Source organism: Phascolarctos cinereus, unplaced genomic scaffold, assembly GCF_003287225.1.
Source record: "Phascolarctos cinereus isolate Bilbo 61053 unplaced genomic scaffold, phaCin_HiC Scaffold_2;HRSCAF=192, whole genome shotgun sequence".
In the NCBI taxonomy this organism is placed as follows: Eukaryota; Metazoa; Chordata; class Mammalia; order Diprotodontia; family Phascolarctidae; genus Phascolarctos; species Phascolarctos cinereus.
This window is the reverse complement of record NW_027555625.1, coordinates 374,552,013-374,696,191: the sequence shown is the minus strand read 5'-3', so window position 1 is coordinate 374,696,191 and position 144,179 is coordinate 374,552,013. Positions and strand designations below refer to the sequence as shown.

Sequence of the window (144,179 nt, the reverse complement as noted above, 5' to 3'; positions counted from 1 at the left end):
AGTTGAGAAATTATCTCACTTCCAGAGGAAGAACTAATTTACTCTTCCATATTCATTGGTATATTCTAATCTACAGAACTTCTCTAATTTCTGTTTGCTGTTTTGCTAGGATAAATGGGTTTATTCATTATTCACTATCTGTGATATTCTTTTGTATAACTAGTGTTGGTGGGAAGAAGTTAAGCTAGCAAGTACAAATTTCAAGGCTATGCTTCAACTTGAGTGATCAAGGCTTTTCTTTGTGATGGGGAGTAGTAGTAGAAGGGACATGCTGACATAGCCAGTGGCCTAACTTAGGGGAGGGATAGGCAGTGTCTAAGAACACTAAGGATCAGCAGTCTCTTCTCCAGCCTCCAAAAAAGGTATCAGGCTAGAATTATATCTATCTGCTCTACTTCAAATATATATAGTCTAGGGATAACAATCTAGAGTCAGAGAGAAAGCTGCTTCCTTGCACATTCTCAAGGGGGAGGGTAATCTTTAGCTTATACTTCCAGGCTTAACTGTTTCCTACTAAATGCTGGTTATACAAGAAGCCATCACTATCACATTGCTTGCCTTCTCAATGGGTAGGGACACAGTGGAAAGGAAGGAGAGAAAGAATTCAGAACTCAAAAAAATTTTTAAAAGGCTGTTAAAAATAAGTAAATAATAAATTTGTATTTAAAAAGAAACACAAGAAACTATCACAAATACCAAATAGCAAGTAAATTCTTTATCCAAGAAAAACAGCAAACATAAATTGAAGTTTACAGATTAGAATACATCAAGAATACATGAGAGTAAATTATGTTTTCCCCTGGAAGTAAGATAAAATCTCAGCTTAAACCAGGAAATTGAAATCAATCTCACCCAAGAGGGGTCCACTCTCAGTGATCTCCAGAGTTGCAAGTCTTGGAGGTCAAAGGACACGATGGGGCTGTGGCTCCAAGGATTCAGTCCACCATTCAAAAGTTTGCACCCAGTTTTTTTCTCTCAATCACCTCCTTCAAGATTGTCCCCTGAAGTTTCTCTGTAAGTCCATTACAGAAGCACGTAGTGTTGAACTCAGCAATGTCTCAGTCAATCTAGAGTCACATCTCCCTTAGCATAGGCAATATGCAATCTAGGGCCTTTACTTCCCCTGGCAGGGGTGGGCATTACAGCACATTATTGTATTTGGTCCTCATAACAACCTTGTGAGGCAGATACTATTATTATGCTCAGGTTTATAGAGATAAGTGACTTCCCAAGTCATGCTGAAACTAGTGTCTGAGTTGGGCTTCAGACCTAGTTCTATTCTGTTCTTCAGACCCAGTTCTATTCTAGGTCCTGTGCTCAAATCAATATACCAGGTAGCTTCTCATTGAAAATTCACAAATGAGCTTCAATATTAGAATAGAAATTTAAAATAATTTTTCTTCTCTCCATTGTCTCCTTTTTTCCTCCTCATGTCATGTGGGACACAGTTTCACAAAGAGGCCAATTGATGAAGCACGATCAGCCTAAGGATATTAAAATGGGCATGCATGCAATTATTATTTCACTTTTACTGAATGAGGGCCAAATGTGTGCCCAAGGGCACATATACCCTGTTATAAGTTATCCTCTGTCACCTCTGTGTGTGTGTGTGTAATAATTCTCTGACCTACAATTAGCATACTTGCACCAAGCATAGAATTATGCCTTTTTAGAATTGGCAAGGACCTAAGATATCACTGACTCTAACTCCCTCATTTCTTTTTACATTCTCAGGGACTTATTTAGCTTGCCATTCAATCTTTACTTCTGAGGAGACTATAGCTAGTCAGGACTAATTTTAAGGGAAGAAAAGTCCTCAGATTGTTTGGGATCCCAAATGAAAGTAAGTAAACCCCACACAAGGATATTTCTTGTTCTTTATTTATTCTATTTTTATTCCAATTCAATTCGACTGAATTCAATATGCATTTCTGAAGTGCCTACTATGTGCCAGGCATTTGTTCAGTCATTTTCAGTCATGTCTGACTCTTCATGATGCGATTTGGGGTTTTCTTGGCAAATATACCACAGTAGTTTGCCATTCTTTCTCCAGCTCATTTTACAGATAAGGAAACTGAGGCAAAAAGGGTTATGTGACTTGCCCAGGGTCACACAGCTACTAAATGTCTGAGACCAGATTTGAACCCAGGAAGAACAATCTTCCTGACTCCAGGATCAGTGCTGTAGCCACTGTGCCATCTAGCTGCCTGTGCTAGGGACTATGCCCAAAACAAAACACAAAACAAAGAAAAAACCAGTCCCTACCCTCATGGAATTTATATTCTACTGGAAACACTGTTTTTTAGTAAAGTTCCTTCCCCTAAGAAAGCAATTGGGAGGGGCAGGCTGAGCCAAAATGGTGGAGTAAAGGCAGAGACTTGCCTGAGCTATCCCCCAAGCCCTTCCACATGCCTTTAAAAATGACTCTAAACAAATTCCAGAGCAGCAGCACCCATAAAAAAGATGGAGTAAAATAAACTTCCAGCCCAAGACAACTTGGAAGGTCAGCAGTCTAACGGCAGCCATGCCAGCACAGCCCTGGCCACAGCAAACCAGGAGCAGGCCTTGGGAGTGACTGAATCATCAGCAGCACTCATTTAAGGGCTGCTTTCGGAGCTGTCAGCCCACAGTTGGTAACAGGGTTGAACAACTGGTCAGAAGGAGATTACAGGCCCTTTTTGCTAGCACTGAGGCAGGACTCTTTTGCTTTGCCCATACTTGGCTCTGGGTCACAGTTCTGGGTCGCAGTGTCAGGGTGAGGATAAGCACTAGCATAGCAGAGCTTCTAGCTACAGTGGAGGGGGGGACCCTCCTCACAGTTCCAGGGCAGAAAAGAGAGCTTGTGGTCTTTCAAAGACCAGGGCACAGGCCAGGAGATCAGTAAACACCTCTCCCTAGATCATACCACCTTGGAAGAACTGAAAACTTACAGGTAGCTAGAAGTATCTCTGAAAATACCTGCACAAAACCCCTGAAACTTGAAACAGTGCATCCTCCAACCTGGAAGCAGAGCCCTACTTTAACAAAGAATTGAAAGTCAAGTAACAGGCTGGGAAAATGAGGAAACAACAGAAAAAACCTCTAACTATAGAAAGTTACTATGGTGACAAAGAAGATCAAAACACACACTCAGAAGAAGGCAACAAAGTCAAAGCTCCTACATCCAAAGCCCCCAAGAAAAGATAGGAATTGGTCCCAGGCCATGGAAGAGCTCAAAACAGGATTTTGAAAATGAAGTAAGAAAGGTAGAAAAAAAAAAACTGGGAAGCAAAATGAGAGTGATGCAAGAAAATCATGAAAAATAAGTCAACACCTTGGTAAAGGAGACACCAAAAATACTGAAGAAAATAACACCTTAAAAAACAGACTATACCAAATGGTAAAAGAGGTCCAAAAAGCCAACGAGGAGAAGACTGCCTTAAAAAGCAAAATTGGCCAAATGCAAAAGGAGGTCCAAAAGATCATTGAAGAAAATAATTCCTTAAACTGAACCCTTCTCAGCATTATGAGGATCTAAGACATCTCCAGAGGCCTCGGGATGGAAAATGCTGTCCACATCCAAAGAAAGAACTATGGAAGTCGAATCGCTATCACTTATTTTTACCTTCTGTTGAGTTTTGTTTCATCTTTCTGATGGTTCCTCCTATTGGTTTTAATTTTTACTTGCAACTTCACTAATGTGAAAATATGTTTAATGGGTATGTAAATGTAAAGCCTATGTCAGATTGTGTACCCTCTTGGGGAGGGTGGGGGGGAGGAAAAGGGAGAAAAATTTTCAACTCAAAAGCATATAGAAAAATTTTTTTAAAAATACAAGTTTAAATAAAATTTTAAAAAAAGAATAAAAGCTACACATTAAGAAAAGAAAAAGAAAAAGAAAATAATTCCTTAAAAATTAGGAAGGAACAAATGGAAGCTAATGACTTTAACAAGAAATCAAGAAACAATAAAACAAAACCAAAAGAATGAAAAAATAGAAGACAATGTGAAATATCTCACTGACCTGGAAAACAGATCCAGGGGGAGATAATTTAAAAATTATTGGACTACCTGAAAGCCATGATCAAAAAAAGAGCCTAGATATCATCTTTAAGAAATTACCAAGGAAAACTGCCCTGATATTCTAGAATCAGAGAGTAAAATAGAAACTGAAAGAATCCACCAATCACCTACTGAAAGAGATCCCAAGATGAAAACTGACAGGAATATTATAGACAAATCCAGAGTCTCCAAGTCAAGAAGAAAATATTGCAAGCAGCCAGAAAGAGATAATTCAAGTATCGTGGAGCCACAGTCAGGGTAACACAAGATTTATCAGCTTCTACATTAAGGGACCACAGGGCTTGGAATATGATATTCCAGAGGGCAAACAGTATTACAACCAAGAATCACCTACCCAGTAAAACTGAGCATAATTCTTCAGGGGAAAAAATGGATATTCAGTGAGATAGAGGACTTTCAAGCATTCCTGATGGGAAACCCAGAGCTGAATAGAAAATTTGACTTTCAAATACAAGACTCCAAAGATGTACAAAAAGGTAAACAAGAGAGGGAAATCATAAGGGATTTAATAAGGTTAAACTGTTTACATTCCTACATGGGAAGAAGATACATGTAACTCATAAGACCTTTCTCATTATTTGGGTAGTTGGAAGAAGTATATACAGACAGAGGGCACAGAGATGAGCTGAATATGAAGGGATGATATGTAAAAAATAAAATTAAGAGATGAGAGGAATGTACTGGGAGAAAGAGAAAAGAAAAGGTAGAATGGGATAAATTATATCATATAAAAGAGGCAAGAAAAAGCTTTTACAGTGGAAGGGAAGAGGGGGGAGGTGAGGGGTAATGAGTGAACTTTACTCTCATCAGAATTGGTTCAAAAAGGGAATAATATACACACTCAATTGGGTATGGAAATCTATCTTACCCTACAGGGAAATAGGAGGGGAAGAGGATAAGAGAAGGAGAGGATGAGAGAAGGGAGGGCAGATTAGGGGAGAGGGTAATCAGAAGCAAAACATTTTTGAGGAGGGACAGGGTGAAAGGAGAGAGAGTAGAATAAATGGAGGGGAAAGGATGGAGGGAAATACAGTTAGCAATAGCAACTGTGAAAAACATTTTGAAGCTTCTTTGATAAAGGTCTCATTACTCAAACATATAGAGAACTGAGTCAAATTTATAAAAAATAAGAGCCATTCTATAATTTATAAACGATCAAAAGATATGATCAGTTTTTAGATGAAGTAATCAAAGCTATCTACAGCCATATGAAAAAATACTCAACTCACTATTGATTGGAGAAATGCAAATTAAAACAATTCTGAGGTACTACCTCATACCTACTAGATAGGCTAATAGGATGTTACAGGTAAATGACAAATGTTGGAAGGGATGTGGGGAAAATGAGACATTAATGCACTGTTGGTGGCGTTCTAAACTGATTCAACCATTCTGTAGAACAATTTGTAACTATGCCCAAAGGGCTATAAAATCATACATACCCTTTAACCTAGCAATACCACTACTAGGTTGGTATCCCAAAAGAGATAAAAAACAAAAAGGAAAAAGGACCTATATGTACAAAAATATTTATAGCGGCTCTTTTCTGAGGACAAAGACTTAGAAATTGAGGGGATGCCCACCAACTAAGGAATGGCTGAACAAGTTGTGGTATGTGATTATGATAGAATACTATTGTATTATAAGAAATGATGAGCAGGAAGCTCTCAGAAAAACCTGGAAAGACTTGCATGGGCTGATGCAAAGTGAAATGTACTGTGTACAAAGTAACAGCAATATTGTAAGATGAACAGCTATGAATGACTTAGCTATTCTCAGCAATACAACAATCCAAGACAAATATGAAGGACTTATGATGAAAAATACTACTCATCTCCAGAGAAAAAATTGATGGTATCTGAATACAGATTGAAGCACACTTTTTTTTCACTTTTTTTTTTCTTGAGGGTTTTTTTTTTTGGTCTGTTTTCTTTCACAACATGACTAATGTGGAAATGTTTTACATGACTACACATGTATAATCTATATCGAATTGTTTGCCTTCTCAATGAGGGGAGGTGTGAAGGGAGGAAGGGAGAAAATTTTGAACTCAAAGTTTTAAAAATGAATATTAAAAATTGTTTTTACACCTAACTGGGGAAAAACAAAATGCTAAATAGAAAGGCTACTGCATTTCAGTCCTGTACCCTTTTCTCCAACCCTGAGCTGCTGGGCAATTAGACTGGCTCTCTGGATGGGTGGGGGTGTTATGAGATGACTGGGTCAAATCTCTATCTGCTTTGGCTCAACAGGAAGCTGACTCTTTCGCTACCTCCTCAGAACCAAGCTTGGGCAGCGATAAAAAGGAACTCTAAAAATGGAATTGAGCCTCTTTGGTATTCAAAATGTATGCTATTAATTTTATTTCCTGATCTCCCACTCTCAGCAAGAATAGAAAATCACCCTGACCTCTGGTCCTCTTCTCTTTCAATGCTCCATAGGAAAAGAGCTTTGAAGAACAGTGATATCTTACACAGGCATCATGACTCACGTATCTCCAGAGTCCATAGCCCAAGACTAGGAAGCTCTCAGAACCTTCTAGTAGTCCCAGTACCACTATCCAGTTATCTATGTTGAGGTGGCAGGGGAGCATCACTGAGGGTGGAAATCCTAAGCTTTCTTTTCTGTCAGTGGGACAATGTGCCGAGCTCCTTAAGGAATGCCTAGATTTTTTTTCCCCATTCTTTTCATCTTGCATTCATAGAAGCTTAGTTTTTTCATTAAGAAACCTACTCCTGGGGCACCTTCTTGTGAGCCTCACTCCTTCTCTCTTACCCCCTGACATGCAGGATCAGGCAGAGGAGTAAGCATATTCCTTTTTTTTTTTTACCACTGCCACTTCCAGATTCTCCTGCTAACATCATTCAACAGACTTTCCTTCTCTGAGGTTCATTCTCTTCAACAAAGGGTCATAGTGAAAAGTAGTAGACTTGGAGTGGGGAAATTCCAAGTTTGAATCCTGCCTGAGACACTTCCTGGTTATGTAACCCTGGCCAGGTCACCTACCCTCTCTCAGTCCCAATTTTCTTATCTGTAAAATGGGAATGATAATAATAGCACCTACTTCACAGGTTATTGTGAGAATCAAATGAGAGTATTCTACTTTACAAGTATGTAAAGAGCTTTGCAAACCTTCGAGTACCATATAAATGATATCATCATCATCATCATCATTTCTGTGTCATCAATCCAGATCCCTGTTACCATAATCCCAAGCCTCCAGACAACCCTCCTTTCTTAAAAGGTTTAGTATTTGGTCTGCGGACTTTTCTCTCCATCCCAATCTCTGCCTTCACACTTGGGGGCTTTGGTATGTCCAAAGAGGTCCCCTTGAAGACCCTGACTTTCTAATTCATCAACCTCAATTCCCATGATACACATCCATACTCTACCGTACAACTGCGGGGATGGTAATAGCTTAGATCTCACCATCATAATTATGCTACTTTCATGATTCTGGACTCTGAAATTCCCCTCTGTAATCATTATCTCCTATCTTATCTCTCATTCTGTTTCATTCTTTGTAAGACATGTGTTCTTTATACTCACCCCAACCTTCAGTCTATTCTTCTCTCCCTCTTCTTCCAAATCATCATTCTTGCTATGGTCTTTTCATACTGGAGTTGAAGATGTCTCTGTCTGTTTCTTCCTCCTTGGATTGGCAAGTTCTTCCTAGGAACCTGCATTCCAGGAAGTGTCCACCCCAGCCATGGTCAGTCTTTACCTGGTTTAGCTCCTGACACTCCAGACTACTTCTCCACTTCCCCTCTCCCCCAACCCCTGCTTTGTTCTCTTTTATATATTATCTTCTCTCATTACTTAGACTCCTTGAGTCTTCTGTTTGCTAGGATTTGTATTCCCAGTGATTAGCCCAGTACCTAACAGCAAGTGACTAATAAACACTAATCTCCAAACCAGGAGTGGGATTTGTTCTGTGAAGTTTGGATTCAGTCAACCCACTGCACTTGAGGACCTCGAGGTGGCCTCAAGGCAGCAGGTTTCCCACCCCTGTTCTAATCTTATCTCTCTCTGACCTCCCTTTCCTCCCTAAATTGCCTTGACCCCATGGCTAATCAATTCAATTGTGTGCTGGTCTTTACTCTCAACTTCCTAGCCCCCTTGTAACTCTGGCCATTCAGGACCTGCCAATCATGAATCACCTGTTATCACCTAATTTCTTCACTCCTACCCCACTACTACTGAAAGAAGTCAAATTAGGTCTACAACAACTGTATATTATCTAATCTCAGCTGGAATTTCACTGCTGCACAATAATTATATTCTTCCTTGATTATCAGCTCCTCTCAGTACTGTTCAAACTGCGTTCCTGAAGCTTCCAATGCCACACCTAGACCCTGCTCTGTCAGCAGATGTCTATACCTTTTACTTTAGAGGTAAAATCAAGGCTTTCCATTGTGGGTTCATCTATCCTACTCCACACATCAAAACCCCTTTCTTTAGATTTTTCGAAGTCTCTTTACTACAGTCTCTGAGGAAGAGGTAGACATTTTCCTAAGTCCAACCTTTCCACTGGTGCCTGTCTGATCCTATCCTCTTCTGGCCCTATTGATCATTTCCTCTTTCTAACCTATTCCCTTCAGCTTCTCTCACTGCCTAGACACATGTTCAAGTCTACTCTAGCCTTTAAAAAAAAATCATTTGACCTTGCCATGCCCTCAAGCTATTTTCTTATTACTTTCCTCTCTTTCAATACCAAAGTGCTAAAAAGAATCACCTACTCTCTCTGCCTTCACTTCCTCATTACTCACTAACTCCTCAGTTCTTCTATCTTTCCACCTCACTACTGGGTTACCAAGGATCTTTTTTTTAAAATTTATTTTGATTTGTCAACAATCATTTCTATATGCTTTTGAGTTTAAAATTTTTCTCTCCTTTCCTCCCTACCACCCTCCCCAAGATGGTGCAAATCTGATATAGGATATATAGATATATATATATACACACACTCTTATTAAACAAATTTTCAGATTAGTGATGTTGTAAGTAAAATTAGAACCAATAGAAGGAATCACCAGAAAGAGGAAACAAAACTAAACAGAAGAGAAAAAAAATAGCAAATAGTATGCTTCGCTCTGCATTCAAATTCCATGTTCTTTCTTTGGATGTGGATAGCATTTTCCATCACGAGGCCTTTGGAGATGTCAAAGGATTTTTTAAATCAAATAAATCTGCTAGCCTTTTCTCACGTTTCATTGTCTTCATCCTCACTGCAAACGACTTTTGAAATTATTGACCACCCTGTCCTGGATTCAGTTTAATTCAATTCAATAAACCCATATTTAATGCCTACTATATTCAAGGCACTGCATTGGGCACTGGAGATAGAAAATAAAAATTAAATAATAGTTGCTTCCCTCAATAGTGTTACGGAAGCCAAGGAAAGAGAGAATCTTGGCTTCCATGAAATTGCTATCACCTGGTTTTCCTTTGACCTATCATCAGTCCAGAGGCTACCCTACACTATTCCTTCTCCATCATCTCCCACATCCAAGTTTTATGGGTTCTAGCTACCTTTACAACATTTCTCCCATTGGTCTCCTTCACTTTGGCTCTCATTGAATGGCCAATAATAACCCCCAACCCAAGCCTCTGTGACTCACTGTTTAGGTTTTGATAGTTTAGAACAAGTGTAAAGAGCAATTGTTTTCTGTACTGACCAGAAACTCTTAGGGTCTTTCTTTCCCAAGCTGATATTTTTGTGATGGTAAATTTGGCCATCTTTTGTCTGAATTCTTATCTAGTTCTAGTTGCCTCAGACAACTGAATTCTGGGAAACACTTAACTTAGAAAAACCAACGTCACCCACAGCATCCTGGCCCATCACCAGTTGCCTTGCCAGTGGACTTTTACAACTCTGGAGGAGAGAGAGAGAGGTGACGACTTTGTGCAGCTCTGTCTCATTTCAATCCAATTCACTTGCAAGTCAAGACATCACCCTTGTGATGTCACTGGTCCTCTTCAAGAATGAAGAACGAACAACAACTTATAGAGCACCATCCTAATTCAGTCCCTCATCACCTTGCCCTTAGAATACTGAAGAAGCTCAGTTGGTCTTCCTTCCAGTCTCTCCCCTCTTTAATCTATCTGCCAGACACATACAATAATAATTTTTCTAAGGCTAATTCAGTCTAAGTTTGGAGAAGCTCATTACAGTTTAGCCAAGGGGGAATGAATTGTTTAGCCACAGTATCCCTGAAAGACTTTTTACTAAGTGAAAGAGAAGTTGCAATTTGTACCTTTGGAAGTAGTAACCACACAGGGAATTGTAGCATTCTAATAAATGCAAAGTCCTATATTTGGGTTCCAAAAATCAACTGGAAGATGGAGAAAATATGGAGATATGGATAAGAAGTAATGTGTGTGATAACATGGGAATTTTAGTAGACTATGAGTTCAATGAGGTAGTAATATGATGTGATGTCAAAAATTTAATGCTAGAAGTCTAGTGAACAGAGGGATGAAGAACAGACTGGCTCTGTTCTGCTCAGATCATATTTGGAACATTATTTCTACTTCCATGTGCTATATTCTATTTTTAAAATAAGTTTTAGTGATTTCTTTAGTTTTGTCTTTACATGACAGTCATTTTTGGATATAACTTTCTTTCTCCTCATTGAGACTTCCCTTGCAACAAAGAAAAAAAGGTAAAACCTTTCGAAACAATAACGCTGTCTAACGGTATACAATAGCAGCATCTCAATGTGGCTCACAGAAGGCAAAAAGAAACATCTCTAACATCTCCTCTCCCACTTCTCTCCAAGGGAGAATCTAATCCCTGCCAGGAGAAAAAGCAGGAGCCTGGGGCTAGAGACTGGCTGCTCTACTTTCTTCAGAGAGATATGGGGTACTGCGTTAAATTATATCTGCTCCTTTAAATATTATTAGTCTAGGGGATGTAATTTTTAGGTTTAAGTTAAACCTTTGATCACTATTCATTAATGGAGGAAGGCTCCAAACTTTATATCTAAGGCTTGGCCTCCTCCCTATCAAATACCAGTTCATTTGTAAGTCATGATATCACCTTCCTGATGCCATGGTCCTCTTCAAGAACGAAGGACAAACAACAACAGTTCCATGAGGAACACACACAGGAAATACAGAGAACCCATTTATCTAAGTCAATAGCAAAACAGAAATCAGAGAAAAATATACATATGATAATATATATCAGACAATACAGAGTAGAGGAGCCTTCCCCATGGAGAGTGAGGTAACATAGTTCAACCGAGAGAGTCAGATCTCATCCAAAAGGGAAATTCCCCAAAATCATGAGTTTAGCCAGCTGGGGATGGGAATGTGATAGAGACTGCCAGCTCCTTTCAGAGCCTTTCTCTTACTCCAGCAACTTGAAGAGAGTTTAGGATGGGTCATTTTCTCTCTCAAAGTCAGAAGAGCTTAAAGAGAATGGATCTTTCTACTTTCCTGCTCTCACCAACTCTGCCTATCACTCAAGCAGGTATAGAGCACTGAGTAGTTAATCTCCACTAATTAGGAGTCCCACACAAATGACCCTTTGAACCAGGGCTATCAATGTATGCAATATTCCATACCTGTAGTATCCTTCTCCCTCTCTATCAAGAGGAAGGAGTATTTAATCATTTGTTTTCTGCAATAGGGATTGCTTATTACAATTACTCAGAGTTTGGCTTCTCATTCATGTTCTTTACATTTATATCACTGTAACCAAAGAGAATATCGTTCTATTGGTTCTGTTTATTTTACCGTGCATCAGTCGATAATAAATCTTCCCTCATTTTTCTGAATTCCTCATGTTCACTGCTTCGTATGGCACAATAACATTCCAGTATATTCACATACCACAATTTAGCCATTCCCCAATCAATAGACACCTACTTTGTTTCCAATTTTTTTTTTGCTACAATACAAAAGTACTTTGGCAAATATATTGGCTTATATGGGGTATCACTTTCTGTCTTTGACCTTGTTGGGATTATATGTCGATATCACATTTTAATAGAGAAATTATAAGCTGAAAGGAGCCTAGAGAAGTGCAAGTAGAATGACAAGGACGCTTGAACCCATACCACACAAAAGATCAGGAATATTTAGCTTATAGAAAAGAATGACTTGGGGAAAGGAGAAGAGGAAAATGATCACGATCTGTAAACATATGAAGGGGCATTTGGAAAACATGCTTGGCTCCAGAGAGAAGAACTAAGGTCAGTGGGTGCCACTGGAGGTAAATTTCAGCTCAATATGAAGAAAAACTCCTTCAACAATTACCCCTGTCCAAAAATAGAACTGGCAGCCTCATTGAATAGTAGGTTCCCTGTCACCAAAGAGCTTTATGCAGAGGCTAGATGAATACTTAGTAGGGATGCTTTAGAGGATTTCATGCTTTGTGCAAGGGTTGGACAACATGACTTCTGAAGTCCCTTTCCAATCTGTAATGTCATAATATTAAGAGGGCAACTTTTATTTTTTTCTCTTGCTGTTAATTTATTTTTCTAAATTTAATATTTTATTTTTCTCTAATTACATGTACAATTTTCAACATTCATTTTTAAAACTGAGTTCCAAATTCTCTTCCTCCCCCCCCCACATTGAGAAGGCAAGCAATTTAATATGGGTTATACATGTGTAATCATGCAAAACATATTTCCATATTAGTCATGTTGTAAAAGAAAACATAGACCAAAATAAAAACCCAAGAAAAATAAAGAAAGTAAAAAAGTATGATTCAATCTGTATTCAGATTCCATCAGTTCTTCCTCTGGGGATGGATAGCATTTTTCATGGTAAGTCCTTCAGAGTTGTCTTGGATCATGGCATTGCTTAAAATAGCTAAGTCATTCACAGCTAATCATCTCACAATGTTGCTGTTACTGTGTACAATGTTCTCCAGGTTCTACTCATTTCACTTTGCATCACTTCATGTAAGTCTCTCCAGGTTTTTCTGAGATTTTTCTTATATCACAAGAGTTTTCCATCACAATCATATACCACAAATTGTTTAGCCATTCCCCAGTTGATGGGCATCCCCTCAATTTCCAATTCTTTGCCACCAGAAAAGACATGCTATAAATATTTGGGCATAGTTCCACATTGCTCTATATAACAGTTGAATCAGTTCATAACTCCAATAGTGCATTAGTGTCTCAATTTTCCCACATCCCCTCCAACTTTTTTTGTCATTTTCCTTTTCTGTTGTATTAGCCAATCTGATAGGTATAAGGTAGTACCTCAGTATTGCTTTAATTTGCATTTCTCCAATCAATAGTGATTTAGACAAATTTTTTTTCCATATGGCCAAAGATAGCTTTGATTATATCACCTGAAAACTATTCATATGTTTTGATCATTTGGGAAATGGCTCTTATTTTTACAAATTTAATTCATTTCTCTATATATTTGAGAAATGTGGCCTTTATCAGAGAAACTTGCCTCAAAAATCTTTTCACAGTTGTGATTGCTAACTTTATTTCTTTCCATCCTATTTCCTTCATTTATTTTATTCTCTCTCCTTTCACCCTGTCCCTCCTCACAAGTGTTTTGCTTTTGACTATTGCCTCCCCCAATCCATCTTTCCTTCTATGAGCCCCTCCCCCTTTCTCTTATCCTTTGTCTTTCTTGCTTTCCTGTAAGGTAAGATAGTTATATTTTTAAAATTTTATGTTTTGTTTTTACATTATCTAAATTTCCCCTGCATGCCTCTCCTTCATAGAGAACCATCTCTTAAATATAGTTTTCTTTTTATTAATAAGTCCCTCCCTTGCCCCTCCTCCACTGAACAATTAAAAAAAAAATTAAATGAAAAATAAAGTCATCTATTCATAGCTACATAACCTGGCAAAATAAATTCCCACATTGGCCATGTCCAAAAACGTATTTTTCTTGTTGCCTTTTATATCCATCACCTCTCTGATAGGAGATGAGTGTCATGTTTTATTTTCATTCTTTCAGACTCTTGGACTCATGGTTTATCATTTCACTGATCTGAGCCCTAAAGTCTTTCAATGTTATTTTTCTCTATAATGTTATCATTGTATATAAATTGTTCCCCTAGTTCCACCCACTTCATTCTGTATCAGTTCACTGAGGTTTTTCTAGTTTCCTATGAAATGTCCTTTTGGTAATTTCTTATGGTATGGTAATTGCACACCATGATTTTTTTAGTCACTAATTTTCAATTTTTGGCTATGATGGAAAGAGCTGCTATAAATTTGTTGTTCAGCTGTGTCTGTCATGTCTGACTCTACATGACCCCATTTGTGGTTTTCTTGGCAGAGATACCGGAATAATTAGCCATTTCCTTTGCCTGCTCATTTTACAAATGAGGAAACGAAAACAGACAAAGTTAAATGACTTGCCCAGGTTCACACAAGTAGGCTGAGGCATGATTTGAACTCAGGTCTTCCTGACTCCAAGCCCCTGCAAAACCTAGCTGTCCTGCTGCTACTAATATTTTTGTACAAATAGGTTCTTTTTCTCTTTCTTTGATTTCTTTTGGATATAGGCCTGGCTTTGGTATAGCTTAGTGAAAGAGTATGCACAGTTTAAGCAACTTTTCTCTTCAAAGCTCTTTACCAATACAAATCTATTCTCTACCTTGGTTGGTTATGTCAGAATTAGTAGTTTCACTTTATAAACAGTAAAATCAAATCTCAACTTGAATGAGTTTTAAAAATAATATTCACTAACGAGCTATTGTGAAAGCACTTTCAGATCCTTGACTGATTTCTGGACAAAAAATTTACAAATACTAGGCCCTATTAGCCCTTTCTCAAACCTCCTAGCCTGACCCCATGAAAATCTGCACTATTTTCTCAATTCAGCTGCAGTACTATTAGTTCAGATTCATTCAAGATTTAAAAGGTTTTTCCCTGTGAACTACTCTGCCCCACAAGAACATCAAATTTTTTAATGACCTAATTTTGCCTTATTAATTATTAATAGTCCTATTGACAAACCTTTCTGGCTTAGAACTGCTGTTTTGCTGAATGCTTCCTATTTTGTTCTTCAGTACGGTTAGGCTGCTGAAGTCCCCAAGTAAGGGACTTTGCAATCCCCTGTTAATTAGAACATTCCATCATACAAATGTCACATGCAGGAAAAAAAAAAAGGCTAGATACAAATTAGGTAGATCTAAATGCTCACTACCTATCCCCAGACAGGGTGGCCAAATTTAATAATAAAATACATTGGGGCATTGGGATCTAGCATTTGTCATTAATCTTTTCCCTCAGAATCACAGTTTAGACAACTAGAAAAAAGATTGAGTCTATTTGTATTGTTAAGATCACGACCAAAATTTACATATAGCCACCTTGTGCCTCAGTGATTGGGAGATAATGTTACAATGGAAACTGTGGGATTTGGAGTCAGAGGACCTGGGTTTCTTTCTTGGTTCAGCCACTTACTATCCTTGGAACCCTGAGTTAGTAAGCTAATCTTTTGGAGCCTCAGTTTACTCATCTGTAAAACGAGAGGTTTAGACTAGATAACCCTAAGGTTTCTCCAGACACTAAATCTATGATATTGAAATACTTATCCTTCTGCACATTAATTTTCACATACTCACCCATTTGTTTAATAACAACCACCAACCCTGGCAAATTTCTAGACAGCAACACTGGCCAATGAGGGAATCAGGAAGGCCCAGACTTCACTTTCTAACGCATCCAAACATGTGTTTCCAGTAATGTTGTTTGTGGTCCCTTTCCTCTCTTATCACTCCCCATGACCTTTGCTTGTTATAGATTTCCTGGATGGAGCCAGTTGGATTTGTTTGAGTTTTGTTGATGGTTATTAGGAAAAGGAAGTGCCAGAAGGGATTACCTCAAGTTTAAACCGATTTCCATTAGAGTCATCAGGCCTTTAATTACATATCTTGGGTCTGTTTGGTAGAGAAGTGGTCAAAGACGTTACTTTTATCTCCCCTGGAATCTCCTTCTATGCCTTGTGGTATTCCATTTATGCCTGAAGTTCCTGTAAACTCAAGTCAAAAGCTAATATAGTTTTTGTGTGGGAACTGTGGACAAGAGGTTAAGATTCAAGACTGAGGGGAAAAAAAATCTGCAAATCACAAGTTGGGGTGGGGTGGGGGTGGGGCAGGGTCTTCTAGATCAGGTCTGGGAGACTGGAGGGTAGATGATGTACCTGGCAAAAGGGAACTGGGAGTTACATTTGTCGCCATCCAAAAGTTTTGTTTCCCATCCTTAAAGGGCCAATAACTGTTGTAAAGGAAATAGCAGTGAATTTGGAATCAGAGGACGTGTATTTGAATCCTGGCTTTGCTCCTTACTATCTTCAAGGTCTCTGAGCCTCAGTTGCCTTGTCTGTAAAACAGTGAGTTGGAAGCAATCATCTTTAAAGCGCCTTGTAACTCCAAATTCTGATCTAATAATTAGTACCATGGCAGCACCTCGTACAACGCCCTACATCCAACAACTGCTCAAACACGCCTGAGCAATGGGAGTAACCTCAACGTCCTGCCAAACTTTCTCCAGGCATGAAATCTCTAAGGCACACTAAAAATAGACCTGCTCATCACACGTTTCAGCCATGTTGAGGAAAGAGAAATGACCAGGAGTTATCCACTCCTGAGTCAGCTCTGGACAGTTAATCTACAGACAGAAGTGAACTTCAAGTCAGAATACGTGAGTTCAAATCCTGACTCTAATAATTATTATAATATTATGGGCAAGTCAGTTTCCTTACCTGTGAAATGGGAATGATGATATGTACAATTTGTAGTGTTTTCATAAGAGAAAGTGATTTGGAAACCAGCTTTATGACGTTGGGGAGAGTCCACATAAAATATGCCTTACACAAATCTTACACATGTTAACCCATTTCTGTGCATCATTAATCATGGAGACAGTGCCCTTCAGTTTGCTCACCTTGGATAATCTAAGAATGGAGAGCATCGAGACCTTGTATGACTGCCATAGTCTCATAATCCCTTAATTTCCTCTCTAAAAACTGTGGTTGGGGAGATAATAGAGCTTGACAGCCCACTTTCAGTGGGACTTTCTAGATAAACTTAACCCAACCTTCTCTGAAATCATACAGCAAGTAAAAGACTTAATTTCACAGGTGCCAGAAAATGAGCTTCTCCTTTGTGTAGGGGCAAGATAGTTAAGTTGATTCCTAGTTCTTTGGCTAGGTAGCTATTACTTTGCAGTTGTGGCTTCCGAACTATGACAACTTTGATAGTGCTTCTAAGTAGAAAGGCGGAACACCTGAAAAAAATGTTCCTACCTTTACTGAAAACACAAAATCAGGAAGCTCAGTTAAATAGGTTTTGGTATGATTTGGTTTGGCAGTGAGTTTGGGAAACAGTGAATAATTGTTTCTCAAATTTTGCCCTAAAACAGCATGTCAGGTGCTGCCTCAAGAAGACCTGAGTTTGTTCAAATGTTTTACTGTTGTTGTTTTTCAGTAGTGTCTGACTCTCCATGACTCCATTTGGGTTTGTTTGTTTGTTTTTTGGCAAAGATACTGGAGTGGTTCTCCATTTCCTTCTCCAGCTCATTTTACAGACAAAGAAACTGAGGCAAACAGGGTTAAGTGACTTGTCCAGGGTCACACAGCTAGTAAGTATGTGAGGCCAGATTTGAACACCCAAAGATGAGTCTTCCTGACTCCAGGTCCAGTACTCTATCCACTGTACCACCTAGCTGCCCTCCTTGTTCAAATATATCCTCATACTAAATTTCTCAGCATGACTCCCCCAAGAGGTGCAGGAGATTGAGCACTGGACCTAGAGTCAAGAAGATCTGAGTTCAAATTCAGCCTTACACACTTAGTGGCTGTGTGACCCTGGGCAAGTTACTTAACCTCGTTTTCTTCATTTATAAAATGGGGATTAAAAATAGGACCCAGGATTGTTGTGAGAATCAAATGTAATATTTGTAAAGCTCTTCGCAAACCTTAATGCATTATATAAATACTAGTTATTATTGTTATTAGGTATATAGTTGCAGATGACGGGGTTCCAAAATTTCTCTTTGAACTTCAGTCCTGAAGAAAAATGTATTCTAACAATGACTGAAGCACATAGAAGAAGCCTCCTTGGTCTCCCATAGCAGGTTCTTCCCCTGAGGTGTTCGATTTACCCTAAACCTCAATCCCACTGCAGATAACCCACCCTGTCATTCCCAGGAAGCACCCAACTATTGAGGGCAGCTTGGCTCCTTTCTAAGAAGCTTCAGCAAAGCGGGCCAATCACTTTATTCCTCATTGTAATATTCTATTTGAAAAAAGAACATAGATGCAAGGACAAAGGGCCTAGATGACAAAGAAAAGTTATGGGGAAGTCAGGTTGGGGGAAAGAGGAGGGTGGTTGCAGAGGGTTGTGAGGAAACTCAACTAAAAAGTTTAACCAGGACCGACATATCCCTGGCACCACATTTCCTGAGGCCCAGACATCCCACCACATGGTGAATTTGAGACCGGCTGTCTGCTGAAATTGTGGTGGCCTAAAGACTACATTAATCCAAATATACATGCCCTTTAAAACTTACATCATTCTGGGCCTACTGATGATCAAATAAGATAATGGATGTAAAAGCAATCTGAAGAGTTTACAACCGGCATACAGATTCAAGGTATCTCCTTATCGATCAACAAACCTTATCCATCTCTCAGCAAGGTTTCCCTTCTTTATAAATGCTTATTTGTCACCAAGGACAATTACTTAAAAAGAGAAAGGCAAATGTTACAGAACTCTTAAACATGTTTTGCACCAGGAAATCAGCTCTGACAAAACTGAGTTCACTCTGGAAGATAAAATGCAAATGAACAGGGAAACAAGGGTGACAGTCTTCCCTCACCAGATCTCCTCCAGTGAGGGCCCATGGTTAGCCTGTCCCACAAGGGTAGATCCAAGCCAAGTGTTGATTCTCTTTACATGTACATTCATAAAGAGTTTATCACAATTTTATAATTCTACCCATTTGGGTGGAATGCAATAAACTGAAGGATACCACACCCCAGTAGTTCAATAAATGTCCGGTTCCCATAGCAGTTTCTAAAGCATGGTTTCCTACTCAGAAAAATTAGAGTAGCCCAACCAGGTGATGCATGTGAAATTTCTAAGTTCACCCTGATGTAGCTGGGTAAACTCAAGTGATTGGTAAATGTACATGGAAAAACCTGGGCCCCGATAAGCTACTGATACAGTGTGCCTATGTTTCCGCCAGCTCTATTTAAACACTGATATACTCTTGGGCAAACAAAAACGTTTTTGTCCTCAATGCATCCACAAACTGCCATCCTCAGTTCTTTCTGAATATGGCTGAGGCTTGGCAGGGGAAGGTAGGAATGGGATCAATGGGGTAGCAAACTCTCTTTTAGATTAGATCATCTATGTTTTCTGTATTTGGGATGGAGGTAATTTCAAGCTCAGACATACTCTTGCCCTGGTACAGGTAGGACATTTGGGCTGAAGACAAAGTAGATCGCCCAACAAAGGAATTACCCCTATGACCACCCTAATAAGAGGCAAATGACTCTAAGCTCAGCAGTCAGGAGAGAGAGCAGGGAATCCAAATGGTCTGTATACATCTCATAATGCAACCCAAAGTCAGGTTTGAACCTATGGAAATGACAAAATTTCCAATTTGCCATGGTGCTGGCTTCATAACCTCATTAGTTCTGACCCAAATGAATGGATGGCTTTTTTTACATTCACTATTTGAATTAAAGCAAAAAAAATTTTTTTAAAGCTCCAAATTCCTCTCTCAATAAAATTGTGATTATATGGTTAGTGCTACAAAGATACAGAAAATATATTTTTAAAAAAATACCTTCTGTTGTTTTTGAAATATCTAGAAACCATGTTTTTTCTATCTTCAAAGTTAGAGACAAAGATTCTCAGTTCAAGAAACCATCAGAGAGAGGAGGAAAGACTTAGTAATGTCAGCTTGAGTGTGGCATGTTTCCTCATCCATAAAATTAGGGAACTGGGCCAGTATTTAGAGTTCGGAGGCGCCTTAAAGACAATCTAGTCAAATCCTTTCATTTAACAGATACAGAAACTGAGGCCCAGAGAGATTAGGTGATTTGCCCAAGTTCATAGATATCAAACAGCAGAGCCAGTATTAAAATCCAAGTTATCTGACTCCAAAATTCACAGCTCTTTCCATTACCACAGCCTGCATCTTTAAGGTTCCTACCAGCTCTAGAAGCCTGTAATTCTAAATAAATGATATTGTGAGTGTTCAATTTTAATCAAGCAAAAAGAACAACATGTCCTGATGTTAGCTCAGGTTTCAGCAAGTGAGGAGAGTTAGGTGAAATCATATTCTTTAAGAATGATTCTGTAAATATTCTATCACTTAGGCATTATGGTGTTGGACTAGAAATCAGAAGAACAACTCTACCATTAGCTGGCTATGTATGTGATCTTCTGCAAATCACTTATCTGGGTCTTAGTTTCCTTAGCTGTAAAATGGAAACAATAAGAGTTTCAACTGTACAAGTGGTATATCTTAGGAAGGAGATGAACCACCAAGGATGGTGGGGGGCTGAGCCTGGGGGACTTGCTGCAATGTCACCAGAGAAACCCAAGCAGGCACTGTCCCATTTGGAGATGCCAGGGTGCTAGAAAAATTGAGGAAAGGAACAAAGAAGAAAATAGGTTTGGTATGGAAGGCTTCCAAGAGTATCTATAAGAAGTAAAAACCCTGGGGAGAGATAAGTGGCAGGGGCAGAAAGCAAGGGGAAATGCAAAGAGAAAGCTCAAAAGAAGCCAGGAAAGACAAGTTAAAGCTACCCAAAGATGGCATAAAATACAAATAAAAATAGGACAAGAGAATACAGATAATATAAGAAAATGGATGAAAATCAATGTTTGAAGATTTGAGAAAGGCAAGGAATGGGAAAGATAAGGGTTTCCTGGAGGTGGGAGTGTTGGGAAGGTTTCTTGGCTTGACTCTTTGGTTGCCAGCAATCACCAAAGCGATGTTTGGAAGGGACTAGCTTGGATAAACCTGTGACTGTAAAAGAATTGGAAGGAACATATTAAATCTTTTTTATAATAAAAAACCCCAACAACTCTAGATTCAGATGAACATGTGAACGGGCTATATAAATACAAGATGGCAGGATCCCACCTCTCACTCCCAAATGGAAAAAACAGCCAAAAACATGGGGAGAAAAGCATACTCCCAAAGGAGCTGGAGGAATTAGAGAAACAGGCTGGTTTAACAGCAATTACATATAATATACACATTATATGTAATTGCTGTTAAACCAGCCTGTTTCTCTAACTCTATACATTATTATATACATATTAAACATTCTCTAATTATATACATTATATATAACTGCTATTATATATACATACACATATAGTTACGCATATATGCATGTATGTATATACATACACAAATGTACTAAATCTGTGATTTCACTGGTTTATGGAACTATTAATAACAAAGTTCCTTCTAATGATGCAGATCAGCACCTGCTTTGCAACTATACTCTTAAGAGAACCTCCTGTGACTGACAGGTCAAGTCCCTGACTAAGGTCACACAGCCAGTAGGACTGAAGGATCTAAGTTGAACCAAGTCTTCCTTAACTCCAAGGCCAGTTCACTATCTACCTCTCATGCTACTCTCATCAATACTATTCTTCAAAATTTTTAGTGACTTTTGTTTTTATATTATTTCCAGACATAAATATAGATATATAATAGATATACCTCCTCCCTCTGCTCACCCAGAATTTTCATTAAGATTGGATTTGATCCTGGCTCTGCTATTTAAAAAGAGAAAAAAAAATGTTCTGCAAAATCAATGACAACATCACGAAAGTCAGATAATATATAAGCTATTCCACATCATCGTCCCTATATCTTGGCAAAGAAGGGAGTAGAGGTTCAATTTCTTATCTCTTCTCTTGGGCCAACCATAGTAATTATAATTATACAGCATTCATTTCCATTTCCATCGTTACATTCATTGCATATAATGTTTTTCTGGTTCTGCTTATCTCATTCTGCATCAATTTATGTGTCTCCACCCTTTCCCTTCTCTGAATTCTTCATCAGTGTAGCAATATTCTATTACATTTATGTACCATAATTTAGCCATTTGTTAACTGACAGGCACTACTTTGTTTCTAATTCTTTGCTACCACAAAATGTCACCAACAATATTCAATAACACCTTTTACTAAATGAAAGTTATGAGATGCTTGGAAGAAAAATAAAACCCTCAAAGGGAACTATGTAAAATCATTTTCAAGAGACTGGATCATTCATTTGTGCTGGGCTTTTCTTTTCCTTTTTTTTTTTTTTTGTCTTTTCAAGCAACATAGGAACTGTTAAAAAAAAAACATTAGAGTCTTTTTTAGCTTCTACCATAGGTAAGTTTAACATCATCAACATTTCATCTGTAACTCTTTCCAAGAAGGGGAACAGGAATAAAGATTCAGAACTGAGGCAAAGCCAAGGAGTATGTGGGAATAAAAGGTGTTAGGAAGGTTTCTTGGCTTTTCTCTTTGGCAGTCATCAAAGCAGTGCCTGAAAGGGACTAGCTTGGATAAACTTGTGACCTTCATTTGGCCTTGAACAGCTAAAAACTGTTGGGGTTTTTTTTTGGTTTTGCCTTTTTGTTTTTTTAATGGGAAGGCCACTAATAAACTACTTGTATAAATGCTTCATCATCTAGTTGAAAAAAAAAACTTAATTTGACTGCTACTGGAATTGGCTTACAGTACATATTTTTGCAAAACACATTTGTTTACCTTTCCCTCTAATAAACTACACCAACCCATAAATAAAAGGCGGTAAAAGTATCCATGGTGCTATTAAAATTTGTTGTAGTTAATGAAACTTCAGTATACTCCCTTTGAATGGATCAGGTAATATTTGGAAATCGTCAAGGAATGATCCAGATAGGCAATAGGGTAGAAACAGAATCATTTGTCCCTAAATACAGTGTCTGTTTTCTTATAATTTAAATCTCTCCCCCTGACATATTGGATTTCACTTTAAAAAGGCCAATATACTTGCAGGAGTCTAGTAGTGAGTCATCTGTATTAAAAACCACCATAAAACACATTAAAGTCTTTTTTTTTTAATCTACAGTTCAGTGAATTCCATTCACCACACTCTGTTGCATAAGTGCTACTGTGGAGGAAAAGTCTTTGGAATTTAGGGGAAGGTGGGGGCAGGGAGCAAAACTCCAAGAGTACCCAACCACTTCTAAGACACTTCTAATCATGTTTAAATAAAAAATGAAGGAAAAATCCTTACTTTCCCACAGATTTGTTCTTAAATTTAGGCCAATCCTCTCTGGTATGGAGACTCCTAGCAATTAGCTGGCAACCTTTTACTGTGAATTTGAAGGATTAAAACATAAGGGAGAACAAAAGGAACAGATTTTCTACACTTCCCCCCTCAGTTATCCTTTCTTCACAAACACACTTCATTTCCTCTGGTGTCCTCCTCAACCATTCTAATCTCCTTCCTCCTCCCATACTTCCCTTAGGGGATTCTAAAAGATGACTATGGGGAATGCTACCTGAATAGGATTTGATCAGAGTCTTGTGATCCTTTTGAGAAAGACTTCAGAAGTTGGAGTCTGGCCAGTACTTCCTACAATGAGAGGAAAATTATACTTTATTGGGAATTTATCACTAATGTATCTATGTAAACAAAGTAACAGGTAATAAGCCACAAAAATAGCTTGCTAGTGGTTTCAACTACTGCTTTCTTTCTCCTTGGAAAAGATTCAGGGAAATACTCCCAAAAGATGTTGGCTCTTAAAGGGAACGTAGATCAGATGCAGTACATCTCCAATCTGCTGCTCACTGACTTGGACCACCACTTTGAGTAACCCACAAAATCCCATGGTTGTTACCAACATCTGACAGGTCAGCTAATCCATCCCTCTCCCTTTACCCTTAAGCCATTACAAAGGAATGAGAAGCTGTCCTCTTTTTAAAGGCCTCCAGAACAGATTTCACAATGTTCTCAGCCACTCACAAAGCCAAGTGTCATTTTAAATCTCCTAATGAGAAATTGACACAATAGAGAGTTAAGGGTGTATGTACTACACAAATTTGTTCTAATCAACTCTCTGCTGAAGGGGAAGTGGAGATTCAGGATGGATGCTTACCCATTAGCCTACTTCTCTTGTAGGTGGAAAAATTGCAGCGAGATCTGCCCATTAATAACACAGAAGGCTAAGTGCTTGGGAAAGCATTAAAAATGAATTTTGAGAACTCAGTCAAACAAAGCTTGGGAAACCAGTAAATTAGAAAAGGGAGGGCCAGGTCCCATCTGTACAAAAGACCCCATGTGCAGATGTGTACACACCTAGGTCACATGTACTTTTGAATACCAATGCAACTATTACAAAAGAAACTGCTTTCCACATAAATGTGTGTTATCATTATTGCCACACATATAAAGGAAGAAAAGAAGCTTTTATTGCTTCAGCATTAGGAGCTTCCTTTACCCAGGCAGAACTATTGCAGATGGATGGATCCATCTATGATTTACTTAAGTCTCAGACTTCTGTAGCCTGAGGATGACGGAGATTAAATAACTTGCCCAGGATCACACTTTTAGCATCAGTACTCAGATCCTGCTAACTTAATTTACAGGCACTACGAACTATTCTGCCTCTATACCATATGCCTACCTACAGGTTATTTTTTAAGATCTTCCAGGGCCATACAAATGACCATGGGGACACAGAACCAATTCCTAAACACAACTAAGTTATCCAGCTTAGAAACCATCTAAGAATTAGAATTTGTAAGCATTTGCAAATTGCTTAAAATCAAAAGCCATACGATGTCAGAACTGGAAAGGGTTTTTAAGGAATCTTTTTTTCAGGTAATCAATACCTATTGTTAATAGGGACATCATTAAATGACACAGGTAAGAAAGGGAAGGGCTGGTGAAAACACTGGTTGCCAAAGACAGAGTAACAATTTTAATTAAAATATAAATGTTAGAAATAGTTGGAAAAGAAAATCCCAAATTGGGAAGGTAATGAAGAAAAGAGCATGAAATTTAGTCCAGGGCTATTGTGCCTGAAAATGTCCTCTTGAAACAAAGATAGAGAATCAGGAAGCAGTTGGTGAAATTCTTGCTAAAACCCCATTTAAGAAGTCCATTTCAGGCATTTCTGACTGCTCTGCAATTGAAAAGAATGCTTCTTCATCAAGTGTAACTCTAGCCGAGCTAGGATAATGGGCTGTCTGAATCTTTTCTACTGAGTTCAGGAAGTAACCAGCTTCAATGGGGGAAATAGATCTTTGCAGGGGGTATGAAAGCAGACCCCAAGCAAAGTGAAAATCATGATAGGTCTAGAATGACTTTCTATATGAAGCAAAGAATCATAAGTCCGTTGAGTTAACTTAGCTGTATAGTTACTCTGGTAATGTAAGTTGAGAAACACCTGTAAGGTTTGGGGACTCATTTTCATATTTCTATTGATGTTGAGTCTTTCAGACAAGTAAGGAATAATAATGAATTTTGCAGTCCTTTCTGAATGCCATCTCAAAATCTTACGGATTCAAGGAACTTCACCTCTAGACGTCTGTTATTATCCAAAATTAAGTCGGGCCACAGCTTAGTTTGGATTTAGTCAAAGGGCCACACTTGAGGACCTAGAGGGCTACATGTGGCCTTGAGGCCACATGTTCGCCAACCCTAGACTAGATATTAAATATTAAGGCATGTTCTGGATCTCATAAAGCTTGTAAAATACTAATTTCATAGTCTTTTATATCAGAAACAGTCACTTCTCGTTTTAGGATGGATGCTAGATAAGCCAGAGTAGGAAGATGCCTATTTTTCTAATAATCACATTATCTCACTTCTGTAACCCAACTGCTTAACTGAAAGAAAACTCACTATACTCTGGCTGTACTCAAGCCTACAATCAAGATTTTATATTTAATCTGACAATTGGTTGTGTTGAAGACACAAACCTCTCACAAAAATTAGGGACCATGGTTTCTGATAGGAAAAAAAAATAGCCTTAAATGAAAGTTCAATAAGGAAAACATAGGAGAAATATATTCACACTTGTATTTACTTTCATGAGTAAATTGGGTATGTTAACTGGAGTGCCAATAGAATCACAATGCTGTTTAATAAGTGGTCAAAGTCTGCCTGCTGTTTCCTTTTCAAATTTTCCAGAATACCTTCAATGTCTACACACAGTTCATTCTCTCTCTCTCTCTCTCTCTCTCTCTCTCTCTCTCTCTCTTTTAAATTTTAGGCAACTGGGGTTAAGTTACTTGCCCCAGGATCACACAACTAGTAAGTGTTAAGTGTTTGGTCTGAGGCTGGATTTGAACTCAGGTCCTCCTGACTTCAGGGCCAGTGCTCTATCCACTGTACTACCTAGCTGCCCCTACACAGTTCATTCTCAAAAAAGATTGTATAGAAATGACAAAGGTATATGGGTTGGTAGTTACTAATGCCTTCTTGTGTCTGTTTTGGGAATTTGTATTGTTCATAAGCATTTCCACTCTTTTGAAAAATTTTCCTTTGATATGCCTTTAAAAATCCATCTGAGGGTCTTTAAAATTGCATCAATGCTTATTGACTGTCCCTTTTATGATAGATTTCCTTTGTACAGGATGTCCTAAAAGACTTAGTACACTAAGCCTTTTGGGACAACTTGGATTTAATTAAGTCTAGACATGCTTTCTCATTTTCTTGAATGCCATTTTTATGTTCTCACATAGCACACCAGTACCAAAATGTTGAGTTCAAATATGGTGGTTCCATTGCCAATAATGAGGATAGTTACAGAAACATTGGCAGATCTATTCCAATTTACACCTATTTGTTGTCTTAATTTCATAAATAAATGTTCCCAGGATGAATTGGTTTAACTGAAAAGCACTGTGATAGAATATAGATGTGACAAACATCAGGGCAATACTCCCTAAAGTCCAAATCAGATTAAAATGGAATTGGGGTCACATGAGCAATAAGATGGCAGTCTAGATATTTTCTCTGATCCCCATAACCTCTTAAATCTCTCCAAAACAGAAATTATATGCTAAAGATAAAGTAACTTCAGCTATTTCCATGGTCTAGGACACCCAGAATCCAAAAGAAAGTTACAGATGCTCACTGACCCTGAGTTCATTCAGCACTCCTCTCCTACTTACTATGCTACTGGAAGTGAGGTTGCATTAGCAGACCCAGGGACACAACACAGGTTTATATCAAAATCCGCCTCAATACCATGGTCCCTCCTCCCTTTTTCTAGTGCCATAGCAACTCTGGCTCCAGACTATGGAAGTTTCTCTGGACCTCAACAGCCAGCATGATCACAGCTCTTCAGGAACAAAAGCCTGCCAGAGGCTGCAACCAGGAAGCAACAAGGCTATAAAGCTCTGAAATGAACTGGGGGAAGGGGGAATGGGTGAGGGAAGCAGGTTCTGCCAACACCAGGGAAAGCAGGCTCTGAACTACTCTAAGGAACAGAGAGTGAGACAGGTCACCAGGACAGGATGCTGTGCATGGAGGGAACTGTAGAGTATTCCACCAAGCCTGAGGGAAGGGTGAAGCATCCAGGTGGGGCCAATTCTGACTACCTAAAAATTAGTTGGGGTAGAGACCTAGACTGGTGAACAATGAACTGCCCAGTGTGGGAAGAAGCTGAGACACATTGAAATCCAGCCCCTAAGAAAACCATAATCAGAGGAGGGGAGGGAGTCAGAAGTGAGCAATAAGTGAAATTGGGGGGGAATGGAGGAGACAGAGACTGAACATACCAAATATTCCAGGAAGAAGAAATCTCAAAGACCTTGAATATAAACAGATAAATCAACAGGAAAAACAATAACAACAGAAGGAAACATGGCCTCTAGATCTAGTAAACGAGATGAGGTACGTATGAATAAATACTGCAAAATGAAGTAAAATGATCCAACATTTGATGAGACTGAGAATCCTGTGGAATTTCAGAACATGGAACCACAACATACTGTTCCTGAGTGGTTTAAAAGAAAAATGAGAGTTATAAGAGCACAATTTATGGCCTGCACAACAAAAATAATGAGTTAAAATAGAAAAACAAATCTGCAATGCCAAGCCTCACAAAAGAAAGCAGAGAACAACAGACTGGGAATGCAAATACACAGAAGTGAAAGTCAACCTAGAAAAAGAGAAACAAAAAACAAGAGCATTAAAATAAAATATCCTTATGATGCAAGCAAAACATACGTATCTTGAAGGCAAGAAACAACTTAAAGATCATAGGTGTCCCAGAAGAACATGACAAGACAAAAAAACCTTACTGCCACAATGAAGGAAATAATAGAATAAAACTGCTCAGAACTTTTGAATGTAGAAAATTAAATTCCAGTTGAAAGAAATTCAGATTGCCTCCAGAAAAAGGCTGTAAACTCCAAGACACATAGTGGTTAAATTTAACAATTCAATTCAGAAACAAATTCTGCAAGCCATCAGGAGAAAGACCTTCAAATACAAAGGAAAGGACATTTGAATAATGCAAGACTATTTCATATTCACTAGAAAAAGGAGGATGGAATGGAATACTGCATTCTGAAAAGCAATGGAGCTCAGGCTACAGCCCAGGGTGACCTATCTTGCAAATCTGAGCTTAACTATATACAAAACAAAAGATGGACATTCAATAATAAGGAAGAGTTTGAAAGATTTTTAGAAAGGAAACCAGAACTGAAGAGACTATTTACTTCTTGAAAACTCAAAAAACAGAATTGTAGGAGTAAAGAAATACAGACAGCAACAGCAACAGAATGACAACAGAAAGAGTAGTAAGGGACTTCTTTCTAGATGCACATGAGGACACAGGGTGAATGTGGAAATCTGGTAGAGGTACCAATGAAGAGGCAGCATTATGAACAGAACTTGATGACACACTATCTACAGGTAAATTGTTTTGTTTTGTTTTTGGTGGGACTGAATTACAACATGGGAGGGTATGTGAAAGGTGGACAGCGGACCAAGGAAACAGAAAACAGTGATGTTCTGGGGTCAAATCAAGGGATACCAACGAGAGGAAGGTGACATCTGTGATCTCAGAAAGAGATGAGTTTACAGGGAAGTGGGTGAGGAGGAAGACAGAAAAACTGAAAAATGGAGGAAAGGAAGGAGACCTTATTTTGGAGGCAGGAGGGAGTTCCACAGACGACTGCTCCTGTGGGTGAAAGTAGATGAGGATCTTACACTGGATGAGGCCTGGGGGATTTGGAGCCTGAAAAGTCTACTTGCTTTAGGGGGAGGGGGACTTGGAACCCTTGAGGGTAACTATCACCTAGAGGAACAGGAATACATGGACACAGGGAGGAGATCACTGGGCAAATGTAAGGGGGGAAAAAATCAACAAAAGAGGACATAGCTAGGGGAGAGAGTGCCCTACTGTGGGGTTATGTCCTTTCTGATACCTGCAATAACTGACACTGTTCTGAAAGTGAGGCACAATGGAAAGGCAGAATCCGTGGGGTAAGCCCTAATCAGCAGTGGCAGAAAGTACCTAGATGGCAGAGCCTAGAATGCATACCTTGAAAGTGTTAACTGTGTGAAGAATAAAGGGAAAAGAGAAAGACCAGATGATTACCAGGGTTATGAGTCAGAGAATCAGGGTCTAGAATAAACAAGGTGAGAAAACAGACAGTGAAGAGAATGAAGAAATCCTTTTTGGAAAAGGGTACAAAAAATAAAATTAAAAAACTAACAAACAGGACTAGCTTAAGGAGAAAAGAGGAAAAGGGAGTCTACCTGACTATTGGGTGGGGAAAAAAAAAGAAGAAAAAAGAAATATATAATCAGATGAAAGCAGGAAAGAGGAATTAATACACTAAAGAGAAGCAGGTAACAAACAAAAAAAGGGGACCACGGGTGAGGGTAAGAGAGCCAGTGGGAACAGGGCCACCTTAAAAAAAGACTGAAGTAAAGCAACTGAAGGAACATAATACTGGGTTTTGCAACAAAAGGGGGTAGGGAGAGAATCATAACTTGAAAAAAACATAATTTTAGAGACAGAGGAAAATATGAACCTAACTCATAACTTTAAATATGAATGGATTAAACAAGCTAATAAAATGAAAAAGAGCGACAGATTAGCTAAGAAAACAAAACCCTACAATCTGTTGCTTACTAGAAACACATTAGGGGCAGCTACATGGCTCAGTGGATAGAGTGCCAAGCCTGGATTCAGGAGGACCCGAGTTTAAATCTGGTCTCAGATACCAGTGTGTGACCCTGGGCAAGTCACTTAATTCTGTTTGGCCTCAGTTTCTCATTTGTAAAATGAGCTGGAGAAGGAAATGGCAAACCACTCTAGTATGTTTGCCAAGAAAACTCCAAATGGGGATACAAAGCACTGGAGACAACTCAACAAAAACAAAGAAACACATTTAAAAAACAAAGACACACACAAAATAAAACTGAGGGAGTGGGGAAAAAAATCTCTTATACACCAAGTGAATCCAAAAAAGTAGAATTTACCATCATTCTATCAGACAAAGCAAAAACAAACATTCAAGAAATTTTTTAAAAAGGATTTGCAAGGAAACTATATTATGTTGACAGAAACCATAGACAGCAAACCAATGTCAAAAATAAACTTATATCTCCAAATGCCTCAACATCCAAATTCTTAAAGGAAACATTATCTGAACTCCAAGAAAACACAGACTGTTAACACAATAGTGACAGGAGACTTCAATCTCTCTCTCTCAGTTTTGGATAAGATAAACAAAAGGGAAAATATGAAACTGAACAAATTTCTGAAGAAAGTAGAGTGAAAAAACTTACAGAGTCTTCTAATGGACAGCAAAAGAATATCCATATTTCTCTGCACCACCTGGGACTTTCACAAAAACTGAAAATGTAATAGGGTATGAAGATATTTTAGCCAAATGTAAAAAGCCAGAAATAGTGAATACATCCTTTACAAACCATAATGTAATAAAAATGGAAATTGGTTCAGGGACCACAAACAAAAGATATAAACCCAAATAGAGACTTAACAATGAAATCTTAAATAATGAGTAAGTTAAAGAAGAAATCACGGGAATAATCAACATTTATGTAAAATAAAATTATAATGATGAAACAACCTACCAAAATTTCTAGGATTCTGCTAAAGCATTCCATAAGGGAGAAAATCATATCTTTACAATCATATGTTAACAAAATAGAAAAAAGAGAAAGGTTAATGAACTGATTGTGTTTTTTAAAAGTTGGAAAAAAATCGAGAAATATACAAATAAGCACAAAACAGGGGATATCAAAAATTAGAGGGGAAATAAATTAGAAACAAAAATCATAATAACAATAAGTAAAACTAAAAGCTCGTTCTTTGAAAAAGACTAATTGATAAACCCTAGCTAATCTGACTAAAAAGAAGAAAGCAGAAAATCAGATCACTAGAATAGCAAATGAGCAAGCTGAAATTACAACAAAACGAGAAGAAATAAAGAGAATAGTCAGAACATGTTATGCACAGTTATATGCTAACAAAACTGAGAACATAAAAGACATAGAGGAATAACTTCAACAACATTAAATATTCAAACTATAAGAAGACCAGACTGGTTGTCGTCCTTCGCTCTTGAAAAGGACCAAAATAACATCACTACACTGGGCTCAAGGTACAGTGTCTCAAACTGTGGCTTATCAGACCAATATGAGCCTCGGAGGCTCTACCACAGGCAGGCACAAATAGTCTATATGGACATTTGGAGCAGAAACGTCTCTAAATTTGTGCATTTCACATTTCCTTTGAGCTACTGAAATTCTGCTCTGCTCAGAGAGCACAGCGCCTTCTTTGATGTGAGCATACCACGTTGGGTGGTAATGTGCCAGTGTTTCCCATGTCTCCTAATTGATTCCAAAGTTCTTCAGAGAAACCTTGAGAGTGTTCTTGGATGAGATGTATCACTTCTGACTTCCATGTGAATACGTGCCTTATGTGAGTTCTCTACAAAATAGTCTTTTAGGTAAAGGGACATTTGGCATTTGAACAACATAGCCAGCCCATCAGAGTTGCACTCTCTGTAATACAATTTGAATGTCTGATCTTCCAGCTTGAGAAAGGACCACAGGGTCTGGTACCTTACCAGGTGATTTTCAGAATCTTCCTAAGACAATTCAAATGGAAGCGATTCAGTTTCCTGGCATGACTCTGATATACTGGCCAGGTTTCACAGGCATACAACAATGAAGTCAGCACAACAGCTCTGTACCATCAATCTGGTAGGGCAGTCTAATACCTCTTATGTCCCCCACACTTTCCTTTGAAGCCTCCCAAACACTGAGCTAGCTCTGGTAATATAGGAGCCAACCTCATCATCTACATTGCCAAGGTAAGTGAACTTAGCCACAGTATTCAAAATTTCTCCATTTGCTGTAACCAATGGTTTCAGGCACGGATGAGGTGCTGGTGGCTGGTGGAAAACCTATGTTGTTAGGCCAAAATTAGCACATGTGGCAGAGAATCGATCTACACAACACTGCTGCATCTCAGCCATACAGGTTGCACGGAGCACAGAAACACCTGTGAACAGAAAATCATGCACCAATTCTCCCTCCCCTTCAGTCTTGGCTTATAGCCTTTTCAACTTCAGTAATTTACCGTCAGTGCAGTAGCTGGTCCTGACACCATTTTCATCCTCATTGAAGATGTCTGACGATATTGCTGAAAACATCATGCTAAAAAGCATGGGAGCAATACACATCCCTGCTTCACTACATTAGTGCCTGGGAAAGCTCAAGAGAACTGTACATTATCCAGAACCCATACAAGCATGCTGTCGTTCAACTGGCATACAATACTGATGAACTTCTCAGGGCAACCAAATTTTGCCATGATTTTCCACTAAGTCCTTAAGACGGACAGCATCAAAGGCCTTGGTCAGACTGAGGAATGCTGTATACAAAACTCTGTTCTGCTCCTGGCATTTCCGAAGACCAGATAGAGATCTTACATAACCTCAGAAAGGAAATAGATCTGGCGGTAAAGGAACTACCAAAGGAGAAGAAAACAAACAAAACAAAACTCCTGGACCTGACCGATTCATGAAAGAATTCTATCAAACTTTAAAGAACAGTTAGTACCCATACTTTACAAATTATTCTCACAATATGAGAAAGAACCCTACCAGAATCCTTTTATAAGACAAACATAGTCCAAAACCAAAACCAGGAAAAGATAGAATAGAAAAAAACCCTATATACCAATATCATTAATGAACATTAAAACAATAATTTTAAACAAAATCCTATCAAACAGATTACAGCAATTTGTCCAAGAAACCATTCATTATGATAAAGTAAGATTCATGCCAGGGATATAAGATGGTTCAACATCAGGAAAAAAAATCAATATAATTAACTACATTAAAAATCAAAACATCCAAAACCACATGATCATCTCAACAAATGCAGAAAAAGACTCTGACAAATACAACACCCATCAATGCTAAAATACCTACAAAGTATAGGCGTAGTCAGAACTGGTTGGGTTTTTTTTAAATGTTATTAAAAAAGCATCCATTGAAAACCAAAAGCACGCATCACATGCAATGGGGATATGTACTAGAACCTTTTCCAATAAATATGGGAGTGAAGCACTGATGCCCACTCTCTCCCTATTATTTTATATAGTTCTAGAAACGCTAGCAATAGCAGTAGGACAAGAGAAAATAAGCAAAGGAAGTAAAGAGGAGATGAAATTATCCTTGTTTGTTGATGATATGACGGCTTATTAGAAAACCCCAGGGAATCAGCAAGGATACTGAGACAATTAATAGACTCAGCAAAATTGCAGGCTACAAAATAAATCCCCCCAAATCAACAGCATTTCTACATAATACTAACAAAACATAAGAAGCAATAAAAGGAAAATCCCATTGCAAATAACTACAAAAGGCACAAAATATCTGGAAACTTGCCCCTCAAAGTACATAAAAGACCGTATAGGTTAAATTACAGAATGCTCCTTAAAGAATTAAAAAACAACCTCAATAGCTGGTGGAATATTCAGAACTCTTGGCTAGGCCATGCCAATATAACAAAAATGACAGTACCAGCAAAATTAATTTATACTTTTAAGACTATACCAAATTACCAAGCTTTCCAGAGCTTGATAAAATAGTAAAGTTCATTTGGAAAAACACTCTAGATTATCAATGGAAATGATAAAAAGAAATACAGATGAAAGAGGAATAGCCCTTCTAGACCTCAAACTATATTATAAAACAGCAGTCATCAAAGCCAACTGCTATTTGGTTAAAAAATAGAGAGACTAGACAAGGGAGATTCAGAATAATAAAACTCAATAACCCAGAGTCTGATAAAGTAGAAAAATAAGTTACTCAGGGAAAAACTCCCTATTTGATAAAAACTGCTGGGAAAACTGGAAAGTAACATGGCAGAAATTAGGTTTCAACCAATACCTTACACCACACTCTACATACATTCTAAATGGATACATGATATTAATATTAAAGGTCATACTATTTTTAAAAATTAGAAGAGAAAAAGTTCTTCTCACAACTGACAGACATTCCTTAAACAAATAAGAGATAGGGACAATTACAAAATAGATAAATGTGATTACTTCAAACTGAAAAGCTTCTGCAGAGACAGCATTAATGCACCTAGCATAAGAAGGGAAGTGGTAGAAAAGGGGAAAACTTTATATCAAATTTCTCTGATGTGTTTGGCAGCCAAGATATTACACACACACACACACACACACACACACACACAGCCATTGCCACAAAAGATAAACGAATGGTCAAAGGATATGAATAGCTGTCAAAAAAGAAACTGCAAAGTACTCACTCACAACCTCATAAAAAAATGCTTCAAATCACTAAAAAGGGAGACGCAAATCAAAACAACTGTGATCTTACCTCACACCTCAAACTGGCAAAAATGATAAAAAAAAATGGCAACAGTCATTTGTTGGAGGTATTGTGAGAAGACAGATACACTTATACATTACTGGTGGAGCTAAGAAGTGGTACAACCATTTTGGAAATCAATGTGGAATTCTGCAAAGAAAGTGCGTCCATACGCTTTGAGCCAGAGATTCAATTACTGGGTTTAAACTCTAAGGAAGTCATCAATAATAAAAAAAAATCCTCATAAACTTGTAAATATTTATAGTAACACTTTTTTGGTATCTGAGAATTATAAACAAAGTAGATGTCCATTAACTGGGGAATGGCTAAACAAATTGTGGCACGTGACTGTAATGGAAGATTACTGCTGTAAGAAATGATCTATGTGAGGAATAAAGAAAAGCATGCAAAGAGTTATATAAACTGATGCAAAGTGAAGTCAAGCCAAGAAAACAATGGACATAGTAACTACAACAATGTAAATGCAAAGCACCATACACCCAAAAAATCAAGATTAAATAATCAAGTAGGATTCAAATGAAGAGACATAAGAAGATACCCCCCCAACCTACTACTTCACATAAGTGGGAGGTCCACAAGTGTTACACACTGTATGTTTTTGGACTTTTTCAACATAATAATTAGTTGAAATTTTTTTCTTGCTCTCTAAAGAAAAACTATTTATCATAAGAGACGGCTCTCAGGAACAGGACAGATACGTGGGATACTATGGTGATAAAAGAAACAGAAAATACCAATAAAAACTTATTTTTAAAAATACAATTAAGAAATGTTTGACAAAATAAATTTTAAAAAATAAAATGCAGTGAATGTGTGGTTTAATATACAGTTTGCCACTGTAGGGATCCTTACGTATGGTTGTGTCCTCCTCCCCTTTCCATCTGAGTTTGTTGTTGTTCAGTCATTTTCGTTGGGTCCAACTCTTTGTGATCCCACTTGGTAAGTTCTTCACAAAGATACTGGAGTGGTCTATCATTTCCTTCTCAGTTCATTTTACAAATGAGGAAACTGAGGTAAACAGGGTTAAGTGACTTGCCTAAGGTCAAACAGTTGTTGTCTGAGGTCAGATTTGAACTCAGGTCTTCCTGACTCCAAGCCAGGTGCTTTATCCACTGTACTACCTAGCTGCCCCAAGAGTGATACCACTGGTGTAACAGACAGTGCCCCAGACTTGGAAGGCAGCAGAGACTTGCATTCTAATCCTGCTTCATGTAATAGCTGTGTAACAAAAGGCAAGTTATATAACCTTTCAGAGCATGTTATCTCACCCTCACATGACATGAAAGCAAAGCCTTTCACCATTCTGACTGGCTTTCTCTAGACTTTTTACATCTTATTGTCCTTCTTAAACTTTGGCATACAGATCTAAACAGAATATTCCAGATATGATCTAAACAGGGTTAAGTACAAAAGAACTATCACCTCCTTTTCAGAAATTATGCCTCTCATTATCTAGCCCAAGATGTTACTAGCTTTTGGGGTTGTCATAAAACACAGACCCACATTACATTTACAATTCACCAAAATACTCAAGATTCTTTTTTCAAACTGATGTATGATCACATCTCCCTCATTCTTACTTGTAAAGCTGATTTAACCCCAATATGACTTTATACTTATCCATATTAAATTTTCTCTTCTTAGGTTCACTCCAATGCTCTCCACCTGCCAGGAAACTTCTTAGATGCTGTCATCTAGTCTACAAAGCTATTCTTCCCAGCTTTGTAACACCTGCAAATTTGATGAGCATGCGTTTATATCCGTTTATTCAAATAAATGATAAAAATATTGAAAAGCACAGTCCCTTTGAGCACTCCTGTTACGACTTTCTGCCAACCTGACATTGAACCATTAAGGACTACTTTTGTGAGTCCAGACATTTAACCAGTTCCAAATCTAATTTTTATTGTCCAGTCCATATTTCTCTTGATCTTTTCTACAAGAACAGCATATTTTATCAAATGCTTTGCTAAAATCTAGACCTAGTAATGCAGTAATCACACTAAAAAAAGAAATAAATTTGAGTAGGCATGCGCTTTTCCTGCTGAAGCCATAGTGGCTCAATTTCCTGGGCAATTTCCTTGTCTAGATGTTCAATAACCATCTCTTTTAAAAATCTATTCTAGAATTTCCCCAGGAATCAACATCAATATCACTGCCTTATGGTTTGTTCTCTTCTTCCTACTTCACAAAAAGTTCTGACATACCTGTCCCATTCTTTGGGATCTCTCAAATATTGTAAATAGCTAGAAATTTTATATAACACTTAAAGGTTTGAAGTTCCTTATAAATCTTATTTGATCCTTATAACCCCATACAGTAGGTGCTATTAGGATCTCCACTTCATAGACGAAAAAACTGAGGCTGACAGAGGTTAAGTGATTTGTCCAATGTCACACAGCCAGTGTGTCTGAGGCTGGATTCAAATGAATTGTCTGCCTGACTCCAGGTCCAGTGCCCTACCCACTGCACTCCCTAGCTGCCAAATATTTACAATGGCTCAGCAGCTACATTTGCCATCTTTTAGGATTGAGGAATGAGATCACTTGAGGGGGCAGGGAGGAGGGCAGGGAAATCTAAGGCAACTTCTGTGCTTTTTTGGCACTCTTCATGTGCCAATTTTTTATGTTAACTTCAAGTTTTGATAAAATCATTATCTTTATCTTTATCTACTTCCCATTTTTCCTTGTTGAGATGTCTGGAGCTATTAGAAAGGTCTACTGTTTTCTTAATTTTGTTTCTTGTTACAAACATTAATGCTTAGCTTTTTCTAATTAGTTAATGATCCAACCCAACAGAGACTGCCAATTTTAAAATGAGTCCCGCATCATTAAACAAGTATTTCCCCTCTGTTAAGATAGTTTTATGTTTTGTGTAATGCTTAGTTGCTCACCATGTCTGGAACCATCCAATGCTTTTCTTAAAACGATATAGGCGGGATGCTTCTAAACCCATAAACCTTTTAAAAAAACCTTCTGTTCATTTTGAACTATATTTTCCATCTCTCTCTCTCTCTCTCTCTCTCTCTCTCTCTCTCTCTCTCTCTCTCTCTCTCTCTCCGTATGTTTTGGTCATCCACCTCATGCACACCTTACAACAAAGTCAACAGGAACCAAGCTATATGTTGCACTTGGTTTGGAGCAGGGGTTCTCAACACGTTTGTGTCATAAGCCCCCTTTGCCAGTCAGGTGAAACCGTACTTTTCAGAATTATGTTTTTAGATGTATAAAATACGTAAGAATACAAAGGAAATGAATTATACTGAAATATTTACAAAAATATATTTTTAAGCATATGGACAACAGGTTAAGAACATTTAGTTTGAATAATATCAAAATTCTTCACAGAATTTATCTACCAGGGAAGGTAGGTGTTGCAGTGGATAGAGCACCGGCCATGGAGTCAGGAGGACCCAAGTTCAGATATGACTTCAGTCACATAACACTTACTAGCTGTATGATTCTGGGCAAGTCATTTAGTCCCAACTGCCTCACCGAAAAAACAAATTATCTACGTTTCCATCTTTTGAAACAGATGTTGCCAGATAAGCAATTTTTTTTGTGGTGGTCCCCTTGTTTGTACTAATCAAACTTCCAGTTAGCACAGGAAGGCAAGGTGACCAACTGCTCTATAAAATGTTTCTTGTTTTCTTTGCATGTACAATGAAACCAAGTTCCCCGGCTGCTTTACTCACCTAAGAACCTGTGAGCCACTGTTCTGCTTACCTGTAGTTTTGTCTCTGGTTTCGTTTACAGTGAAAATATATGTAGATGTAGCTCAGTTCCTCTAATAGCATATTATCTCACTGATCATTATAAAAAGTTGTTGAATTAGAATACAAACAATTACATTCATGTTTGTAGGCAGTCTGTAAATTCTTAGCACTCTCTGCCCCTTTTTTGCCATTTTACTAAATTCTCACTATGGAAGCATAAGTGGCACACAGGATAAGCACCATTTTGTATTTTGATTTGATTCATGAGTTACCATGGGCAAATAATTCATTACCCAGTGGCCAACTTACCGGGTAATGAGCAGACTTTAGATGTTTATAAAAGAGAGAAGATTTTTAGGGGTATTTTAAAATAATAGACTGACAAATTATTTCAATCAATTCACCCAGCTATACTTAACTAGACCAAGCCCTAGGCATCTGGATTTCCAAATCTCCTGGGATCTTAGACAATTTTCTATAGTAGGCCATATTTTCACAATCACCCAACAGAGAGGTATGGAAAATACAAGCATATACTGTACTTATAGCTAGGTGATCACAAAAAAGTAATTCAATTAAATAAGTTATTCTTAAAGCCTTCCCTACAATGAGTTATCTCCCATGTTAACAGCACTAAGATTCCTTGCTAGTTGCAACAACAGACAACTTTGTCCAACATTACCGTTATAGATAATACTCTAAAGACTAAATGGAACAGCCACTTCCAAGACAAGTGAGATTGTATAGCTCTTTTTTGCAGCTGATATACTGATTACACTGACTCCTTCAAACACTATGAGACTTGTTCACTTAGGAAAATGGCCTAGAAATCCACACAGGAAAGCCAAGTGGATGAAGAACATATAACTGCCCAGTTATTACCCATACATGTGCAACTGACTTAATTCATCATTATGTTGCCCATGGCAATGCCCTGGGCCTAAAAGTAAATAGGTGAAAGCCAGTTCAACTATAAATTAAAATTAAATAGCACCACTCCTTATCACTAGTACTTAAATAGATGTACGATCTTATCAATTTGGGAGTTCTAGCCAACAATACACATGGCAACCCACCTATGTCAACCCATCCTATGCTACCTGGGATCCACCCAACATGCTAGAGACCACTGTTTTCTCTCCACTAGAAGAGCAATGAAGGGCTCTGTCATTCCTTGCTCTCACTATGGAACCAGCCCATCTTTTCTTTCTGAAATGCTATTCCTTGATGACATTCTTTACTTATTTATCTCTGGAATTCTTCATTGGTTTATATGTGGCAACTTGCTCACACCTGCCATGTGCCTTTCTATTGCCCTTTGTGTGATCTTCACAGGCAATGGTGTTCTAGGTCTCACTGCCATATAGCAATCCTGGTAAAAAAAAATATTTCTACTGAAAAGATGGGCATTTACTCTTTTGGGAAACTTAGCAAGTCAGCAACCAAATCACATCTTTTTAACATTACTTAGTAATATTTTTTCACTAAGGCTACGTAGCTAACAATCACAGAGCACCATAATCTCAGAAGAATCAAAATTGCAGGTGACCACCGATGGCAATAGAATGGCATATAAGTAGGCCATAGAATATTATTAACATTGACTTGTATTAAGAAATGTTATAAAAGTTATTAAGAAAATATATGATCAGAAAAGAGTGGGCCAATCACATAGTGAGAACAAGATGGACAGCCTAAGTTTTGTACTAGTATCCACAAAATATGACCCAGAGAAGGTCTTTAAACCATTAGGTATAGTCTACAGAGGACTTATGGAAAGATCCATTCAAGAATGGGGAACATGCACAAGATGACATAGGTCTATTCCACTAATAAATGGCTTACTTCAAATTTAATATATAGTGAAAATTCACATAACTCTGTATTTAAATATCACCTCTTTAAATATCTTAATTGCTAAGTATTGATTAATTTTTGATAGAGGTAATCATTGACTACAAGATTGCAGAAAGCAATTTTAAATTATAAAATGTCATCTTTTAAGAATACAAAGGTACACAAACCTGTCACATTATTATGGAAAACCTTAGTTTCTACTGCAAACTTCACTGTCCCCAAGTCCTCCATGCAGTGTACAGTGCTCCAAAAGAATATCTATTTGAATTTTAGGAGACTTGGAAAAGTACAACCTCCACTGAAGGTTACCTGTCAAAAATACCCCTTTTTTGTGGATGATCAGTATTTGTACAAATAGGCACATTTCTATGTAAACATATAGAAATATACGAAAGACAAAAATAAAGACTAAGTGTATTTTTGAAGGCATGTTACTAAACATCCCCAAATCAATTCAGCTTTATAGAATAACATTTAAACAAACATAAAAGAAAATGGAAAAAAAAGGAAAATGGAAAATGTATTCTTAGCAAGATTTCAAGGGAATGAAATATATACATATGAATTATTTGTAAAAACATATTTTTACACCACTTGTTCCCCAAATTACCTCAGAAAACCTGGAAGTATGTATGAGAAACTTCTGTAATGGCTAGAAAATAAACCAAGAAAATAAACAAGTAAACGGCAAGAGGAAATCTTAAACTTCCATTTTGCAAATGTCATCAATATCTATTTGTTCTTCTTGAGGCCAAACCCATATATAAAAGTTAGTAGAGTCACAACTAGATTTGCAAATAACTTTATATTTTATATTTACCTATATGGACTATAACAGAAGTCTTATGAGAAATATTTTAAGATAAAATGATTACTGATATTAACCAGGGCCAGTATACCAAGTGACTTCTCATCCTGTACCAATTCCTGAGCAAAGGCAGGTCTAGGCAGTGAGGGTCAAGGGACAGTTCAGCTTTAAGCATGTAAGCCAGATTTAGAGTTCTACTGCACCCCTTTCTAGGATCCATTTCTGCTGCCTCCCACCCCAAACCTCGATACTCTGAATAAATAAGCATCATACTATCTCTTCAGTTGCACCTGAACATGGCTTTCTCAAAGCTGGCCAAGTCTTGACTCTGATTTCCTGAACAACAGGCACACAGAGTCAGATACATACATAATGTAAGAACCAAGAATAATCCTTTCTGTTTTGCTCTGGAACAGTCACAGATTGGAAAACAATGAGAGAAAAGCAAACAAAATTTTAAGCATTCACATGTTTACCACCTAACGTCTTAAATACGTGACTTTTTTTATATGTGCTGAGCTTTTAAACTCTGATCTCAACAATCAATTTCCTTTACCACACTTCCCTATTTCAATTTTTCGGAGCCTACCACCTGCATTTAATTCCCTTAAAACCCTCTCTTCCTCAACATGATTTAGGGTTCCCCTTCCTAGCTCCCCACAAAAGATGATGGTACAAGTGCAGTACTCTGCAAAACAACATGAAGCTAACTCTGTGATAATTATGTATGAGACATAAAAGCCTTCAGAAGTTGTGATGAATATTAGACTGCTACTTTACTTTACTCCAACAGTTTCACCTGCTTTTGAAATACCAAAATTACAAATTTACTATCTACGAATCCACACAAATTAACTGCTAATGACTCAATTTGTCCTTTAAGGAAAAAAGAGAAGGCTATCTTCTCTGCAAAGACTGTTAGAGAAAGGAAACTAAAAATTACAAAAATGGTATCTGAATTTGCACCTAATTTAAGTGAAATGTGGTAACCATTTTACACACACACACACACACTCTCTCTCTCTCTCTCTCTCTCTCTCTCTCTAATCCCCTGGGATGGCAGATCCCATCAGGAAAAAGTTAAGATTACTTAACTACTTAGGAGGAAAAGGATAGTTGTAACTACCATCTAGAACTAAGTACTTTTAAAGACCATCCAGCTGTGGGCTTCTATTTGACAGTCTTATGACTCACAAAATAAGTAGAAATTAGGAATGCCAAATTTCCAGTTTTCTGAATATACAAGATCAAATAGTATAAGTACCTAGAGAATAAACACAAAGGTAGTCTTCTACTATGTTTATGTGATTTAGTGTTCTCTATTTTGGCCTGCAAGATAAATTAAACAGTGCTCACTAATATATGTATATGCATACAATCATTCAAGTTACTATGACCGAAATGGACTTTTGAACTTATGTCTACCTAGGAACTCAATGAATACCTGACCATGAAAACAAGTGCTTTTCTATTCATATAATCTAATGCAGAATGGAAAAAAAAATGCTTAAGAGGTTGTTCATAAAATCTTCTTTCAAAATATAACTTCTGGAAAAGTAATACCATATCTATACAATCAGTAAGCTGGTAAGAAAGTTAAACGATGGTATTATAAATAATGATTAAAACTAAATATCATGATGTTTCTGCACTCAAAAACTAACATTTGACATTTCCTCAAATCATCTGGTAAAATATTAGAAACCAGGTACCTCAGTAATCACCATCTACATACATACTAAAAGTTTATATTCTAAATTAAACACTGGTCTACAGAAAAAAATTGCTACATAAGTAACATTTATTAATGTTCTGCTGTATTTACAGTTTTAACATAGTAAAACTCAAATTTGAATTACCACTCGGCAGAAAGCACATCAGTCTACACTTACATTGCATCATAGTTTCTGCTAACACATTATAAAAGCAAGTAATACAATTTATTAGGGATCATCTCAAAAGTCCCAAAGTCAAAACTCTTTTTTTCCCCAATCTTCTAGTCTCTACTTCCAGAGATAATAAAGCAAAATAAAATAAAATAAGAGGAACTTGTTTCATGAGAGATGTAAAGAATTGTACTTACTAATTTTGTCATCTTTGTCTTTGATAATATAACACTACCATATGTAGTGAAAATGTTTACGAAATCCCTAAAGTACTGAGTACAAAAGAAAAGGGTACTGTAAAATTTAGGTTACAGGCTAACACTCATATCATACCTTGCAAAAAAGAACGCTCATTCCTGACTACACCTTAAGTAAATTTTGTACTATGACTTTGTTTCCAGGTGTACACAAAACACAATTTAAGATTTATAGATTTATTTTCAACAGTGTATACGTATCATGTGCAGAAATGTAGTCTTAACAGCTTTCTAAACTTTTGAGAACATCCCTTCAAAATGGCCAGCATTATACATATCTTACACTGAAATATTTAATTCCAAATTCATTTTAAGATGGAGAATTAAATAAAGCAAGACTGCCCCCTACTGACTATAGGGACATAGCTCATGCTATTTTAAATGACTACAAACAATATATAAGGCATTATTAGTACATCACAGACTTGATTGCAATAGCTTTATCAAACATTAACCACTAATGATTCAATGATTACAGAATTCTGCGTTAACTATTAAAATTTTACACCTAGAAACAAATAAAGGGAAATGATCTTCAACAGTACTTTATTTATTTTTTAAAGCAGGTGATTATTTCTTCTGTGTTTTCAGTCTTGATTCACTTCCTGCAGGTGTCCTGTTGCTTCTTGAGAGAGAATTCATAAATGCAGGAAGGCTTTTGCCAGAAAACATCTGTCAGAAAAGGATATTGAATATTGAAACTATAGTTAGATTGTTATTTTGGCCAAGAGAAGGATGTAGTGCACAAAAGAATGCAGGATGTTTGTAGACATACAAAATGCACCTTAACATTGTTGCAGGATTACTATACACTGATGTCACAAGTCAACAGTTAAACATTTATTATTAAAATAGATAATTTTAAAATGTAATAAAGCCTCCAGAACTGAGACTTGTAGAAGGATGTGCTTGCTTTCTCTAAGGTCTTTTCCCTAAGGTTTGTGACAGGAAGTACTATGTAGCCAAGAATGCCAAACTTAACAGTCTAGAGAGACCTAGGTTTAAATCCAGGACTCAGCAGCTGTGTGAGGACAGGAAAGTCACTTACCCTTTCTGAGCCTCAGTTGTCTCATCTGTAAAATGAGGTTAACAGCTATGCTATCTACTTTACAGTGTTGTTATGAAGATCAAATGAAATGATGCATGTAAAGCAACCCTAAAATGTCAATATCAGATATTTATTATATTATTGTGTTCTCATCTTTTCAATGGGGTTTAGACAGAAACCTATTATTACTGATTGTTCCTGTCTTCACAATCTCATACACAAGGGGGTCATGAAAACAGCCATTCGTTCATACCACATTTAAAGAACTTTGGGAACAATATTTTGCATCCAGCACAAAAGTGAGTGAGCTCCTCGTCCTTGGAGGTTTTCAAGCAGAGGCTGTATAAACCTTTGGTGGTTATGTCTTAGTAGGGATTCTTTTTGTGTATGGAATGTACTGGCCTGCTGCTGAAGTCTCTTTAAACTCATAAATCCTGTGATTCTGAATACTGTAGCATATTCCTGGAAATTGTACTACTTTTTCTTTTTAATCTCACATATACAACTTAGGGAATACTGTGACTACTATCTTTCTGGCCCAATTCTACACTAGCATCAAATTAGTGGTTTTCAAGTTTTTGGTTTTGTTGGGTTTTTTTCCCCCTCGAGACAAAGTACTATGCTTTGTCATAAGGAATCTTGGCACAATGGGGGAAAGTGAGGAGACTCAAGAATCTGAAGACCAAATTAAATTTTATACAAATGGCACACCTAGCAAAACACACTCTAAAGAAATAAGTTATCAAACGAACAAATAAAGTCTAAGTGAATTCCAGGTAGTTGAGGGGAAGTTAGACACAGAACGGCACATTTAACTGTGCCAACTATGAGCCCCTCACAGGACACTGACATAGGTCTACTTCTTTTTCCAGACTACTCTCAAAGCTACTAGAAGTTATCTTATACTCCTTTTCTGTATGTATTATGCAGCATTATAACCTATAAACTGATCTTCAGATCATTTTATAAATGGGGTGGAAATTTCAGGAAAAAGTCTCTCTTTTACCTTCTCCTTTTCAGTTTTTGAAACTTTGGTCTTAACTTAAAAGATAAGAGTGGCAGGCAGCATGATTTATGAAAAGAATGTCACATTTGGAGTCAGAGGACCTGAGTTCAAATGTCTAGCTCTGCCCCACTCTACATATGTGACCTGAGGCAAATTCCTCATTCTTCCCTTCAGTCTCCATCTACAAAATAAGGTTAGAAGAGATGATCTCTGAGGTGTCCCTTTCCATTTCTAAATGAAGCAAATCATAAAAGATTAACTTTGCTTAGGACATGTAAGCACATCAGAAGAGGAACTGAACTGACATTTAGGAAAGTAAACAAGTGCAAAAGACACACAGATGGAAAAATGGTAGGTTGTTACTAAATGTAGACTTTGCAAAGAATGTTTTATTCATTCCTACTGCTGTTTAAATTAATTTTTATCAGTTTCCATTACTATATATAAGCTCATGAAATAAGCACTACTTTGTCACAACATTAACGTTCACTAAAATATGTGATATAGTCCAGATAACAACATTAGCCCTTCATTCAAAGGCTCATACTACTTCAGCTTAAATAAATTAGCTTTGCTAGATTTCTTAAAAGTCAGGATAGCCACACAGTAAACATTAAAGAAAATTGAGACAGCTTGTCAAAGGGTAACTTCAACTACTAAACTAACACCTTATTACTAAAAGCTACACGCTTAATTCTCAAGCTAACACTCAAGAAACTCTTTCATATTTGCCATGGCAATAAAGTTTCTCTTCAATGAGACAGAAGTGCTCATGATGAAATCAATGATAAGAAAGGCTGATCTTATGGAATATTAACATTATGTTGAACCTGTACATCAGATAGATCACTGTGGAAATGAAAGGATTTCTAAAGTTTTGAGATACAGGCCATAAGATGAGGTATGTGGCTAGATTTTTTAATCTTCTGTAGGGGGAAAAAAACTTCTTGACGCATTGTGTGAAATGTTGTATTTTCAGCAAGGCTTAAATGGAAATTTTAACTTCTCTACTTTAAAGTTACATATTTCAATGTATCATTCAAGCCTAGAACAAACTTTTTTTTTCTTAAAAAGGCAGTGGCAACTAGGTGGCACAGTGGATAGAGCACCGGCCCTGGAGTCAGGAGGACCTGAGTTCAAATCCGGCCTCAGACACATAACCTTACTAGCTGTGTGACCCTGGGCAAGTCACTTAACCCCATTACCTAGCCAAAAAAAAAAAAGGTAGAAAAGCATATATTCATGCTTAGAAAAGGGTTCAAGATGAAGGTCTTTATCCCTTCATTTTAACTAGCAATGGAACAAAGCCATGACTTTGTTTGTCGGGAGGCACCTGGCCAATCCCTACCAGTAATTTTTCTCACCATGATATACCTTGATTCATTATATTTCATTATACTCAGGGATGACAAACGTTAAGTACTAACTGTATCTCTCCCAGTCTATGCTGTAATTAAACTGACGGTTTTTAAAAGACTGATTGTATGTTTCATATATACAAATGGTCTCAAGAGAATGAAATGTTTTGATTATATTAATTTTATTTAACAAAATGAGATACAGACTTTTGAAATTCACGTAAACAGGAATTAGTAATTAGTCCTCTGGGTCAAGTGGACTTACACTTTTTAAAGCAGATCCCAGTACTGCTACTTTGGATGTATTCCCACACTACACTGGTTTCACTGAGGAATGAGATATTTTGTATAAAGGCATTTCCAACTGAAGATTATTATCCCCTTTAAAATCCCAAAACTATTGTTTTGTATGGAAATATTTCTAAAATGTATTACACATTTTTCTGCCTTCTTGAGTAGACTGAATATAATTTAACCTTTTCTTAACTACTCAGTAATCATTATGAACATAAATTATTATACTATGCTGTATTACAATGATATGTACATAAGGGGCCATTTACTCTGTCACCTCAGACTGCTCTATCTAAGTTTTTATGTCACTTTTAACATTAGTGCGGCAGAAAGAATAATGCATTTGGAGTCAGGGCCTGCGTTCAAATGCCACAACTAACCTGACCTCTCTGGGTCTGTTTCCTCATCTGTAAAATTAGGGGACTGGACCAGGTGGTCCCTAAAGTTGACCTTCCAATTCTTAAATCTACAATCCTGGGATCTTAGACTCCATGCCAAATTTCACCTTCCCTTTTCTTGATTTGCTATGGGCTAAAAAGCCAATAGTAAGTTTGTTAAAATAAGAGTAAGAGTTGAGTGAAGGCCTTTCCTAAGAGCACACTTCATGAGCTTTACTGCTGAGTCTTTGTGACATCAGTTTTAGCAGCTCACAAGTTTTTTTAGGTTACTTCTTAGTCTCAACTACATTCCTGAAAATTGAAAGTTGCCAGATTATGTAATATCTGTAGAAGACTTAGTGAATGGCAACGACATCCTTGTCAGAATTAACTAACCAAAATCTACAAAGCGTAACACAGGAACTCCTTTATTCAATCAATCAACAAGCATTCATTAAGCACCTACTCTGTGCCAAGCATTACTTATTCTTTTGCTCTAGCAAAATTATTAAAAAACATGTCTACCTTTGCCTTCTTTTCGTTTTGTTTTGGGGTTTTTTGATGATGCAACTGGGGTTAAGTGACCTGCCCAGAGTCACACAGCTAGTGAGTGTTATGTGTCTAAGGCCGGATTTGAGCTCAGGTCCACCTGACTCTAGGGCCAGTGCTCTTATCCACTGCACCACCAACCTGCCCCACCCCTTTTTTTTCTTTGCCTTCTTTTCAAGAGTTAATTTTTAAACCAATCATTTTGCTAACAAAGATCAGTAGCTTTAACAATGTTCGAGCCTACCTTTCAAATTTATTGAATTACATTTCTTCTCTGCTACAAAGAAAGTGAATATAAGAAAGAAGCCTTTCATAGAGAATTTTCTACAACTATGTCTTCATAATCACAGCTAATTAAGAAATATAGAAAATAAAAGATTCTGCTATGTTTGTTGATTACAAAAAAGTATTTGATTCAATGGAACAAAATATGCTTCAGAAGGTAGGGGGAGCACTATCTAACAAGGTGTCTCTTTACAAAGTTAGATGATAAATATAAACTTAAGAGATAACTTTGCTTAATGATGCTTTAAGAATAGCCATCAAGAAAGAATTTTAAAATGAGACATGTTTACCAACTATGTTTGTTTTGAATCATGAATACAAACAGAAGAGGATGTATCCCTATAGATAAGATTCTCTAGTTGCTCCTATTGAAGACAACATTGTGTTTATTGTACTTCAGAGCCCGTAAATACTATTGGGTCTCATCATCCCCAAACCCTCAAAGTGAGTGGCCTCACAATCTAATCTAACACAAGAGAAACCAAGTTAAAATGCCCAGATTTTTAATACTTAGATGGCATTCTACTGGGTTAGTCCATCAGGACAAGCACTGCTGACAGATGCTGAGATGGGTCCAGAGCTCGACAGGAGATGAACTCAGTATCACATTTTGAGAAGAAAGGTATAGTTGTTTCAATGATCGCAAGTTGTTTCCTGACATCAGTGCATACACCCTTTTACCGGCAATATTCTATTGATACATTCTGTGACACCACAATCTCAAAAGAATTAATATCTCAGGTGACCCAAAGAACAATGGAAAGGCTTAGCGTTGATGTAAACAGGATGAAATCATTTCCAGTGATAAAGTACATTTGACAGGGCATAAAACACATCACTGAGGAAGTATATTATTCGAAAAGTAGCTAGACTGATCACGTGTGGAGAGAGAGAGAGAGGAGGAAGATATTCCAAGGGCAATACTTGTATGTACAGAATATTAATAAAGAACCAGAGGAAAGCCTATAACATTGTGGCCAGATCCTCCATAGAGGATATCTGGAGAGAAGTGTTCAAGAATAATACAGATTAGAAGGTACAGATAAATTGTAATATCCTGTAGCTAAGACCATAAAAACACTGAAAAACTTCAATATATTTAGGATGCAATTTTAAACATGTATGATATTGACTATCCCTTCAATGGGTAAAGAAAAATTAATTCTGTGGTCTAACACAGCTGTTCAGGCTTCTAAAGCTTAGAAATAGAATTCCAAAAGCTATTTTAGCTCTCACCATTCAAATTTTATATCTCTAAATATTCCAGGAAGCACAGAATTACATTTACCCAAGGATTATTTGGTGCAGTTGTTACTTTTGCAAAAAGAAACAATTAAATGCAATACAGTATCCCTCAATGGAAGTCTATTCTACAATTCTGGGAAAGTTGCTAGGAATGTAGTTATTCTTTAAAAATACTCTAGACTACTGCTGATTATAAATTTAAATAGCAAATCTATCTTGAAGAACCTCCAAAGACTTTTTCTATTTCAAATCATAGCCATGTAGTATGATAAATTTAGAAATTAAGCATCTCTGCTGAAAAACCTCATCAAGAATTTCATAAAAAGTTACTAATTAACAAAAATAAAATTTAAAGAAATATCTCATCAAAGCCAGCCTTCACGGAGAAAAAAAGAATAAAGTCTACCCAAATTTCCCTATTACCTGGATACCCGCAATATGCAATTTGTTGTAACTAAGCAGATGGAGGAATATAATTATCTGGTAACCGCTGAATAAAGACTAAATGCTTCTTCTAACTAAAGAACCAAAAGAAAAGAAGACTGGCTCAGCCCATTTAAACAAACAGAATAAATCTGTTACCAAGCACCTGATCAAACTTCTGAGAAGTTAGTTTTTCAGTAATGTTCTAAAGTTTTAAATAGAGGATAAACAGGACAAAAGAAAACAGTTCAAAACTAGCTTTAAAGCTAATTTTGGGAGCTACCATCATAGCTGCAGAATCCAGGGAAGAAAAAAAATATTCTCATGCTATTCTGGGTAACAAATGGATTAAGAGATATTTGTATAATTTCTAGGATGTTTCAGACCTTCATTCTCACCCTCAGGTAACAGAGCTGTAAGGCCAAAGGTAAAAAAGTTTAATTAAAAGCATCCAAAAAGCTAAGAATTAAACTCAGACTTGAAAGAACTAATATACTATCATGAAAAAAATTGAATAAAATACTTTTATTAATAAGTCTGTTTCTAAGCTTTAAAGTGAAAATAAACAAGAAAAATTACAAAGGTATGTTACTGGTTTTAAGACCTATGGCAGTGATTCACCAATATATCTACTTGTGTGTTTGGAGTTTGACCTTAAATTTAATTCAAGAAATGCTAAAACTTTCAAGCACGTAACAAAGAGTTTAGTAAGTTTTCTCACAGTGACTTTACAGACTATTCAGCACTGGTCACTCATCTGTCTATGAACATTTTCTAGCATTCTCTTGAAAAGACAGCTTTAATTATAATGTGAACTCTAGCTTCTTTGTATGACTTTTCATAAAAAGTGAGTCTAATAGATATTCCTTCCCATATAGGTATCTGAACATATATACCTTTGTTATAATCATGCTTTCATTTAAAAGAAAACGATAAATTCTTAACAAGTAAGCAAAATAACTGAGCTTTTTTCTCCCCAGCATGACCAAGTGGCTCTGTGGTCTAAAAACAATAACTCAAAAGGACACCCAGGTCTAGTTATTCAAAGTCAGAGAAAAAAAAGTTTTTAGTTCAACAGAAGCTGGGAACTACATATATATAAATATATTTATACTTATACATATGTACATAGATACACATATATATAGAGACAGATGGACAGAGACAGAGAACAAATGGAAAGGGTAATATTTAGCCTGGACTAAAATAAGGTGCAGACTAAGTACTCTGAAGACTTGTTCAGGGTTCGAGAAAAATGGACTTTGGACAGAAACTAGATTAGTTATGTCACTGTGAGATAAAGGAATTCGATCTCAAAGGACTTCAAGTAAGACATCCTTTAAGTTAGACTCTCTATCTTCTGTGTGTACATATAATAGTCTACCTGTATACGTTTTCTACTCTCACTACAAACAGTAATTTTTATGACAATATAGAAAACTGGCCTGATAATGTATTACAACCATGAGGAATTACCATGAAAAGGTGAATATGAGAGAATTAGTGGGAAGGGTGAATATATGAGTTAATTAGTAGGGAAATACAACTACATTCCCTAAAGTCCTAATTGCAACAAAGAGGTCCAAACTCTTGGGTAGTTAGAAAGGCAGGAAGCCCACTGCATTCCACCAGAAAGTCTTAAAATACAACAGTTCTAAGAGACAAATACTAAAATTACTTTAGGTATTTCATTTAGATGTAGTCCAAAAAACTAAGCAGAAATCTGTAACAAAAATACATGTACTAAGAATATGACTTAGAAACAAAATTTTAATACCTTTAGTAAATAAAGAGAACTCTGGTCCTGGGGAGGGTTGAAAAAGTATCTGGCATCTTCCGAACCTTTGCATAATTGATAAATCCTCTGAGAAACAGGAGAAAGCCTAAAAAGATTTTTTAAAACAACAAAGTTTCATCACTATTGTAAAGAACTTAAGCTTACAGAAATAAAGACCAAACCTAATTTCAAAAATTACTATGCAAATTCAATTTCCCCTCCAAATACATTCTGTGATTGCCACAAAGCAGAAATGCCACCCTGAAATGAGAGATACTCTGTAACCATTATCTCTGCTAAAAGAAATTAAAATAAAGGGATTTTTCCTTAAAATTTCCAAAGTAATTTCCTCATATAATTTCTATTAACTAATAAGACCAAAGGATCTTGGAGCCAATTTTTATAGGTTCTTATACTGAAGAAAGATAGGGATATCAATTAATTGGCCTAAATGGACAGATAAAAAAAAAAAAGGAAATGGTATCATTATTTATATCTGGAAGCTCAAATGAGACTCATAAAAATACATTCTTAAGCTTCAAAAAATATTCTGAGAGTTAACCGCTACAGATAAGTGATAAGAAGTTTACAGGTTTTTATGAATTACATTTACCATTTTCCATAGCATTTTCTGCTGACCAGTCATGTCATTTCTGGTCGGTCTTAAATACAGCATATTAATACTCTCCACTAGATGGCAGGATTCCTTTACCTACAAAGCAGTTTTCAGCACATTTTCTCACCATCTTTTACAGAAGGGTAAAGAATGAATAAAATCACCACAGGGCAAAGATTTGGGGTTCTTGGTTTTGTTTTTTTTTTCTGTTTGTTTGCTTTGCTTGTTTGTTTTTGTTTTGCTTTGTTTTTGACATACACACACAAAGACACATAAAAGAAAGAAATCAAAAAACTGTCAGTGCCCAACTAATGCCCCCAAAGTGACTTAAAGCCTTCTTATTTGGTAAAAGACCTCAGGGCAATTTTTGGGTAGATGTTGGTTGAAAAAAGAAAGGGTTTGCTTTCAGGAAAGGTGGTGGCAGCCTCTTCTAAAATCCAACTGTCAATGGTAAATAAAACAACCACTCTTCCTGGAAACGCTGTTTGCTGTTCCAACACTTTAACCCTTAAGTAAAATCTCACCATCCTCCAAATTCTATTTCCACAACTCCAAAGCCCAAATTCTATTACAAAGGTAAGTATTTTATAATATTACTGTGCTGGTAAGAGCAAAGCATGGCTCCACTAAATTCAAGATCAGGTCTAGCACTGGCAAATCCATCATCATCACTGCCACTAGGGATGACAAGATGTACGTCAAGTATTTTGTGAGTGAAGGTAGCAGAGACTTGCAAGTACAATATTTATTAAAAATAACTATGGAACTTGATAACTGACATAATTTTGGTTTGGTTTATGGGAAAAGATCACATCATAGCATGATTTTTAGTTTTATAGACTCCTTTGTACTTAAACCCGTATGGTATCTTGCTTCTAAATAATACATATAGGCAGCCAGGTGGCATAGTGAAGAAAGTGCTAAACTTGGAATCAGGAAGATCTGAGTTAAAATCCAGCCTCAGACACTTACTAACTGGGTGACCCTGGGCACTTAAACCCTCCCTTTCATTTTCTGTTATTTATTTGGTATTGTGCTTAACATATTACTATATAACAAACTCTCGGGAAAGTTTGCTAAAAATAATTTAATTCTGAAAATGTAGGAAAAGAGGTTTTTTTTTCCATTTGTACTTCACAAATACTTACCTAATATAAGGAAAACCCACCAGAGCCAGTACTGACCATCAAAGTAGCCAGGGAAATAAGTGGAAAACTAAAAAATAAAATTTTTAAATAATTTTCAGGTGTATTACGCTGGAATAGAATTTCATACTTTATCATAAATACCATGAGAAAAAGCCAAGAATTTCAGTAGAAAGTGATTTTTTTGGGGCAGCATATCCAAATTACATGTGTAGAAGTAGTTTACAATTTTACTAACATTTCAGATCCATGTACTGTCTAAACCAATAAATGTAACTGCTTGATACCGATATGCAATTTTGGTTTACTTTCTGAAAATATTCACGTAAATAGCATGGTTTCCATTTTTATGGACTACTCTGTATATGACTTTTGTAACATATTTTGCTTTCAAATAATATATATACACATATTATGGATTTATAATGTGTTAAAAATGAAAATTTCTTCTTAGAAAACACCTTTTTAAAACTCTTCCGTTCATGGATTTACCTAAGACTTAATTTATATGATGCCAAATCAAATGGTTGATTCAACCACTTCAGTTTTGTACAAATTAGTCAAAAATGCTTGTTTGGTAATTTTGACAACAAATGGTTAACTAAATTTCCCCCTTCAGTTTCCACTGGTTGTACTGGTGTCATGCAGATAAAACACAGGCCAAAGTAGTTTCGGAAAGGTAAGTTTTCACATCTTATTTTGGGGTCTACTTTTATATTTTGTGCAACAAATATACAACTATTCAAACAATTTTACAGAATGGGAATGTTTACAAGTGGGAACTTTTTGGTATATATTCTACTTTTCAGAGAGACATTAATAGATCATTTGGGAATAATGCCATCTACAGAAAATATTTTCACTTATGAAAGTAACTATACAATTACCAAGTCTGAAATTGGGGGAATTTTAAAAGTTTAATCTACAGTTCGTACTCTAGAAGCTTTTTTAATCCTGGATCACTCTGAGATAATGAAAAATCCTAATCTACTTGGGTCCTACTTGCTACCATAAAAACAAATAAACAAAACACCCCGGCAGAATCAGTGGAAACAGCAGCACTAGTTCTGATAATATGCTAATATTAGTTCAGTTGTCGTAGCAGAAATTATTAATTCCAGAAATAAGCACACAGAGTTCATATTATAAACTTAACACAATAAAATATATGTGCCCAAGAATTACCAGGAGGGCCCTTTCTGGAATATTAAGCAGTCTTCAGACCATAACTTAAAAATGTTATCCTGGGAATATCTGTATGTATGTCTGGGAAAAGTCTGAATCAAATAAATCAAATGCAACTGCTTTTAATTTAATTGTACTAATGCAAGGGAAACGTAGCAGACAAAACCAAAAAGCATATTCAAAATTTTAGGAGAAAAAAAATTGAGTAAAGAGGCTAAGAAAATATTTAATTTTTTTCTACTTCTTCCCCCAATAACTTTTTATTCTATACAACTTACCCTGACAATCAAGATCCACTTAATTAAAGATAGGCCAAATCCTGAAATGGCCCCATATCTTCCTGCAGCTGAGGTGGTCAGACAGAAAGACAGGAAAAACCCAATCCAGTTAAAAAGGAATGCCACTGGAAAATCAAGAGAAAACAGAATATAAAAACATACATTAACCTAGGCGCAAGATAAAGCTGCTTATAAACTTTTTATTTCAATAATGTTCCCAAGGACAGGAAAAGACTTCCTTCCCTCCCCCCTAATCTCTCATGCCAAAAAATTCCCCAAGAAAATATCCAAACAACTCAGACTAATCAAAAACCTTCAGTGTCCCTAGAGCTTCAAAAAGAAAATGCAAACTCTATCTGGCTATTTAAGGCCCTCCACAACATGGCACCAACCTACATTTTCAGCCTTATTTCACATAACAACTGTTCGTATACTATGTTCCAGTCAAACTGAACTGTTAATTATCCCCCCAAATCAATATGCCATGTGCCACCTTCCTATCCTTGCACAGGCTGTCTCCATCCTGCCACCCATGCTTGAAAACAATTCCCATTTCAACCTTTAGGAATCCTTTTCATCTTCTGAGACAGAGCAGAGGTGCCACATGTTTAAGGCGGCCTTTCCCGATTTGCCCCATTCATAAATGTTCTCTTCCTCACTCTGACTGGATCTCTCTTTGGCTCTCGTTGCTGCCTAACTTGTTTTATTACACTGCTCTATGTACAAGTCATAGCAGTCAGTCCATCCTCTGCACTCTTCTCCAGTCCTCCCAACCCCATCCCTCTAAAAAGGGCTCCTCAAGAGCAAGGACTGTTTTACTTTTGCTTCCGTATCCCCAGTGCCAAGCACATTTTTTAAAATGTTTGTGGCACTGAAGTGAAAAAACTGTACTGCTAAATATGTAGATTGGTATTTCTTTCTATTCTAAATTCTTAGGGTTTTTGTTTTTTTTTTTTCAATTCACCTCCTGGAAATATATTTAACTGATTAAATTGCGGCATCAAATAATTTGCTGAGTATTTAAAGTGTTCAAGCTCTTCGTACTTCTTTCAACTATGAAAAGTGTGTTTACCTTCACCAAACCTCTAGTTCTCCTTGATCTTTTAAGAGACCATAGGCAACATTGCCAATAAAATCTCTCACTATTAAATATAGCAAATATTTTTAAAAAAAAAGACTACTACTCTCCTAGTGGATGCTCCAGGGAAAAACCCTAGAAAGGCAGGAAGGCAAGAAAGAAGGAAAGAAGAAAGGAAGGAAGGAAAGAAGGAAAAGAGAGAGGGAGGGAGGAAAGGAAAGGAGAAGGGGGAAGGAGACAGGGAGGGAGAAAGGTAAGCACAAGGAACCAAAAGAACAAGGTCAACTCTAATCTCTTAGTCAAAGAAAGAACTCCTAGGGAAAACTGCTCAGATAAAGACACAGTGTTCATGTCCTACAGGTCAGGCAGGGGCAGGAACAGTAATGAAGCATAACTGGTGTAAAACTGAAGCATCCCCACAAAGACCTTAATTATGGCTTTCATAAATATGCATGTGGAGAGAAGAGGAAATGAGAGAATGCTAAAATATAAATATGATAATGCTTCAGACTATTTGTTTCCTCTCTCTGGGACAAACACAATAAAATGGTTCTAATCACTACATATACTTACTGAAAAAAGTTAACATGAATATCCCATCATTTCCTATCCTCAGCTGGTCAGCATCATCAAAATCATCCCTTGCTACAAAATCATCATCCTAATATGAAAGAGAAAGCATAATGAAAATCATACTCAATGATTCTTAGGGAGAACAAAAACATATACAAAAACCAGTGTTAAGGTGAGAGATTTCTTATATCATCTTGAATTAAGACAGGCTTATAAGAAAAAGTATAACCAATATAAAATTAAACATCAGCACTTGACTTATACAATAAAAATAACGTTTCTCATAAATGGAATGCTTTAAGCTTAACAAAGCATCTTCCTCATGACTATTTTGTGAAAGTACATAGTGTTATCACCCCTGTTACAGATGATGGAACGAAGGCTCAGAGATATTAAATGATTTGTCCGTGGTCACACAGTAAAGGATTAAAGTCAAGATTTTAATTCATATATTCCTGGACACTACACCATATTGCCATTTATTTTGCTTTTAAATGAAACAAATTAAGATTGAAAAAAAATCTGAAAAAATGTTTTAATGTTTGTACTTTGTTATACAATTAAAACATTTTTGGTTACTCTGAACCTGACAAATACCAGCAAATGAATAATGACACATACAAAGAACAGAAAACGAGAATTTTACATGAAATGGCCAATCTCTACTATACACAACTTGTTTTTTAAGTGTATTTACTGATGATCTTTTTAGTCTTTTATTTTTTGCTATCATCACTGTTATTATCCTTCTCCCCACCAATTCCCTCTCTTTCCTTCTTTGCAACCTCCCCTGAAGACAATAATTAGAGTCAAGCAAAATAAATCTATACATCAGCCACATCCAAAAAATCTTTGCCCTTCTTTCTGTCAAGGGTTTCATCATTGGTCCTCCACTGTGGTCACTGCATTGTTGAAAGTTAAGTCTTACCAAAATTGTTCTTTTTTGTTTTCCTTTAATGTTATAGTTTTCATATAAATTGTTCTCCTCATTCTGCTACCTTCACCCAAGTACTCTCAAGTTTTTCTAAATCTGTCCCTTTATTCTTTTTAACTGAATTATATTTTCAGTTCAAAATTCTCTTCCTTCCCAACTCCACCTACTGAGAAGGCAAAAGAAACAAAGCCCATTACAAATATGTACAGTCATGAGAAACAAATTCCTGCATTTTAAAAAATTCAGTATTATTTTATTTCATCCCTTTATTTTTTGTGGCATAATATTCCATTATATTCAAATATAATAATTTGTTCTTTACCACAAACCAAAAAATGTCTACTTGTGAACAAATGAGTCTATTCCTTCTTTGTTTTATTAAGATAAATGCCAAGTATTGGTACTGCTGGGTGAAAGGGTATGTAAAAGTTTACTGATTTGGGAGGAACGGTTCCAAACTTCTTTCCAGAATGGCTATACCGGGTTCACAGATCCTTCAAAAATGCATTAGCTAGACTGTACATCCTGTCTCACAACTATCCTTTTCCTTTTTCTGGTTATCTTTGCTGGTCTGATGGGTATAAAGAGAAACCTCACAGCTGTCTTAATATGCATTTCCCTTAATATTCATGATTTAAAACATTTTTTCACACGGTCATTTAAAGTTTTTCTCCTCTGAAGAGTTGATTATTCATATCCTCTGGCCATTTACCTACTGAGGCTCACTATGTACACTATCCTATCATTTGCAGCAAAGTGATAATTTTGTTTCCTCTTTATACTTACTCTTTCAATTTTGTTTTCTTTTTTGTTATAGAGGCAGCCAGGTGGCACAGTAGATAAGTGTGCAGCACATGGAGTTGGGAAAATCTGAGTTCACAGCCAGCCTCAGACATTTCACTAGATGTGTGACCCTAGGCAAGCCACTTCATATCTGTTTGCCTTAGTTTCCTCACCTGTAAAATGCCTACCTCGACAGGTTGTTATAAGGATCAAATGAGATAACTGTAAAGTGCTCAGCAGAATGCCTGGCATATAAAAGGTGCTATATAAATGTTAGCTATTAACTACTACTATCGATATATAGCAGACATTTCTAGAACTGACTTAAAGAGTACTACTTGCATTATCTCTATTTTACTAGAAAGGCCTCTAGCATTTCGCCATTACATACAATATTGGATCCTGGTTTAAATATTATTTATCATGTTAAGAAAAGGTTCACTTATACTTATTTTTTTTAACATTTTATAAGAAACTGTTGTAGTAGGTTGTCAAAAGAAGAGGTACTGCAGTATAATGGATAGAGAGCTGGCCTCAAAGCCAAGAAGAACAGGGTTCAAGTCCTACTCCTAACACACACCTGCTGTATGACACTGGGCAAATTATTTACCTCTCAGTACTCTTGGCAACTGTAGTTCTTTCTTTGATTCACCAATTCTTGGTATTAAATTATTTAGTCTCCATTTAAATTTGAATGTTTTCTCCAAAACCCTGTATTGATCATATCTTATTGCACTGTGGTCAGTAAATATATGTTTAGTGTTTTTACAACCTGGCACATCGTCCATTTCTATAAAGGGTCTAAACACAGCTGAGTACTTAGCATATTTGTTCAATTCCCAATCAGCAGTCCCCAAAAAACTATCACATCTAATCTTTTAGAGATTTTATTCAAGTCCGTAATTTCTTTACTGTTTATCTTTTTGTTAGATCCATCTAGGTCTGATGGGGTAAACTGAGGTCCCCAAATATTATAGTTTTGCTGTCTATCTCTCCCTGTAACTCAATTTACTTTTCCTCTAATTATTTAGGTGCGATGCCATTCAACACATATGAAATATAGCATTTATTTCATTGTTTAGGGTTCCTTCAACTATAATATATCCCCTTGCTTATCTCTTTTAACTTTGTCTATTTCTAGAATGGACTGCTACCCTTGTTTTTTTGGGGGTCTTTTTTTAGTTCACCTGAAGCATAATACTGCTGCTCCAGACACTCATCTTAATTCTAAATGAATTTTTATTTCAAGTGTACTTCTTATAAACGTATGATTGTACTCTGCTTTCTAATTTATTCCATTATTTTCATCTGTTTTGTGAGTTCATCTCCTTCAATTTCAGTTACGACTTTTAATTGTATATTTCCCTCCATCATATGCTCTCTTTGCCTCCCTACTCCACTCTTTACAAAGAAAAAGGTGGTAGAAGGAAAGGCCTGTGATCAACACTAATGCTCTTTAATCAAAATGTCTGCTTCCCCTCCACTGCCCTTGCTCTCTTCTCACCTAGACCCCAGTCACTTGTTCTTACACTTTCAATCCTTTCAATCCTCCCTTTACAACTGATTCACCTTCTCAAATTGAAATCTGTTTTACTTCCAATGCTCCCCTCCATCTTAAACTTCACCTTCCCCTTAAGTTTCAAGTCATCTTAGCCAGTCTGATGAGTATGAGGTAAAATCTCAGCTCCTTGAGTGTGTGTGTCTGTGTGTTCGAACCTCCTTCATCTGTTCATTTGGTTCAAATGAGATTTGAGTGAGATTCAAAGATGTCGTTTATTCCATATTTGCATAATCTGCTAGAGCACCCCAATTAAGAGAAACAGTAAGTTTTCCAAACTTCCTTGGTACTTGCTATAAAAATTTCCCCTAGTTTTCTGGATGCATTGGCTTTTTTTATGCCAAAAAAAAAGTCTTATTTGAAGCAATCAAAATTATCCATTTTACATTCTCATATATTCCCTTTCCCTTCACTCTTCTCTCGTCTCTTAAGACCATCAAAACAAAACAAAACCATTCCCAAACCTCCTGTTTGGCTTACTTCCTTATGTGACCTTGAAATCAGGATTCTAAAAGGGAGACTTGGCTCTTCTCCTCCTAATTTAAGCCCTTAATGGTCACTTGGCCCCCTCCAAATGTTCAAATGTCTTTATATTTTCACCTTTTTCTTGACTTCTGTGTTTGGATTTTAAAGTTTCTACTCAGTTCTGATTTTTGTTTTGTAATCAAGAATGCTCAAAAGCTCTCTATTTCATTCAAAGTTCACTGCCCCCCTTTAAGATTCAAGCTAATTGTTCAGGTTAGGTAAATTATTCCCAGTTGTTTTCCTGCCTCAAGTCTCTTCCCACTCCAGTTCATCCTCCTTCACTTGGCTATTAAAGTGACTTTCCCAAAGCACAAATCTGACCATATCATTCTATATACAATAAAATCCAGCTCCCTATTATACCTCCAGGATCAAACAGATGCTGTTTGGCTTTTAAAGACCTTTTTAAACCTGCCTCTTCCTACCTTTCCAGTATTCTTACATCTTACTCCTCTCCAGGTACTTTGCGATCCAATGAAACTGGCCACTTAGAGTGTACTCCCACACATCATTCCACGTCCTGACTCTTCCTCAAGCCTGAAATTCTCCCTCTTTGTCTCTGACTCTCTGGCTTCCTTGAAGTCTCAATTAGAAGCCCACCTTCTGCAGGAAGCTTTTCCCATAATACCTTCTTTATGAGATGAACTCCAATTTACATGGTATTTTAAGTATAATGTGAATATATCCACAATATATATTTCATCGTATATAGCTGTTTACATGTTATCCTCCCCAACAGACTGTGAGATCCTTGAGAGAAGGTACTGTTCTTGCCTGTCTTTGTATTCCCAGTGCTTAGCATATGTATACAACAAATGCTTAATAAATGCTTGTCCTGTAAAATTCTTTATTTTCTGGAATGCTTATTCTAAGATCTTTTCTCCTTAAAGAAACAGCTGCCCTGATCGAAGCATACTATTGGCTATTTTTTTTCTTCTGTTGTGTTTTGTTTCCTCTTTCTGGTGGTTCCTCCCATTGGTTCTAATTCTTGCTTACAACACCACTAATGTGAAAATATGTTTACTAGGAATGTATATGTATAGCCTCTATTAGACTGCACATTTCTTGGGGAGGGAAAGAAAAATTTAAAACTCAAAAGCTTATGGAAGTGATTGTTGATAAAATAAATTAATAAAAAAAATTTTTAACTCAAAATCTTATAGAAGTGAATACTGAAACCTAAAAATAAATAGATTTTGAAAAGAAAAGAAACAGCTGTAAGAATGTGATCCTGACTGATTCCTTGGTACCTGAATTTTCTTTTGCTACTTTCAATATTTTTTTGACCTGGAAAGTGGATTTTGCCTATGACATTTCTGAGAGGTTTCATTTTGAGGTTTCTTTCAGGAGGTGACCAGTGATTTTTTCCATTTTCACTTTCCTCTTTGGTTCTAGTACCTGGATGGTTTTCATTCATGACTTTTTGAAATTGTATTCAGTATATTTTTTAGTCACGCTTTTCAGAGAAACTGGTGATGATTCTTAAATTGTCTTGCTTAGCTCTGTTTTCCAAGTCAGTTGTTCTTTATAGTAGTTACTTTACATTTCCTTCAATTTTATCATTCTTTTTATTTTGTTCTAACATTTCTTCTCTTGAGGAGCTTAAAAAAACTGTAAGTAAAAGATGAGGGAGGTATGACTAGACAGCAGTTCATCCAAAACATGGATTTTTTTTTGTGAACTGCAAGCTCAATGAGTCAAAAGTCAGATAATTACACAAAAAAACTAATGGGATAAAGGAAGGTGGCCTAGCCATACCAGATGTCAAACTGTATTACAAAGAGTAATCATTAAAACAGTCTGGTACTGACTAAGAATAAAGTGGTGGATCAGTGGAAGAGATATAGGCACACAATATACAGTAGAAAATGATCACAGTAATCCAGTGTTCAATAAACTCAAAAGATCCAAGCTTTGGGGACAAGAACTCACTACTACCTGACAAAAACTGCTGGGAAAACTGGAAAGCATCTGGAAGAAACTAGGCATAGAACAGTATCTCATACCATCTACCAATAAGGTCAAAATGAATATAAGATTCATTCAGAAAGGGTGGTATCATAAGCAAATTAAAGAAGCATGGAATAGTTTACCTGTCAGATCTATGAATAAAGGAAGAATTTATGACCAAACAAGAAATGAAGAGCATTACAAGATGTAAAATGGATAATTTTGATTACATTCAATAAAAATAAACAATTTGCCAGAAAACTGGAGGAAATTTATATAGCAAGTTTCTCTGACAAAGGCCTTACTTCTCAAATATATAGAGAACTGGATCAAATTTATAAGGATACAAGTCATTCCCTAATAAAGAAATAGTCAAAAGATATAAACAGGCAATTTTCAGACAAAGAAATTAAAGCTATCTAAAATCATATGAAAAATGGTCTAAATCACTACTGATTACAGAAGTGCAAATTAAAACAATTCTGAAGTACCACCTCACATCCATCAGATTGGTTAATATGACAGAAAAGGTAAATGACAAATGTTGGAGGAGATGTGGGAAAACTGTGACACTAATACACTATTGGCACAGCTGTAAACTGATACAACCATTGTGGAGAACAATTTGAAAACTCTGCATATCCTTTAACCCAGTAATGCCAATACTTGGTCTGTATCCCGAAGAGACTAAAAAAAGAGGAAAAAGAACTACAGGTGCAAAAATATTTATAACACTTCCTGTCACAGTGGCAAAGTATTGGAAATTGAGGGGATGTCCATCCATTGGGGAATGTCTAAACATTGTGGTATATGAATTGTTTTTTCCCTTAATAGAATTTTTTTTCCAATTACATGTAAAGATAGTTTTCAATATTCATTTCTGTAAAATTTTGAGTTCCAAATTTTTCTCTCTCCTTCCCTTCTTTCCCCTGTCCCCAAGACAGCGAGCAACCCAATGTAGATTATACATGTACAATCGGGTTAAACATATTTCCACATTAGTCATGTAGTGAAAGAAGAATCAGAACAAAAGGGAAAAACCACAAGAAAGAAAAAACCAGAAAAACCCTGAAAATAGTGTGCTTTGATCTGCATTCAGACTCCATAGTTCTTTCTTTAAATGTGGATAGCATTTTTCCATCACGAGTCTTCTGGAATTGTCTTGAATCATTGCATTGCTGAGAAGAACTATGTCTATCATAGCTAACCATCACACAACACTGCTGTTAATGTGTACAATGTTCTCCTGGTTCTGTTCATTTCACTCAGCATCAGACCACACAAGTCTTTCCAGGTCTTTCTGAAGTCCGCCTGCTCACCATTTCTTATAGCACAATAATATTGCATTACATTCATACACCACAACTTGTTCAGCCATTCCCCAATTGATGGGCATCCTCTCAACTTCCAATTCTTGACCACCACAAAAAGAGGTGCTATGAATATCTTTGCATATGTGGGTCCTTTTCCCTTTTTTATGATCTCTTTGGGATACAGACCTAGCAGTGGTATTGCTGGATCAAAGGGTATGCAGGGTTTGGTTGCCCTTTGAGCACAGTTCCAAATTCCTCTCCGGAATGGCTGGATCAGTTCACAACTCCCCAAACAATGCATTAGTGTTTCAGTTTTCCATGGTATATGATTGTGATGTAATACCATTGTGTTATAAGAAATAACAAATAGGATGCTCTCAGAAAAAAATCTGAAAAGATTTACATGAACTGATGCCAAGTGAAATGAGTGAACCAAGAGAACATTGTACACAGTAACAGCAATACTGTATGATGATCAACTGTGAATGACAGCTATTCTCAGCAATACAATGATCCAAGATAATTCCAAAGGACTCAATTCCAAAAATGCTATCCCTGATAGAGTCTGAAAGCAGATCAAAGCATAATTTTTTTAACTTTATTTTTCTTAAGAGTTTTTTGGTCTATGTTTTCTTTCACAACATGACTAATAATGAAATATGTTTTGCATGGCTGAACATACATAACTTACATTGAACTGCTTGCCTTCTCAATGAGGTGGAAAGGGGGAAAGGGAGGGAGAGAATTTGGAACTGAAAACTTTGTTAAAAGAATGTTAAAAATTATTTTTAGATTGGGCTGCAAGTGAATGAATGAGCGAACACAGCCGCCGAGTCCTGCGGCCGCCACCATGTTCTGCAAGATGTTCAGCCAGGCCAAGAAGCACCTGAGCTTGATCCCCTTGTTCGTGTTCATCAGAGCTGGGAGCACCAGGGCAACTCTGTACGTCATGCACCTGGCTCTGTTCAATCCTGACGTCAGCTGGGACAGAAAGAATAATCCAGAGCCTTGGAACAAAATGAATCCCACTGATCAGTACAAGTTCTACTTGGTGAGTGTGGATTACAGCAAACTGAAGAAAGAAGGTCCAGAATTCTAAGTGAAAATGATGCTTTTTCAGCTGCTGAGAATGAAGGTCCACAAGACACCCACACAATTCTACACACAATTAGGAAATGCTTGCTCTTTCCCTCATGTTGCATGAAACCATGTTGCATTTAACAGATGAATAAAGATGTGAAACTTGAAAAAAAAATTATTTTTACATGTGGTTGAAAAAAAACATTTTAGAAAAAAAAAACACTAGAAAACAAAGGAATAAATGGAGCTTTCCTTTATAAAAACCTAATGTAACCTTGGGGCACATTAAGAGAGGTACAGTGTCTAGGACTAGGGAGGTGATAGTCCTTCCATACTCTATTTTGGCCAAATTACAAGTATTGTTTTCACCTCAGGGCTCCACATTTTAGGAAAGACACTGAAAAATTAGAGAATGATCACAGAAGAGGTTGAGCAGAATAATGAAGGTCCTCAAGTTCAAGCCACATGGAAGATCAGTTGAAGGAATTACGGAGTTTAGTCTGGAGAGGATTCAAGAAAGAACATGATAGCTGTTTTTAAGGACTATAATATGGAAGAGAGATTATTACACTTGTTCTGCTTGGACTCAAGAGGACAGAACTAGGACTGATACAAGTTACAAACGGGCAGATTTAAACTTGATGTAAGGAAAAGCTTTCTAACAATTAGAACTATGCAAAAATGTAACAGCCTGCCTTGACTGGATGATAACTTATTAGATATGCTGTAAGGGAACTTTGTTTAGGTAGAAACTGCACTAAATAGCTTCTGAGGTACTTTCCAACTGTTCATTCTGTGAAGATCTGTTTGAGCCAGTACACAGGCCCAAAATAACTATCTTCTTATTCCCAAATCATATTTTTCCCATTCTTTAAAACATGAAATATTTCAAAACTGTGGCTTATCTTGGTACCATTAATACCATCTCCTTCAACACATCTTTCTTACTAAGAAGAGCTTTCATTTAAGAACTCATTTGCAGAGTAAACTCAGTACTTACTCCAAAGAAAAGAACTATTTAGGAATATCCTAAACCATAAGAATGGTTATTTCTGACTTCAGATAAGGATAAGTAAGCCTTTATCCAACCAGCCGCTTTACTTTTTAGCTAATTCATCAAAAATTTTCAAATATAATTTCCCTCCTAGTAACACTGCAATAATCTCCTAAAATGGTTTCCTGCCTCATCTCTCCCTTTTCTGATATAATTCTATATATCACTGTTATAATATTTTCATAGGTTCAACCTCACTGATCTACTAAAAAACCTGCTCAGCCTAGAGAATAAAATACATACTATTTAACCTAGCATCCAAGGTCTGCCTCCTTCTCTCACTCATAAATCTGAGCCTAACCTACATTTTCGATCTTATTTTCCTTATGGAAACTGTTTCTGAGCCAAACTTTTCATACTTTCTTAAATCCATGTCTCTCTATCTTGCTCCCTCAAACAGAATTTCCAATTATTCTCTATCTCTACCTATTAAAACTCTACTCTTCCAAGACTCTAATTTCACCTTTCATAATGCTTCCTTTCCCCTGATCAATCATATGATGATTAACTCTGAATCACTTAGCTATTCTCAACAATACGATGATCCAAGACAATTCCAAAGGACTAAATTCCAAAAATGCTATCCACCTCCAGAGAAAGAACTGATAGAGTCTGAATGCAAATCAAAGCATATTTTTTTTAACTTTATTTTTCTTGTGGGTTTTTTTTTGGTCTAATGTTTTCTTTTATAATAAGACTAATAATGAAATATGTTTTTCATGACTACACATGTATAACCAATATCAAATTGCTTGACTTCTCAATGAGGTAGGAAGGGATGGATAAGTGCTATCTTCCTTCTTTTTTATTCCTGTGGCATGTATGACTTATATGTTTATATGACAGACACATCATGCACTGTCTAGCATTATATTTTTGTATATATCTAACTAGATCATAAACTCTTTGGACAGCACCTTCTATTTCTCCTTTTCCTTCATAGTTCCTGGTATATTGCAAGTATTCAATAAATTTATTAAATGAATTAGTATTGTGAATAAACCTTAACATCCTGATCTATTTGATAAGGTGCTCACCTTCTGTGTATATATAATAAAAATGACTGACGTTTATACAGAACTTTAAGGCTGCAAAGTACTTTACATAATTATCTCATTTGATCATCAGAACAACAATGCGCATGCAGAAGGTACCACAGGTATTATTTACCTCATCTTACAGATGAAAAAATTAGCTTCAGAGAGGTTAAGTTGCCCATGATCACACATGACTAGCAGGCAATACAAGCCGCATTTGCAGCCACGTCTCTCCTAATTCTATCCAGTAAGGCCTATGGCCTCTCTAAACTATCTTAACATACATATACATAGTTTTGTGGCTCTTCTTTTGACCTTGCATGATATCCGGAGGACTAAAAGCACGCCTCCTTCATCTTTTGAAATTCCCTTAATACCCAACAGGCCCTCATTAAATAATATTGATAATAATGACAAACGTACACCACAGTACCACTGGGGGATTATCTAGCTTGAAGATTTCAAATAAGAGATGAAACATTTCATCAGAAAGTCTGTTGACTATCAGATTTTAAAATAAAAATTACTGTATATGCCACCAAATTCTTATTTAAATGATGTTACCTTTCTGGTCCTAGGTTCTTCATGGATATAGCTAGGAGCTCTTAAGATCTTTTTCTAGCACTAAAATAATGTCTGTGGCCCTAAAATTCTCAACTCCCTGTGAGTCATTTATTTCAAATAATCTTTAAAAACATCAATTTCATTAAAACATGTAATATCCATTCATGAACACTATTTATTAATTCAAAGTATAGCCAAAATGGCACTACTAACAGTAGACCATTGAAATAATCTTTAAAAATATCTATTAGAACATTCAACTATTACAACAGATCATAAAAGAAAACCAAGAGGCATCATAGCGTAACAAATAAAAGGCCAATCTTGGCGTCAAGAAGACATAGACTCAAGTCCTGCCTCCGAGACATACACTAAGCTATCTGCCCACTGACAATTCATTTAACCTCCCAGTACTGAAGCAAGACTATAAGCTCCAAAGATGTCAACATGTATTAGTAAAGGGGAGTTTTCCCCCCATAAATGAAATCACATATCTAGAACACACACCCTCTAGCACATATAAGCACGTTCTAGTGCTCAAAACAAGAGAATATTTTATATTGCAACACAGCCTTATGTCTATTTCTCCGTGCTGAGTACAATCACCAATTCTGCTCCAATGTCTTGTATTCCCTGTGCTTTCTTACTCGACTACCTTATGCTAGGTCAGCTATATGCACCAAGGAAGTCAGAGGACGGTGGAAGAAGGGAAGGGTGACAGGCTGTGACAGGCTAAGCTAGAGACAAGGCTACCTGTTCAATGAAACTAGTTAAGGTAATATCCTGAACCATTAAGGCTGGTGGTCTAGTCTTTCATCTTGTAGAGAGATTCTTGCCATGAACACCCAAACCCATCTAAAGTCCTTGAAGTTGAATTGCTTGAAGATGTTATCTCAGCCTTTCAACTCATTCTAGCCCACAGACTTCAGGTTAGGTAGCAGCTGGTCCTGCTCCACACAAGTACTGAACAGCTTGAGGCAAAAGCTCTCTGGCTGCTCTAGTCATCTCATTACCATTTAGTTATGTAGAATGGAGAACAAAATAATTTGTTCCTCCTTGACTCAGTTCCTGCCAGAAATACAAATATCAGGAGAGAGGGTACCAACAACTCATGCCTTGAAAAAGCAGCTTCTAAAAAATTAACATGATTGGATATTCTTGATTCAAAACTGTCTTTTTCCTTATAAAAGGGACAACATATTCAGACCTTTCAGATCTGACACAGAGCTTAGAATGTAAAGTATAATATTGGGCTCCAACCATCAGAGGATGCTAAGAAGAAGGTTATGGATGTTTTTCAGTCATTTCACTCATGTCTGACTCTTCTTAACCCCATTTTGGGATTTTCCCGGCAAAAATACCAGAGTGTTTTGCCACTTCCTTCTCCAATAAACAGGGTTAAATGACTTGTCCAGGGTCATATAGCTAATAAGTGTCTGAGGCCGAATTTGAACTCACGAAGAATTTTCCTGATTCTAAGCCCAGTGTTCTATCCACTGCGCCACCTAACTGCTCCCAGAAGGTTATAGAGATTCTAGAAAAAATGAAGATAATTATTAGCCTATCTAAACAGCAGGTAGTAGAAAGTCAGCACTTCTCTCCCTGCCCCACTCCCTTGGAGTTGTACTAAGATATGTCTCTAAAGTCCATATGAATGTAAGTACTTATTAACTTTGTATTTTTTCATTAACAAAGTCATCTGTTAATCCAGTAGGGTACAAATAGCCAAAAGTCTTAATGTCCTGCTTTCAGAGAAGTCAGATGTTAAACAAAGTCCTTTCCCAAAAAGAAGAGCCTTAACAGCTTCAGAAAATCACAGAATTTGAGGGAAGGAAACTCAATGGCTAATCCACACACTAAAGCAATCTCCACAGTAACTTAACCTTGCTTGAAGACTTCCAAGGATGCGGCAGTTAGGAGGCGCAGTGGATAGAGCACTGACCCTGGATTCAGGAGGACCCAAGTTCAAATCCGATCTCAGACACATAACACTTAATAGCTGTATGACCCTGGGCAAGTCACTCAACCCCACTGCCTAGACAAAAAAAAAAAAGACTTCCAAGGAAGGACCTAGGCAACCCATTCTATTTTTAGACAGCTCTAATCTTTTAACAAGTTTTTACTGACATCAAGCTTACATCTGCCTTTCTACAGCTTTCACACTTAGAAGAATCATCATTGCTCCTGCACAAGTCTATTCCCTTTGCCACATGACAGCCCTTCAAAGACCTTAAGACAGTGATCATGTCTACCCATCCTCCCTCTCTTCCTCCTCCCCCCCGGCCTTGCCATCCTTGCCCTGATCTTCTCTTTTCCAGGTTAAATATGCAATTTCTTCAACTGATCCCTGTATGACATAGAGTCAAGGCCCTTCACTATCCTGCAGGTCTTCCCCTGGATTCTTTATAAATTACCAATGTCCTTCTTAAAATGTGGTATACAGAACTAAAACACAATACTTCAAATAAGGTCTAATGAAAGCAAAATACTGTGAGATTATCACCTCTCTGTTGCTGGAAATTACGCCCCTCTTAATGTAATCTAAGCTTCCATTAACTTTTTTTTGGCTGTCACATTACAGTTGACTCATACTGAGATTGCAGTCCACTAAAAACTCCAGATTTTTTTCAACTGCTATGTAACCATGCTTCCTCCTATCTTATACTTGATAAAGCTAATTTTGGGGGAGCCTACCCAAGAACAAGACTTTAGCAATCCCTCTTGAACTTCTCTTTCTCATCCCAATGCTCTAGCTCCTCAAAGTTCTTTTGGATTCTGACTCTGTTACCCACTATTTGGTATCACCTGAAAATTTATCCAATAAAATAAAATATAAATTTTATTTAGTGATAAAAATGTTAAACAGCATAGGGCCAAACATGGCTCCCTAAGGTAATCCATTGGGAACACCCTACCCCAGTAACACTGAACTCTTAATAACCATTCTTTGGGTGCAGTCATCCAATCAGTTCTGACTCCATGTGACTGTATTATTGTCTCATCCATATTTTTCGATCTTCTTCCATAAGCACAGCATGCAATATGTTATCAAAAACTTTGCTAAAAATCTAGGTTAACTATAGCCACAGCATTCCCTTTATCTACTAGTTCAGGAATCCCACTGAAGAAGGAAATGAGTCTAGCAATACCTGTTCTTGAAGAAGCCAGGATGGCTACTTGTCATCACCACTTCCTTGTCTAGATGTTCGCCAACCACCTTTTTAACGAACTGTTCTAGAATTTTCCCAGGAACTAAAGTCAAACCCACTGGCCTATAGTCTATTCTCCTCCTCTTTTCGAACATGATGACATTTGTGTTTCTCCAATTTTGCAGTACCATTTTCATTTTCCTGTGATCTCTCAAATATACACTGCTTCAGCAATCAATCTGCCAGTTCTTTCAGGACCTAAGAATACAGTTCATCTGAACTAAGTGACTGGAATTCATCATGGATGGCTAGAATCTCTCCTTATTGTTAGTCACTTTTGTTGTATCCTTTTCAGTATAAAATTTGCTCCCCTTGGCAGAAAAAAAAATAGGCAGGAGCAGCTCTGGAAGAAGGAAGGAAGGCAGAGAGAAGGAGGAGGAAGAAAAGACGACAACGACAATTCTTCGTTGTCTTAGCTTTCCTCAGTGGCTTCGGCTCGTTCTGAGCCTGAGCAACTCTGACGCTGTTTTTGCTGTGCCACGTTTTCATAACCATTCTGTTGCCTGTTCTTCTATCTGCTGTACGTTTCATTTTTTCTGAACATTGCATTCTTCTGTACATTTTGTTTTTAAATTGAGATTAGTTGGTAAGTGTCCTGTGTACTAACCTCAGTCTCTTCAGACACATCCCATTTTTCCTCTTCATTAAAATTATTCCTCTTTGTATCTTCCAAATTTCATCATTAAATATCTCCCACATCACTCCTGGACTTACTACTCCTGAATAATTTTACTACTTCAGACTCTATCTTTCCTCTCTATCCTCTGAAATCTGATTTCTCAAAATCTAGGGTGCATGTCAGACTATGATCAGATTTTCTTTCCTCCTCTATCACAAACTCGAGGATGGGCTAATCATATCCTCCAAAGATACCCATCATTTCTAGCCTAGTTGCCAGTTCTTCCCTCACGGTGAAAGTTTGATCCAAAAAAAAACTTCCCCATGTTGGTTCCTCCGTTTTTTCTTTACTTCATCATTAATAACAAGAGATCAAAGTCTATTCTTTTTTTTTTTTTTGCTTTTAGGCAATTGGGGTTAAGTGACTTGCCCAGGGTCACACAGCCAGTAAGTGTCGAGTGTTTGGTCTGAGGCCGGATTTGAGCTCAGGTCCTCCTGACTTCAGGGCCGGTGCTCTATCCACTGCGCCACCTAGCTACCCCAAGTCTATTCTTTTAAAAAGGACATCATTCTGGGGCAGCTAGGTGGTGCAGTGGATAGAGCACCGGCCCTGAAGTCAGGAGGACCTGAGTTCAAATCTGGCCTCAGACACATAACACTTACTAGCTGTGTGACCCTGGGCAAGTCACTTAACCCCATTGCCCAGCCAAAAGACAAAAAAAATTAAAAATAAAAATAAATAAAAATAAAAAGACATCATTCTTCTAAAATTACTAGTATTTTCAGTAATCACTTTCCTCATATCTAATAAATAACTAAACAAATATTAAGTCCTACACAACAATCATTAAATATGTCACATCCAATACTCACTCTCCCAGGAACCAAGGGGATGGTAGCTTCAGCCTTGGTCCTTTCTGCTTCATCATAAGTAGGCAAAGTGGTAGCCACATTGTAAGAAGGGGGCTTAGGAAATCCAGATTCATCTTTGTAGTCAAAATATGCTGTAAAGAGAGGTAAAAAAAAATCACATACAGAAAAGGAGCTTAAGATAGTTTATTTATTGTTTATGCCATGTATTCTCTCAATGGGCAGGATTTTTTAAATGATTTCTATATAGATTATCAAAAATAAATTTTGAATTTAAGACCATCTTTGCCCTGCCATGTTTTTCAGGAAACTCCTTCCGCTGTCATTTGTTATATATTTTCAAAATTTTCTTAAAGAAAAACATATCCAACAAGTTAACCTGATGCATAAAAGTAACACCACACACCAAAGAAAAAATATTTTTTAGAAGATTATGGTTTCCCTTCCATTACAATTAATAAATAACTGATTTTTTAATTAAGTGGTAAAATTCATATCATAGTAAAGTTGTTACTTGTAGGCATATGCATTTTGCACATTATTATGAGGAGCCATTATTAAATAAAAACTTTAGAGACAGAAAAGACTTCTGAAGTCATCTAATCCAACTCCCTCATTTTACAGATAACGAAAGTGTGGCGTTTCAGAGCTTATGGGGCTTATCCAAGGTCACAAAGGCAGTAAATGACAGAACCCTGATTTGAAGGTAGATCTTTGGACTCCAAATCCAACACCATTTCCACATTACCATACAGCTATCTTATGAAATTAGTACTGTCACTATCACATAGACAGGAAAACACATTAATAAGACTTAAGATTCAAAAGACCTAGACTCAAATCCCACCTTTATTAGTACCAGTAGGACCTCATAAAAGCCAACGAAATTCTACAAGCTTCAGTTTTATTATCTGAAAAAGGAAGTATCTGGAATAAATGATCTCTGAGGTGCCTTCAGGGTCCAAATCTATGAACCTATCACATTCTGACATGTCTGACATGGCTAATACACTGGCTGAACTGCATTTTATACAAAAAAGTTGGTAACATAGGCCCAGAATCCAGGCAAAACATCTGTTATCTTTCTCTTCTCTCTTTAAAATGAGAAACTTCATGATCAATGCCCCTTACTGTCAAAGACTCAAAGAAAAAAATATTTATTAAAAAAATCTTAATCTCTCCCTACATTCATGCTTTCTTAATTAAATTCCTACAATATCCTGTGGAACGAAAATGTCCTACAATTCATCAAGATTAAATTTTCCTATTTTTTAATTTTCTCACGCTTTATTGAAATTAGAAAAGCTATAGTTTCAAGACTAACACAGTTCATAGCAGCTTATGAAGGTATGCAGCTATTACATTATTGCACTGACTTTTTTAAACTATCTATTTTTCTATGAACTATTATTCTTTTCTACCTAAAGACACAATCCATGAAAGAGAATATATTTAAAATTATAATTTATGTTCATAAATATAATAAATGTTTAAAAAGCTACGCCAACCTCAATGAAATTTAGTTACAGATTTTCCTTACAAAAAGCCACAATGCTACCTAAAATAAAATATCAAATCAATAATCAAATATTGCTTGATGTCTTAATGATGAGCTAAAATTCTGAGATGGAAAAAAAAAGGAGTTGTAAAAATAAAGAGCCTTTATGAAATATCTGCTTCCAATTCTAAAAGACATGGAATCCATTTTTTAACACCTAAATAAAATGCTTATTACCTTAAATTCTATTGCACCTTTAACCCAACAATATTTATCAGGTACATCTGGCACTGCAACCAGCCAACCCTCAAAGTCCATATATTAGAGCCCAAAGAATTCAAAAAGTAGAATAGTTTGAGATACTGTACTGCAAAAAGCCCTTCATACCTCAAAAGTGATTGAGGGCATCACTGTATTATAGCACAAGTCACTAACTTATGTTCATAACAAAGACCCTAAGTTATAAAAAAAAAAGGCTAAACTATGTTCACTATACTATATATTTTTGAAAGATTTTCTGCCAAAATAGTTAAAATTTTAAAACGTTAGTACTTAAAGGAGTAAATTTTAATCTATTCAGAAAACTCAGTTGTCCAGAACAATTTACCCTCCAAAGACTCCAGATAGTCAAGATAAAGATTTTTACTCTCTAAAATAACAATCCAGTTACTCATTAACCAACTGAAAATTTTACCAGTACTGCTTGAAGTTATAAACCAAAGAGGGGGAAAAAAAGCATAGCCCTCTGGTTCCTTTTCAGATAGCCTCCGTTTTGCTCTGCTTCTCCTAAACAAATAAAAATTTAATGAGGTTAGCCAAAAAAGCACTATTCAAACATTTTTCCTGTCTCCTAATTCCAGGTCAGTCATCACTCTCATTCAAAAATGATGGCAGCTGGTAAATTCCCCAGTTACTAAGGTAGTTAGTTACCACAGAGGAAAAGGCAGCAGGAATAAGGACTGAAAGGGGAGCTGCAGCCTCCCTCTAGGGATCCAACTTGCTAGTAGTACAACGTGGGAACTGAGCTAAGGATCCTGAGTTTATATGAATTACGTCCAATTTAATTTTTCTTCTGTGTAAGTAGGAGGGTCAAAATTCAAGGTAGGAGCGTAAAGTCTTATTAGAGTGCTTTCTGGGCTCCTGGGGCAAAAAAAGGAACTCTCCATAATGTCAAGTTTTTGTCTCTACAACAAACCTAAGTTGATTTCCATTCTAAAGGGATTCCAAAGCATAGAATGGTACTATGAACCTGAAGAACTGTGTAGTGCCCTGGGGGGAATGTTGATCCCACTGGAGAGAGAGAAAAATTGTGTTGTCTTTTTGTGGGCTACCATGAATCTTTTATGAGTTTTCTGCCTTCTCCAAGGGGTGAAATAAAGGCTAAATTACAAAAAAAAAAAAAGTGGAAATCAGGGTATCTGGCCATCTACTTACAGGGTGGTAATAGCAACTTCAAGGAAACACTCCACATAACCCACAGATCTCAGTGTGAAGTAAAAGATGGGGTGGAAAGCCAGATGGATATCTGATTATAAGTTAAGGCTGTTTGGGGGAAGAATCTACTAAGGCTGTAGCCTGGGCCCCTAACAATACTGTTTCCTTCACTTATTCCCCTCATATATATGCTAAACTAAAAGAGATGCTTAAATAAAGGAAGGTGAGAGGTTGACTATGGCCCAGACTAGACTGCATATTGTTTTGATTCCTTTTGTTCTTTTTCAAGCCTTGTAAGAGACAATCAGTGAGTGGTACTTTTGCCCCCAAGTTCTTATTAAGATTTTATTAGCATAAAAGCATCATTTTTAAGTCCAAATGCTTTCCGGCCATGGAGTCAGGAGGACTCACTCGAATATAAAATCTGGCCTCAGACACTTGACACTTACTAGCTATGTGACCTTGGGCAAGTCACTTAACCCCCACTGCCTCACCAAAAAAAATAAAGCCCAAATGCTACAGACATTAGAAATGGGCACCATTTCATAAATGAATTATAAATAACAAGACTAATTAAACCAGGAAAACAAAAAATCGTGTAAAATAGAATTGACATAGACAAAGCAAAAAAGGAAGATTACACAGTTTGAAGGCTCTTAAATTTCTATTTTCTATTAGGGCATTTATGGATGCCTTAATTATATACTTCATTTTTTAGCACTCGGAATTCTTGATTTTATTCTTTAACTGGCAGCATTAAAACGAACCTTTAATAATAAGTTTTGTAAAAACATGGACTCAAATGTATAAGCTATAATAAAGAATCTTAAATACTATCGAAAGCAGTATGTCACTAAGAAAGCCTTCATGTAAGATAATCTTGGTCTTAAGACTAACACTTTATCTCTGAAATTCTATGTTCTAAGAATCCTTTTAGTTCTTCATTTCTATGTTCTAAAGATGTCTGTCTACTATCTAAAGTCCCCTCTAATTCCTTTTTAAATTAATTTTTTTTCCAATTAATGAAAACCCAACCTCTCTCCCTCTTACCTCCCTGAGGAACATTTTTTTAAAATTTTTAAATATTTTTATTTAAAGTTTTGAGTCCCAAATACTCTCCCTCCCTGTCTCCCTGTCCTCTCCCCTCCTTGAGACAATAAGCAATCAGATACAGGTTATACATGTGTAATTATGTAAAACATTTCCATATCAGTCATTTTGTACAAGAAGACTTGAATAAAAGAAAAAAATGAAAGAAAAGAAGGTGAAAAATAGCATGCTTTAGTATGTATTCAATCAATATCAGTTTCTTCTCTGGAGACAGATAGTATGCTTCATCATTAGTCCTTTGGGATCGTCTTGGATCACTGTATTGCTAAGAACAACTAAGTCATTCACAGCTTTTAACTGAACAATACTGCTGTTACTGTATACAATGTTCTCCTGGTTCTGTTCACTTCACTATGCATCAGTTCATGTAAGTCTTTCCAGGTTTTTCTGAAATCATCCTGCTCGCTTATTACAACATAAAAATATTCCATCATAATCATATACCACAGCTTGTTTAGCCATTCCCCAATTGATGAGCTTCCAATCATTTCCAATTCTTAGCCACCACAAAAAGAGCTGCTATAAGTATTTTTGTACAAATAGGTCCCTTTCCATTTTTTTTTATGTCTTTGGGATATAGACCTAGCAGTGGTATTGCTCAGTCAAAGGGTATGCACATTTTTGTAGCCCTTTGGGCATAGTTCCAAATTGCTCTCCAGAGTGGTTGGATCAGTTCATAACTCCACCAACAGTGCATTAGTGTCCCAGTTTTCCCACATCCCCTCCTACACCTGAGGAACTTATAATCTAAGTTGTCTTCCAATTTTTTTTAAACTAAAATTTTTTTTTCAATTAACAAAAAATCTATTTTTTCTTCTCTCACAACTCTTCCCTCCTCCCTTGAAAAAAAATAAAAACAAAACCCTTGTAACAAATAAGTATAGTCAAACAAAATCTTGCATTGGCCATGTCTAAAGCAAACTATGTCTCATCTGTACTGAGTCCATCATCCCTCTGTCAGGAGGTGGGTCGTATATTTTATAATAATTCCTTTGGAATCAGTTAGCCATTCAGAGTTGTTAAGTCTTTAAAAAGTAGTTTGTCTCTATAATATTACTATTATTGTGCCAACTGTTCTTCTGCTTCTACTCACTTCATTCTGCATCATTTTATGCAATTCTTACCAGGCTTCTCTGAAATCACCCCCTTCTTCATTTCTTTAAAGTACAACGATATTCTATCATTGATATACCATAACTTGCTCCAGCCATTCCCCAAGTGATGGACACTCCCTCAGTTTCTAGTTACTTGCCACTGCAAAAAGAGTTGCTGTAAGTGTTTTTCTATGTATCCGCTCCAACTCTTTTTTTAAAAAAAGTTCTGTGCCTGAGAAAAAAACAAAGTTCCTAATGAATGATTTCCTGGAGGTGATATATGGAAGGAAAGCATTTTAACTAACTAGTCCAGGGGTTGTTAGAATTAGATCAGCTAGTGTCAAACTTGCAAGTCTTGCAAAACTCCCTAGTGATGCCAGAAGCAAACCAGATTAAAATGTAACTGGGATATGTTTAACAAAATAAATAAAATACAACATAGATAATGTTAATTTGTAAGTCAATATATAGTCTGTAAGAATCCTTTATACTTAAGTTTTGACACCACTATCCTAGGGTATAGAATCAAAAAAAGAAGATACCATGGTCAAACATTCTAAGATTTCTAAAGAACCAATAATAGTTAATTGGGGATTTCTCCTTCAGGTATATATGAGACTAGATAAACAACCAGTCCCTTCTAATTTTGAGATTCCATGTATGCCTCTAATTCTGTGAAAATCCTTCTCTGAGCCAAACTGCAATAAGGCTGTCTAATGAAAAAGTGCACCCCTCAGGTCATAAATAAAACAGAAATTAGGTCAGTTTAAAAAAAAGAAAAGATAACAAGTCCATCATTTGTGAAGATGTATTAGAAGAAGAAAATTCTCTGGGGAGTGCAAAGAGTGAGACAGTTCAGTCCTTTTCCATTTACCTGCACTCTCTGCAGAGATGCTGCTGTACGGGGGAGGAGCATCGCTAACAACTCGCTCAGGCTCTCCAGACTCTTCCTCATTCTGCAACTGAAAACAAATTTTATTTTAATAAATATGATAATTCAAAGTTCTCTGATATAGTTACAGTGCCGTATACAGAGTCTCCATTTCATCCAAATTCAACAAATATTTATTAAATGTAGTATGTACAAAGTACAATACTAAGGAGAGGAAGATAAAGATAAATGTAACCACAGATTCTGTCTTAAAGAGTTATGTCGCTAAAGGCAGTGAGGTAAAGTGGGAAGGTGGAAGAATGACATAGGAGAACGTAGCACAGGTGCAAAGGTAAAAAGTTCTATAAGAAATACATTTAGGGAAATAAAACTGTTTTCATTTAATGTATTCAAATTTCACATAGTAAAGGTTTATCAAATCAAATACCACAATCACAACTCAAAAACTTAACACCTAATATATATATATATAGCTGGAAAATGTTTCCTAATGAAGTGTTTTTCTTTATAGAGTACAAATGTAGTCATTCTGCTGTCCTTGACAGTAAAGAAAAAGAACTTATCATAAAAAGTTTTATAGATCTTTTTCCATCTTATATTCCTTCCAGTTCCCATCCTTAAATGTCTTATCTCAGGATGACAGCTGTTTCAACCAACTTCTTTAAAATGTTTTTTCTCTCTACTGCCTACCTTGTTTATTAAGAAATACTATGTATATATAAATATTGAACTATCCATACCCACAAGACTTACAAACAATTTTATTAAAAAAGATGATATCAACTCTCAATTCGCTGCCCACAGGTCATGAGATCATAGCTTGAAAGAAAAAAGGGGCCTTAGAGATCAAGCCTAAGCTCCACACTTTCCAGAGAAGTAACCTAAGGCCCAGGGAAGTGAAGTGCCTACAATGTATAGTACGTGTTTTCATAACGATTTTGAATCACGTCTTCTTGCTCCCAAGTCCAGGACTCTAGTCATACACCACACTGCCCTTTTATTCAACTCTGAGTAAGAATGATGAAATAAGTTTTTGCAATAAATGCTTTGGCTTATTTTTCTAAGAGTGATTTAGTTTACATTAAGCTGTCCACATGTTTTTGTCTAATCCCCCTTGGGCATTCATGGCACACATTCACAAGGCAGTTTTATAATGAATGACTCAAAAAGATTTTCTTTGTTGACACTAGTGCTTCATATTGGTGGCAATACATTTGACCTCACTGGTATCATATTTTTACCAGGTGAGCTAATAACATAAAGCATGATATAATTTGCTACTGCATACATACAATACATACATGTGAGAATTTTTAATAAGATTTGTGCAGTATAACAAGACCCTACATGAAATACTGCTACTTTGTAGCTATAAAATGTGGCTCAATGTAAGTGCTACAAGAGCTTTAAAATATGATTTACTCAACTTTTTTTGACACTTTCGTAAGATGCTGAATGTGAAATATTACCACCTCTACTGTAAAAACTTAGTAACACAGAAATGGAGAGGTCATTTGAAATGAGGTAGGTAGGGGCAGGTAGGTGGCGCAGTGGATAGAGCACTAGTCCTGAAGTCAAGAGGATCTGAGTTCAAATCCGGCCTCAGACCTAACACTTTGATACTAGCTGCGTGACCCTGGGGAAGTCACTTAACCCCAACTGCCTAAAAAAAAAAATGAGGTAGGTAACAACCATTATTTTCTTTCTTTGAAATGTTAATATCACAGGTAACAATTTCTGTTGGAAAATTTGAATAGCTTGCCTATTTAAACAGTTCATATTTTTGTAAGTTAAATTTCACTTTCAACTATTACTTATATTTTTAGTTACTGTCATCTCTTTTTTAAAAAATTTTTTATTACTCACTTTAACACCAACAAAATGAACATTTCCATACACAAAAATAAAAAAGCAGAAAAATAACTATGTGAAATGACATCTCTATTCCATACAGTTTGTAATTTTTTTATGAACAAATTCAATACATTAGTTTCAAAGCTATGCTGCTTTGTCTTTTTATCCTCTGAACTTCCTTCTGTTCTTTGCATATTAAATAATTGCTTTAACAACTCTTTCTCTTTCTTTTCCCCTTCTTCTGAACATCATTAATCTCCTTTGTAATAAATAAGGATAGCTTTAAAAAAAAGCATAGTCAAACAAAACCAATTCTTGTATTGGCCACATACAAAAATGTACTTTTCTTTCAGAATCCCTAGTCCCTAATCACTCTATCAGGAGCGCTATCAGGATAGCATGCTACATCATTCATCTTTTGGAGTCATGGTTGCTCATTGCATTGACCCAAATAAGTTTTTCAGTTGGTTTTTTTTAATTAATTTATTTTGATTTCTCAACAATCATTTCCGTAAGTTTTTGAGTTTTAAATTTTCCTCCCCCCTCCCTTCCTACCTCCCTCCCCAAGATGGCGCACAATCTAATATAGGCTATATACATACATTCTTATTAAACACGTTTTCACATTACTGATGTTGTAAGTAAGAATTAGAATAGGAGGAACCACCAGAAAGAAGAAACAAAACACAACATGAGAAAAAAATAGTAAGCTCTGATCTGCATTCAAATTCTTTCTTTGGATGTGGATAGCATTTTCCATCATGAGGCTTTTGGAGATGTCTTAGATCCTTGTATTGCTGAGAGGGGTTAAGTCTTTGTCAGTCATCACTCAATGTGGCTGTTACTGTGTACAACATTCTCCCGGTTTCAGCTGGTTTTCTTTAAAATGTTGTACTCACTATATACTGTTCTGCTTACTTCATTCTATATTAGTTCATAAATATCTTCCCAAGATTCTCTGAATCCATCCCTTTTGTCATTTCTTATGGTACAATAACATTCCACCCATTATATTAATATACCATAATTCATCTATTCCCCAACTGATCAGCAATCCTTTAAGTTTCCATTCCTTTACTATACGAGTAAGTGCTGCTAATAAGAAAGGCCACATTTAGAATACTAGGTCTGTTGTATGTAATTTATTTGGAAATAAAACTTTGGGAACACGATTTTATTTCCAAATAAAACTCATGCATTATATGTTAAATAAAATGAAACTTGAATCTACAAAGCACTTTCTCTTTTCTTTCCCCTTTGAAATCTAAGGTACTTAGAGCCATGTACATAACTGGTAAATTAAAAGTAACAGTGATAACCTGAGATTTTTGCCAGGTAGGAAATATTTCAAAATGACTGCTTTTCTTAAAAAATTTGTGACATAAAAATATTTAGATTCAGAGTAGGATTTTGGTGTTCATAGTAATTTATAATTTTGAGATATAGTTATGGCAGCTTTGCTTGGATAATCTGCTCCTTTGCTTTTAATTTTTTCAGGATGTAAGAAGATTAACTTTTATTACCTGATATAAGAAATATAATTGGAGGTCTTTTAACTGCATTGATTTTAAAAGTTACCAAATTTTTAAGTTTTTAAAAGTAGAAAAGTTAAATTAATAAAGCTCAGTCCTGGACTCAAGAGTTTTTCAACACCAAGGATTTTGTGAAGTAGAAAAGTTACTAGACTTGACAGAAATTTTTCCTTTAAATGTTATATAAACGTTATTACTACTATTATTGTTAATCCAAATACTCTCTACTATGCCTCCTCGCTGTTTCCTAGATTTTGTCATATACCCATGTGAGAAATAATATTCAATGCTACTCTGTTTCTTAATATACAATGCTACTCTACCACCCATTATACCTATCCTGCTCTGTTTTAGTAAAACATATCCTTCCAGAGTACTATTTCAATAAAAAGTCCCATCCCATTCAGTCTGGTCTCAGAGGAGTATTACTTCATGTTAGCTAGTTTACTTCGCTTGTTATTCATATTTGATAACTGTGAGAGTAGACATTTGAGGTCTTGAGTTTCATTGCTTGCTTCTTTTTTGAATTTTGTGTTGTTCAGGTTCAGCACGTCAAGAAACAGAGCCCTCATTAACCTGTGTGAGATTTTGTCTCTTGCGAATTACTGGGCAATTCTCTACTGATATTCTTCCTATATTGTAGCTATTCTCTATGGTATCTAGCTTGGCAGAAATACACAGATATCATGAAAATAATATCTGTCCCTTTAAAGTCTTCAACTTCTTGCCCAAGACTGCATACTTTTTAGAAATCTTTTCTAGGTTACTACTCTGGCTCTAAAATTACTAAAAAAATGACCTTCTAACTTTTTTATTAAATAATTTTTCCCATAATAGTAATATGTATTATTAATTTTAGGGATTAAAAACTCATCATTTCAATAAGGTACCTATTAAATGTAATACATTAGACATGCCATTATGTGTAAGATCATAAGATTGAGAACCAGAAAAAACCATGAATATCAAGTCCAACCTGCTTGTTTTACAGATGAGAAAACTGAGGACCAAAAAGATTAGTCACACAGATAGAAAATAGTTTTCCTGACTCCAAGTCCAGGCCTCTATCCACCATACCACATTGCTTCTCTAATCAATCATGAATGAGAAAATAGTTTTTACATTAATTATATACAAGCAGGTCAGAATTAACACATTTATCATCCTTTTATGCAAAAAGAAGGGGTGGGGTGGGGTAGTAATTGACTATGATAAAGTTTTCCCCAAAGTGTTCAACTTAAACATGTTGATTTTCCCAATGGGCATATACTTCATTTCCAAGAGACCACATATAAGCAGAATGTGTAGCAAAGTCATCTTTAATTTTTTTATAAGCAGGCATGGAAACCCTCCTCTGCAGCACTGAATATAAGGCAGCTAATTCTTTTTTATTTATTTATTTTTAGTTTTCAGCATTCACTTCCACAACATTTTGAGTTCCAAATTTTCACTCCATCTCGCCCCTCCCCCCACCCCAAGATGGCATGCATTCTGAATACCCCTTCCCCTAGTCTGCCCTCCCTTCTGTTTCTCTCTACCCCCCTTCTCTTATTCCCTTCCCCTTCTATTTTCCTGTAGGGCAGGATAGATTTCTGTACCCCATTTCCTATATTTCTTATTTCCCAGGTGCATGTGAAAACATTTTTTTAAACATGTGTTTTTAAAACTTTAGGTTCCAAATTTTCTCCCTTCTTCCCTCCCCACCCACCCTCACTGAGAAGGCAAGCAACTCAATATAGGTTATACATGTGTAGCCACGCAAAACACTTCCATAGTAGTCATGTTGTGAAAAACTAACTCTATTCCCTTAATCCTATTCTGCCCCCCATTTATTCTATTCTTTCTTTTGACCCCTGTCCCTCCTCAGAAGTGTTTGCGTCTGATTACCCCCTCTCCCAATCTGCCCTCCCCTCTATCATCCCCCTGCTCTCTTGTCCCCTTCCCCCCCATTTTCCTGTAGGGTAAGATAGATTTCCATACCCAATTTAGTATGTATGTTATTCCCTCCTTAAGTCAAATCTGATGAGAATAAGATTCACTCATTCCCTCTCACGTTCCTCCGTTTTCCCTCCACTGTAAGAGCCTTTTCTTGTCTGTTTTATGTGAGATAATTTACCCCATTCTACCTCTCCCTAACTCCTTCTCCCAGTATAATCCTCTCTCACCACTTAATTTTATTATCTAGATTTCATCTTCAACTCACCCTGTGCCCTCTATCTATCAATATATATATACACATACATATAATTTTTTCCCTCCGACTCATGAGACAAAAGTCTCATGAGTTACAAATATCATCCTTCCATGCAGGAATGTAAACAGTTCAACGTTAATAAGTCTCTTATGATTTCTCTTTCCTGTTTACCTCTTCGTGTTTCACTTGGGTCTTGTATTTGCAAATCAAATTTTCTATTCAGCTCTGGTCTTTTCATCAAGAATGCTTGAAAGTCCTCTATTTCACTAAATGACCATTTTTTTCCCCTGAAGGCTTATACTCAGTTTTTCTAGGTAGGTGGTTCTTGGTTGTAATCCTATATCCTTTGCCCTCCAGAATATTATATTCCATGTAATGCAACTAATTCTTAATGCATCTTATGTATCTTAGCAATGAGTTTAAATTAAGTGAAACTAACCTCATTACTTGTTGAAACACATTTAAAAAAAAAAAGTTGTGGGCTAAGTTACTAGGCCACACATGAACTAGTAACATTACCGCTATAGCTATAAAGGAAAAAATGACTAAGGTTCTACTCACAGTTTCGGGAGCTCCACCCACTTCACTGTTTCTTCCACTAGTTTTCAATGATTACCAAAATAGGCATTCTGTGTATGGGGAGGAAGAGGCCTTTTCAAAGCAACTAAAAGAAAGCATCTTTTAAAAATTTCTCTTTCAAACTCTTTTACTTCTTAGAGAGACAAAGTGGTGCTGTGGAAAAAGTATTAAATGTAGAATCAAATGATCTTGGTTAAAATTCTTTTTCACTACTTTACTACCTAGGAAACACTGACCAACTCAATTAACCCCTTTGGGCCTCAGACCCTTTTTATCTGTAAAATCAGGGGTTGTACTAGATGATTCATAAAATTCCTTTTAGATCTAAATCTCATATAATCCTCCATAAAAGTCCCATTCCCAAGTCTCATCATGGTATAGAGCTCAATCTTCCAAAGGTTCTCAAAGGTAATACTGACTGGGCCCAGAATTCTATCAAAGGAAGAGAGTGAATGGGATTCCAACTGGGAAACTGCAATATATTCAATGACTGCAAGCTGCTCCCTGAAACAAAGCCTCATCTTTTCAATACGAGCATCCTTGTGATGCTGCTATATGACTATAAGTTATGGAGCACGATTTCCAAAGACTCAAAACTGCAAGTGACCCAAAGGGGCAATGATGAAATATGTGGTGGACACAGACCAAAGCATATTAACAAACGATTTGGTGTAAAAGATTTAGTTAACCAAGAAACGTGAGACTGAAAAAGGCAGAATAGTCACATTTCAAAAGTGAGCAATAACAAAGCCTGTGTCTGACACTGGTTTCCACTTAATGTTAAAAGACTTAAAGGAGGACTTTCAGCGTATTAGGTAGAGCCTTTATATGAAGGAATTACAAGATGACACAGACAAGAGTTGCACAGAATAGGAAATCACATATGGGGTGCAACATACACCACTGGAGAGAACGCTCTCATTTACAAGATCGGTCCCACTTTAGTACTGCACACTTGAAAACTACATCCAATTAATTAGCATACTAATTTTTTTTAAAAAAGGATAATTGAGAAATGGAATGTCAAACTACCACAAGGAAGGGTTATCCTTCAAGAACGGAGAGTATAGTATTCATTTTTTTAAAAATTAATTTATTTTGATTTATCAACAATCACTTCCATAAGCTTTTGAGTTTTAAATTTTTCTCCCCCTTCCTGCCTGTCTCCCTCCCCAAGATGGGCATGCAATATGATACAGGCTCTACATATACACTCCATTAAACATATTTTCACATTAGTGATGTTGTAAGGAAGAATTAGAACCAACAGGAGGAACCACAAGAAAGAGGAAACAAAACACGACAGAAGAAAAAAAATAGCAAGTAGTATGCTTCGATCTGCATTCAAACTCCATAGTTCTTTCTTTGGATGTGGATAGCATTTTCTATCACGAGACCTTTGGAGATGTCTTAGATCCTTGTACTGCTGAGAAGGGGTAAATCTATCAGTATTAGTCATCATACAACATGGCTGTTATTGTATACAACATTCTCCTGGTTCTGCTGACTTCACTCAGCATCAGACCACACAAGTCTTTCCAGATTTTTCTGAAGTCTGCCTGCTCATCATTTCTTACAGCACAATAGTATTCCACTACATTCATATACCATAACTTGTCCAGCCATCCCCCAACTGATGGACATCCCCTCAATTTCCAATTCTTTGCCACCACAAAAAGAGCTGCTATAAATATTTTTTTGCATGTGGGCCCTTTTCCCATTTGTATGATTTTTCTGGGATAGAGCCCTAGAAGTGCTATTGCTGGGTCAAAGGGTATGCACACTTAACAAACCCAGAGACCCCAGCTTCTTCGATAAGAACTCACTCTGAAAAAAACTGCTGGGAAAACTGGAAAAGAGTATGGCAGAAACTAGGCATAGAACAAAATCTCACACCATATACCAAAATAAAGTCAAAATACGTTCATGATTTAGATATAAAGGCTGATACTATAAGCAAACTGGGAGAGCAAGGAATAGCTTACCTATCAGATATAACCAGACAGGAGACAGAGAACATTATGAAATGAAAAACGGATAACTTTGATTACATTAAATTGAAAAGTTTTTGCACAAACAAAGCCAATGCAACCAAGATTTGAAGAAAAGTAGAAAACTGGGAAAAAATTTTTACAACCAGTATTTCTGATAAGGGCCTTGTTTCTAAAATAAATAGAGAATTAAGTCAAATTTATAAGAATGTAAGTCATTCCCCAATTGATAAATGGTCAAAGGATATGAGCAGGCAGTTTTCAGACAAAGAAATTAGAGCCATCTACAGTCATATGAAAAAAATGCTCTAAATCACTATTAATTAGAAAAATGCAAATCAAAACAACTCTTGAGACACCACATCACACCTATCAGAATGGCCAACATGACAAAACAGGAAAATGATAAATGTTGGAGAAGACATGGGAAAATCAGAATACTAATGCATTGTTGGTGGAGTTGTGAAATGATCCAACCATTTTGGAGAGCAATTTGGAACTATACCCAAAGAGCTACAAAAATGTGGACAGCATAGTATTAAGTAGAAAAAAAATTTAGGGAACTCTGACAGAAGCCATGAGCACAACTGACCCAGGCAAACTTAACACTCTCCTTCTAATAATTACAATTTTGATCTCATCAGAATTCCTAGAAAGTCTGAACTTCCAAATGTAATTAAGTTGTTGGCCTTGAAATTTTAAATGATTCCCAGAGGTACACTTTACATACTAAATAAAAGTTTAACAATTATTAAAAGTAGTGGATGATCTTAATTAAATGCCCTCTAGGTTAACAGAACCTGCTAATCTGAACAAAAAGAATATTTATAGCTTTCCTCACAATACCACACACAAATTTTTAAGACACAAAAATTAAAATTACAGGTCAAATAAAACAATTTGAAAGGAAAAAAAAACCAATTGTTTTTTCTTCAAGTTTGACAGGTAAAAGGGGCAAAAAAAGACCTAAAAAACAAGCCTTACTATTTATTATAAAGTTAACCATCCAAAGTTATTTCCTCTATTTAATTTAGTACCTGGAAATATTTTATTCAAAACTCTTAACAAGCTAATTTCCACTGAGTGCAAATGAACAAAATTTTCCTTGCATATACAGCACAAAGATGCTCTGAATTCATCACCAAAACAGTGAGAGTTTACACGGTAAGAAGAATGAATCATCATTTTTCACAGACTAATATTGCCATGATTATAGTAGGCCAATAATTTCCACCTAAAATGGCATCTGATATGCCTTTTTTCTCCTTTAATTTCCTTTTGGGAGAAGGAAAGATTGGGTTTCTAGAAGATAAAGTTTAGGAAAAATTCTTCAAAAGAACAACATTTTTAGATTATATACATTTTAACTTTCAATGAAAAGTATACATATTAAAATATATAAACAAGAAAAGCAAAAAGTTCAACAGACTGTAAATTATTTTCTCCAGAAACTTATTTACTATAGCAAATTACAAAGAGTTCATAATCTTTGTTTTGTAAGTACTTTTTAACCATTCCTGTTTTTGCTGTCACTGTCATTATATAAAATGAAAATTATAAATAAAATAAAACCTGAATGAAAATGGAAAACGACAAAATTCACCCAGTCTTGCTAACACATATCTCCAAATATGTTATATTCCACTAAGAGACTTATATGAAGAGTTACTTCCTAGTTTACAAAACTATAAGGGCAAAGTAGGCTTTTTTCCCCCTTTTTTCAGAAATTTATGCTGCATACAGTACAGTGTGTTCCCTTAAGAAGAGCATTTGTGAATGGGGAAAACCCTAGTACAAACCTGTAATTTAATGAAAAGCAAGGTAGTGTAATGGAAAGAGCACTGGATTTGGAAGTCAGAGAAGACCTGAGTGAACTTATTAGCTGTATGACCCTGGGCAAGACATTAACCTCTCTAGGCCTCAATTACCTCATCTGTAAAATAAAGGAATTGGCCTTAATAATACCAAAAGGTGCCTTCTAGGTCTAAATTTATGATCCTATGACCTTCATATGCCAGACACTACGTTAGGTGCTGGGGATACAATGACAAAAATGAAACGGTTCTTACCTCAAGAAGGTTACATTCTAAGGGGGGGTAGGAAGGGGAAGACGACATTTACATGAAAAAGTATATTCAGAATAAATGTAAGATAAAGGGTTCTTTTGGTTTGTTTTGGGCCCCGGGGATACATACTAGAAACTGGAGGGAATAAAAAAAGGTTCACAGTTTTGAAAGAAACAAAAGATTCTAAAAAAAAAAAAGAGGTGAGGAAGCTATGCATTACAGATATAGGGGACAGACAAACTTCGTATAGTGAAGAACAATAAGAAGGTGATTTTGGCTCAACTGCAGGAAAGGTACAAATAATATATAATGAGGCTTAAAAGGTCGTCTGAGGGGCAGATTAGGAAAGCCCTTAAATGCCAAACAGAGGAATTTATTGAATATGGGAGTAACCGAGTCAGATCAACAATTCAGAACAATCACTTATGGCATTTTATATAGGAGGAAGACAGGAGAGACTTGGGACAGGGAGAGCAAAGAGGAGATTACTGCACTAGTACAGGTGAGCAGTATGTTACAGTGAAAAGAGCAGTCAGAGGACTTGGATTCATAGCTCACCTATACGTCTCCAGCCAAGTCAGTTAACTTCTATGGGCCCCAGTTTCCTCATCTGTAAAATGACAGGCATGGATGAGACAGCCTTTGAAGTCCCACTTACCTCTGAACCTGAGACAATTCAATCATCACCTGCTAGAGGAGGCCCTTCACAATCTCCTCTCCAAGATGACCTTTCCACCTTCTTGGCATATATCTCGGATATACTGATTGACATATGTGCTCTTTCCCCCATTAGAGTGTAAGTTCCTTAAAAGCAAAGACTTTTTTTTCCCTCTGTATGCCAGCACAATATTTGGCACATAGTAAGCCAGTAACAAATTCCTCTTGACTGACTGATCCTGAGATTTAGGAAAGAAACAATAACTTCTCCATGGGAACATAACCAGGATATGTCTGAGGCAGTAGCTGAATCCCGATTTTCCTGCCTCTAAGTCCAACTCCCTTTATTCACCTTGCAAAGCTGCCTCCCAGTTAAAAAAAAAAATTAGGGGGAACACAAATTATTAACATATATGGAGGCTTTAAGTATGGAACTATTTGCTTCATTGATTCAGTTTACCTTCAGATAAAATTTTTTCACAAATTTTTCAAAAAATAAATGCTTTTTTAAAAAAATTCTATGAATTTCGCTACAAAATAAATAACACAATGCTTATCGAGAAAAATGTTCAAATTTTTTAAAATTAATAAAATTACTAGACATTTTTCTGAACTACATTCCACAAAATATTTCACACATGGGGCAGCTAGGTGGCGCAGCAGGCAGCACACCAGTCCTGTAGTCAGGAGGACCTGAGTTCAAATGTAACCTCAGACACATAACACTCACTAGCTATGTGACTCTGGAAAAGTCACTTAATCCTACCAAAAAAAAAAAATCACACAAACGATAATAAAGGTAGTATATGCTAAAAAAAAATCTCCTTAAACTAGAATTGTAATAATAAGATAAAAAATAATCCAAATTAAAATAATTTCAAAAGAAATTTAAAACATCCTTTTCTAATTCTTTCATTGTATCAAAATATTAAGATAACATATCTGGCCAAGGTAAAATTTTTTAATAAATGCAGAATTTTGGGGCAGCTGCGTGGCACAATGCAAAGAGCACCGGCCCTGGATTCAGGAGGACCTGAGTTCAAATCCGGCCTCAGACACACAACAATTACTAGCTGCGTGACCCTAGGCAACTCACTTAACCCCACTGCCTAGCAAAATAAATAAATAAATTTGAAAATACAGAATTTTAAAGTATTCCAAAAAGTAATGCCAACGTCACCTACTGGCATCCTCATGAAAGGGTTAGGAAAGAAATACCTAATCCAAAAGACAAGTACTCTTTTGTTACTCTTATTCCTACAAGTAAAGTTTCTGGATGTGGAAAAATAATCATTCAAAATTTGAGGCACTCCGAGACCAAGCCCAAAGAATGCAATAATGAATTGGAGATGTTTTTCTCCACACCAGCCTCCCAAACTATTGTTTACAGCATCAGAGACAAAGCAAAGGACCTAGATAATAGCTACAGCACATTCTGCTGAAAGAATACCTCTGTAATTATCTTAACATACAGAAAATGTTTCATTTAATCCTCTTTCCTAATCTTTCCCTTCTCTTTTACACCTCATTTTCCAATCCAATCCAACCATTATTAAATACCACATTCAAGGATCAGTACTAGGCTCTGAGGACCACAAAGTGGACAGAAGGGCTTAAGACCTATTGTAATGCAGAACATTATTTTACCATTTTAGGTAGTAGGGCCCATTAAGCCACGCAAAGCAGAAATTACTGCTTAATCTTGCCCCAGACCTCTTTCCTCCTAAATCTAAACAACAGTGAAATGTACTCTTGCATAGCTCAGCACAGCCCATACCTCCAATGCAAATGGGTAAGAAAGCTTGCAATATAATTGCTTTAGATAATTATGTTTATACCAGAGACCAGGACACCTGGTCTGGTTTGTGTGATCTCTGACCTGTAATGATGGGGTGCTCGGGTGCTTGTGCTTGTACTTGTGCCCCAATTTCTCCCTAGTCTCAGAAACACTGCCTCTGACAACCACTCCCTAGCCCAAGGACACTGTGCCTAGCAGTTATTCATGCATGGGCCTCAGCACAACCCTTATTTCTCTCCCTGGTACAGCTACACAGAGCTGGGCTGCACAGGCCCCAGCCCTCAGATCATGTCTCTGGAAGCCTCCCAATTCCTTATGAAGTTCCTGTGTTGTAAGAAAGCTTTCCCTTGTTGCAGAGCATTCTCTCATCAAGACAGGTGTCCTTGGCCAGCCCAAGGACTCTTCCTCCTGCCAAAGATCCATCCCCCTCCCTGTCCGGTATACTCCCTGTACTTTCCCATCCATAGCCCCCAGAGACACCTGCACCTTTGGATTAACCTCATCAGTGTTCCTGGCATTTCTTTCCCATGCTCTTTTCCATATAAACCCTAGCTTGACCCCTGATCAGGGCTGCTTGATTTGGGTGTGCATACCCCTTGCAGCCTCGAGCTAATAAATCCACATTTTAAATTACGTCTGGGTCTCGCTCGCTGATTTCTCGGTACAACACTATACCTGTAATTTCATTAGTGTTAATTAACTCCCAGGTGGGGAAACCCCTGCTACCAATGTAGATCTTACAAAGATCTACCTAGAGCCCTGAGAAATTAAGTGACTTGTTCAGGGTCATGTAGCTAGCATGTGTCAGAAGCAACAGATGAATCCAAATCTTCCTTTGTTTTAAGGACAACTCTCCATTCAATATGCTATATTATCTTGTTTTTGGCCAAAGACAAAAACAAAATACTCCCTGCACTCAAGGATTTACATTTTATTTAAGTTTACAATCTAGCTTACACATAAAAAGTTAAGTGTGCACAGGATAAATTCAAGTGACAAGAGACCAGCAACATTTAGCAAGAACAAGAAAGGCTTCCTGTACAGGACTGTCATATGAGCCAAGAGCCCTGAATAAAGTTAGTCTGAGCAGTTGAAGTGAGAAGACAGTCCAGGCATGGGGGACAGTCTATGCCAGAGGCTGCCAAAGTGGGCAATTACTGCCCAGTGGAGGGACACTGGAACAATGTGGGGGAAGGGGTGGGCATTGAATAAAAATAAGGGGCTGGTGGAAGCATGAGGAAAGAAGAAAAAAAATTGGAAAAACCATTTGTACATGTTTCATCTGTTGTGTAACAGAGTTGAAATCGTAGTGATTACATTATTTTCCAAATAAACACACAAAATGCAAGTTATAACCAATCAGTGATCAACTCCCCAGACAGGTCTTAACAAGCAAGGGTAGGCAGGCATGTTTTTCATTGTCAGGAAGTCCAGCATGCATCAGCAGGAATATGTGCATGTAATGACTAATTTACCATACAATACTATGCAAGAAAAAAAAACAGATTTACAATAAATTATTGAATTTAAGATACATTTTTAAAATATTTTATCTTTTTGAAATTACGTAAATTTCCCCCCCCAAAAAAAAAACCCGCTAATGAATAATTTTTTTTTAAAGGGGATGAGTAGGCCAAATATGTTTGGAAACATCTGGGGCAAAGGTCTCTAGAGATGGAAGACAGAATGCCAACTTCAAGGGAAAACAAGAGTACCAATTTGGGTGAAAGTAAATTGTGAAAATCTTTAAATGCCAAGCTAAGGAATGTGTATCTTATCCCAGAGGGAATAGGGCTGAAGGCTCATGAGCGGGGGTTTCTTAAACAGCTTTGGAAACAAATCTAATCATAGAATTATCTAGGAATAGCTAAATAATAATTTTATTGCCAGGAGAAAAATGAAGTCAGGACTAACTTTAAATATGTGTAAGTATATAAAATGTGCATGTATAAATATATATATACAAACATACATAATTGATGAAGTTTATTAGAATGCCATTACTATGTACAGATTTTCATTTGTTATATGTTTACAGAAGGTAAAATGCTAAGGCTTAAAAAAAGCTTTAAACATTAACGTTAAAATCTACTTAAAATATGTAAACTAGATCACCAAAATGCTTTTAACCTTCCTAACAATTAGAGATGTTAACATAATGGCCTATGACTTCCTTTTTTTGTCTATCTTTCACTTAGCTGACTATTTTGGCCAGAAATAAATTCTGTCAGTATTACTCAAACTCATAAGACTCAATGTTCAAAATGCTATTAGTTATGTTAATTCATTCACCTAAGATAGGGCTAAACAGTGTGAAAATATCTCTCATATAGTTAATGCCTGCCTTAGCATAACCAAGTGGAAATGATTTTAAGCGTATTTACACCATGAAGATTCCATGTCAGCTGTAAAAGGACAAAATTTTACTGAAGAGTCTCATACTGCTGACGCAAAGATTCAATAAGACTGCAGATAACCTTCTTCAAATCGTTAAGTCTCCATGTTCTGTTACCATAGTAACTGGGTGAGTTTTCTAAAAAATCTCAGGAAGACAAGAACAGGGCCAAGAATGTATAAAAATCAATATGGTTGTGAAACAGTAATCCTCCCTTTTGCAAAAAATGAAACGAGAGAAACTTTGAAAAATAATTTCCCATTTATTGCTTCTAACTACTAATGAATGTTTTTGTTTATGAGATTTATTATATTTTTTTTTGAAATTAAATTACTTTTTTCTTTTTACAAAACTCTAAACAAGATGTGAAAGCACAATATTCTTACATCACTCTTCCCAAAATGCATCACTTTCATGGCTAGGTAATTACTTTTAAAACAACTTTTATAAAACATGCTACATAGACTTTTTCCATTATTTTGCATATTTTAAAGATAAGGCAACAAAGGCCCATATAGAGTAACTGACTTGTAACCTGAATTCAAATTTCAAACTTGCCATTTTCTGGGAGATGTTGGACAAGTCACTTACCTATTCTGAGTCTCAGTTGCAAATGAAGATAACTACTTACCTCACAGAGCCACTGTGAGTATATATAAGTCTATACTGAGAGACTGTATATAAGTATTTTATAAACCATAAAATGTTATATAAATGTCAGCTAACTATTACTATCAGATCATAAAATTTCAAATCTGGAAGGGCTATTATAGATCATCTAGCCAACCTAAACCTAATGCAGGAATCCTTCACTTACCATCTGGAAAATGAAAAATGTCTAGAAATTTTGAGATACTTAATCTTGATATCCTCATTCAAATTTCCAATGCAAATTCAAATGCAAACAACCTTCAGAGTAGTAAATGATCAAGCTTCCCTCCAAAACAACTCTCCCAAGAAGGCATTCATTAGAACTAAATATTTTTCCCCAAACACAGAACTTTAAAGGGAGGGGCCCAAAGGAGGAGAAAGGAGAGACCTATCATAAAATAATAATAGCTATTACTTATATGGGTGACTACTATGCTCGAGGCATTGTCCTGAGCACTTTAAAATATTATCTCATGTGATCCTCACAACTCTGGGAGGTGCTATTATTATTACCATTTCACAGTTAAGGAATCAGAAGCAGACAGCAGTTAAATGACTTTTTACACAGGATTACACAACTAAGTGTCTGAGAAAATAAAAAAGTACTAGAAGGGTCCTATGAATACAGAATGTCAGCTCTGAAAGGAGATTAGAACACAGTTTATTTCAATGCAATCAGTAAAAGAAAAAACGAAAATCTCAGAAGACTCAAAAATAAAATATATAGACAGAAACTTTAATAAAATTGCTATGAATTTTATTTGCTAAATTTCATAATATTCCCTAAAGATTTTTATCTAGATTATAAGCGTAGTCCCAAAATTAGTTCCAAAATGCATCCAAATATTAACATATAAAATTAAGTTAGCCTGGATAGACTGCACAAGCAAATGACTTCAATGATTAGATATCTTCTAGCGGAAACTCCCTCCTCCAATTAAGGTCATCATCTTCTCTGCAATTTACAGTCTTAGAGCACTACCTATAGCACTAGGAGGTTAAGTAATTTGCCCAGGATCACACAGTCAGTATGTCAAAAGCAGGACTTGAATCCTTGGTTTCCAAACTTGCTCTTGATCCACTAGTCCACAACAATCTCAAGTTTTTTTCTAATATATATCAATATTTTTCTTGATTAAATATGATATTGGTTGAGTCTTTAGTTTCTTTTAAGTCTACATTTATACTAACTACTGACTGTTAATATTATACCAAAAAAGACAGCAAGGCCAAAAAAAAAAAAAGTGTCATATTGCCGGGGGATTGATAAATATTGCACAAGAGGAAGGAACTGTTTTAACCAATTAGTGAATATTTTACTAAAACTGTCCTTGAACCTAACCAGCATTTTTAGTTAACATTTGAAACTTTTAATTAGCTATACTGCTCAGAAAAATATGACAACCCTAAAGGTAACAGCAAGAAGATATTGGGTGATATCTGAAGACTGCCTTTAGATGAGGTCAATAAATAGAGAGTTGATAGATCCAATGATATTTTTATTGTGGGTACTCTTCCAATAGACAAATCAGGTAATTCCTACAAGGAACTATGTGATTAACTCTTCCAATGGACTATGTGGTAACTCCTCCAATCTTAATCACATCTACAAACCTTCCCATCCTATGAGAATCTTATCCCCAAATCTTCTAGGAGGGGATCCTAACTAATGTGCTGGTGACCTTTTTCTGTATCACTTGACATTATGCTGAAACCACTCCCTCACTCATCTTTACCTCCTATTAAGTATTTATTAAAAACAGTTATAATATTGCCAGTTAATGTGCAAAATATTGGGAATACAATGAAAAAGGGGGAAAAAAAGCAAACCCTCTCCTCTAGGAGAGACAGCATGTATGTAAATAAGTAGGTACACACTAGACACCCGAAGAATGGATGGAAAGTAACCTTAGAGAAAAAGGCACCAGCAGCTGAGATAACCAGGAAAGGTTTCATGAATTTCAAAAGGTGGCATTTGAGCTGAGTCTGGAAAGAAATTGAGGCGTTTAAGAGGCAGAGGCAGAAGGGAGACCATTCAGGCACAAGAACAGCTAGTGTGAGAGGTACAGAAAAAGGCGATAGAGATATCGTTATGTGAAGAACAAAGAGGACAAAGGTTCTTATCAAAGGTTCTGTGACTTTGATTTTTTTTTATATTTTGATAACTGTATTTCAATATAAGCGTTTTCCTTTGAAACCTCATATATTGTTTTATACACATTCAAAAACACTATTCCGAGAAAGGGGTCCATATGGTTTAATCAGATTGTCACAGGGGTACACAACATTAAAAAAAGGTAAAAATACTGGCTTGCCAGGGTGTAAATAACTTTAAAATACCAAAGTGATAAGTTTATATTTAATTCTAGAGGTAAGGAAGAGCAACTGGAGTTTATTGAGGAGGAGGTGACACATGGTCAAAAAAAGGCTTTAGGAAAATTAGTTTGGTAGCTGTGCGGAGCAGAGATGTTAAAATCTCAGCCCACGAAACTCCCAAATGTTGGAGAACAAGATTAAAATGTAATTGGCACACCTATCAGATTGCCTAACATGAGTGACAGAAAAATAAAATGATGAGTGCTAGAGGGAATGTGGAAAAATAAGTACACTAATGAACTGTTTTTGGAGTTGTTAACTGGTCCAACCATTCTGGTGAACAATTTGGTATGCCCAAAAGGCTATAAAACTGTGATTGACCAAGCAGTCACACTACTAGGTGTATATCCCAAAGAGATCAAAGAAGAGGGAAAAGAACCCATATGTACAAAAATATTTGTAGAAATTCTTTTGGTAGCAAAGAATTGAAAATTGAAGGGATGCCCATCAATTAGGGAAATGGCTGAACAAAGTGTGGCATATGATTGTGATGGAATACTATTGTGCTATAAGAAATGACTAGCAGGATGCTTTCAGAAAAACCTGGGAAGACTTACACGAATTAATGCAAAGTGAAGTGAATGGAGCCAAGAACACTGTACACAGTAACAGCAATACTAGAACTAAGAAAGACTTAGCTACTCTGATCAAAACAATAATCTAAGATAATTCCAAAGGACCTATGACGAAAAATGCTATCCACCTCCAGAGACAGAACAGACAAACTATAAGTTCAGACTGAAGCATGTTTTTTTCACTTTCTACGTTTCTTGCTTTTCACTTTTTTTTTTGCGCAACATGGCTAATATGGAGATGTTTTGCAATGACTTCAAATGTAATATTTATATAATATTACTTGTCTTCTCTATGAGAAGGGGAAGTGTGGGAGGGAGAGAATTTGAAACTCAAAATAAATTTAAATAAATGTTAAAAGTAAATACATAATTCTGAGTGATTGAGAAATGTTTAACAAAATAAATAAAAACACAACACAACACAGATAATATTAATTTGTGGTTAATATTAATTTGTGATTTTCTAAGCTAATATGGGCCTCACAGAGATCATTTCTTTCTACATGAGTTTGACATCACCAGGATGAAGGATGGACTGTAGTTAGGAGAAACTTGAGACTGGGGATCAATGAGAAGTCTATTACAATAACCCAGGTGAGAGGTAACGAAGGAGTGAAGAAGACTAATGGCTGTATGAGCAGAAAGAAAATGTATCCCAGGGATGTTGTGGAGAAATGACAAGAGTTAGCAACTTACTAAATATGCAGGGTAAGTGACAATGACAGTAAGGATAATATTGAGGTTGCAAACTTAAGGAACTGGAAAGATAGGTGGTACTTTTAAAAGTTAATAATAAGTACATGGTAGGCGCTGAATTTATTGATTAATCCATTCCTACTTCCTAACTCTCACTACTTAACTATCAAACCTCCTTTTCTTCTTTTTGATTTTTAATGCTGCCTCTTTTGGACAATTCTTCATAAATAATATGCCGCAACCTATTCATCTCCACCACGCACCACTCCATTGTCCTTTGGTGACCCACATCTTAATTCTTCAGAGACTATGATATTCCATGATTCATACAAGTGTATCATTACCAAAAGAATACTGTTTAAAAATGGGCCTTTTTAAAAGAGAAATGTGAGGTCATTAAAAACATCATAAAATTTCCCAAATTCAACAGTCTTTTCTCCTTCCTTAAATCCAATTCTGGGGTCCATTTACTGTCCATCTGAAACGTCTATCCTACGCTACATGTACTAATGGACCAGCTCTACGAGTTGTTCACCCAAATGTATGTGATCATCTGGACAACTAGCACACTTCATCCATTTGGATTGTTCCTATATGAATAATTAGGTCATATTCTTTCTAAAGAATAAAGACAGATTATGTATGTCATTTAGGAGACTCTTTAATGTTCCAGGGCTTGAAGCAATCAACTTATAATATCATCCTACCATATATCTAAAGGACCTCACCACATCTACAGGGAACTCTGCTTTTATTTGAATTCTACCCTGATTCAATCCTCCATGGAAGAAGCAATCACCTTTGGTAAGGATATGTATCCCAGTTTTATGTCTCACTTGATACTAGTAATCATCGGATTTTCAAAAAAAGTTAACCTGTTGTTGCATCTTTCAAGGAATTTTATAAGTTAAAATCTTTTATGAATTTAAGCTATGCATAAGAATACAGTAATACATTCTATTTTTCTACTAAGCTAAATCCAAGGGTTGAAAAGCTGAAAAATATAAAAACCCTGATAAACTACTATTCACTAAATTTCTTGTCTACTGGAAAAAATTACTTTAAAGTGAACTAAGTACCACTATACCATTAATCTGTTAACAATCTGAAAGAATAGCAAAATGACTACCATCTACCTCCCAAAGAAGGTGCTATTATTACAGCTCTGCTCAAAGATAAAATAAGGAGAAATAATCAATTAAGTAAACTGAAACCAATATTTTAACGAGCTAAATATAAAAGCAGAATATGGACCTATGTATAAGTTCAGATCGCTCTCTTTTTTAAAAAGAATGCCAAAGCAATTTTCAAGGCAATTTTAATTTTTCCCTAAGTTAGATAAGCCAAGTAAGAAAACCACAGAATTCAGAAATGCAAAACTATCTCTGAGGATTGCCCTTTTTTTCCCTCCAGACTAAAAGCATGATTTTTAATGATGAACCTAAGATTTTGGCTTTGAATCCTGCATCAACCAGCTGGTTTTGCCTGACACCTTAGCTGCAACTAAGATCTTTATGAATTTGTCCTCTAAACACAGAAGACTAAGTAAGGGAGAGAGAACAAAGCTACACAAATCCATTACTAATTATGGAAAAAACTCAGTGAGTGGCTTAGTAACATCCTATAAGTAGGGTTATTTTCTTATACAGAGGAGTTAATACATTATTACTTGCTGATACAAAACTCAACAGAAACCTGATTACTTCCAAGACAAATAATTTGACTACAGTGATTCACCATGTGGTACAAATGGCTTAAAAATCTAACATTCAATTAGGAAATAATTCTAACCACAATTTTTTTTACTGTAAAGATTTGCCTAGGTCTTGTTTTTTATTTTCATACTTGATTCGTTCCTAAGCCAAAATAAACTTCTAATATACCAAGCAAGTGAATGCTTTTCATTCAAACAAACATTAAAAACCTACTATGTACAAGGCATTATATTTTTATAGAACATTCAAGAAAACAGTACAGCACATAATTGTAAAACAGATTTATAAAACATGCAAATACCCATCTACTATATCAAATCTGTAATATTCTGTCCCATAACATCTCCTGTATCTACCTGGTCCTATTTTCAAGTCACCATACTGGTAATATTATGAGAAAAGTGAATGCATTCTTTCCTTGGTTCACATATAATGTTCATTCATAAGCCAGAGAAATGCCATACAAAATTATGAAATAAATCATACACTACATGATCTGCATTCCACCCTAATCACATTATACTGATCCTATTCTGAAAAGATGAATATATTCTTTCCTTAGTTCACATATGAATTCATTCATATGCCAGAAGGATCTGCCAGAAAAAATAAATATTTGTTGAACTGTTTAATTCAACAGTTTACTAGTCTGGATTTTTTTTTGGCCAAATCTGCAATCCCTACAATGACATTATTTATATGCGAATACCCAAAATTAAACTCACCAAATATTTATTAAGTACTTGAAATGTACAAGACACTATACTAGATTCTAAGATACTTCAAAAATACTTCAATTTCCCATTTCTGTCAAGAGTACCACCATCCTTGGCATTATTATCAACTCTCAATCCTCTTCACACCATAAATCCACAGTTGCCAAACCCTGTCATTTTTAATCTCCACATCTTCTCTCACATACATCCCCTTTCTCTTTACTTACAAGATCACCACCCCAATTCAGGCCTTCATCTCCTGCTAGCTAGACTCCTATGCAACAGCCTTCTAGTCTTTCTAATCTATCCTCTACAAATCTGTCTTATTTTCCTAAAGCAGAAGACGGACTATGTAATCTCCTTCTCAAACTCCAAGGTTTTCCCTACTGCCTCTAGAATAAAATGCAAGCTCCTCTGCTTGGCATTTAAAGCCTTTCATAAACTGGCCCCAACCAGTCCCCTTATTCCCCTCCGTATACTGTACTGTACTGTACAATCTAACCTTCCTGATGTTGCTCGAACAAGACACTTGTTTACATCTTGGTGCCCTAGCTTAACTGTGTTCCATTCCTGGAAAGGGCTCCCTCCTAGCTCTGTTTCTTTCAAAACTCAGTTCAAGTGCCACCTTGTACATGACTTCTTGAATTTTGTGCAGGACAACACACATGACAATGATGAACACTTTCAATAAGCCTGTATCTCCCAACTTTATGTTTCAATTAAAAATTATAATCTGAGGATCAATAAACAAGCTTTTCTCCGTTGTTAAATATTTCAAGAGACCTTGAGATTCTTCAACACAAAAATTTAAGTTGGGGCAGCTAGGTGGCACAGTGGATAGAGCACCGGCCCCGAAATCAGGAGGCCCTGAGTTCAAATCCCGCCTCTGACCAAACACTTGTCACGTACTAGCTGTGTGACCCTGGACAAGTCACTTAACCTCAATTGCCTATTAAAAAAAAATTAAGTCCTGTCTTCCAGGAGTTTACAATCTGATAGGGACAATAAGACATACACAAGCAAGTATGATACAAAGAATCTGGCAAAGGAGTGATGTAGACAAAGTACTAGACAGATGAAAAAGATAACTTCGAGGGAGGAGGAGAAGGAGAGGGTTTATGGGAACTAATGCTTGATGGAAGTAGTGGCTCCTAATTGGTCCTTGAAGGATAAGGATTTTGTATAAGTAGAGATGTAGAGGGAGTATGTTCCAGGCAGGTCAATACCAAGGAACAGAAAGCAGTCCCGTTTGACAGGAGCAAGGCGTGAGGTAAACATGCCTGAAAAAGACAGGGACTTAAATGCCAACCTAAGGAGTTGGTCTTCTATCCAATGCAGGCAAGAGATGCACTAAAACATTTTGAAAAGAGGACTGGTTAGACCAATCTGGTTAGACCAGAGTTACGGTCAGATTCATTCATTAGGAAGAATCTTTTGGAACTCACATGAAGAATGGATTGGAAAAAGAAAAAACAAGATGTGGGGAAAAAAAGTTAAGAGATTATTACTATAATTTAAGCAACAGGTAATGAGGGCCTCAGCTAGGATGGCAGCAGTTTGAGGAGAGAAAATAAGGTGGCTGCAAGATAAACCACCAAAGCCGAAGCAACAATACTTGGAAACTGAGGTTTCAAGAACAGTATCAACAGAGACAGAGAAATTAGTATACTGGACAGTAGAGGGAGAGATGAAGATTTAAGTGGTGAATGAGGACCCAGCAGATCAACAACACAGAACCAGACTGAAGATCAGGGTTGACATCTGGCTCAAAAAGCTGTCAGCTCCTTTAGGAGGCTGTTAGCCAAACCTGAATAACTAAATATTATGCAGTCTATTTTTAATGTATAAAATTATAATAAATGCTAATCTTACATTTATAGTGCTTCAAAGTTTACAAAATACTTTGCATATTTTTCTTCTGACCTTCATGAAATAATCTTGCAAGATATGTAGTTAATATTAAGTGTCATTTTAAGTATCTTAAGTTCCAAAGCAATATATATATATAACATATATATATACACACACGTCTATACACAAAGATATATCTAATATCTGATTTGATATACCAAAGATATTATTTCCATTTTACAGAGGAGAAAACTGAGGTTCAGATAAATTAAGTGACTAGCCCATGATTACATAAGGGAAAGTAGCCCAAGACCTCCAGGGGAACAACAGCACCAGTCCCCCTTACTCTTATTGCAACCCCCAAAGAAACTGTTCAAGGAAGCATCTCTTGTGGAGATGGCAACCTGACAATTACCTCAGTAAATTCTGCAGCCCCTCCCTCCTTAGCCACCATTGCTACTGAAGACCAAGAAAATAAAGTTCTTACCATCAAAGTCTTTGGCACTATTGAAGATTCAACACCAGAAAAGACATGATTTACTCATGAAAATGAGAGCCAAGAAGACACAAAGAACCCATTTACCTCTCCTACAGGTATTGTCTCCCACTCTTAGCCTGTAAGCTCCAGGCAGGCAGAGATAGTCTTACTTCTTTTTTTGTTATTAGCACAGTGCTCTGCATATAATCTGCATTCTCTTAGCTAGTGTCAGAGATGGGATTTGAATCCAGATCTCCACCTAGTTCTAGTGCATCATCACATAATTTTATACTGGATCCAAATCCAAGGAACTCAACTCAAAGCTCTTTACAAATACTAAATCTTCAAAAGGGGACAAATGACAGTTTATCAAAACCATATAGTAGTTTCAGGAAGGGATAACTGACTTTGGGCAAATCACCTAAGGGAAAGTAGGAAGCGGAATCAGCAACAGAAATCAGGTATCTCAGCTATAGTGCCAAAAACTTCTAAAACTTTTTGTGAATAGCATAACACAGCAACTGCATTTTTCCTAATAAATTACTTTTAAAATATAATGTGGATATCCTGCTTTCAGTATATGTTAATAGATTTAAATGAATGCACAGTAAAATAAATATACACCTATTCTATTCAAATTTGTGCATTCCACAATCAAGTATTCATTCGTCCAATAGACATTTATTAAGCCCCTATTATGAGTGAGACAGGGGATACAAAGACAAAAAAACATTTTTGAAATAAGTCTCGATTCTCAAGGTGCTTACAGCCACATGCTAAATTTATGCTACTCTTTTCCTCAGTCCTTAACAAAGATTACTAATCCAATATATTAGTGGACACATTCACTCTCTTTTCTACTATTTAATTAGAAGAACAGATAAATTGAATCAACTATATCAAATTTAAAAGGACAGTTTCTAGTTGACGCAAATAATATGCTAATATCTAAAACTGATCTAATCCTAACATATCACACTTTTATGTATTGAAATAATGCAATCAATTGTATGCAGTATAATATGCCTGCAGTTTTTCTAAATGTTAATATGCCAACAGCCACCTGGGTGGATCAAGAAGATGGCTCATTAAAAGAAAATGTATGACTTTTTAAAAAATCCATAATTAACATTTAAAGAATCAATAAAAACAAATATTTGGGAAATCTGAAATTAATGAACATCCTGGTAACAGTTTTATGACATAGGTCATTATTTACTTCCTATTAATGGAGACACCCAGGCACAGAAAGCAAGAATGACTTGCCCAAGGTCATAAAAAAAGTCTATTCCAGGCTCCTGTTTAGGCTTTAGGTCTCTTAATCCAGTCTAGTGATTTATACAGTAGGCTGCACTGCCACAATTTAAAATTATTTATGACAATCTACCCAAATTCCTAAATAAATTCACCTTAGCCTGAGAAATAAGATGGAGGAAATGACAAAATACAGGTGATGAAAACAAAAACTGGGTTATATAATGTTTAACCTTCCTATTTTAATCTTTCGTGGTTTTCATTTATTCTGTGAAACACGGGAAACAACTGAACACAGACTTTATATCGAATCCTTAGCATCATTATTCAAATTAGTATTAAGGGTCCTTTAACTAGACTAGACTGCATTTGCGGTTATAATTAAGCAACAACAGCTAGAATCCAGCTGTATTCTGACAATTAAGATAGATGTTGGGCTATTCTCATTTAACACCCTTAGGCCTCTCTACGTTCCCAGAAAACTGAGGTTCAGCAGTAACAGCAAAAAAAATTTCTTCCCGCAGCCTCAATTTCTAAAACCCTGTCAGATAATGATCCAACCATCAACTATTCATTTCCTCCCATGTTTGTTATGAGAAAGTTGTATCTTTCATCGTCGTTCTCAAGTGCTTAAAATACAAACCTTCCATGTACACGTCGCCATTTCTGAGGACACATGCAACAAAAGATGGCCTTTAAAAAAAAATTACAGGCCATTCTTTCTGGATTTCCCTCTCTCTCTCTGTTTTTTTTTTCATTAATTGTCTTAATGCGAAGGGAGAGAGGGATGGCAGAAACAGAGCCAGCTTTGGGGCGTGAGCAATCCCATCCCCACAGCAGGGAGCGCTGGGCGCAGGCACCCACTTCAATCCATCTCTCAGTTCTCTTTTCCAGTGGATTTCTACCCCTTCCCCCTATTTTTTTTTTTAAATTGACAATCTGACAGCAGGGAAAACCAAAAAGAAAAGGGGGGGTGCAAAGAGGGAGGTCAGCCCTCCCCCCTTTCGCAAGGCCCCCTGCCAGGCCAAGGGACCCACCCGCCCGCCCCTGGGGAGGCCGTGTCTGAGGGGACCCCCGGACAGGTCGCACTGGGGCGGGGAGGGGCGAGGCGGGGCGGGGGAGGGGCGTCAGGGCCAGGCCCGGTCCGGGGCGTCCCACGCGGGGCCTACGAAGCCTCGGCGTCGCGTCCCAGGCCCTGCCGGAGAGGACAGCGGGGCCGAGGGGCTGCAGGGTGGGGCGGGCTGCGGGCGGGGGGCTGCGGGCCGAGCCGCTGCTCACCTGCTGGTATCTGCTGCCGCTGCTGGGCTCGGCCGCCGCCGCCATGGCGCAGCCGGGAGGGCGGAGGGGCCGCTGGGGGGACGGTGGTGGGGCCGCGGCGGCGGGGCTGCTCTCGGGGAGGCCCAGGGGGTGGGGAGGTCTGAAAAAGGGGGCAACGGGAAAGGCGAGGATCGATGGGAGGCCCCTGCGGGAAGCACTCGCAGGCCGCGGCTTCCTTCAGGTTTTCTGCGGGCTGCCCTCCCTGGGCCTGACAGTGCAGCTGTCGAAGCACAGCCGCGATCTCTCCGAGAGGAGGCGGAGACCGAGGCGAGACGACGAAGCCGCGGCGCCGCGCTGCGCTCCCCTCCCCTCCCGCCACTTCCCCTCCCCTCCCCTCCGGGCCCTGCTTGCCAGGCGCGGGCGCGAGCCCTCCTCCTCGCTCCCCCCGCCTTGCCGGCCTACCCCCCCCTTCCCCCTCCTCCTCTCCAGCCTCTGCCCCACCTCCCCCTACCTCTGCCCCGTTACCCCAAGCTCTGCTCCCTCTCCACCCTCTCCCCGCCTCCTCCTCCCTCCTCCTTCCCCTCCCCTCACTTTCTTCCCCCTCCTCCTCCTCCCTTCCCCTGCCTCCTCGCTCTCCCCTCCTTTTCCCCATGCTCCCCCTCAACCTCCCGCTGATCCCCCTCCACCTCCCTCTCCCCTCCCCCTCCTCTTCCCTCTGCCCCCCCTTCTCTTCCTCCTATCCCCTCCTCTTCCCTCTGCTCCCTCTCCCTCTCCCCTCCCTGTCTTCCCCATCCTCCTCCTCCTTCCACCCTTCTTCCACCCTCCCTTAGCAGGGGTGGAGGGTAATTCTCAGCCTCTTACTCTCTCTCGCCTTTCTCCCCTCCCCCGTCCCCTCTTTTCCTTGTCTCTGTGCCACTCTCAGCCTCTTCCCCTTCTTCTCAGGTCTTTTCTCTGCCCTAACTCCACTTCTCTAGTCTCAGGCCCTCCATCCTTAATTTCCTGCCTTCCTCCTGCCTTCAGAATTAGAGGGAAAACCCTCCCACTACTGATGGGGTGCTTGGGTGCCTGTGTTTGGGTGCTTGCACCCAATTTCTCCCTAGCCTCAGAAACACTATCCCTGACAGTTTCTCCCCAGCCCAAGGACACTGTGCCTAGCAATTACCCATGAGTGGGCCCCAGCAAGACCCTTATCTCTTTTCCTGGTATAGTTACAAATAGCACCTGAAGGAATTATTAGTTTGAACTGGCTTTGCACTGGGTCATAAAGACATTCTTACCCACTGGACTATCTATACTACTGCCCTACCTCATTATCTACATCCTGGGCTCCTTGTTAGCTGTATTCTAGACTAAAGACATATGTATACTCCCTACATCTATCTTGTCAAACAAAACATTGATTGGTGGCAGATGGGACAACTCTCAGTTACCCCTGAACTCTAGTTAACTTAGTGACATAGCAGGCCTAAAACTATACCTCCATGTGCCCCCCCCAACTTTTCCCAGTGAACTCTGGGTAAAACGCCTATTCAGTAGGTACAAGAAGTACATGTTCTTTTAAGAACTGACCACTCCTTAACCACTCCCTAAACCCACCCTGAATCACCTAGTTAGCATATTTGGCGCATGTTTTATTGTATTTTATCCTATATAAACTTTAACTGTACCACTCTAAGATTGCAGGATCCTTAAGAATCCTTGTCTGCTGAAAAGCATAACAATAAACTTTTTGCCAACTTGACTTAAAGAATGCTTGAGCCTGTGAATTCATTCCAGACGACCCATGGTGTACGCCAGTCTTTGAGGGGTCACAACCTCTCAGACCACAAGACTACCATCATCATCACCACTTCTGAGGCTGGAAGAAGTTCCTATCATAGCATGGTTGACAGAAAAAGAAAGGAGATTTAGTTACTTTTTCTGGGATTCAGCAAGAGAGCTTACCTCTTCTTGGCCATCACAAGCATCCTATTATCACCAGCTCATTCCTAGAAATATGTATTTTTTTTTTCGTTTGAGAATGCCAGAGCATCTCTCTTCTGACCTGGAAAAGACTGTCCTATTATAATCAAAGGGTGTTTGTGTGTATTTTTTTTTAATCCTCATTTTATGTATCCATGAGCTGGGTGCTTTGCTGACATAGAGGAGAAGTATAAAATACAGCTCCTGCCTGCAAAGAGCATATAAACTAGTTAGAAGACAAGATCTCCAAGTACTAGGTAGAAGACCCTGCCCCATATATACATACGTGTGTGTGGATATATACATGTGCGTGTGCATATATACATATTGTTGTATATGCATTACACAGTGTTGGGTGGAATGGGACTTTTTAGGGAGAAGCTTTGTGAAAAACAATGGCTGTAGGCTTGAATAACAGCTCTGCCATTTACTAACATGACTCAGCAAGTTACAACCTTTCTGAACCTAAATTTCTTTGTCTGTAAAGTAAGGATTCTTGCACAACCTGGCTCACATACCTCTGTAAACTATACTTTGAAAATGTGAGCCATAATTATGGAATTTTCTTTAACAGACCAGTGATTTCATCCACCATACCTGCTGTTTGCTGAAACCTCAGGTCAGAGACCAGGCCCCGGGGAACTTAATCCTTTCCACTCCAGAATGCTGTCCTAGGGGTTGTGAGGTTCTGTGTACTGGGCTCCCAGCTGTACCTTCCAGCCCAAGAAACTTCACAGTCCACCCTGCTGCATCTCCCCTACCCTCCCCCATTTCCAGTTCAGAAGCTAAGCATAACCAAATCAATAATGCCTTCGCTACTAGCTGACTCTACTTACCATCCCTGACTTCCCAAACCAATACACACTACGTTACCCAGTGCATTTTGTCGTACACATATACATACACACACACATACACACATATCTTGTTAGAATGGAAGCTCCTTGCTTGAGGTCAAGGACCACTTCAGTTTTGTATTTGTATTACTGCACTTAGCACAGTGTTTGGCCCAAGAGTACTGAATAAATGCTTTTCACTCATTCCGTGGTATAAGGAGCCACCAAGTGAGGAACTCCCTTTAGCAATGCTGATTATCCCCTTCTTTGTAAGTTTAGAAAATTGTCTGGGACACTGAGATGTCAAGCAACTCACCCAGGGATTGAGGAGGGGAATTTAAACCTATCTACCTTACTCGAAGAGCAACTCCTCATCCACTAATGGCCGTGCCTCCCAAAATAAGTGGTCCATTGTGCCCTAGAGTGGAAAGAACATTGAATTTGGAATCAGAAGCCTGAGCTTGAACCCTGGATCTGCTCCTTATAATGCGAATGACTTTGGGCAAGTTACTTAACCTCTGTGGGCCTCTGTTTACCCATTTGTCAAATGAGGGGATTGGACTAGTTGTTTTCTAAGGTTTCTTCACCTCTAAATCCTGCGATCCTACAAAGTACAATAGGAATTCAAAGTAGTGATTAATCACTAGAGGATTCAGGATAAATTTTATAATTTGGAGGCAGAAGGGAACCAGAAGTAGACAAGGTAGGCACAAAGTGCCTACTATCAATCAATAAACAAATCATCAAATCAAATCAATCAAAATCAAATCACTAAATCAATCAATAAACATTTATTAAATACCTACTATGTGCTAGGCACTGAGCTAAACACTGGGCATACAAAAAGAGACAAAAGACAATCCCTGTCCTCAAGGAGTTTATAATCTAGTAGGGGAGACATTATTATTGTTGTTGTTTGTCCTTCCTTCTTGAGAGGACCATGATGTCAGGGAGGTGTTGCTATGACATGACATGTAAACAGATAGATACAAAGCAAGCTATATACAGGATAAATAGAAAATAATTAACTGAGGGAAGGTACTAGACTTTATAAGGGTTAGGGAAGGCTCACTGCGGAAGATAGGATTTTAGTTGGCTCTTCAAGGAAGCCAGGGAGGTCAATAGTCAGAGCAGAGCAGACAGTGTTCCAGGCATGGGGGATAGCCAGAGAGAAGGCCCAGAGGCGAGAGATAGAGTTGTCTTGTTTGTGGAACAGCTAGGAGGCCAGTGTCACTGGATGGAAAAGTACAGGTAGGGCAGTATAAGACTGGAAAGGTAGGAGTGGCCTAGGTTCTGAAGGGCTTTGAATGCCAAACAGTGGCATTGTTTGTATTTGTATTATATTGTTTTGTACATGATCCTGGAGGCAATAGCGAACCACTGGAGTTTATTGAGGATGGGCGTGGCATGATAGGACCTGTGCTTTAGGAAAATCATTTTAGTGGCTGAATAGAGGATGAATTGGAGTGAAGAGAGACTTGAGGCGGGGAAACCCACCAGCAGGCTATTGTAATAATCCAAGCATGAGGTCACGATGACCTGCCCTTGAGTGGTGGCTGTGCCAGTGAAGAAAAAGGGGCTTATCTGAAAGATGTTGCAAAGATGAAATCAATAGGCCTTGGTAACAGCTTAGATATGGGGGTTTGAGAGATATTGAGGAGTCCAGGATGACTCCTAGTTCGTAAGCCTGAGGGACTGGGAGGATATGTTGCCCTCCACAGTCAACGGGGAAGTTAGGATGGGTAATGGAGAGGGTTTAGGGGGAAAGATAATTTTTGTAGAAAGTAATGAGTATGTGTGGGAGGGAGAGTATTCCTCTCAATTTCTTTGTTTTGAAGAGTTGATGTGATATTTCAGTCCTTGTTAGTAAGTCTCAGTTAAGTATTTCTTTGTAAAAGCTAATCGATGTTAATTGGTTAAGAGATATTGGGGAGATGTTATCTGGTTAAATGGTAGTGGGGGAAGCAAATGTACAGAGGTCATGAGCAATAAATAATATTATAGAACTCCAACCCCTCAGGCTTATATCTAGAATCCCCTCACTGGGGGCCCAACCTGCTGACCGAGTTTGAGTCAAGAGAGTTATCCCAGGGCCTATGCGTCATGTATCAAAGGTTTCCTTGATAAAGTATGAAAAGATTAGAGACAGGTTTTTAACAAACTATAGTAGGTCACAACTTTATAGTCGTATTATTATTATTATATGTTATTAATATATATATATCATGTTATTATAGTCATATTAGTGAATACAGGATGATGCTGTGTTTATTGTTTGTTGACAATGCAAAAGCATTTGATTCAATATAGCAACATGCTGCCTCAAAAACTCTCTTCCAGCCACGTGACTCCCATATATGTAGAAAGATAACTTTATTCAATAACTCTCTGGCTCTTCTTATCAAGGGAAGCATAAAGCTGGAAGATATAAGCTTGCCGTACATGTTGGCAGTCCGTGACAGTGTTTGCCACGTGGAAGAGGGATTCCTTGTAGACCTGGAGAAGGCCTCCAAATTCTTTTATATGTGTATACTATCATATTGATTATATTAATTCTGACATCACTGCAGAGCCTCCTAAATGAGAGCTATTAATTACACAAAAAAGTTCTTCCTATCCACACAGTAAAAACTAAGTCTGTAAATAATGCCTATTGTCTACCCTACAATATTCGATTAGATGCACAAACCCTAGAACTGTCCAAATGAAAAATCAACTGACCCCAGAATAGAGTAATAGAAGAGTGGACTGGATTACTTTTTGGAAAATGCATGGCACTTATAATGAGCCAAGATTCTCTCTGAGACAAAGACCTATATTTTTAACACTAATATTAACATAATTAAATGGCATAACCATAAGTCATAGAATACCCTAGTTCCTGAAGAACAAAGTTTCAGATCACCCAGAGATTAATGGAGTAACTCAAAGTGAGTTGTAACACGTTTTGAATGAAAAACTGGGCAAGAGAAGAAACATAACGGATGTTAGCAGAAAAAGAGTAGACCAGTTATTCAGTGAGAGAGGAATAACTGGGGAACAGGATGCATGTCCCACTGGGAGCCGACCACTGTGAAGAGATCCAGAGGAAGCCCCACTTCACCCCCAGCAGGTTGTATGGGTCCCTATAGAGGAGTTAAGTCAAGATATGGACAAGGATGAAAGTGTATGAGCTTTCAAAAGGGAATATCCTCATTAATGAGATCAGAAACTACAAGGATGTTAAATTCTTGAAAATTTTGATTTTTTTTTGTTTGTTCTAGTGGGGTTTTTTGTGGTTGTTTTTCTTTTGTTCTTGTCCAGCTTGTGATTTTATTGGTTTGGACAACTCTGTGGTGTGGAAACTCCCTCCACTAATGCAGATCAGGAAATTCCTTTGTAATTTACCAGTCTTTTTTTTTAAATTTTTCATGAACTTGACACAAAATAAAACAAGCATTTCCATATACAACATAGAATAAAAAAATAGGATTGCATATTAAATCACTGAACTCTACTATATGCAACTTGCTTTTAAGTGTATAAACAATAAATATATAATAGTTACATAATTTAGGGGGCAGCTAGGTGGCGCAGTGGATAGAGCTCTGGTCTTGGAGTCAGGAGTACCTGAGTTTAAATCTGGTCTCAGACACATAATACTCGCATAGCTGTGTGACTCTGGGCAAGTCACTTAACCTCAATTGCCTCACCATTAAAAAAAAGTTATATAATTTATTAGTTACATATTTTGGTACTTTGTGATATTGGTGTATGAAAGTAGATCCAGGGAAGAATGGTAAAAAGAACAATGGAAAATATATTTCTGGCTTAAGAAATGAAAAATCACAATCACATTGGTTCATCAGAATCTTAATACCTATATATCATACTTTTGTTTGTGAATTGCATTACACACAAAAAAAGTACTTGGCTGTATCTTAACAAACAGGAAACAAGTGGCTACAGATGAGGCTGTACTTGCAGAATCTGTTTTCTGTGTACATGCCATCAACTAGTTAGAGCAAACACCCAAATCAACAAATTAAGAAGGAAGGATAAAAATGAAAAGATCCTTCATAAACTGAAACTGATTCAAATTGACCTATTCAAATAGGGCCCAGATGTTCAAAAATAGGGCATGGAAAAAAGGCAAAGATTCTGCCCTTCATTATCACCATTTCCTGCATAACTTTAACAGGTATAAAGCAATTGCCACAACGTAGAGGCCAAAAGACCCTCAAAGCTGCCTTAGTCCGCACACTTGATCTCCACATTAGGTGGAAATGTCAGCCAAAGGTAACATCAGTTTAGAATACAAAAGAATTTGTAAAAAGCTGCAGAGGAGGAAGAATACGAGCAGTATCACCTCATTAAATGTCAAAAAGCAGTAGAGACAAAAATAAGTCTACAGAAACCTTGGCATTAAGACCCAACTAGGCCACGTCATCCTAGGAGCATTCATAGATGGAACTGGCAGAAGAAACAGACGTAAAATGTAAACGTGTTGTTAACATTTCTAGAATACTCTATTTTCATTATCAGTGACAGAGAAACCATCTCATCTGGACTCTAACACCTCAAACCGCAAAGTATAAAATGAAGACATCGAAATGGCACTTAACAAAATGAAACTGGGAAAAAAGATTGGACCAGATTAAGTAAATACCATGGGAATCTGGGCTGGAGCCACATAATTTTGAAAGCTTTAGGAAATAATTTTACAAAGTATCTCAGGGAAGGAAAGATACCAAAAGAATGGGGGAAAACCGCAGATACTATTAACATCAACAAAAATATTATAGGTTTAGAGGCAAACGGGACCTCAGGGCTCATCTAATCTATTCCCGCTCTCTCTTTTTACGAATGTGGAAACTGAGATCCAAAGAGGTTAAGTGACTTACCTGCGGTCACAAAGGTAATGAATAGAAGTTTCAGGATTCTCACTCAGCTCTTCTGACTCTACATCTGTCCTTCTTTCTACTATACCACACTAACTTCAATACAGAGGAGATTAGTAACTACTAATTTTTCACTTTTATTAAATCTTCGTGGGGACATCAATGAATAATACTTTTTCATTTTTAATAAATCCATGCTTCTACCATATAGATATGCGGCAAGATAGTAAGACGTGCTCCTAGATTATGTAGAAAATGAAATGATCGCAGTGCTAGACTTAGAATCAGAAAGACCTGAATTTAAGGTCTGCCTCAGATACTCACCACCTGTGTGACCCTGAGAGGTCACCTCTATATTTAATTTCCTTATCTGTAAAATGGGGATAAAGATAGTACTTACTCACAAAAAAAAAATAACATATAAAGTGCTTTGAAGACCTTAAAGCAATTTTAAATCCTAGCTATTATTATTAAATGGGATCACTATGTAAGGCTTCATGGAGGAGGTTAAGTTTTAAGAAGGATTTTGAAGGAAAGATATGTTTGAGTGACATGACTTACCCAAGGTCATACAGGTAGTGATTTGGACAGGTTCTCTCAATCCAAATCTCACAATCTTTCCACTACATGATGCCATAGAGGGGTGTCTTGATGGAAAGGAGGAGTGATTTCATCCCAAGCCAGGAGAAAGCTCCCAAAAAGGCAAGAGCAAACCGAATGTATTTCTAGTCCTAAATCAGAATGTCTGACTCAAGGAACAAGGAAAAGTGAATAACTGGATAAGGAGAGTAAGAGGAGGTAAGAGGCAATTTGTGAAAGGCCTTAAAGTATAAGTGGCTAAAAGATTTTTATAAAGACCTCCCAATGAGGGAATCGAAGCTATGGAGGCAACAGAACCTAAAAGATATTTCCTTATGTTTTATATGACTGCACATAGATAATCTATATCAAATTGCTTATCATCTTAGGAAGGGAGGGAGAAAATTTGGAACTCAAAATTTGATTTAAAATGAATGTTAAAAATTGTCTTTACACATAATGGAAAAAAATAAAATACTATTAAAATATATTTCCTTAAGTTACATCTTTGATCCTAGAACACGGTTGATTTGTTTTAATAATATTGAGTACGGAGCAATGCACAAGTTGCTATGAGTTCCTGTGCCAGGGTCTCATGGGGGCTTAACCACCAGGATCTCAGTACCTATGACACAGGCGTGACCAAGATAATAACAAATAATAATGATAGCAATAAAATAGCTGACATTTATATAACACTTGTGGGAATAGTTCAGAAAGGATCAAGGGTTAAGTAATCTGGGAAAGAAGGAACATTTGTGTATGTGAGGCTGCAGAGGAGTGAGGCTGCCAGCTCTTCCCTGCACCTATAGAAAGTAGCCTGATGCTGGTCACTGGTGGTCAGAAGCCGGCCTGGACAGGGTGAGGTAAGAATGTAAATGGAGAGCATTGAGAACCATCTCAGAGGAGCTATAAGCGGAAGGAAGGTGACAAGAGTCCCAGTGTCCCCCTCCACCTCCTCACAGTGATTATATTGGCAAGAGAAGAGCAATGATAAGGCCACTAATCAAATTTGGCCTCATAACTTACCTGATCTTGCATTTTCCGAACTTCTCCTCGGCTGTTGTGGGAAGGAAGTTCCCTGGGACAGGGAGATAGACAGGATAACCTTAAGGGGAGTGTAACATTGCACATGCCTAGCTCACCTAACATGGAGGCACTTACGTGAGAGGCACCAAAGACCTACAGCATGGGATGGGAGTAGCCTTTTTCTATTGGCTGCATAGCCAGAATGGGCTACATCTTTAAAACTACCAGACTGGTCCAGTCTGTCTCTCTCTCTCTCTTCTTGGCTTCATTCAGAAGGGCTGAAAGTCCTGTTCACCTACAACAGAGGCACCATGAGCTTCTTCCCCTCCCCTCTTTTAGGCCCTGTGACCCTAAGAAATGGCCTTGAGGTTTTGGTCTGATCTGTTCATTTGTCCTTTTTAGTTCTAGACACAGGCAGTGGAGTACCCAGATCCAGATTCAAGACGCGGCAACCTTGGAGGTGGATTCAAGGCCAAAGATTGCAACTGGTCCAGCAGCGAAGCCCTGAGAAGCCAAGGTGCCCAGGATTCAGCCCACGTCTGGGCTTTGGACTCGGACTGTGGTGGGATTATACTACCCAGAAACGGAACTAAACCGTGAACTTAATCTCTGACCCCTTCCCAGAGAATGAGGTGGTGGAAGGAGGGATTATGCCTTCTACAAATTGGGGAGGATATTTATATGTTTGTTGCTGTATCTTTAAAGTAGGTATTCCTTTGTAAAAGCTAACTTGACTGTTAGTGCTTAAATGGACCTAGGTTGCAGGGGTCCCTTAAAATTGGGGAAATATCATTGGTGGGGGCTAGAGCCAATGACAAAGAGACTAGACTCTCCTAGACTCCAGGAGGGCACTGGAGAACCCTGAGGGAGAAGTGAAATGTAATTGCTGCACTACCCTACTAGTCAGGCTACCAGATGTTATGGTGGATAGAGCCCTGGGCCTGGAGTCAGAAAGACCTGGGTTCAAATCTGGCCTCAGACATGTACTAGCTATGTGGCCCTTGGCAAGTCATTTAATCCTGTTTGCCTCAGTTTTTTCATCTGTAAAATGAGTTGGAGAAGGAAATGGCAAATCACTCCAGTATCTCTGCCAAGAAAAGCCCCAAATGAGGTCACAAAGAATCAGACATGATGGAAATAACTGAACAATAACAACGAACCACTATTATACTACGAATGCCAATTTCATGAAAAGAAATGCCAAAGCCAACCTCCCAATCATCAACAGAGAACATGCTTTGAATTAAAATCCTTCCAAGCAGTTCACTATAACCAAAGAAGTTTATCTGAGTCTTCTTGTACAAAATGACTAATATGGAAATGTTTCACATGATTGCACATATATAACCTGTATCTGACTGCTTACCATCCCAGGGAGGGGGAAGGGAGGGAAGGAGGGATAGAATTTGGAACTCAAAACATTAAAAAACCAAACATTAAAAGTTGTTTTAACATGTAATTGGGGGAAAATAAAATAAAATTAAAAATATACAATAAAAGAAGAACTGAGTTCTTGTAAAGACAGTGAACAAGTTCCTTATGTGACCTTAGGCAAGGAGGTATTTCCTCACACTAGGCCTCAGTTTCCTCATCTGAAAAATGAAACAGGCTACGTGATCTGAGGACTCTATTAGGTCTAAGAATTCATGATGTTGACGCCTATGGAAAACACATGTTCCATGATGCAGGATTTACACAGAGTCATCTGATTCCAAGCCTCCTTTTGAGGCTTGTTGTGAGGGTTGGCTTGAGTTAGGGATACAGAGAGCAGACGCATGACAGTGCCATATTAACAAACCCACTTGGGAATCCATCCCCATGATCCCCAGCATCATGAATAGTGTGTTCTAACCTGCTGAGCTAATTAGATACAGGCATTTTAAAAAGCATTTAAGAGCTGGAGCCAGGCTTACCAGCCTCAGGGGCCCTCGCAACAATTGTGTATTAGAAGACGTTGAGTGAATGGAGTGTTCTTTCCATTTCCTGTCTTTCTTAGGGAAGGTAATTTTCTCCCTGTGTTTAGGGACTATCATGAGAAGCTGGGACACACAAGGGAGATATTATAGGCATACACTGTTTCGTGCATGGTCTGGCAAGGGAAAAATAACACACATTAATTATCAGACACAGGAGAAACATAACTGAAGTTGGGGCGGGGGTGGAGGGGCTCTGGCGGAAGAAATTCATGTTGCTCTTTGGTAAAACCTATAGCAGCTGTTTGTTCAACCTTATGGGCCTTTGGGGAAACATGGCCATGTGCTAGAGATCAGGCCTGAGGCCTCCATTTGGAGTTTTTGCTCTTGTGTAAGCAAATGGTATATGAAGGAATCTTTACCGTTAATTGATATTCAGTTCAACAGACATTTAATGTTGCAGGCAGCACAAATAGTAGAAAGAGTTCTGGATTTGGAGTCAGAAACCTCCTAGCTCCATTACTTACTCCCTGTGTGACCTTGAACAAGGAGAAGAGAAGGCGAAGGGAAAAAAAGCATTTATTAAGCACCCACCATATGCCAGGCACTGTGTTAACTGCTATTTGATCCTCAAAGCAACACTGGGAGGTAGCTATTACTGTCATCACCATTTCACAGTTGAGGAAAATGAGACAGACAGAGGGTAAATGATTTACCCAGGGTCACACAGATATTAAGTGTCTAAAGCTGAATTTGAACTCAGATCTTCCTGACTCCAGGCCCAGCCCTCTATCCACTGTGCCATTGTTTAGCCTCTCTGGGGTGTTGTTTCCTAGGTTTTTCCTCTCTTTTGTTTATAAAGCCCTTCACAACTTGTCCCAGTCTATCTTTCCATCATCATTAATTATACATTATATTATATATCTATGTTATATATATGTGTATATATATACATATATATATATTATACATTATTCTTCTTCTTGAACTCCAGCCAAACGAGGCATCCCCCCATTCCTTACCCATTATACTCCATCTCCCAGCTCTTTCTCCAATGGCCCTCCCTCTTGTTTGGAATGCACTCCTCTCGGCCTCATAGAATTCCTCACTTCCTTCCACATGTGACTTAAAAACTGCCTTCTCTGTGAAGCTGTTCCTGATATCTTCACCTGCGAGCATCCTCCTAACTACCTTCTATTTAACTGCCTTCATTTCCTAAGCTGTACCACCTTGGCCAAAACTCACCTGAGCCCTGTACCAATGCCATCTTTGGGGCCTGTTTCCTCAGATAGTCTTAGAGGTGCCACTGACTCTTAATGATGTTACACCCCATGGAAGCATCTGAGACAGATCTGTTTTTATATCACATTTTGTCCTCTAGTAAATAGTGTTATAGTGAGATGTAATGGCAAGTTGTGATCCAAATCATATCCCCAGAACCATGGTGATAGAATTGACAGATTGGCTACAAAATCTCAAATTTGGATTTTAAATTTATCATCCCATCAGCTTGGAAGTTCAGGGGTGAAAACCAATAGAGTCATTCCCTTCAGCTTTCAGAATGTTGAATGTTGCTATGGTTCCCATATCAGTAATTCATAAACATAAAGCAAAAATCAAATGAGGATCATACCATAATTTCATGTATTCAGGTGGCATTATCACATGATTTCATCAAGAGTGACAGATTCAGCACTAAACTTGGAGTCTTAAAAGCTAGGGTCCAAATCATGCCTAACTGTATGACCTTAAGTGAGTCATTTAACTTCTGTGGCCTCAGTTTCCTCATCTGCAGAATTATAGTGTTAAACTGGATGGCCTCCAAGGTCCCTTCCAGTTCTAATTCTACGATCCTACAATCATCCTATAATGTCTATTACATCAACCTTAGATAATTGCTTCAAGAAATATTTCTTCCTCCTTACAAAATGTTTAACTATAGAAAGGGTAAGTTCAATATCTGAGTGGGGAAGTACAGAAGGAAGAGGGATGGGTTAAATGAAAATGACTATGGTATAAAATAATGCAATAATACTTTTTTTGTAATATGAATGTAATGGAATATTATTGTACCATAGGAAACAACAAAAGAGACAGTTTCAAAGAAACCTGGAAAGACTTGTAATACTGATGCAGAGTGAAGTGAGCAGAACCAGAACATACACACACACACACACACACACAGAGTATATATGTCTATATCTATATCTATCTATATCTATATGTCATATATATATGTATGTATATATTATATATAGTAACAGGGAAGGAAGGGAAGGAAGGAAGGAAGGAAGGAAGGAAGGAAGGAAGGAAGGATTTCATTAAGCACCTGTTCTGTGCCAGACACTGTGCTAAATGCTTTACATAATCCTAGGAGGTAGATGCTAGTATTATCCTCATTTTACAGTGAAGAAACTGAGGCAGATAGAAGTTAAGTGATTTTTCCAGGGTCATACCATTAGATGATATCTGAGGCCATATATAAACTCAGGTCTTCCTGATTCTAGACACAGCACTTAACACTGTAAAGAAAAATGGAGGGAGAAAACTTAGAAGGAAGCACAGAAAAGCAGGGCAGCTTATTTATTACATAGTGAAAATAAAGTAAATGGAGTGAAATGGAAATTTATGTTTTTATATTGAATCCTCTTTTTATGTTGTGCTGTGTACATGGAAATGTTCTTTTTAGTGTATCTTTCTGCATTTAAGTACAAAATGAATTTTAAAAAATTTTTTAAAAGAAAGAAAATAGGGACAGCTAGGGGGTACAGTGGATAGAGTTCTGGGCCTGGAGTCGGGAAGATTCGTCTTCCTGAGTTCAAATCTGACTTCAGATACTTACTAGTTGTGTAACCCTGAAGCAAGTCACTTGATCCTGTTTGCCTCAGTTTCCTCATCTGTAAAATGAGCTGGAGAAGGAAATGGCAAACCACTTCAGTATCTTTGCCAAGAAAACCCCAAATAGAGTCATCATGAGTCAGACATGCTGAACAACGACAACAACAAAAGAAAAACAACTTTGAAAGATAAGAACTCTTCAATGCAATGATCAAAGGCTCTAGAGGACCAATAATGAAACCTACTACCCACCTCCTGACAGGGAGAGACACAATAGACCCAAAGTCTGCAGAATGAGACATACGTTATCGGACGTGGAAAATGTGTGCATTCGCTTTGTTTGACTATGTTCATTAGTCACAAGGCTATTTTTTTTTAATTTAAGAGGAAGAGGGGAACTTAGCAATAATGTTTTCAAAAGAAAAAAGAAAAAAAGGGGAGGCATTGGAGCATCTTAAAAATGCATCAAAAGAACAGAAAAGGTTCAGAAAGAAATGTAGACAAACAAGACAATTTTGAAAGTAACTTAATTCTGGATTTATTGTATACTTAGAAAATCCAGGGGATTAGTGCCGTAAGTAGTCATTTGTGGGAACTGAGTGAACCATACTGACTCCATCCTGTGACTCAATTCTGGAGCTAGCTCAGTTCCCTTTCTATCCAATTATGTGTCTGATCCAAATTCTGTCTTGTGAGGAAACTATTCAGTTGTAGGAATTGGGAGAAAAACCTTATTACATTGTTTAAAATCTAGCCCTGAGTGCCTGGAAAACTGGACCTCCACTCCCTGCTGCTTAAAGACCCTTAACTAAGGACCTAGGATACACTGACTAGAAACCCAGTTAGATCCAAGGATCAAAGCAAGGAGTTTTTTCACAATTGTACATCTTAAGCAATTCATATGTCTTATCTGAAAACTGGCCCCATGAGGATCAATCAGTTATTATTTCCATGTTCCTTTGATTGTTTAGAGACACTTCAGGGAGTGGGAGACCTCCTTTTCTAATTTTAGGCAATTGCACCTGTTCACTCCCCCCTCCCAATTTGAAAAGTCCCTAATCTTTCCTCTAATTAGAAATCAGATTACTTAATGTTGTATTGTTTCTTTTTAATTAATTTGCCTTACTTGATTAATTGTTTTTAATGTATAAAAGTCTGTCTCCCCCTATGTTCAGGACCCAGGCCTAAGATGAGGAGACCTGGTCCCAATTTGCTGGGCAATTGGCATGCGTTGCTTAATAAATCAAAATGCTCAGAAGACAGAATCTTTGTTTCCCCTGTCATTTCTTTCACCCACTACAATATTTTTTTTTAAAAAACAAACTGTATATAATAGAGGTTCAAGTTTTCACATATAGTTCTCTCTTTCGGTTTTCTTTTTTAATTAAATTTAGATTAAAAAAAATAAGGGACAGTTCAATGTCCAAATGAGGGAGTACAGGATGGAGAGATAGTTAAGTAAAAATGACTATAGTATTTAAAAAATGAAATAAGAACAATAAAACTTTTTTCAAAGCTTGTGAACCTATGACTGGTCCAATAGACCCAACATTGTGGACAGAAAATTTAGCTTTGAAAATGTTCCCTTTTGGCTAGATGTTAATCCAGGCTAACCACAATCCAGGGTGTAATCTTTCATAGCCAATTTGTAGCATAGGGCTATATCCTCCTCCCACTAGTAGACAGATTTCCCCCTTAGAAGCAGGTAGAAATGTCTCCTGTCAGCAGACAGCAGATAATTTCCATTTGAACTTTTAAAAACGTTCCCATAGAGTGGAGAGAATTTCCATTTGGACTTTTAAAAATATTCTCATGTTTTCAAGAAAAAGGGGTGGTGAAGCCAAGAATTCCAATGTATTCCCCTTCAATGCAAGGGGAAAAGAGACAACTTCTATAGGTATAATGCCAGTGACTCAGGTTTTCTAAATAGATTCCCAGAGAGTATTCTAGGTCTGGGATTTACTAGCAGTAATTCCTTGTGTACAGTGGTGATGAGATTAGACCTCTAAGTATAGCCACTGGCACCGTAACTAGCAGGCAGGACTAGGCCCTCCAAAGCTAAAATTAGCCACTAAAGATTAGGAATGGGGTTGAATCCAGCCAAAAGAGAAGGACCAAGGAAAGACTTGATTTGTTATGTAGGTTGTTTTGATTCTGAAGACGCCTCACAGCTGTTATTCACCAAATGCCTTAAGGGATTCTACCTAAATTCAATAAAAAACCAAAAGTGCCTTGATTTTCCTTGCACGTATTCACATTAGACAAACTCTCTTCAGTTTCAGTACCTGATAACTAGGTCTCCCTTTTCTTCCCTGTCCTGAATCCAGAACCACAGAATTTTAGAGCTGGAAAGGAAAATCTAGTCCAATTCATACCCCAAAAAAGAATCCTCCCCGTAACACATTCAATAGCCTGACTGTGCTCTGATGAGGTAGAACCTATCATCTCTCATGGCAGACCATTTCAATTTTGCATATCTCTAATTGTTCCAACATTTCCCTTTATGACAAGCCTAAATTTGTCTTTTTTGCAATTACCATCTATTCATACTGTTTTTCCCTCTGGAAAAATATAAGCTCATTGCAAGTAGGAATTGTTTTATTCTTTGTACTTGTATCCCCAGTACCTAACACAGTGCCTGGGCATAGCAGACACTTAAACACTTGTTGATTGATCGGGGCAAGCAGAATGAGTGTAACCCCTCTTCCACATAATAATAATAGATAACACTTTTACAGCACCTACCACGTGCCTGCTGTGCTAAGTGCTTTATAAATATTTCCCCATTTGATGCTCACAACAACCCTACAAAGATAGGGAGTATTATTACCCCCATTTAACAGATGAGGAAACTCAGGCAAATAGAGGTTAAGTGACTTGCCCAAGATAACATAGCTAGTAAATGTCCGAGGCTAAATTTGGACTCAGGTCTTCCTGACTCCAAGCCCTGCACTCTAGCCACTGTACCAGCTAACTGGAATCCCCATATGATATGAGCATGATCTATTTCACCAAACTGGTCACCTTCTTCTACATGCTCTTTGTATAATACTTTTTTGCTTTTTTGGTGAGGCAATTGGGGTTGTGATTTGCTCAGGGTCACACAGCTAATAAGTGTCATGTGTCTGGACTGCATTTGAATTGAAGTCCTCCTGACTCCAAGGCCAGAGCTCTACCCACTGCACCACCTAGCTGCCCCCTCTTTATGTAATTCTTAAAACGTGACTAGATGAATAAGTGAATGAATGGAAAAAAAAAGCATTTTGTTTACACACTGGCTACGTGCTAAGTGCTATGCTTAGCACTGAAGATGCAAAGAGAAGTGACAGCCTCTTCTCTCAAGGAACTCATATTCTAATTAGAGGAGACAGCACATTTAGCAGGGCTTAGCTTCAAGGCAAATGGAAAAACCTAGTGATCCTTAATTTGTAAAGGCAGATTAGATGGCACTACCCAGTGGCCCATTATCTTGCTGGAAAGATTAAAGTTGGTAACTCTCTGTTCATCCAAGTGGTATGAGGTGCCATGTCCCCAAACCATAATTGTTGAGAAAGGAATAGTGGCCCTGATGGAGAGAGTGGAGTGGGAGCTCTGGGTCTCCTCCCGAGACGGTGGGAATGAGGCATCGGCATCCAGAGTCTGGCAGGAACGAGGCAATGGGGAAGTAGATTGGGGAAGGAGAAGGTATCTCTGTGCCCTGTTCCTGATTCTGCTGGGCCCTAGCGTTTCCCATTATGATCTGGGTGGGAGGAAATGGTCTGTGACGGGGAAGAGGAAGCTCCAGTGGCATCCAGAACTGAATACAATACTCTAAAGATGATCTACCCAGTCCCAAAGGACTCCTGATGGAAAATGCTATCTGCCTCCAGAGAAAGAACTGGTGGAGTCGACAAAAGCACACTATTTTTCACTTCCTTTTTTTGTTGTTGTTGTTCAAGTTTTCTTCCCACAAAATGTCTAATATGGAATTATGTTTTACATGATTGCATATGTATAATCTATATCAGATTGCTTACTGTCTCAGGGAGGGGGAATGGGAGGGAGAGGAGGAGAGAATCTGGAACTCAAAAAAGTTTTTAAAGTATGTTGAAAATTGTTTTTACATGTAATTGGGGAAAAAATAAAATATTATTTTAAAAAATGCAGTCTGACCAGGGCATAATACTGAAAGATCTTCATCTTATTCCTTGACACAAAGCCTCTCAATGCAAAGACTATGTTGTTTATTAGCTGCTATATTCCACTACTGATTCCTGTTGAGTTTGTAATGCCCCTGTAAACCCCTGGATCTTTTTCAGACAAATGGTTACCTAGACACAACTTCCCCACTTCATTTTTCTGAAGTTGATTTTTTTTTTTAACCCAAGCATAAGCCTTACTGGATTTGGCCCAGTATTCTAGCCTGTCAAGTATTTTATGGAACTGGACTCTGTCATCCAAGGTGCTAGCTATCTTTCCAGATCTGAAAAGCGTGCTGTCTATATTTTTGTCCAAGTCACTGACAAAAGTGTTAAATAGTAGAAGGACTAATGCAGATCCATGGAACATTCCAAAAATGACGTCTTTCCTAGTTGCTACCAAGCTTTTAATGAATCTTTGAGTTGAGGTATTCAACAGGTTGTGAGGCTATCTATTTGGCCTGTCGTCTAACCAACACCACCATATCTTCCATCAGAATAGCATGACAGGCTTTATCAAATGCTTCACTAAAAGCTAGGTAAAATCGATAGCTCCATCTCACATTGGGTGCTCATTCTTATCACATCATCCCTTACACGAAAGATTTGAATGGTTCACCATTACTTCAAATCCTAACACTTTTCTTTTACAATCAAGCTCCTCTACAACTAGTCCCCCACTTACCTCCTCATTTACTTTTGTAAGTAATAACCTAAACTCCAGACAAGTAGAACAGTTAAATTATTCTCCAGATACTTAGCACGTTTTCTCACCTTTATGTTTTTGCCTATATTGTTCTCTCCATCTGGAAATGGCCTTCTCCTCTAGGTTTTGCCTATATAATGTCTATCTGTCCTTGAAGGCTCAGTTCAATTGCTGTCTTTTATATTCTGAAGACTTTCTTGACTCCCCACTTGGAATCAATCTTTTCCCATGCATATTCTTCTCTTATCCACATTCTAACTTGCATTATTGTTATTTACCACAAGTTGAACAGAATGAGTTATATTCTCCTGGAGAAAAGTGATTGACTTACTCTTGGTGGTGCACCCCCAAATAACAAACTACCAATGAGGATTTTTCATTGATTTCCCAAAACCAAACTAAAGAACCCCATTGGTGAGAGCATGTGGCAAAGCATGCAAAGGTGAAAATAATAATGGAGGAAAACTATTTAATCAATAGGAATAAAACTAGACAATTTACTTGCTTTGTACTAGGCTAGAATCTATCTTGTTTAGAAATAAAAATTGGGGGGCAGCTAGGTGGCGCAGTAGATAGAGCTCTGGCCTTGAAGTCAGGAGGACCCGAGTTCAAATGTGACCTCAGTTACTCACTTACTAGCTGTGTGACCCTGGGCAAGTCACTTAACCCCATTGCCTAGCAAAAACAAAACAAATAGAAATAAAAGTTGGGGGTGGGAGCATGGTACCAGTATTGATGCAAAATGTACACCCATCCAAGGTGGAGATTGGGGATGGAATGGTGGAGGACAGCAAAAATGAACATTGCCTTTGAATGCCACTGCTATACCCCCTTTTTATATACCTTCCCCAAGAAACAAAACAAATTGCAGATTTGGTGTGAGGAAAAAATTTCACTGTCCTATAGATCTTATTTAGAAGAATCATAAGATCATAGATTGAGAGGCAGAAGGGACCTTCAAGGTTATCTTGTCCAATCCTTTCACTTTGCAAATGAAAAAACTAGGGCTCAGGGAAATTCAGATTTGCCCATGGTCATACAAGTATTAAGTGGAAGAATCAGAATTTGAATCCATCTCCTTTGACTTCAAACCGAACACTCTTTCCACTGAACCAATCAAAAAAAAAATCAGTCAATTACAGAAAAGCAAATATGATTCTTAGCAACAATTTTTTCCTTTCCTGGATTGTTTTGAAAGAAAGGAAAAATAATTCCATACTTTTGAGTTTGAATTGAAAAGGGAGGAGGAGAGTAGAGAAAAAGAGGAAGTATGCAATTAAAAGTAATGAGATGAAATAACTTGATTAAGTTCCAAAGGTGGTTAAATTGTAGCTGCTGATGTGAACAAATCTCATATTGTAAGTTGTACCATTCCTCCCTACTCCTCCTGACCCCTTAATACCAGCTAATTACAGCTCTGAGGGAAATAGAGAATTAAGGCAGAGTACAAATTGCTATTTGAGGCACAAAGACCAATAAGTAAATTCTGCAACTAGATTCCTGGTTATGTGCAAGAAACATCTTTGTGTAGAGGAGAGCTGTGTACCTATCAGTCACTGAATATAAATTGGGCAGAGTTGTCTGACAAGCCCTTTATTGGGAAAAGGAGGTCGTTATGTCCTTCACTAAACTGTGGCAGACAGGCCCTTCCCAAGACAACATGCAATGCTCTGGAAGGTCCTAAAGGATCCCCTTATGCTCCTATTCCTTCCTGGACATGGCAATCCAGGGACTGGAAAGTGTAATAAAAATGATGCAGTTATTTTTCTATAACAACTAACATTTATATAGTGTATTAAGGTTCACAACATGTTTTACACACATTATCTCAATTTATCCTCACAATAATCCTGGGAGGTGGATGTTACTGTTATCTCCATGTTACAGATGAGGAGACTGAGGAAGGCAGGAGCTGACTTACCCAGGGTCATGCAGCTAGTAAGTGTTTGAGGCAGGAGGGTCAAGCTAAGTCAAATCAACAAACACTCCATTCATTAGGCCACATTAGCTGCCACATTAGCTACCACATTAGCTACCACAACTTTTCTGTGAGCTCCAAAGCCCTACACAGGGACTTTGACAGAAGGCAGGTAGGTAGGCCTACTTTGTGAGAACTATCCCAGATTTGTGGAATAGTAGCAGTAAGACATTATATTAAAATGTCTGCCATTTAAATGTAGAGCACTTTTTAATTTTTCAAAGTCATTTCACCTGTGTTATCTCATTTGATACTTACAACAACCCTGAGAGGTTGACAGGGCAGGTATTATTCTCATCTAACAAATGAGGCTGAGGCACAGAAAAATAAAATGTCATCCTTTGACCAAGAGATGCCTTTGTTAGGCATATACCCCAAGGAAGGCATTGGTATCAAACTCAGATAGGAATGGGGCCACTAAACTGTACAGAAAGATCCTTGCAGGCCACATATTGCCTTGAAAACCACATATGTGTATTATTTGTGTTTTATCATATCTTCGTTTATTTTGTTAAATGTTTCTCAATTATATGTATATATAATATATATATATATTATATATATATATATATTTTTTTTTTTTTGGTGAGGCAATTGGGGTTAAGTGACTTGCCTAGAGTCACACAGCTAGTGAGTGTTATGTGTTTGAGACCAGATTTGAACTCAGGTCTCCTGACCCCAGAGCCGGTGCTCTATCCACCTAGCTGCCCCTCTCGATTATATTTGAATCTGGTTCAGGCAGCACTCAAGAGTGTTGTAAAAGGCCCACACGCCATCCACAAGTGCGTATTTGATGCCTCTCCACCAAAGTATTTCCTGAATCACTTTTATGGTAGCTAGCAAAGAACTTTTTTCTCCAGCAAAACCAATGACAATTGATTGGTATATAATTAAGCAAATTGTGGCACATGTATATAATGGATATAAAGAATTCAGAGAAGCAGAGGAAGACTAGTATGAACTAATGCAAAGCCAGGAAAACAAAAAAAAAAAAGAAAAGAAAAGTATTTGTTAAGTACTTACTATGTGCCAAGCACTATGCTAAGTTCCAGAGAGGGATATAAATAGAAAAGTAAGATAATTCCTGCCTTCCCCTCCAATGGGGAAGACATAACAGTGGTAGCCAGAGAAGGGAGTTTTGGTTAAGACAGTCACTGAGATAATGAATAGAACAACAGGGCAGTCAACTAACATGCCCTTTCAAGAGGCAATGGTAGAGTTGATTTGATTACAATTCTCAGAGCAAGGAGCAGAAGTAGGGGTGGTACAAGATGGCCCCAGGGCAGAAAATGGCTGGGTAAAGAAGAGACTACGTTCAATGATTATAACAATGTGAATGAAAAGAAGAAAAAACCAAAACTGAGTGCTATATGATTACCATGACTAAACTTGACCCTGAAGAACAGGTAAGAAAATACACCTACCTTCCTTCATCGAAGAGATGGGGACTGTGAGTATGTGGAACATTGAATACACCATCAATCTTAATTGGAGTGTTGGTTAGTTTTTCTAAACCACCTTTTTTCCTTTTGTTATTTTTTTGTTATTTGCTTAGGAGGGTACAGGGGGACGGTACAGAATCAGAAAAGAAGGTGATACAAAAACAAGAGGTAACAATAAAAGTTTTTTTAAAGTTTTTTAAAGGAAAGTTAAATAACTAGCCTAAAGGTACACAGCTAATTCAAGAGAGGATGAAGACTAGAATGGAGCTAGGCCATGCTACATCAGTGCCTTGGTCCAAGAGAATAAATTCTAAAAGCATATTAATATTCACCCATCATGGTTTCTCTTCCTGATGATTGGTATAGAGAGAGACAAAAATTGTTCTAGGATGTACAGAGCTCTCTAGGGAATCCTAAAGCATAGGTTCCTAAACTGGGGTTCATGAAGGGGGTCTGCGGATAGATTTTAGAGGGCCCATGAACTTGGAACTTTTCGTATTTTGACAGCTGTATTTCTAATATGGGCAGCTAGATGGCACAGTGGATAGAGCATTGGGTTTAGAATTAGGAAGACTCATCTTCATGAGTTCAAATCCAGTCTCAGACACTTATTAGCTGTGTGACCCTGGGAAAGTCGCTTAACCCTATTTGCCTCAGTTTCCTCATCTGTAAAACAAGCTGGAGAAGAAAATTGTGAATCACTCCAGTATCTTTGCCAAGAAAACTCCAAATGGTGTCATGAAGAGTTGGACAGAACTTAACAACAGCAACAACAACAATTTCCAATATAATTGGTTTCATATGTAATCTTATTTACTTTTATTTTATGCCTTTAAAAGCATTGTTCTAAGAAAGGGTCCATAAGCTTCATTAGATTCCCAAAGGGATCAATGACACAAAAAAGGTTGATTTAAAGAGTCCTAGCTCATTTGCAGTCATCAGGGCTCAGGGAAGTCTTCAGCCTTTTCTAAGGGAACGGGTCACAGGTTGTCACATCAGGCTGGATAGTCAAGGATCTAGACTAAACCCCTTCTCAACTTAGTGTATATAGAAAAGGGGAGCAGCAACAGAGGGAGTTCTTAGAGTACAGATTATCGAGAACAAGGAATCTCAAGTGATGAAATTCTGAATGCCAAAATGATAAGGAAAGAAACTAGAGGGTCTCTAGGCTTTAACTCCTAGAACTGGGAGCTGCAGCTGGGGATGTGGCATGGAGGGCCAGGAGTCAAGGGGAATGGAGCATAGGGAGAGGCCACGAAATGGATGTACGAAGTTTTATTTCAGATCTCTAAGCCAATGAGTTACAGAAGATTGGAGGTCTCCAAATATACTTATTAACAGTGTTCCTTCCTGTTTCTTGCTCAGAGGAAATGAACGAGTACATGGGGATAATTAAAAAATGTGACCAGTTAAATAAAGAGCCAGTCACCTGGTCCATCTGCCAACTATTAACCTGTCAACTCCTATGCAAATCTTCCTTTTTGAAAAGAATCTTTACACTCTAATTTCTCAAATATATAAAGAACTGAATCAAATTTATAAAAATACAAGTCATTCCCTAATCAATAAACAGTGAAAGGATATGAACAGTTTTCAGATGAATAAATCAAAGCTATCTATAGTTACATGAAAAAAATACTCTAAATCACTATTGATTAGAGAAATACAAATTAAAACAACTCTGAGCTACCACCTCACATCTATCAGATTGGCTAACATGACAAAAATGGGAAATGGTAACTGTTGGAGGGTATGTGGGAAAACAGGGACACTAATGCACTGTTGGTGGAGTTGTGAACTGATCCAACTATTCTGGAGAGCAATTTGGAATTATGCCCAAAGGGCTATAAAACTGTGCATTCACTTTGATCCAGAAATACCACTACTAGGCCTGTATCTCAAAGAGATTAAAAAAGGAGAGGGAGAACCTATTTGTACAAAAACATTTATAGCAGTTCTTTTTCCGGTGGCAAAGAATTAGAACTTGAGGGGATGCCCATCAATTGGAGAGTGGCTGAACAAGTTGTGGTATATGATTGTAATGCAAAACTATTTTGCTATAAGAAATGATGAGCAGGGGGATTTCAGAAAAACCTGGAAAGATTTATATGAACTGATGTAAAGTGAAGAGAGCAGGACCAAGAGAATATTGTACACAGTAACAGCAATAGTGTATGATGATCAACTATGAATGACTTAGCTATTGATCCAAGACAATTCCAAAACACTCATGAAGAAAAAAGCTATCCACATCCAGAGAAATAACTGATGGAGTCTGAATGCAGACTAAAGCATACTAATTTTCATTAAAAAAATTTTTGTGGTTTTTTCCTTTTGGTATGTTTCTTCTTTCACGAGATGAATAATATGGAAATATGTTTTATGTGGTTGCACATATATAACCTATATCAAATTGCTTACCATTTCTAAAAAATGAATGTTTAAAATTGTCTTTATGTATAATTAGGAAAAAAACAAAATACTATATTTTAAAAAAAGAAATGACATGAGGATGATTTCAGAAAAACCTGGGAAGATTTACATGCATTGGTACAAAATGAAGGGAACACAACCAGGAGAACACTGTACATGGTAACAGCAATATTGTATAATGATCAACTGTGAATGACTTAGCTATTCTCAGTAATACGATGATCCAAGAAAATCCCAAAGGACCCACAATCAAAAATGCTCTCTGCCTCCAGAGAAAGAATCGATGTCATCTGAATGCAGACTAAAGCATACTTTTTTCAATTTCTTTTTGTTCAAGTTTTCTTCCACAAAATTACTATGTAAATGTTTTATATGATCACACATGTTTAACATATATCAGATTGCTTACCATCTCAGGAAGAGGGGAGGGGAGAGATGGAGGAAAAGAATTTGGAACTCAAAACTTAAAAAAAAAACAACAAATTTTTTCTTTTCTTTTTCTTTTTTTTCTTTTTTTAAAATTTATTTTTAGTTTTCAATAATCACTTCTATACGCTTTTGAGTTCTAAATTTTTCTCCCTCCTCCTCCCCTCCTCCTTCCCCAAGACAATGTGCAATATGTTATAGGCTCTACATATACATTCCTATTAAACATACTTTCACATTAGTCATGTTGTAAGGAAGAATTAGAACCAATAGGAGGAACCACAAGAAAGAGGAAACAAAACAAAACAGAGGGGGAAAAAAAAGAGCAAATAGTATGCTTCGATCTGCATTCAAACTCCATAGTTCTTTTTCTGGATGTGGATAGCATTTTCCATCACGAGACTTTTGGAGATGTCTTAGATCCTTGCATTGCTGAGAAGAGCTAAGTCTATCAAAGTTAGTCATCTCACAACGTGGCTGTTACTGTGTACAACGTTCTCCTGGTTCTGCTCACTTCATTCAGCATCAGTCCATACAAGTCTTTCCAGGTTTTTCTGAAGTCTGCCCACTCATCATTTTGTATAGCACAATAGTATCCCTATTACATTCCTATACCACAACTAAAAACAATAAAAATTATTTTTACGTGTAATTGGAAAAAATAAAATAGTATTTAAAAGAAGAAAATAATCTTCATGAGCATATATATATATATGTCTATATATATATATAGTCTATATATATATATATATATATATATATATATATGTATATATATATCTCCCTTCCCTTACCAGCCCTTCCCACCCCTAAATCCCTTTATAAAATGCCTCACTGTGCCATTTAGGTTTTAGCTATATCAGGGTCCTCATCATAACACATGGATACAAGCTTTTTTTGCTTCATTTGGGATCTTTAAGATGAACCACACTTCCTGGGAGCCTTTATATAACTAAACATAGTCTATTTGGTTTTAATAGATGCATCCACTACAACTACTGGGTATACACCAATCTGGCCATATTTTTCTATAGACAAGAAGATTTGATCGTAGCAACAATTAACATAATAAATAATAGCTAGTATTTCGATAGCACTTAAAGATTTGCAAAGTGCTTTAAAATTTCACTTTTTTATTTTATATTTTTATATTTATTTTATATTTTATTAAAAATATTACCTCATTTTATTCTTAAAACAACTCGTAAATTAGGTGCTATTATTCCTATTTTACACTTCTGGAAACTGAGGCAGACAGAGTTAAGTGACTTGCCCAGGATCACAGACTGATAAGTGTTTGAGGTCAAATTGGAACTCAGGTCTCCCTGACTCTAGGTCCACTGCCATTACTTCCTGTACCTCCTAGCACACACAGCACTTTAAGGTTAAAGAAGTGGTTTTTTATATGCTACTTTTATATGTGTGTGTGTGTGTGTGTGTGTGTGTGTGTGTGTGTGTATTCTTGTGAGGAAGGCATTACCTCCATTCTACTACAGGAAACAAACTCAGAGAGGTTGAATAACCTATGTTCATGTGAAAATGACCTACAAAGAGAGATCATGCCTGCTTTTTAAAGCTCGAGACAATTGGGATGGTCATCCTAAGACCAGTAGCAGACCAACATTGAAAGACAGCTCTAATCCCAATACAATCATATGCTTAGCGCTTTAAGATATCCCTGAAGAGAGTTGCATCACTCCAACTCTGCGGCTTTAAAAAAAAAAAAGTTCTCCCTCCTAATTTCAGTCCCCAACCCCTGCCAAAAAAAAAAAAAGGCTAAAGAAAATTAACTACTGGGGGATGGCCAAGTGGCAGAAGCACAAGTTGGAATACATCAATGGAAAATAGAACGTAGAGACTCTGTAAAAGAGAGAACAGCCAAGCTGGCAGCTTCTTAGGCCAACAGGATCCCCTGCTGCAGAGAGGCCGATCAACTCAAGACCCAGAAGGCAGTTTAGCTAAGAAACACATTTATACTTCAGCTGATCTCAACTCTCTGGAGGAGACCTAGGGAAAAGGCATTCCGTAGAAGTCAGAAAAGGAATTTTTTTTCTTTCACTGGATTCCCACATATTGGCTGCGGATATATCTCCTTACTATTCATTCTACCTGCCCACATTCCTAGGACCCACTGCTGGCACCTTTCTAGACCTTCTGCACTCTCCCATTTATGCTGTCTTTGGATCTCCTGCTTACCAAGCCCTGGAACTAACAAGTCTGTCAAGTGGCCTTCTTAGTACAGTTTTATGCTTTGCTTTCTTGAAAAGTAGAAGTGAGTAAATCAATTATTCAATAAACATTCATCAAGCAGGTACTAGTGACAGACGCTGGGCCCTTGAATTGACTGATATAGGGAACTCCTGGAAGATGAGAAAATTCCTCCACTAATGTAGGTCGATGACTTTTCTGAAATTTATCTTCTCCAAGAATTGCCTAGATCAGAATTGTCAAATACCTGCCCTCTGTCACAGAGCTACAACACTCCAGAGTATGGTCAGAACCAGATTAAAATACAATTGGGAAATATTTAACAAAATAAATAAAAATACAATAAAACACAGGTAATGTCAATATGTGGTTTTCTAAGTCAATACGCAGGGTTTGGGGGCTCCCTTTTCTATTTGAGTTTGATACCACTGAGAAGTTAAGTAAGCTCAGGATTATGGAGCCAGTATAGGACTTGAACACAGGTCTTCCAGATTTAGAGGCTAGAACTCTGTCCCCTATGTCACACTGCCTCTCACAAAGACAAAAACAAAGTAGTCTCTACTTTCAGGGCTTGCATTTTATTGGACAGTGACAACTGAATTGATGAAAATTTTTGGCTACCTATACAATTTCCCTGGCAGGGTAAAAACTCCACCTAAAGAAAGGGTGAGTCATTCCTCCTAGGAAGAGAGAATTAGACTGGGATTAAATGATCATTCTGAAATATGGAATATAATAATATTGTAAGTGGGAGACTTTCAGGAAATCACACTTCCTGGATATCCTGAAGACTCTGTCAAAGTCTCAGAAAATGAGGATATGCAGCAACAATGATGAAGAAAAGTAGATTTGGTTCCAGAGAAAAGTAGGTTCCAGAGAACCAATGAGGAAATATGCTGCCCAGTATGCTACCTGCCTCTTGACAGAAAATAGTGGACTCAAAGTGCAGAAAGAGACATACATTTTCAAATATGGCCAATGTGGGAATTTGTTTTTCTTGACTATGCATATCTATTAAAAAGGTATTTATTTTTCTAGTGGAAGAGGGAGATGAAAGAGAGAGCAGGGCTATTCATAAGACTGCCGAAAGAAAAAGGAAAAAAAAAAAAGGAAAAGAAGGTCATTGAAACATTTTTTTTAATATACAGAGGAGAACAGGAAGTGGTCCAGGAAAAAAAATTGCCAATAGGTCAGCTTTGAAAATTACATATTGAATTTATTATGTCCTTAAAAGGAAAAGCTAACTATAGAGATTCACAGTTTAGTAAATAATTCTTTTTTTCTGTTCTATGATATATATGGAAATGCTTACTTTATTTGATATTTGATAAGTTTAGAATTTTTTTAAAAAACTTTAAAAGAAAAATATATTTGAAAAGGTCCTCTGTTTCCCCCCTCTATAGTTTACTATTCTACATTTTTTTAGCTTAGACATTAGATTGCTAATTAGAGATTGCCCTCCCCTCTTCCACCAGTACAACAAGAAGGCCCAAATATTGACTAAAAACAACATTTTTGCCTAACATCGTTGCACCTCTATCTATTTTTTGATCACAAATAATGTTCAGGAATGATCATCATTGGCCTCTGCAGCATGGACTGAGGCCAGTTAATATGCAAGTAGTTCTGCTGCCAAACTGCAATTAGAAAGTCTTATTTTGCTTCATGTAAAGCTGATATTCATTCACTTCCTTTGTTTGAAGAATTTAATACAGACTCCTTGCCACACCCTCCTTCCCCACCTAAAGAACCCCCAAAACTAAAAAAAACAAACAAAACAGAAACCCAAACCATAGCCCCATAAGCAGATCTTCTATGCTCAGTAGAAAGGACAATAGTCTCAATCGCCTGATTTTATATGCAGCTTATAAAGTATGGAACAAACAGATAAATGTCAAACTATTTGTAGCCCAGCTGAACTGTGGATCGACATCCCCAAGTAAAGGTATCTATTTCATTGTAGTGTGTCTGCTTCCTTGTTGGTTTACTGCAATAGACAAGTCAGAAGTTGTACCTGGCTGCCCTTTCCCTCCCAACCTTCTTCCCTTCCACCTCCTAAGCCATAGAATAAAAACTTGGGATGATGCCATTCAGAAGATGTCCAATGCTAAAAACTTCAGTGTGGCAGATTACAGTCTGTTCTAGCTACGGACTTTCCCAGTCAGTTGGGGGACAAGATAGGAAAGGTCTGAATTGGTTAATATCTTTTCAGTTGTGGACAGTGAAGAATTGGATCATATCTATAAAACCTTAACTAGTAATTTTTGGGTCAGGAGCAAGCAGTATAATATATATCTTCAAATGCTAGAGGACATCATCAGGAGGTACGAGGTGGGAGAGAAGAGAAAGCCCAGGAAGAGCTCACCATCTTGCAGCTTCTTCTTTTAATCGAATATTCCTGCTAAGCAGCCGTTAAGCTGTTGTTTCCACTGCTATTGAAGGATTGGAAGTGCTGTTAGATCCTACTGAATTTCAGCACCCTGGAACAAATCCCCAGTTGCCACATCTTAGTTATAGGTCTGTATATCTCTTTGACAGGATAATTGTCATAATGCCAGGCTGTGGAGATAAGACTGTGGTCAGGATTTTCATATAAAGACTTCTTTGTCCAAGGTTATTTCTGAGACCTGAGGACAGACTAGATGGCACAAGTGAGGAGAGCTGGAAATAGGTATAGAAGTAAAACTCACTAGCTAGTGGTCATGTTTCTTTCCCAAAAGAGTACAAGAAAATGCCCAAATGCCCTCAATCCTTGAAGCACGACAGAACAACCAGAAGGGATTTGGAAATCAACAAGTTTTCTGAACTAGGCCCCAGGGCTGATTTAATGCACTAAGGACCTTGGATAAACCATCTGGCTATTCCAATAAAATAGAGATAATGGCTATCGCAACTCCCTAGGGTGCTATGTAGATTGACTAGTTAATGGGAATAAGGTCCATCAAATAGGCAAAAGGTGTAATAAAGTCTGTATGTAATCTCCCTAACACAGACAGCAGAGAAAATCTTGACGATAAATATTGTAGGAATGAGTGTAATTTATTTCCGTCACCTTAAGCATTTGGCTAGAAACACTGAGTTTCCATGAAAGTGCCATGACCTTGACTTGGTGAAGGTACAAGACCTGACAATGTATTTCTGTTCCAATTCAGATGCACTTTAGAGGTGCCAGTCTCAGATAGAGCATGTTTTCTTGTGTCATTAATACCTGCCTTTCATACCCATCATTCAATAGGAGCAGGTGGGAATGTCACAGTAAAAAGTGAAACCACAGTAACTCCCTCTACTGGTGTGTGGAATTCAGGTGTCCAGGTAATGTCATCAGAAGGATCCCATTCCATAATGGTCCATTTCCATGGATTGAGTCATGCTGATGAGTGTAATGGTCCCAATAACAAAAAGAAAATTTTAAATATATGGCATCTATGTTGATAATAATGGCCTAAGGAATAGAAATCTTTATTTTCCAAACATATGGCAAAGATCAAAGCATTTCTGTGATGTTTTGGTCAGTGCTAGGACATTTCCCCCTTATTCTTTTCCCATTTGAATTACTAGTTCCTCCAGTCCTCCCTCCCACCAGAAGAAAATGTCTGTTTTGTGCACATTTTGGATTTATCTGTGTACATGTTGTTTCCTCCAATAGAACATAAGCTCTTTGAGTGCACAGACTATTTTGGCTTTGGCTTTGAATCTTGGTGCCTGGCATGTAGCAGGCACTTAATAAGTGCTTATTTAATTGAAAATAAGGTTTAACTACCTCAAGTTATATGCAGAATGATGGGGTGGGACTGGAATTTGAGGGAGTCTGAAGAAAAAAGAGAAGAGGAAGTGCCTGTAGGAAGAGAGAGGTGGCAACTGGAGAGAAAGAGAAGGAAATGATTGTAGAGGGCTTTTTTTAAACCTCTGTCTTACCCCAGGAAAAAATTGGCATTGAGACTCACAACGGCAGAGAGACACAGAGAGACAGAGACACAGAGAGAGACACACACACACAAAGACAGACACACAGAGAGAGAAAAAGAGACACACACACACACACAGACAGATTCAGAGGGGGAGAGAGAAACAGAGAGAGAGAGAGAGAGAGAGAGAGAGAGAGAGAGAGATTGCTTTTATTCTCTCTACCCTTTGTGCATCAAATAGCCACAACCATCAAAGAGGGGATGACTTAGGCAGGCCTTCTGAGAAGCCCTTATAGACAGAGGAGTCCTCATACTCTGGGCTATGAAATAGTTTGGGAATTTATATATAGTTGGTGTGGCCAGACATTATCCTGGGTCCTTGTTGTCCCACTGATGAGGCCTGTCCTCTGGCATGGATAATCACTCCCTATACAAGGTATAAAATCTTCATTGAACCCCAAGATGAGGACTTTGGCTGACATTGATTTTGGCTCCTTAACAAGATGTGAAATTCCCTCTCAAGGTTAATTCTTTGAGAAGTTGTAAACTCAACCTTCCCCTGGGTACTAGATGCCCCTTTGAGTCCACCCTGAGGATGACTGACCGCTGATTCATGGCCTTGAACTACATCCTTGGGACTTGTACCTTAAACACACAGGGAAGTGTTATGCATACAGTGTTTCAACTTTCCTGGGTGGGGACAACAATCAAAGAGAGTTAGAAAAATCCCTAAGGTGTACCTGGGCCCTGAGTGACACAAGAGAATCTAGAATTCAAGGGTTTCAAATGTCATTCAAAATAATTTGAATTCTTTGTTATAAGAGCTGCCGGGGAGGGGGAGGGTAGGGAAGGGATACAGAAGGATGTAAAAGATACCAATAAAATCTATTTTAAGAAACAGATTTGGACACTTTCATACTTCAAAAAAATATATTAATATCATGACTGGATAGCCTTCACAAGGCTCCCATGATGACAGTTCTTTAGGAAGGATTTGTAAAAGGGGTAACCAATTTCTGCCTCCTAACCTCCTGGGAAAAGTCTAAAAAAGGCAAGTTACTCCATAGGTTACCAGGCAAATGGCCAGTAACCCTTTGTATGTTCAAACTCTGTTAACTTCTTAATGTCATAAACTGCTGTGATATTAAATCCAAGGTTAAGGCAGCCAGGTATGACAACGCATCACTGGTCTTGGAATCAGGAAAACCTGAATTTAAATCTTGCTTCCAACAAAGGCTGGTTGTATGATCCAGAGCAAGTGACTTAACCAATCTCTATTTCTTCATCTGTAAAATCAGGATAATACTAGCACTTACCTCACAGGACTGTCACGAGGATCAAATGGGATATAGTATACATAAAACCTTAAAGTGCTATACAAGTGATAGCTATTCTCATTAGCAAGCATTATAAAGTCATGAAAGGTTCTTAAATAGTAGTGATTTTCAAATCCCTAACATCAACACCTATTCCTTCTTCTTTTCTCCTAACTCTGACTTTCCTCCTCGGTGAGGGCTTAGAGTTGAGATGGCAAACCACACAGGGAACTCAAGAGAGCTATTACCTGCCATCTGCCAAAATGAAACAGCCTAGAAGACTGGGTGCCTGAGAAACTGATTTTTTTTAAACTGATGGGAGAGAAAGCACTTTAGCCTTACTTCAGTTTTTTGTGATCAAAGGAGATTTTAAAGGCGGTAGTAGTGTCTATGGTCTTAAATCTTAGAATTTAGAGTTGGACTGTCCTCCATATATTGTTTTGAACACCATCTCAGGAGGAACAGGTTAATGTAAGGGCTCTAAAACAGCCTGGGTGAGAGACTGTTGATAGGTTGATAGAAGATAATTGGGAGTAGATCTTGTGAGTAGATAAATAAGAAGGTTATTATGAACAATATTAGCCCTGCTACAAAACTATGCATACCCTTTGACTCAGCTATATCACTACTAGGTCTGTATCCCAAACAGATCAAAGAAAAAGGAAAAGCACTTACATGTACAAAAATATTTATAGCAGCTCTTTGTGGTGACAAAGAATTAGAAATTGAGGAGATGCCCATCAATTGGAGAATGGCTAAACAAGTTGTAGTATATGAATGTAATGGAATACTGTTGTGCTATAAAGAATGACAAGCAGGATGCTCTCAGAAAAACTTGGAAAGGCTTACATGAACTGATGCTGAGTGAAGAGAGCAGAATCAGGAGAACATTGCACACAGTAACAACATTGTATGATGGTCAACTATGAATGACTTAGCTACTATCAACAATACAATGATCTAAGACAATTCTGAAGTACTCATGATGAAAAATGCTCCAGAGAAAGAATTGATGGAATCCGAATGCAGATCGAAGCATACTTTTTTGCTTTATTATTCTTTTTTTTTTTAATCTGTGTTTTCTCTTTTTGCAACATGGCTAATATGGAAATGTTTTGCATGACTGCACATGTATAATTTACGTCAAATTGCTTGCCTTCTGAAGGAAGAAGGGAGGGAAGGAGGGAGAGAATTTGGAACTCAAAATTTAAAAAAACAACAAATGTTAAAAATTTCTGTTGAGAAAAAAATTGAGAAAATTGAGAAAAATAAAAATTAAATGTAAAAAAAATACAAAATACAAAGAAATTAAAAATTAAAATTCAATTTAAAATAACATTAACCCTAAAGTCTTACTCCAATTCTTCATAATCTAGAAGTGACCTTGTATGGTTCAGTAGGTAGAGCAGTGCCCTCTGGTCAGAGGACTTGAGTTCAAATGCTACTTCTGATGCTTACTTCCTGGGTAACACTGGGCAAGTCACTTTACCTCCTTGGGCCTTCAGCTCCTCCTCTGTAAAATAGAGGGGAGGAAGGAAAGACTAGCTGGCTTCTGACGTCCCTTCCAGCTCTGATTTGAAGATTTATGAGCCTGGGTTCTTGCAGGTTTTGGAGGCAGAGCACAAACTCTGGGAGGTTCTATGGGACTGGAGTCAGAAAGATTTCATGGAGAATCTGGTGATGGGCGGCATCTATTGCCCAAGAACCAGTCCAGGTAAGTATGAACAGAGTTGGCACTAGGAGGCTGACCTCCTGAATTTTGGGGGCCATAATAACTCACAAAAAGTCAATCAACAAACATTTATTAAGCTCCTACTATGTTCCAGGCACTGTGCTAAGCACTGGAATTACAAAAAGAGGCAAAAGATGGTCTCTGCCCTCACAGAGCTTACATTCTAGAAAAGCATGAAGGCATTATAGCTTGCATCAGTGGAGGAATTACCCACATACATGAAATCACAGGTCTTTCAAAATAATAATAATCTCTTGAATGTTTAATTGGCATGGATGAATATCCCCATTTTATAGATATGGAAACCAATGGAGAAGGGCCATAAGTATTTATGTAGTACCCACTCTATGCTAGGCACTGTACTAAGCAATTAAAAAATATATTATCTAATTTTTTTCCTCAAAACAACAGTGGTCATTATTTTTACCCCCATTTTATACTTGAGGAAACTAAGGAAGATAGAGGTTAACAGATATGCACAAAGTCACATAGCTAGAAAGTATTCGAGGCCAAATTTGAACTGAAGTGTCCCTGTCTCTAGCACTCCATCCACTGCGCCACCAGTCAAAACTAAGAATCTTTTCATTCTTAGGTCAATGCTCTTCCTAGGATGCCAGTCTGCTTCTAGCTATGTTGCTCTATTTTACCTGTGTTGTAGGGCTGAATAGGAAAGTTCCAACTATGAAAGAGATAATAAACAAGCTGTACCTTGTTCTGAAATTAATCTGAGGAAAATGGGAATAATCTATCTCGTTGGTCTGTAAATACTGCCCCTCTCAGCCTTCACCTACAAATTATTTCCAATGAAGTGCTTTTGAGTTGATGCTAGTATTGGCTTCCAGGGCTCTCGAAGATGAGCTTGAATTTCTATCTGCCTTGGTGTGACTTACAGAAGCTACAGCAACTCCCTTCTCCCCTTTCCTAGGCTAATTCAAGGAAAAGCCTTTCATCTCTCCCTTGGCCTGGGACCCAGCCACAGCAGCAACCTGAGTCGTAGAGATTTCTGGCCTCTGGAAGCGGATGGGAGAGAATGGCTGGCTTCCTACCTTGTGGGGAGCGGGACAGTCTCATTTCTGCTCAAGTATGGATAGCTCAGTTAGCAAGCCTTCTAAATGAGGCCAAAGCCATAGGTTCTATCTCTATGGGTGCCAGTTAGTTTTTTTCTGTGCCAAGGCCAAAGACTGTACTGCTGGACAATCAGCTCACAAATGGTGTCCTTATTCAAAGGAGCAAGGAAGAGCCGATGAATCAGAGCCAACCAATTTTTATTACTAGGGGGAAAAAACTTGAAGTGTATAATCTAATTTTTTAAAAATTTAACAGTATTTTACTTTCTCTAATTACATGTAAAGACAATTTTCAACATTCTTTATTTTTTTTAATTTTTATTATTATTATTTTTTTTTTAGTGAGGCAATTGGATTAAGTGACTTGCCCAGAGTCACACAGCTAGTGAATGTTATATGTCTGAGGCCGAATTTGAACTCAGATCCTCCTGACTTCAGGGCCCGTGCTCTATCCACTGCGCCACCTAGCTGCCCCTCAGCATTCATTTTTTTAAAAGATTTTTGAGCTCCAATTTTTTCTCCTTCCCTCCCTCCTCTCCTTCCACTCCCTCCCCTCTCTCTCCTCCCTCCTCCCCAGGACAGCAAGCAATCTGATATAGGTGATACAGGTGATACATGTAAATGTATCATGTAAAACATATTTCCACATTAGTCATGTTGTGAAAGAAAAAGCAGAACAAAAGGAAAAAACCATGAAATAAAAACAAAAACAATTTTTAAATATTAAAATAGCACACTTCAATCTGCATTCAGACTCCAGCTGCTCTTTCTGTGGATATGGATAACATTTTCCATTATGAGTCTTTTGGAATTGTCTTGGATCATTGTATTGCTGAGAAGAACTAAGTCAATCATAATTGATCATGGCACAGTGTTACTATTACTGTGTACAATGTTCTCCTGCTCACTTCACTCAGCATCACTTCATGTAAGTCTTTCCAGGTTTTTCTGAAATCCGCCTGCTCATCATTTCTTACAGCCGTTACATTCATATACCACAACTTGTTCAGCCATTCCCCAATTGATGGGCAATTCTTTGCCACCACAAAAAGATCTACTACAAATATTTTTGTGTGTACAGGTCTTTCTCCCTTTTTTTATGATCTCTTTGGGATATAGACCTAGCAGCACTATTGCTGGATCAAAGGTTTATGCAGTTATCAAAGATCAAAGGTTATACAGTTTGATTGCCCTTTCTTCACGCCCTAATGTTGAGATGATACGTAAAACAGTCCATAGATGCAGCCCATAGACTTCCTGCCAAGGAATTGATATAATCTTCTTGCCTATTTCTTGCCGGACTTTCTCTTTGGTGCCTTCGGATCAAAAAGAAATACCTTAACTGAAGAGTTCCATGGGTGGTCACTGATTAAGTTTTCATTTAAGCCAAATCTTTCGGCTTTCTTTTGAAACAGATCACAGAATTTACTTATGCTGTGAAGATGAATGTGATACAGTCAGTTGATATTTGTTCTGGTCTAGGCCAAAAAACCTCAGCATCATATCTGTAAACTTGGAATCATCCTCTGCCCTTCTCCTTGAGCCACATGCCGTGCAATCAGTTGCCAAATAAGGTCATTCTCTATTCATGACACTTCTTGCATCTGTCCACTTCCCTCCACAAACAGCTTAGCTTCCACCTAGATTATTTGCAATGGCTTCCTCATTAGTGTCCTTGCTTCCAGTCTCTTCCCTCTCCAACCACACCAGCAGCCTAAGTCATAGAGACTTCTGGCCTCTACTGGGGGATGGATGAGAATAGCTGGCTTCCTACTTTGTGGAGGGGAGGCAGTCTCATTTCTGCTCCACTACCAAAATGATATTCCTGACCATGTCACCTCTCACCCTGACTCAAAAATCTTTGATGACTCCTTATTACCTCTAGGACAATACAAAATCCTTAGCTTGTCATTCAAACCTCTCCACAATCTGGCTCCCACCTATTATTCCAGTATTATTTTCTATTTTCTATTACTACCCTCTCCATTCCAATCAAAACCTGCTTCTTATATACAACATTTCATCTGCCACTTAAGTACCTTTGATGCCTTGTTTCTGGAACACACTCATTTCTCACCTCTGCCTTGGAGAATCCCTAGCTTGCTTCTAAGCACAGTTTATCCTATGGGAGGCATTCTCTAATTCCTCTTTCCCTCTCCCCTGCAATTATTAGTAATCTATTCTTCTGGAAATTACTGTCTCTTGTATATATTTTGTATTTACTTACTTATGTACATATCATATTCCCACGATAGAGTGGAAGCTACTTGAAGGCAGAACCTCATTTTTGTCTCTATATTTCCAATGCCTAGTACATAGTAAATAAATGCTTATGTAATAGTATAGTGTAAGTAATCCATGCTTCCATGCCAAGTAAACAAGAACCTAATATTATGTTATTCTGAAAAAGATAGAAAGGAAATCATAGACAAAAGTAACTACAGACATGATGTCACAGTATTAAGTGACTTTTTCTGCAACTTTAAGCAAACTCTCAAAGCCATTTTGGGGGAAAAGTTAAAACCAGGACCAACTGCTCCAGCAGTGGCTACATTTTGAGGGCCCTGCCTTCCTTGGAGATTTGTTCATTTTGCAATATCTTTGTTGGACATTTTTGTTAGAATCAAATGAGTATAGCTGCGATGAGTTGCGGTTTGGGGATTTCAGTGTTTAGTAGGGATCCAGATCTGGCAAAAGTGTAATTGAATGGATTTTAGCCATGGAATTCAACTAATGTTTTTCCATGAGGATCCTTAGCATTCGATGCCAACCAGGGCAAGCTTTACAGCATAATCATTTTGGAGTTCCTCCCATGTTCCACCAAGAGAACCTTCTCTTGTGACCAAGAAAAACAGTTAAGCAAAACTAATTCATTCAGCCACTTCATCTACCAGCTTTGCAACATTTCACACCAGTAGTTTCCTATATCTTCACCAAAAGAAGAGTAGCATATTTCCCTATTTCCGGTTACATGGCAAGACAATTTTCAACATTCATTTTTTGAAAGATTTTGAGTTCCAGTTTTTTTCCTCTCCTCTCTGCCTTCCCCAAGATGGCAAGCAATCTGATATAGGTTATACATGTTGTGCTTCTATTTTTGTAACCCCTTGAAAATGGATTTATTTCTGTCTTTGTTATTTTTGGCCATTTGTTGTATGTGAGGTGAAATCTCAGAACTGTTTAATTTGTATTTCTTAGGGATTTAGAGCATGTCTTTGGTAATTTGATAATCTGCAATTTTTTCAAAAATTGTTTCTATTCTTTGATCAGTCATTTATTAGGGAATAGGTCTTGGTCTTAAATAATTCTATTTATATATCCTGTACATCAACTTGTATAGCATCAGTAAGCTCTGTAGTTAACTTAAGGTGGATTATGGCTGCCTATCTTGCCCTTGAAATCCTAAACCTGACTAATACAAAAGGAATTCAGGAGACTTTAATTACATTCCTTTAGAGTCTGCCTATAGTCTATCTCAATGCTTTTTAGGGCTTCTCATCCTCTGATAGCCAGGGTCTACAACAGTGAATGCAGTAATTCCCAAAGGAATAGAAAAATAATTCTTTCCTTTCTATTTTTTTTGCTTTTGGAGACTGGATCTCCTTATCTTACCTGGCCTAGAGGTGCAGTGGCCATTCATAGGCCTAAAGCCCTTTGCTGGTCAGCTCACAGGTTTTTGATTTGTTCTGTTTCTGACCCAGGCCAGATGATCCTTCCTTAGGCAGCCCAGTGTCTCCCTGCCACCATCTTTGGGAGATTACCAAATATCACAGACAGCTCAGATGCCTGACTGAGTTTGTACACTGTAGCTTAGAACTCCCTACCTCAATTAATCCACCAGCACTAGCCTCACTAGACTGTAGCAGGGATTACAGT

General features: G+C 37.4%; 1 protein-coding gene and 1 pseudogene across 1 annotated transcript; one reads left to right on the top strand and one right to left on the bottom strand.

Moving 5' to 3' along the window:
• Positions 1-43,120: 43,120 nt before the first annotated feature.
• On the bottom strand, positions 43,121-105,027 carry NDFIP1 (Nedd4 family interacting protein 1). The gene is made up of 8 exons (XM_021005067.2): positions 104,897-105,027; positions 78,223-78,310; positions 72,216-72,346; positions 56,718-56,805; positions 55,067-55,191; positions 53,607-53,673; positions 51,843-51,948; positions 43,121-44,152 (listed from the first exon to the last, which is right to left on the bottom strand). The coding sequence occupies exons 1-7, from the start codon at positions 104,939-104,941 to the stop codon at positions 51,845-51,847; spliced, it is 648 nt and encodes a 215-aa protein (XP_020860726.1). The 5' UTR covers positions 104,942-105,027; the 3' UTR covers positions 43,121-44,152; positions 51,843-51,844.
• On the top strand, positions 64,631-64,932 carry LOC110220856 (cytochrome c oxidase subunit NDUFA4 pseudogene; annotated as a pseudogene).
• Positions 105,028-144,179: the final 39,152 nt, after the last annotated feature.

What these genes read in the sequence shown, in the direction of transcription:
- NDFIP1 (XM_021005067.2), bottom strand. Translation starts at nt 104,941, where the DNA reads ATGGCGGCGGCGGCCGAGCCCAGCAGCGGCAGCAGATACCAGCAG. An exon ending in CATCTCTGCAGAGAGTGCAG is followed by an intron (nt 72,347 to 78,222) that starts GTAAATGGAAAA and finishes CTCTCTTTACAG; the next exon opens with CATATTTTGACTACAAAGAT. An exon ending in ATTCATGTTAACTTTTTTCA is followed by an intron (nt 55,192 to 56,717) that starts GTAAGTATATGT and finishes TTGATTTTCCAG; the next exon opens with TGGCATTCCTTTTTAACTGG.